Genomic DNA, 144,179 nt, shown 5'->3' on the forward strand with positions numbered 1-144,179 from the left:
GCTTCAGCTGGATTTATGATTCATGTTTGGCCTCTCTGGGAAAGGTGACAGGTTTAAACCTGCAGTCCCAGCTCGTCTGAATCTGCGTGGCTTCAACTTGGGGTGTTTATTCATTTTTTTGTGATATTGACTCGAACCTTGAACCCACTGACCCCCCCGTGGCCGAAGAATTAATCATTAGTTGGGGTTGATCTAGTTTGGATACAAACGTGGAGCCAGGAGCTGCAGACTGTGGATGAGGGACAGGGGAAAAGGGAGTTTGAGCAGAATTCATGAATATTGATTTTATATTTTATATTCCTGTTATATTGTCACATTTTTAAAATATGGGCATCGCCAGCAAGGCCAGAATATGGCACCTCTCCCTAATTGCCCTGGAACTGAATATCTTGCTCGGCCATTTCAGAGGACAGTTAAGACACAACCACATTGTTGTGGGTCTTGAGTCACATGTAGGCCGGACCGGGTAAGGACGGCAGATTTCCTTCCTGTTAGGGTGAATTTTTGCTTGGATGAGCGCAGCTCCAATAACACTCAAGAAGCTCGACACCATCCAGGACACAGCAGCCCCGCTTGATTGCTCCCCCCTTCCACAAACATTCACTCCCTCCACCACCGACGAACAGCGGCAGCCGTGTGTACCGTCTACAAGATGCACTGCAGTAGCTCACCAAGGTTCCTTAGGCAACACCTTCCAAACCCACGACCACTGCCATCGAGAAGGACAAGGGCAGCAGATACCTGGGAACCCCACCACCCTCCAAGTCACTCGCCACCCTGACTTGGAAATATATCGGCCGTTCCTTCACTGTCGCTGGGGCAACATCCTGGAACTCCATCTCTAATAGCACAGTGGTTGCACCTACACCATAAGGACTGCAGCGGGTTCAAGAAGACAACTCACCACCACCTTCTCAAGGGCAATTAGGGATGGACAATAAATGCTGGCGTAACCATTGACGCCCACATCCCATAAATGAATTTTTAAAAAAGTAAATGAGACACCGTTATTGAGACTGACGTCATATTCCAGATTTTATTAACTGAATTTAAATTCTACCAGTGGCCATGGTGGGATTTGAACCCTGGTCCCCAGAGCACTACCTCGGCCTCTGGATTATTAGTTTGACATATTGTTGTATATGCAGTGAGCAGCAAAGCATCAATCTAACCAATGGTGTGTCAGGTCACCAACGCGCTTACATCCCTCCTGCCAATTGCCACTTCTCACTGTCTCATCGACTCTAAGCTTCTATTTCAATGCCAGTCACACCCAATTCACTCTGTTCACCACCAGCTGTCCAGCTCTAAGGCTGTTGTGGCATCATCGAGGAAGTCGTGCTGAACACTAGTTCAGCCTCAGCTTCAGGGAAGACGTGAAGGTATTAGAGAGAGCGAGGGAAAGATTATCGAGAAAGGTCCCAGTGATGGGGGGGGGACTTCAGTTCTGCAGACAGGCTGGAGACGATGGAAGTGTTCTATTTATAGAAGAGAAGGTTGAGAGGAGATTTGATTGAGGTGTTCTGAATCACGAAGGGGCTGGACAGAGTAGATAGGGAGAATCGGTTCCCATTGGTGGAAGGACCAGTCACCAGAGGACGCGGATTTTAGGTAATTGCCTGAAGGATGGAGACGTGACGAAGAACCTTATCCTGCAGCGAGTGGTTAGATTGCGCTGCCTGAGAGTGTGGTGGAGGCAGATTCAGTCAAGGCATTGAGGAGGGATTTAGATTGTTATCTGGAAAGGACACACTTTGCAGGGTTACAGGGAGAAGGTGGGTAAATGTTACTGGGCGGAATACAATGTGGAAAAAATTTGGGAAAGTGTGAGGTCATGCACTTCGGTCGGGAGAATAGAGGCATGGACTATTTTCAAAACGGAAAAAGGCTTCGGAAATCTGAAAGACAATGGGACTTAGGAGTCCTAGATCAGGATTCTCTTAAGGTTAATGTGCAGGTTCAGTTGGCAGTTAGGAAGGCAAATGCAATGTTAGCATTCATGTCTAGAAGGCTAGAATACAAGACCAGGGATGTGCTACTGAGGCTGTATAAGACTCTAGTCAGACACCATTTGAAGTATTGTGAGCAGTTTTGGGTCCCGTATCTAAGGAAGGATCTTCTGGGCTTGGAAAGGGTCCAGAGGAGGTTCACAAGAATGACTCCTGGAATGAAGATCTTGTCATATGAGGAGCTGATTGAGGACTCTGGGTCTGTACTCAGAGTTTGGATGGATGAGTGGGGGGTCTTATCGAAACGTACAAAATATTGAGAGACCTAGATAGATTGGACTTGGAGAGGATGTTTCCATTAGTTGGAAAAACTAGAACCAGAGGGCACAGCCTCGGACTGAAGGGACGATCCTTTAAAACAGAGATGAGGAGGAATTTCTTCAGCCAGAGGGTGGTGAATCTGTGGAACTCTTTGCCGCAGAAGGCTGTGGAGGCCAAATCACGAGCGTCGTTAAGACAGAGATAGACAGGTTCTTGATTAATTAAGGGGATCAGGGGTTATGGGGAGAAGGCAGGAGAATGGGGATGAGAAAAATATCAGCCACGTTTGAATGGCGGAGCAGACTGGATGGGCCAAATGGACTAATTCTGCTCCTATATCTTACGGGTGCATTGCTTTTGGAGAATCAGTGCAGGCAGGACTCCTTGTGTGCTGTAACAATCTGTGATTCTGTGATCTGACTTGCTACCTGGCTTGGATGAAACAAAGTTCGATACAGCTTAAAGTCATCAAGACAACTGATGTTCGCTCGAGCGAAACAGCGACTTACCTCAGGGAGGATGTCACTCTGAGTTCCTGGGTTTGACGAGGGACAGGTGCCCATCCACTGAATGGTGGCTGATGTGGGATTCTGTCGCTGGCATTGCCATGTTATAGAGTCATAGACGACTACAGCAAACAAAATACCGTTCGGCCCATCGCGTCTGTGCTGGTAAAAAACAACCGCCTAATTCTAATCCCATTTTCCAGCACTTGGCCCATAACTTCAGGATTGCAACTGCACAAGTTGCTGAAAGAAAGAGACTCGCATTTCTATAGCTCCTCACATGACCTGCGAACATCTCAAAGCATTTTATAACCAATGAAATACTGTGGCAATGGCCAAAGCATGGCAGCTAATCCCTTTCAGTAGAACCGGACAAGGGATAAATATGCACTAGGACACCGGGGGAAAACCCCCTCACCCTCTGCTGGTTGGTACAGGGCCGCGGACAGGTCCCAAAGACTACACTCACACAATGCACTTGGAATGGCAGCCTACATGATGTTCTTCAGTGCACAGACTGGGGCTTGAACACACCACCTGCTGGTTCAGGGATAAGAGCGCGATCCCAGACCATTTGGGAAAGGGCACTGTCGAGTCAGTGTTTTCGGAAATTCCTCTCTTGATTACTCTTTGTAACTTGAGATGAGATTTTCGTCTACTTGCCCTGGTTGCCGTCAATGTTTATTTCGGAGGCCTGGTTCATCATGGCCGGAGACTTCAACAAGGCCAACCTCAAGAGTGTACTGCCAAAGTTCCACCAGCACATCTCCTGTCCCACCAGGGGCGACAACACTCTTGACCACTGCTACTCAAAAATCAAGGGCGCCTACCGTTCCATCCCCCGACCGCACTTTGGGAAATCAGACCATAAGACGGTGCTCCTTCTCCCGGCATACAAGCAGAACTTAAGCGGGAGAATGCTGCTAAGAAGGTCGTGCAGTGCTGGTCCGAGCAAACATAAGAGCTCCTACGTGACTGCTTAGAGACAGAGGACTGGTCCACATTTAAGAACTCAGCAATCAACCTAAATGAATATGACACCACCGTCACAGACTACATCAGCAAATGTGTGGATGACTGCGTGCCAAAGACAGCAGTACGTACATTCCCCAACAGGAAACCATGGCTTAATCGCGAGATTGACTCCCTACTGAAGGACAGGTCTGAGGCGTTCAAGTCAGGCGACCCTGACCTACACAAGAAATCCAGCTACGACCTCCGCAAAGCCATCCGAGATGCCAAGAGAGCCTATCAGACCAAGCTAGGGTCACAGACCAGCGTTACAGACTCTCGTCGGTTGAGGCAAGGCCTAAACAACATAATGGGCTACAAAGCGAAGCTGAGCAGTATCTCTGGCAGCAGCGCACCCCTCCTAGATGAACTCAATGCATTCCATGCTTGGTTTGAGCAGGAAAACAACGATCCGCTGTTGAGTGCCCCAGCAGCCCATACCACACCTATACCCACCATCAAAGCGTCCAACGTCTGATCTGCCTTCCTGAAAGTTAACCCTCGGAAGGCGACGGGCCCGGACGGGATCCCTGGTTGTGCACTCAGAGCCTGCGCGGACCAGCTGGCAGAGGTGTTCGCGGACATCTTTAACATGACCCTACTCCACTCCGAGGTCCCCACCTGCTTCAAGAAGAACCAGGCAATGTGCCTCAATGACTACCATCCGCTGGCCCTGACATCAAGTGCATCAACTGGGTAGTGGGTGCCTGGAACTCGCTACTGGAGGAGGTAGTGGAAGCAGGGACGATAGGGACATTTAAGGGGCATCTTGACAAATATATGAATAGGATGGGAATAGAAGGATACGGACCCAGAAAGTGTAGAAGATTGTAGTTTAGTCGGGCAGTATGGTCGGCACGGGCTTGGAGGGCCGAAGGGCCTGTTCCTGTGCTGTACATTTCTTTGTTCTTTGTTTGTTCTAACTCCATACTCCCAGAACGGCTAGATCCACTGAAATTCGCATACCGTCGCAAACGGTCCACAGCAGACGCGATCTTCCTGGCCCTACACTCATCCCTAGAGCATCTCGACAACAAGGACTCCGACATGACTCTTATTTATTGACTACAGCTCTGCCTTCAACATCATAATCCCAGCCAAGCTCATATCAAAACTCCAAAACTTGGCTCCTCACTCTGCAACTGAATCCTCGACTTTCTGACTCTCAGACCACAATCAGTAAGAATAAACAACAACACTTCCTTCACAAATAGTCCTCAATATCAGGGCCCCACAAGGCTGCGTACTTAGCCCCTACTATACTCCCTGTACACACACGACTGCGTGGAAAAATTTGGTTCCAACTCCATCTACAGGTTTGCTGACGACACGACCATAGTGGGCCGGATCTCGAATAATGACGAGTCAGAATACAGGAAGGAGATAGAGAACCTAGTGGAGTGGTGTAGCGACAACAATCTCTCCCTCAATGCCAGCAACACTAAAAAGCTGGTAATTGACTTCAGGAAGCAAAGTACTGTACACACCCCTGTCAGCATCAAGGGGGCCGAGGTGGAGATGGTTAGCAGTTTCAAATACCTAGAGGTGCACATCTCTAAAAATCTGTCCTGGTCCACCCATGTCGACGCTACCACCAAGAAAGCACAACAGCGCCTATACTTCCTCAGGAATCTAAGGAAATTTGGCATGTCCACATTAACCCTTACCAACTTTTACAGATGCACCATAGAAAGCATCCTATCGGGCTGCATCACAGCCTGGTATGGCAACTGCTTGGCCCAGGACCGCAAGAAACTTCAGAGAGTCGTAAACACTGCCCAGTCCATCACACAAACCTGCGGCCCATCCATTGACTCCATCTACACCTCCCGCTGCCTGGGGAAAGCGGGCAGCGTAATCAACGACCCCTCCCACCCGGCTTACTCACTCTTCCAACTTTTCCCATCGGGCAGGAGATACAGATGTCTGAGAACACGCACGAACAGACTCAAAAACAGCTTCTTCCCCGCTGTTAGCAGACTCCTAAACGACCCTCTTATGGACTGACCTGATTAACACTACACCCTGTATGCTTCATCCGATGCCGGTGTCTATGTAGTTACATTGTGTACCTTGTGTTGTCCTATTATATATTTTCTGTTTATTTTATTTTCATGTACTAAATGATCTGTCTGAGCTGCTCGCAGAAAAATATTTTTGACTGGACCCCAGTACAAGTGACAATAAACAAATCCAATCCAAAAATCCAATCCTATCCAGTATCGACACAATTCTTGGGTGAATGATGCGGGCTCAAAGATGCCATGATTATCCAATGTGTGATGCCAACCGGAGATGTTGCTGTATGGAGAATTACCCTTTTCGTGACTCCGTGTGTGTGTATCAATGTAAACTAAACGTCCGGGCTAGTCAGCCTATGCAATAAAGATAGGTAGGAATCTCTCTGTAGGCAGGTGGGAACAGAACACAGCATTAATGAGCAACATTAATTGCAATGATTTATTATCATATTTTTATTATTACGATCAACCTGGAGCAGCTGTTTCATATTTTCTTTTAAGTATTTTGTTGCAAAGGACTCAATTTCAGGCCCCCACACTACAAGGGTATATTTTAATAATGTACCCTCCGGCCTTGTGTGAGCCATTAAACTGAGGCCTTGTCTGTCTTTAAACATGGCAATAATAGATTCCATGATTGTTAAATCAGAGGAGGAGAGCCCTCCCAGTGACGTGGCTAATATAGATCACTTACAGATTGGGTGCGATTCAATGAACTTGAGTTAAAGTCCGGTGAGTGGCGAGTTTGGTGCCTGAGGCAGCGGGAAACATCCAGCTATTCAATGGCACTTTGCCGTTTTTTAGGCCTCGTGCACATTCTCTCCACCAAGGCCGCACTTAGAGGGATTTCGGGAAGCAGGAAAGGCTCCTTGCAGATCGGGGCACCATTCTGACTGGCTGCCCTGATCTCCCCTCCTCTCTGCCTTTCAGGCCCCCTTTTTGTCACCCCCAACCTTGGTGAGGCCCCAGGGAACACCCCTCACCCCCTTTACCTGGCAAGGCCTTCCCCAGGCCCGAAACCTGGCAACGCCAACTTGGCATCTGGGCACACTGACACTGCTATCCTGGCATTCCCAGAGTGCTCATGTGCTTCTGCCAGGATGTCAGGATGCCAGGCTGGCAGTCCCCAGGTGCCAAGGTTCCCACATGCCAGGGGTGGGCCTGGGTGCCATCCTGCCCTGTCCCTGACCACCCAGAGGTCTCCAATGGCCTGGGAGACCTCCCCAGGTGCCATTATGACTCGTCCACAATTCTGTGGACCAGCACTACACAACGCCCTGGCGAGCTCTCCTGGGCACAGCCGGTGAGTTCGGGGCACCGGATAAATCTGCCGTCTGGATGTTTAAATGAGCACTTATGCTCAATTAAATATTCAGATCTGAATCACGCCCAGTGAGGGTGAGATGCAGATTGGGACGTCTCACGCGTTCCGTTGGATCTCGTGATATTTTGTGAGTGTCGCGAGTCTCGCCAGAGGCCTCTCGTGAGATTCAACAGCCTCGTCCTGACACCAAGACACCAATCACGGCCATTGTCCGGTAATTTATCTGTGGTGTTTGTGGAGTCTTGCTTTGCACAAATTAGTTGCGACAATTTCCGACATCACAATAATGACTGCACTTCTAAAACATTTCCTTTTCTGTCAAGCGCTCTGGGGCGTTTGGAGCTCTTGAAAGGCTTTTGCGATAGACGGGTCTGGTACCTAAAGGGTTAATCTGGGACTGAGTACAACACCTCCCACACAGTGATGTAAGAAGGCACCGGACCCAGAGCTGGGGTCAGTCTCAAGATGAGCACTGATAGGTCAGACCTAGTCTGGGGCCCTCTCCATAACTGTAACTTCTACTACAAATATCTATAAAGTTATGCATTGTTAATAAAGACTTGCTGACAACTCGTACAATACTGTAAAGCCTGTTTTGTGGTGTCCAAGCTGAACCCTTGGAGGGTAACTGCAGCAGAACCTGAACTAACCATTTTGCTTTACTTTGTTCTCTAACAGTGCACATTGAAACATTGGTGTCATGCTCACCAACACAATCCCCAGGGTGTCCAAGCTATCCTCTGTGCCGCACTTTCCTTTCTTGATCAATACCTTCCTCCCAGGCTTCCCTTCCCTACTCCAACGCTCACACTTCCTAACTTCGAGGATGAGGACCCAGGCCTTGCTCCCTTCTCGGCCACTGTCATGAGTTTCTATCTTACCCAATGGGTTCCAGGAGGCCGACTGAGGGGCAGCATGGTAGCACAGTTGTTAGCACAGTCCCTTCACAGCTCCAGAGTCTCAGGTTCGATCCCCGGCTTGGGTCACTGTCTGTGCGGAGTCTGCACGTTCTCCCCGTGTGTGCGTGGGTTTCCTTCGGGTGCCCCGGTTTCCCCCCACAGTCCAAAGCTGTGCAGATTAGGTGGATTGGCCATGATAAATTGTCCCTTAGTATCCAAAAAAGGCTAGTTGGGTTCATGGGGATAGGGTGGAGGTGTGAGCTTAGGTAGAGTGCTCTTTCCAAGGGCCGATGTAAACTCGATGGGCCGAATGGCCTCCTTCTGCACTGTAAATTCTATGATTCCATGTCTCATCCACCAGGATTGGGAGAGAGTTCAACTCTCCTCCCACTTTCCTGGGAGGCATTTCACAAATAGGCCCTCCAAGTGTTGCTTAGATAAGTGTGGAGCTGGTACCCCAGATGGTCACAGACTGATTTATAATTCCCCCCACCCCCAGCCCTTTCATGGGATGTGGCATCCCATGCATTTGTTGCCCGTCCCTAATTGCCCTTGAACTGAGTGGCCATTTCAGAGTCAACTACATTGCTATGGGTCTGGTGTGACATGTAGGCCAGACCGGATAAGGATGCTGGATTGCCTCCCCTGAAGGACATTAGTGGAGCAGATGATAACAATCATTGATAGTTGTCATAGTCAGCATTACTAAGAGTAGCTTAATAAGGCAATTTATTACTTGAATTTAAATGTCATAGCTGCCAGAGTGGGATTTGAACCATTGGAGCAGCCTATGTACCTGAATGAATGGTTCAGTGACAGTACCACTACGCCACCATCTCCCCTACAGTAGTGTGCCTGATGTTTGTGTAGTAATGAGCTTCAGGATGAATGAGAGGGGGGGAAGAGCCTATACTTAGTTTTGGGTGCCCACTCAGTCAGAGGAACAATGGCCATTGTTTGGTTCTGAGGCTGCTGGGGTCGGATTGGTACAGAATAACAGCTAGGAGCGTCTGTCTGGTAGCATGCGTTGACCTTGGACTTACTTGTTCTGATGTTGTTGTTGGGCAGGTCTCTCCTTGGTGAGAGCCGGGGCCGCAAGAGAGCAATTCTCTCTTGGGGGATTCTTCTTATACCCAAAAGGGGCTTCGCGTGCTTTTGGGCGGGCCTTGAACTTGGCCCCAATTAAGTGGGCCGTTTCCCAATCGTTCTTATCGATTTCCTCCAATAGAGGGGTGGGTGCCCTGATTGCTGGGCGTGTCCTAGGTGGCCGTTGGCCTACTTTGTTCTGGTCTCCTCTGGCGCCGGGGAGTCTGTCTTGGTATTGTTTACTTAAATGTTACCTTTTTGTTCCCGGGGATGGCTCATTAGTATGGAAATGGTTTGCAGTATCGGTCTTGTCTGGGAGCTACGGCTCAATCAACAGACAATCCTTGCACCTGCTTGCTTTCTTAGTATTATCCATTTTCCCTGCAATCTTTGCAGAATGTCCATTTTGTAATCGGGAAGTGGCCATCCCAGATGGCTACAAATGCGAGTCAATGAATGCATCATTCAACCCGCCTCTTCACTCACCTGATGAAGGAGCTGCGCTCCAAAAGCTAATGATTCCAAACAAACCTGTTGGACTTTAATCTGGTGTTGTCAGACTTCTTACTGTGCCCACCCCAGTCCAACGCCGGCATCTCCACATCACCTTCTGAGGGAAGCTTGGGATGGGAAAGCATTTCGATTGTTTGATGGGATGTGGGTGCCTGTGACTTGGCCAGCAACCACCCTCCAACTAAAATGGGTTCAGCTATATTCATTGTGGTGGACCTTGAGTCACATGTCGGACATTAGTGAACCAGATGGGTTTTTACAACAATGGGTTTCATGGTCGTCATTAGACTTTTAATTCCAGATTATTATTGAATTCGAAATTCCAACATCTGTTGCGGTGGTGGGATTTGAACACAGGTCCCCAGAGCATTTCTCTGAGCCTCTGGATTTGCTAGTCTAATAAAAATACCACTGCACCACTGCCTCCGCCTCAATGACAGCTTTGTCAGCGATGCCAGAATCTCAAGAATTTTGTTATGTTATTGCTGTTGATCCACGAGTATTGCTATCATCACTGGTCACCTCTAACATTGTACGTCAATCTGGCTTGAATTAAGACCAGCGTCTTATTTGAAAAGCAGGAAGTTTGACAACACCAGGTTAAAGTCCAACAGGTTTGTTTCAAATCACTAGCTTTCGGAGTGCAGCTCCTTCCTCCTTCATTCACCTGAGGAAGGAGCAGTGTTCCGAAAGCGAGTGATTCGAAACAAACCTGTTGGGCTTTAACCTGGTGTTGTCCGGCTTTTTACTGTGCTCACCCCAGTCCAATGCTGACACCTCCACATTATTTGAAAAGGTGTGATTTGAGCACTAATGGCTGCAGTTGGGAATTAATGCCATGTGCTTAATAGATATAAATGACAAGAGCACCCTAACCTGCGAACTCCCCTCCGAGTCAAACACTGTCCTGGGACAGAAAATCCCCCAAAGTCTTTGGCCTTTGACTGCCCAATAACTACAGTCATCAGGTTTGTAAGTTTAAACACAATTAAGTTATTGATAACAGTAACTATAATTAAATATGCAGCAAGTACAACTGGTTAACTATTATCTAATTCCTAATCCCCTGCACTTAAACTCGCACTGCCCTCTACACATACACACGCACACACGAGACAGAAGGGTGTAAAAATGATAACAAAAGTAAAAAGATAAGGGGCGGGATTCTCTGTCGGCTGACGCTGGAATCGGGAAACGCGATTGGGCGGTGAATCGGTTTTGACGTCGAAATTGTGGCGGCCGCCGGTTTCACGCCAAATCATAATTCTCTGGTTCCTCGACAGCGGCGTCAGTGCGTTCCAGAACACACGTACAGTAAACGCCGTTGGCATGTCGTCAACGGGCCTGACCCGGTATTTTCTGGGGCCTCCATGATTCTCCGCCTCCACAGGGCTGAATTCCCGACGGTCAGGTTCACTTGCGCGTTTAACAATTGTGCCACAGGTGTCGTGGCTGCTGAGGGAGAGAGAGGGGGTGCGGAGACTGTCCAACATCGCCATGGTTTGCTGAGTTGTGCCACTGCCCGGGGGCTTCCGCCAGGGCTGGGGGGAGTAGCGGGGGGTGGCCAGGAGGTGGGCTGTGGGGTTGGGGTGGATGGGCAGAGTATCATTGCCGCAGCCGGCGAAACAGCCATGCAGCTGTATGCCCCCCTGACCTCCCACTGTGAACTTGGGGCCACAGGTCATATCGGTCCCCCCCCAGGTCACCCTCCCTCGGTGCCCACTGGCCCCAGCCGACCCATCAGCGGGATGGGCGCGCTCCAGCACAACCCGTGCCATCTTGTGGGCTGGGATGAGTGTGTTTGGGGTGTGTAATGTGTATGTGCGGCTGCAGCTTGTCAATCATGGACCAGGCGAATCCCGTACCCTTTCTCGTTGGATCGATTGTGATCCACACGGCGCCGGTTCGAGCCCTTCAAAAGTCGCTGAATCGGTCCAGGTGCCGGATCAGTTTTGCTGTTGTGAAAGTGCAAGAATCCTGCAGCAGATCTCAGGAACAGAGAATCCCGCCCAAGAATCTTTCTTTCAGATGGTTGTTGCTGGCACCTTTCCTCAATCTAGGCTTTCAGTTTGAGTTTCCAGCCTGCAATGGGTTTCACTGCAGGTTCAACCCGACAAGGCTGCACGAAAGGCTCACAAACAAGGGGCGTCTAAGGGATATCACATCACTGACTGGATGGGGAAGCACGAAAACGCCATGTGCGGTGGGTCGAGGCCCAAGTCGGGCATGGGCTCCTCGCAGGTGATGGGCTCAGGGGGGGACAGTGGTTGAATCGAGACCTCCACATGAGGCTGCTGCCTTTTCCCTTTGGCTTGCTTCCACCCTGCACGGTCTGGTCAAGACAGGTGGGCTGGAGAGAGGTATTTGAATATGGTGCCAGGACTTTCAAACCCGCCAGCTGATGGCGGGCAGATGAATTGGCTGACCTTGCCTCCCGGGAGGAGAGTCGGAGGGAGACTCGGCGATTAGGCCGGAATCCCCCAGCCAATGGGATTCCCTTCCCCCGCTGGCAGTCCACCCCAGCCCGTGGGTTTCCCAGCGGCATCATAGATTATCATAGAATTTACAGTGCAGAAGGAGGCCATTCAGCCCATCGAGTCTGCACCGGCTCTTGGAAAGAGCACCCTACCCAAGGTCAACACCGCCACCCTATCCCCATAACCCAGTAACCCCACTCAACACTAAGGGCAATTTTGGACACTAAGGGCAATTTATCATGGCCAATCCACCGAACCTACACATCTTTGGACTGTGTGAAGAAACCGGAGCACCCGGAGGAAACCCACGCACACACGGGGAGGATGCGCAGACTCCGCACAGACAGTGACCCAAGCCGGGAATTGAACCTGGGACCCTGGTGCTATGAAGCAACTGTGCTAACCACTGTGCTACCGTGCTGCCCGGGATGTGGACCACTCGGTTCCCCGTGACCTCCACAGAATATGAACTTCCCCGGCAATGGGGCAAGGCTTCCCCTTTATTGAGGGGAGCCCTCATTGTATAAAAACCCGGACCTGGGTGCAGGTCGTGGAGGGAGACCCTTCGAGGAGAGGCGCTTTGTCTCCAGTAAATAAAAGAGTATTGTTTGTATCCGACCTGCCGGTTCATGTTTGTTCTGTCGCCATGGATACTACAAGAGCCAATGAGGGAAGCTGCCCTGTGTCCCTGACAGGGAAATTGGCGTGTCGCTGCTCAGGCAATCGGGGCAAAGTTTGATTTGGTGTTTGAGTTTTAGCTAAGCTGTGGTTACGGTGGAAAGATTCCACAATCTGCGCCCAGCCACAAGAATGCAAAAGCTTAGCGGCACAGGAATGAGTGGAAACCCCAGAGAGCCACAGGCACGCATCATTCTGATTGACTGTAAATAAATAACGTTACTCAGAAAACTCAGGATTCAGGGTGACTGTTCATGCGTCCTTGGAAACTGTTATCAATTGGCGGTGTTTGGTGTAATCTCTGCTCATTGGTTCCTGGTAACTGCTATTCATTTGTCCTTGGCAGTCACGAGACCAGAAGAGATGATTTACTCGCCTGGTCCCTGGGGTGAGGGGATTACTCACGGTGATTGAGTAGACGAGGCCTATATTCCCTGGAGTTCAGAACAATGACAGGCCTGGATGAGTGCAGCTCCAACGACACTCAAGAAGCACGCCACCATCCAGGACAAAGCAACCCGCTTGATGACCCGCCCTTTCCACAAACATTCAACACCATAATCCCAGCCACGCTCACGTCAAAGCTCCAAAACCTAGGACTTGGCTCCCCACTCTGCAACTGGATCCTCGGTTTTCTGACCAACAGACCACAATCAGTAAGAATGAACAACAACACCTCCTCTCCAATAGTCCTCAACACCGGCGCCCCGCAAGTCTGCGTACTTAGCCCCCTACTCTACTCCCTGTACACACACGACTGCGTGGCAAAACTTGGTTCCAACTCCATCTACAAGTTTGCTGACGATACGACCATAGTGGGCTGAATCTCGAATAACGACGAGTCAGAATACAGGAGGGAGATAGAGAATCTAGTGGAGTGGTGTAGCGACAACAATCTCTCCCTCAATGCCAGCAAAACTAAAGAGCTGATAATTGACTTCAGGAAGCAAAGTACTGTACACACCCCTGTCAGCATCAATGTGGCCGAGGTGGAGATGGTTAGCAGTTTCAAATTCCTAGGAGTGCACATCTCCAAAAATCTGTCCTGGTTCACCCACGTCGACGCTACCACCAAGAAAGCACAACAGCGCATATACTTCCTCAGGAAACTAACGAAATTCGGCATGTCCACATTAACCCTTACCAACTTTTACAGATGCACCATAGAAAGCATCCTATCGGGCTGCATCACAGCCTGGTATGGCAACTGCTCGGCCCAGGACCGCAAGAAATTTCAGAGAGTCGTGAACACCGCCCAGTCCATCACAAAAACCTGCCTCCCATCCATTGACTCCATCTACACCTCCCGCTGCCTGGGGAAAGCGGGCAGTATAATCAAAGATCCCTCCTACCCGGCTTACTCACTCTTCTAACTTCTTCCATCGGGCAGGAGATACAGAAGTCTGAGAACACGCACGAACAGACTCAAAAACAGCTTCTTCCCCACTGTCACCAGACTCCTAAATGACCCTCTTATGGACTGACCTGATTAACATTACACCCTGTATGCTTCATCCGATGCCAGTGCTTATGTAGTTACATTGTATATGTTGTGTTGCCCTATTATGTATTTTCTTTTATTCCCTTTTCTTCTCATGTACTTAATGATCTGTTGAGCTGCTCGCAGAACAATACTTTTCACTGTACCTCGGTACACATGACAATAAACAAATCCAATCCAATCCAATCCATTAAATTGATTGTTTGATCTTTATTGTCACATAAACCCTGCACCACCGACGAACAGTGGCAGCCATGTGTACCATCTACAAGATGCACTGCAGTAACTCACCAAGGTTCCTTCGATAGCACCTTCCAAACCCACGACCACTACCATCTCGAAGGTCAAGAGCAGCAGATACCTGGGAACCCCTCCACCTGGAGGTTCCTCTCCAAGTCACTGACCACCCTGACTTGGAAATACATCGCCGCTCCTTCACTGTCGCTGGGGCAATATCCTGGAACTCCCTCCCTAACAGCACAGTGGGTGTACCTACATCTCAAGGACTGCAGCGGTTCACGAAGACAACTCACCACCACCTTCTGAAGGGCAACTAGGGATGGGCAATAAATGCTGGCCTGACCAGCGACACCCACATCCCGTAAATGGATTTTAAATATATATAAAATTCTTGAGGAGCTTGACAGGGCAGATGCTGGGAGGATGTTTCCCGTTGACAGGGCATCTAGGTCGGAGTCTCAGGAAGAGAGATCGGCCATTTAGACTGAGATGAGGAAACATTTCTTCATTCAAAGAGCTGTGAGCCTTTGGAACTCTGCCCCAGAGAGTTCTGGACCATTAGTCGCTGAGTGTAGAAAAGGCTGGTTAAATAACTTCGAATCATCTGGACGTCCAAACAGTAATCTTAAGATCAAAATCAGACCCTACAACAGTAATGGAAAGTGAGTCCTGCTGTACGGATCTGAATGCCAGAGAATAGGTGAAGACAGATATAGGCAAGTTCCTTCCATAACAGTTGCCTCATAAGGTCTGTATCATCTACTGGCCAAATAAAATTTCCAATGAGGCACTTTACAAGGAGACTGGCTGTCACAGCATTAGACCATAAGACTGTAAAACATATGGCCATTTAGTCAGGCAAAACGTACGACCATTTAGGGCAGCACGGTAGCACAGTGGTTAGCACTGTTGCTTCACAGCATCAAGGTCCCAGGTTTGATTCCCAGCTTGGGTCACTGTGCGGAGTCTGCACGTTCTCCCCGTGCCTTCGTGGGTTTCCTCCGGGTGCTCCGGTTTCCTCCCACAAGTCCCGAAAGACGTGCTGTTAGGTCATTTGGACATCCTGAATTCTCCAACAGTGTACCCGAACAGGCGCCGGAATGTGGCGATGAGGGGCTTTTCACAGTAACTTCATTGCAGTGTTAACGTAAGCCTACTTGTGACAATAGAAAGATTATTATATTAGTCCTCCATCCTTGCTCCGCCATCATTTGTTCCTGAGATCAAGAAAGCGCTGGATAAGATGGTTCGGATATGTGCTAAGGATGAGAGAGAATATCGAAGGTTATTCAAAGATGGACACCTGCCGGGAAACATTAATGGGGATGGCCAAAAACACAACATGGCGTAGGACTGCGGTGACTGAATTGGAAAAGTTGAGGCTTATATAGGGTGAGGCACAGGCCACAGTACAAGACAGGGCACAATTGAGGGACATCATTGCAGCCTTATGTCCCACGCGGGACTAGGAGGGCTATAGGTTTACAAGACAGAGGTCGATAGATTATGGGACATTAAGCTCCTATTTATTTTGCACATCACAATGCCAAAGTGACGCTGTGGAACATAGGAACAGGAAGAGGCCAAGTTCGCCCTTCAAGCCCATTCTTTTATTCAGTCACATCATTGCTGATCTGTAGCTCACTCCATGGGGGGATTCTGCAATAATGGGGTTATGTCCCCAAGCCGGCATGAAAACCAGCACCAACCACTCCGGCATCAACGGCCCCCGAAAGTGAGAAATTCTCCACTTTCTAGGGGGTTAGGTTGATGCCGGGGTGGTTCCCGCAGCTTCAACCGGCGGCGAAGGGCCGGCGCGAGTTCACGCATGCGCGGGTGTTCCCTTCTCCGCGCCGGCCCTCGGGCAATATGGCAGAGCCCTACAGGGGCCCGACGGGGAGGAAAGAAGGCCTGGAACCAGCCCGCCCGCCGATCGGTAGGCCCCGATCACGGGCCAGACCACCGTGGGTCGGATCACCACCCCGCCCCCCCCCTCCCAGGACGGCCCCCGCTCACTTACCTGCCAGGTCCCGCCGTGTGTGCGGTGAGTAATCCACGCCGGCAGGACTGGGCAAAACCTACGGCCACTCGGCCCATCGGGGGCCAGAGAATCGCCGGGGGGGGCGCTATCAACGACCCCCGACCGGCGTGACGGGAATCGCGCCGCCCCCGAAAAACGACACCGGAGAAAGGGAAGCCGGCGTCGGGGCGGCGGAGTGGGATTCGCCCCTACCCCCCGGGGATTCTCCGACCCGGCAGGGGGTCGGAGAATCCCGGTCCATATACCTGCCTTTAATCCAGAACTCTTCATAGCCACACCCAATAAAAAAAATTGAAACCTCACATTGGGTGAAATGAACTCGAGATTTCCACTATTCTCCATGTGAAAAGTTCCTTCCAGATTTCCCTCCCAAATGCTCTAACGCTAATTATAAGTTATTCATGTAGATTAAAAATAGCTGAGGCCTCGGCACTGATCCTTGCTGCACTCCACTCACCACTGCCTGCCAATTTGAAAATGCCCCATTTATACCACCTGTTACGACCCCAGCTGATATTACTCTTAAAAAAGTCAGATCCCAAGATGGAGTCCGGCCTGATGGATCAAAACTCTTATTATTCTGTTTCGAGAAGATCGAACAGTGTCACAGGACTGCCGATTAACAAAAGAATAAAAGATTTATTAAAGAAGAAACAATTAACTATAATACACTATTCCGTCACCTGCACTATACGTTTTCAGATATTTACAGGTTAGTACGGATAACACAAGTCGCTACATTTATTGAGATGAATGTAGGAATTTTTTATATATATTGTATGATGTGTCTGTCGCAGTATTGCTATTAAAAGAACTTAGGTTTAGGTATCCAGATTATATGTTTGCTGATGCTGTAATTAAGGGGCTAACAGCTAGGCAGGCTGTGTTGTCACTCACGGGAGGGGCTATGCTAGTTTTTAGTTTCAGTTTTCAACCTTGCCCTGTGTCTGTTGGTTTTAGTTTTGTTTTCAGCCCTGCCCCTTGTCTGTTGATTTTAGTTTTGTTTTCAGCCCTGCCCCGTGTCTGTTGTTTTAGTTTCATTTTCAGCCCTGCCCCGTGTCTGTTGTTTTAGTTTCATTTTCAGCCCTGCCCCGTGTCTGTTGTTTTTAGTTTCCTTTTCAGCCCTGCCCTGTGTCTGTTGTTATGGTTTCGTTTTACAAGTTCTGCTCTGGGTCCCCAAGGACTTTGTGAACAAAACCTGTAAGCCACTAAGTGGGAACTTTATTACTAAGTGGCATTTGACATGCATGTGGATTTTGCTTAATTGAAAGTTTCGAAGGAGATGGGAAAATGAGCTCAAGACCTTTTTTGAAGAACTGTTTAACTTTTGGTTGAAAAGCTGTTTTTTCCTCAGATGTTAATGAGGTTAATCCTGTGTTAATGACAAAGTTTGTTTTAATACAGAGATCCTTATTTGTCAGTGAACTCACTCCTGGGGCTGCAATAGCCTTTCCTCACAGTTTGCAAATTGAAATATTTCTAGAGTTTCTCGTCCAGCTTTTTAATATAAATCGGGATCTGGATAGTGTTCCATAACATTATCTTATATCCTAATGTTCTCAGTAAGCGCACAGTACATGTAAACCAATAGGTGAAATGTGGTCAGGAACGCCACACTCTGAAACCAAGTGACAGATGCCACCAATACAACTAAGGTGGCTAGCGCAGGGCAGCCATCTTTGCACCGGCCCCCGCACAACATGGCGGAGCCCTACAGAGGCCCGGCGCGGAGGAACATAGCCCCCCCCCGTAATGAGCACGCCCGCCGATCGGTAGCCACCGATCGCGGGCCTGGCCACCGTGGAGGCCCCCACCGGAGTCGGATCCCCCCCCCCCCGCCCACCCACCAGGATGGCCCCCGCAGCCAGAATGGCGAGGCCCCGCCGGGTGGGGCCACATGTGAACCACGCCGGCGGGACTTGGCGGAACAAGGCGGGCACTCGGTCCGTCAAGCGTAGAGAATTGCCGCGGGGGCCGCTTTCAACGGTCCCAGACCGGCACCGCGGTGAGACTGGCGGCGATTCTCCGGTTGCTGGAGAATCGCGTGACGTCATGGGAGCCTATTAATAATAATAATATAATAATAATAATCGCTTATTGTCACACGTAGGCTTCAATGAAGTTACTGTGAAAAGCCCCTAGTCGCCACATTCCGGCACCTGTTCGGGAGGCTGGTACGGGAATTGAATCCCCGCTACTGACATTGTTCTGTTTAGCCAGCTCTTTAGCCCACTGTGCTAAACCAGCCCAGAATTATTTTGGGTGATTCTCCACCCCCATGCCATTTTTGTTCTGCATTACAAGCTGGCTGTTTAGCCCACTGTGCTAAACCAGCCCAGAATTATTTTGGGTAATTCTCTAACCCCCGCGCCTCGTGCGATTTCAGCGCGGAGGGTCGAAGAATCCCACCCCATTACGTCACAGGCTGCACTAAGGTGTCACCACCCTTTTAATCACCTCGGATATCTGGCTTCTCGCCGAGCAAACTTCAAAGCTGGCTGCTGCAGCCGCCTCTTTAACTCAGAACCCTTTCTCTGCTTTTTGCTTGAATTCCCCTGAACGGCACATTGTTCACATTCCTATTTTTTCCCTTTTGACTTCACAGTCTTCTTGGAACTCTTTTGTTTATCCCATTCCCTGGTTTCTGGGACTTTGTTTTGTTCTTTCAGGAAATCTTCCCTCTGTCTTAAAAGAAACTCAAAATCTCTAGTTGTCTCAGTGTAGCCCCTGGTTGCTAAGCACCAGCCAGGTTTTTCTTCAAACCTTGTTTGCTTCAATGTCGTAAACCCTCATGAGTGCAGGCATCTGAACAAAACTGAAGGTATTAACACTTTCGAATACAGAAGGATAAAATTAAGTTTGCTTAAAGCAATACCCACAAAAAAATATATAAATTACTTAAAACTACTTCTGTTTCCTGACAGCTTCCTGTCCATTAGCCAATCCGCTAATCATACCAATATTTTACCCTCAAATCCTTGAGTCCTTATCTTGCCTATTAACCCTTTGTGTGGCACCTTATCAAAATGCCTTTTGGAAATCCAGGTAAACCACATCTACTTTTTTCCCTTTATCGACCCTACTAGTTACATTCTCAGAAAGCACTAATGGATTTGTCAAACAGGATTTTTCTTTAGTAAAACCATATTCATCTCACCCTATCATTTCTTCAAACAAAGGGCAGTGAAAATCTGGAACTTACTCCCCCAACATGTTGTGGAACTTGAGCATCAATTAAAAACTTTAAAACTGAACTTGATAGGTTTTTATTTGGTAAGAGTATTAAGGGCCACAGAACCAATTCAGGTAGATGGAGTTCAGATGGAGTTCAAGCCATGAACCAATTGAATGGCAGGGCAGGTTTGAAGGGCGGAATGGACTCCTTCTGTTATATGGCTCCTATCAGCAAGATCTTTCTGCACATAAGCCCTTTCTGCCTTTTGTGTTTACCTTGTTTAATATTTATAATAATCTTTAATGTCACAAGTAGGCTTACATTAACACTGCAATGAAGTGACTGTGAAAATCCCCTCGTCGCCACATTCCGGCGCCTGTTCGGGTACAGGGAGGAAGAATTCAGAATGTCCAATTCACCTAACAAGCACGTCTTTGGACTGTGGGAGGAAACCGGAGCACCCGGAGGAAACCCACACAGACACGGGGCGAACGTGCAGTCTCCGCCCAGACAGTGACCCAAGCCGGCAATCGAATCTGGGACCCTGGCGCAGTGAAGCAGCAGTGCTAACCACTGTGCTACCGTGACGCCCATGCAGCATCTATGCCCAGCCACCTCAACCATTCCCTGATTCCCACCACTTTCTGCATGAAGACATTTCTCCCAAATCCTTTACTGGATGTCTCACTGGGCTATCTTATATTTAATCCGAGCAGTGGTTGAAGGGAATGTGGATCGAAGTGAAATGTTCCCACCGCTGGGGTGGATCTTTGGAAAAGTGGGAGTGAAGCAGCAGGTAACCAGAGTCAGCTGGCTCCAAAAAAGGTACTTCCCAGCACACTGTGGTTACTCAGCACAGACGGCCTCAACTGAAAGATTTTCACTGAGAGCCTCTCCAAAGCACTCTCATTAAGTCCTTGTACGCTACTGCCAAGGGGCTCTGGCGCAGTTAAATCAGATCCACGTTAGAGGCGAGGGGCAGTTTCAGATTGATTTCAGCAACGCGCGATTTCTTTGTGCTTGTAAAATGATTATCCCCCATGCTTGGCTGCCAACTCCTGTTGGACAGATTCCCAGAGGATTCTTCACATGATTTCCCAACTCCAAAAGCGCCCCCCCCCCCCCCCAACCCAACTTCCCTCTCCCACACCGTGAGCAAATAGACCGATAGGGGCTGGTTTAGCACAGTGGGCTAAACAGCTGACTAGTAATGCAGAACAAGGCCAGCAGCGCGGGTTCAATTCCCGTACCGGCCTCCCCGAACAGGCGCCGGAATGTGGCGACTAGGGGCTTTTCACAGTCACTTCATTGAAGCCTACTTGTGACAATAAGCAATCATTAATAGACCTTGTCTTCCTCCCCATCTCCAATGTATTTTATACCTGGCAAAAAGTGTTCAAAGAGGATTGTGGTGAAATGCATTCACCAGGAGATGTGGTGCCTGTGTAACCTTTAACCTTTAAAGATTGAGCTGGAAGGCCGGTGGGCTCCGCCTCTGGCTCCGCCCTTACGGGACGGTATATAGTCCTGCGCCCAGTGGGTGGCGCTCATTTGTACGGAAGTCACTGGCAGGCTAGTTCTTTGTGTAATAAAGCCTTTGTTCACTTGTTTATATGGTCTCGCTGTGAATTGATGGTATATCAAGGATGTAAAGGAAACACACACACACACGCATTTTTAGTTTTCAAAACCCTCTGGTTTTCATTTCATCCTGAGGTGTTGCAGCATTTGTAACACCTGTAAGCTCCGAGGCTCTCCCAGAGGGGCGGGAACACTGACTAGGAGATGGGTGTTAAAGAAAGACTTGCATTTGTATGGCGCCTTCAACAACCAACTGTTACAATCCCAGCTGATGTGCAGACATGCAGATAATGACATACAGACAGGCACAGACAGGCAGCTAATGAACACAGAGAACAGGACATGACCAATGAGCAGGCAGGACACTCAGGGGTGATATCTCACAGTAAAAGGCACGATGCACTCACACTCCACCTCTTTCCACTGGTGAACATCTACAGAGTGAGTCAGGGTGTATGTACAGTATCACACCTCCGGCACGTGACTAAGAGCTAGTCTGGTTCAGCCAGACAGAGTAACCACACTTAGGTTAGCAGAGAGTCGAACTTATAGAGAACTGTGCTAACTGTGCTACTGGTTCAATAAATCAGATTGAACTAACTTCAAGGTCTGGCGTATCTTTTGGTTAAAGCTGCATCCAGTTGCAGCCTGTGTTATCCCAGAGTACATAACACGACACCAACAATGTAGACAGGACAAGGAATGTGGTTCTGCACAGTCAGAATCAGGAGCTCAGCAACAAATTAAGGAGCCGAACCTCAAAGGTAATAATCTCTGGAATATTACCTGAGCCATGTGAAGATTGGCGACTAAGATTGGAAAGGTGAATGTGTGGCTGTGAGGCCGGTGTGGATTCCAGGTCATGGGCCACTGGCACCTGTACGGGGGAAAGTGGGACCTCTTCCACTGGGACGGACCAAACCTGATGCGACCATAAGGAGCATAAATAGGAAAGTAGAGAAGCTTTTCTTAAAATCGTTTAAAGAAGGAGCCTCAACTGCTTCACTGGGCAAGGAATTCCAGAGATTCACAGCCCTTTGGGTGAAGAAGTTCCTCCTAAACTCGGTCCTAAATCTACTTCCCCTTATTTTGAGGCTATGCCCCCTAGTTCTGCTTTCCCCGACCAGTGGAAACAACCTGCCCGCATCTATCCTATCTATTCCCTTCATAATTTTATATGTTTCAATAAGACCCCCCCCCGCATCCTTCTAAACTCCAATGAGTACAGTTCCAGTCTACTCAACCTCTCGTCATAATCTAATCCCCTCAACTCTGGGATCAACCTAGTGAATCTCCTCTGCACTCCCTCCAGTGCCAATATGTCCTTTCTCAGGAAAGGAGACCAAAACTGAACACAATACTCCAGATGTGGCATCACCAACACCCTATACAATTGCAGCATAACCTCACTAGTCTTGAACTCCATCCCTCTAGCAATGAAAGACAAAACTTGATTAGCCTTCTTAATCACCTGTTGCACCTGCACACCAATGTTTTGCGACTCGTGCACCAGCACACCCAGGTCCCTCTGCACAGCAGCATGTTTTAACATCTCACCGTTTAAATAATAACCCATTCTGCTGTTATTCCTCCCAAAATGGATAGCCTCACACTTGGCAACATTGAATTCCATCTGCCAGACCCTAGCCCATTCTCCTAACCTATCCAAATCCTTCTGCAGACTTCCGATATCCTCTGCACTTTTTGCTTTACCACTCATCTTAGTGTCATCTGCAAACTTTGACACATTGCACTTGGTCCCCAACTCCAAATCATCTATGTAAATTGTGAACAACTGCGGGCCCAACACTGATCCTTGAGGGGCCCCACTAGTTACAGGTTGCCAACCAGAGAAACACCCATTTATCCCCACTCTCTGCTTTCTGTTAGTTAACCAATCCTCTACCCATGCTATCACTTTACCCTCAATGCCATGCATCTTTAGTTTATGCAGCAACCTTTTGTGTGGCACCTTGTCAAAAGCTTTCTGGAAATCCAGATATACCACATCCATTGGCTCCCCGTTATCTACTGCACTGGTAACGTCCTCAAAAAATTCTACCAAATTAGTCAGACATGACCTACCCTTTATGAACCCATGCTGCTTCTGCCCAATGGGACAATTTCCCTCCAGGTGCCCTGCTATTTCCTCCTTAATGATAGATTCCAGCATTTTCCCTACAACCAAAGTTAAGCTTACCGGCCTATAATTACCTGCTTTCTGCCGACCGCCTTTTTTAAACAGTGGTGTCACGTTTGCTACTTTCCAATCCTCTGGGACCACCCCAGAGTCCAGTGAATTTTGATAAATTATCACTAGTGCGTTTACAATTTCCCTAGCCATCTCTTTTAACACTCTGGGATGCATCCCATCAGGGCCTGGAGACTTGTCTACCTTTAGCCCCATTAGCTTGCCCAATGCTGCCTCCTTAGTGATTACAATCATCTCAAGGTCCTCACCTATCATATCTTTATTTCCATCAGTCACTGGCATGTTATTTGTGTCCTCCACTGTGATGACTGACCCAAAAAACCTGTTCAGCTCCTCAGCCATTTCCCCGTCTCCTATTATTAAATCTCCCTTCTCATCTTCCAAAGGACCAATATTTACCTTAGCCACTCTTTTTTGTCTTATATATTTGTAGAAGCTTTTACTATCTGCTTTTATGGGCAGCACGGTAGCATAGTGGTTAGCACAATTGCTTCACAGCTCCAGGGTCCCAGGTTCGATTCCCGGCTTGGGTCACTGTCTGTGCGGAGTCTGCACGTCCTCCCCGTGTGTGCGTGGGTTTCCTCCGGGTGCTCCGGTTTCCTCCCACAGTCCAAAGATGTGCGGGTTAGGTGGATTGGCCATGCTAAATTGCCCATAGTGTCCAAAAATTGCCCTTAGTGTTGGGTGGGGTTATGGGGATTAGGTGGGGTTACTGGGTTGTGGGGGTGTGGGCTTAGGTAGGGTGCTCTTTCCAAGAGCCGGTGCAGACTCGATGGGCCGAATGGCCTCCTTCTGCTCTGTAAATTCTATTCTATGATTATGTTCTGAGCAAGTTTACTTGCATAGTCTCCCTTACTCTTCTTTATAGCTTTTTTAGTAGCTTTCTGGTGTACCCTGAAGACTTCCCAGTCCTCTAGTCTCCCACTAATTTTTGCCACTTTGTATGTTTTTTCCTTCAATTTGATACTCTCCCTCACCTCCTTAGATATCCACGGTCGATTTTTCCCCTTTCTACCGTCTTTCTTTTTTGTCGGTATAAACCTTTCCTGAACACTGTGAAAGATCGCTCTGAGGGTTCTCCACTGTTCCTCAACTGCTTTACCATGAAGTCTTGCTCCCAGTCTACCTTAACTAGTTCTTCTCTCATCCCATTGTAATCGCCTTTGTTTAAGCACAAAAAACTAGTGTTTGATTTTACCTTGTCATCCTCCAACTGTATTTTAAATTCCACCATATTGTGGTCGCTCCTTCCAAGAGGATCCCGAACTATGAAATCATTAATCAATCCTGCCTCATTACACAGGACCAGATCTAGGACCGCTTGTTCCCTTGTAGGTTCCATTACATACTGTTCCAGGAAATTATCCCGGACACATTCTATAAACTCTTCCTCAAGGCTGCCTTTACCAACCTGGTTTAACCAATCGACATGCAGATTAAAATCTCCCATGATAACAGCTGTACCATTTCTGCATGCATCCGTTATTTCTTTGCTTATTGCCTGCCCTACCATCCTGTTACTATTTGGTGGCCTATAGACTACTCCTATCAATGACCTTTTCACGTTGCTATTCCTGATTTCCACCCAAATTGATTCAACCTTGTCCTCCATAGCACCAATATCATCCCTTACTATTGCCCGGATGCCATCCTTAAACAACAAAGCTACACCACCGCCCTTACCGTCCATTCTATCCTTTCGTATAGTTTGATACCCTCGGATATTTAACTCCCAGTCGTGACCATCTTTTAACCATGTTTCTGTAATGGCCACTAAATCACAGTCATTCACGATGATTTGCGCCATCAACTCATTCACCTTATTCCGTATATTACGAGCATTCAGGTAAAGTACACTTATGCTGTTTTTTATGTCTTTGTTATGAATCCTAACACCTTGATCAGTAACTTTTCGCAAATTATTTTTCCTCTTACCCTTTCTCCTAATTTTCCTTGTCTTTGAACCCATATCTCTACATAATAACCTGTCACGTAACCTGCTGCCTTGATCTCCATTAATTTAGTTATACTGTCCATAGCTTTACCCTTCCCTTCCCCCCAACTTGCTAGTTTAAAGTCCTTGTGACCAACCTATTTATCCTATTCGCTAGAACACTGGTCCCAGAATGGTTCAGGTGAAGACCGTTCCAACGGTACAGGTCCCTCCTGCCCCAGTACTGATGCCAATGCCCCATGAAATGGAATCCCTCTTTCCTGCACCACTCCTTTAGCCACGTGTTAACTTCTCTAATTTTCTCAACCCTATGCCAATTGGCACGTGGCTCGGGTAGTAATCCAGAGATTATAACCCTGGAGGACCTGTTCTTTAATTTAGTCCCTAGTGTTTGACAATCCCCAAACAGGTCCTCTTTCCTAGTCTTACCTATGTTGTTAGTCCCAACGTGGACCACAACAACTGGATCCTCCCCCTCCCTCTCCAAATTGAAGATGATTGGGCTGAATTCTCCCCTTCGCGCTGTTGGCAGCGGGATTTGCAATCCGGTGGAGAACAGCGCGCAATGGAAAAATCACGATTTGCGCCGGGCGCTGATTCCGTCACCATGCTCCAGTTCCTCGCTGGTAGAGTTATCGAGGTTTGCGCCCCATGCTGACAGGTCCATGCAAAACCATCATTTGCATTTATTTAAATCTCATTAGCGGATTGGACACTTCATGCGCCGCCCCCCCATGATGCTCCGCCCCCGGCGGAAGTCTTCCAGGCGGGAATTAGTGGAAGTATTTACAAGAGGGGCTTGGGCAGCATTGCTGTTGAAGGGGTGCAGGAGGCTAAATAACTTAGGAACTCAAAAAATGTCGGGCTTGCTGCTGGGCGAGGGGGGGGGGGAGTGGGGGGAGCGGTTGCCCGGGCCGGGAGTGGGGCATGTGGGGGAGGCAGCAGGAATGACTTGGTGCCAAGTCCATGGACTTGAGGCGTCCCCTTCGTGATCGGGGTGGCTTGGTCCAGACCGCCATTGCTGCAGTCTGCCTTTTAAACTCACCCCTTCGGTGCTCTGTACAGGCCCTGGCTTCTCAAACTGCTGACTGCTCACTGTGTCCTGTAAATGTTCAGAGAGTATCTGGTGATGTGTGAATCCACCCAGGCCGCTCCTTTAGAAACCCTCATACCCCAGCGGTATCATCAAGGGGATGGGCGTGGCTAAGCTCAATTAGGAAGGCATTTTAGTAGATTTTAGTAAGGCATTTGAAAAGGTTCCCCATGGTAGGCTTATGCAGAAAGTAAGGAGGCATGTGGTAGTGGGAAATTTGGCCAGTTGGATAACGAACTGGCTAACCGATAGAAGTCAGAGAGTGGTGGTGGATGGCAAATATTCAGCCTGGATCCCAGTTACCAGTGGCGTACCGCAGGGATCAGTTCTGGGTCCTCTGCTGTTTGTGATTTTCATTAATGACTTGGATGAGGGAGTTGAAGGGTGGGTCAGTAAATTTGCAGACGATACGAAGATTGGTGGAGTTGTGGATAGTAAGGAGGGCTGTTGTCGGCTGCAAAGAGACATAGATAGGATGCAGAGCTGGGCTGAGAAGTGGCAGATGGAGTTTAACCCGGAAAAGTGTGAGGTTGTCCATTTTGGAAGGACAAATATGAATGCGGAATACAGGGTTAACGGTAGAGTTCTTGGCAATGTGGAGGAGCAGAGAGATCTTGGGGCCTATGTTCATACATCTTTGAAAGTTGCCACTCAAGTGGATAGAGCTGTGAAGAAGGCCTATGGTGTGCTCGCGTTCATTAACAGAGGGATTGAATTTAAGAGCCGTGAGGTGATGATGCAGCTATACAAAACTTTGGTAAGGCCACATTTGGAGTACTGTGTACAGTTCTGGTCACCTCATTTTAGGAAGGATGTGGAAGTTTTGGAAAAGGTGCAAAGAAGATTTAGCAGGATGTTACCTGGAATGGAGAGTAGGTCTTACGAGGAAAGGTTGAGGGTGCTAGGCCTTTTCTCATTAGAACGGAGAAGGATGAGGGGCGACTTGATAGAGGTTTATAAGATGATCAGGGGAATAGATAGAGTAGACAGTCAGACTTTTTCCCCGGGTGGAACAAACCATTACAAGGGGACATAAATTTAAGGTGAAAGGTGGAAGATATAGGAGGGATATCAGAGGTAGGTTCTTTACCCAAAGAGTAGTGGGGGCATGGAATGCACTGCCTGTGGAGGTAGTTGAGTCGGAAATATTAGGGACCTTCAAGCAACTATTGGACAGGTACATGGATTACGGTAAAATGATATAGTGTAGATTTATTTGTTCTTAAGGGCAGCACGGTAGCATTGTGGATAGCACAATTGCTTCACAGCTCCAGGGTCCCAGGTTCGATTCCGGCTTGGGTCACTGTCTGTGCGGAGTCTGCACGTCCTCCCCGTGTCTGCGTGGGTTTCCTCCGGGTGCTCCGGTTTCCTCCCACAGTCCAAAGATGTGCAGGTTAGGTGAATTGGCCAATGATAAATTGCCCTTAATGTCCAAAATTGCCCTTGGTGTTGGGTGGAGGTGTTGAGTTTGGGGAGGGTGCTCTTTCCAAGAGCCGGTGCAGGCTCAATGGGCCGAATGGCCTCCTTCTGCACTGTAAATTCAATGATAATCTATGATTAATCTAGGACAAAGGTTCGGCACAACATCGTGGGCCGAAGGGCCTGTTCTGTGCTGTATTTTATATATTCTATGTAGTGGTCCACCAGGTGTTGGCACTTCTCAGAAGTGCTGCCCCACTGCAGAGGAAGCAGAGCATCAGCAGAGCTCACCCCAACCAGAGGGCACCTGTACCCTGGCCTTCGGAACCCTCCCTGGTTCTCTGCCCCTCTCAGGGCAGAGACCTCACCAGTGGCCTCCCACCCCTCCGGATCACCAGCTGTCTCCTCCTGGTGAGACTGGCAGCGCTGACTGCCTCTGCCAGCACCTCCCAGGTGCTGTTCTGGAGGGCAGGCTTGAGTCTGCAGCCTACGCTGGGGAAGAGGGTGCCCCCCTCTCCTCAGTGACATCGAGCAGCGGGTCCACTTCGGACTCCCGAAATCGGGGGGCTGGTCTCCTCTGAGCCATCTTGGTGGCTGCGATGAGTGTGTGGCGAGTGGAGCGCTTCAAAACAGCTCCAGCTGCCAAGCTCTGTAGCGCTAACTCCAGCCCCAGTGGATTCAGAACTGGCTTGGCCATAGAAGACAGAGGTAGCAGTGGAAGGATGTTTTTCCGATTGGAGGTCTGTAACTAGTGGCGTTCCGCAGGGATCAGTTTATCATAGAATTTACAGTGCAGAAGGAGGCCATTCGGCCCATCGAGTCTGCACCGGCTCTTGGAAACAGCACCCCACCCAAGGTCAACACCTCCACCCCATCCCCACAACCCAGTAACCCCACCCAACACTAAGGGTGGCAAAAAAGGATTTATTTGAATAATCGGCAGCCACAGGTGAGGTGCCTGAAGATTGGAGAGTGGCAAATGTTGTGCCCTTGTTTAAGAAGGGCAGCAGGGAAAAGCCTGGGAACTACAGACCGGTGAGCCTAACGTCTGTAGTAGATAAGTTGCTAGAAGGTATTCTGAGAGACAGGATCTACAAGCATTTAGAGAGGCAAGGACTGATTCGGGGCAGTCAGCATGGCTTTGTGCGTGGAAAATCATGTCTCACAAATTTGATTGAGTTTTTTGAGGGGGTGACCAAGAAAGTAGATGAGGGCAGTGCAGTAGATGTTGTCTACATGGACTTTAGCAAAGCCTTTGACAAGGTACTGCATGGTAGGTTGTTGCAGAAGGATAAAGCTCACGGGATCCAGGGTGAGGTTGCCAATTGGATTCAAAATTGGCTGGACGACAGAAGACAGAGGGTGGTTGTAGAGGGTTGTTTTTCAAACTGGAGGCCTGTGACCAGTGGTGTGCCTCAGGGATCGGTGCTGGGTCCACTGTTATTTGTGATTTATATTAATGATTTGGATGAGAATTTAGGAGGCATGGTTAGTAAGTTTGCAGATGACACCAAGATTGGTGGCACAATGGATAGTGAAGAAGGTTATCTAGGATTGCAACGGGATCTTGATCAATTAGGCCAGTGGGCCGACGAATGGCAGATGGAGTTTAATTTAGATAAATGTGACGTGATGCCTTTTGGCAGATCGAATCAGGCCAGGACCTACTCAGTTAATGGTATGGCGTTGGGGAGAGTTATAGGACAAAGAGATCTAGGAGTACAGGTTCATAACTCCTTGAAGGTGGAGTCGCAGGTGGACAGGGTCGTGAAGAAGGCATTCGGCATGCTTGGTTTCATTGGTCAGAACATTGAATACAGGAGTTGGGACGTCTTGTTGAAGTTGTACAAGACATTGGTACGGCCACACTTGGAATACTGTGTGCAGTTCTGGTCACCCTATTATAGAAAGGATATTATTAAACTAGAAAGAGTGCAGAAAAGATTTACTAGGATGTTACCGGGACTTGATGGTTTGAGTTATAAGGAGAGGCTGGATAGACTGGGACTTTTTTCCCTGGAGCGTAGGAGGCTTAGGGGTGAACTTATAGAGGTCTATAAAATAATGAGGGGCATACATAAGGTAGATAGTCAACATCTTTTCCCAAAGGTAGGGGAGTCTAAAACTAGAGGGCATAGGTTTAAGGTGAGAGGGGAGAGATTCAGAAGGGCCCAGAGGGGCAATTTCTTCACTCACAGGGTAGTGAGTGTCTGGAATGTGCTGCCAGAGGTAGTAGTAGAGGCGGGTACAATTGTGTCTTTTAAAAAGCATTTAGATAGTTACATGGATAAGATGGGTATAGAGGGTTATGGGCCAAGTGCGGGCAACTGGGACTAGCTTAATGGTAAAACTGGGCTGCATGGACTGGTTGGGCCGAAGGGCCTGTTTCCATGCTGTAAACTTCTATGATTCTATGATTCTAAGGGCAATCTTGGACACTAAGGGCAATTTATCATGGCCAATCCACTTAACCTGCACACCTTTGGACTGTGGGAGGAAACCGGAGCACCCGGAGGAAACCCACGCACACACGGGGAGGACGTGCAGACTCCGCACAGACAGTGACCAAAGCTGGAATCGAACCTGGGACCCTGGAGCTGTGAAGCAATTGTGCTAGCCACAATGCTACCGTGCTGCCCACGTTGGCATCTGGATCAGTTAATTGAAGATGATTGGGCTGAATTCTCCCCTTCGTGCTGTTGGCAGCGGGATTTGCGATCGGGTGGAGAACAGCGCGCAGTGGAAAAAATCACGATTTGCGCCTGGCGCCGATTCCGTCACCATCAGTTCTGGGACCTCTGCTCTTTGTAATATATATAAATGACTTGGAAGAAAACGTAACGGGTCTGATTAGCAAGTTTGCGGATGATACTAAGATTGCTGGAGTTGTGGATAGTGATGAAGATTGTCAGAGAATACAACAGAATATAGATAGGCTGCAAAATTGGGCAGAGAAATGGCAGATGGAATTTAACCCGGACAAATGTGAGGTGATGCATTTTGGTCGATCCAATTCTGGTGGGAGCTATAAAATAAATGGCAGAACCATCAGGAGCAGAGAGACACAGAGAGATCTGGGTGTGCAGGTCCACAGATCCTTCAAAGTGGCAGCACAGGTGGAAATAGTGGTCAAGGAAGCATATGGCATGCTTGCCTTCATAGGACGGGGTATTGAGTATAAAAGCTCGAAAATTATGTTACAGTTATATAGAATGTCGGTTAGGCCACATTTGGAATACTGTGTCCAATTCTGGTCACCACACTACCAGAAGGATGTGGAGGCTTTGAAGAGAGTACAGAAAAGGTTTACCGGGATGTTGCCTAGTATGGAGGGTATTAGCTACGAGGATAGATTGAATAAACTGGGATTGTTCTCCCCAGAGAGACGGATACTGAGGGGCAACCTGATAGAAGTTTATAAAATTATTTGGGCTATAGATAGGGGTGAACAGTTGGAGGCTTTTTCCCAGGGCGGAAATGACAATTGCAAGGGGGCACAGGTTAAAGGTGAGAGGGGTTAGGTTCAGTGCAGATTGGCGGGGGACGTTTTTTACACAGAGGGTGGTGGTGGCCTGGAATGCACGGCCAAGTGAGGTGGTTGAGGCAGATACGTTAGCGAACATTAAGACTTTTCTGGATAGGCACATGAATAGACGGGGTATAGAAGGAGACAGGCGTTTGGTCTAGATAGGACATGTGATCGGCGCAGGCTTGGAGTGCCGAAGGGCCTGTTCCTGTGCTGTACTGTTCTTTGTGCACTGCCCACTGGGTCGGGAATTGCTTCCAATTCTCGCCGGCAGAGGGCTGGCTCATTTGCATGTGCTGAATCGCGGAACGAATAGCGCCCCCCCAATGGAAACACAAATCGCACGTTATTCAGTTCCGCCGGGAATACTTTGGGGCAAATTTGTAGTTTGCGAGACTAAGTCCTGACTCTGGGACTTAATCAGGAGTGTTCTACGTGGATTGCCAGTCCCGGAGCAACTCAGGTCCCGCTAATGGATTAACACCGACGCCACGTAGAACTTGCACACGCTGACCCTCATCGCAGCTAAGGTGATGGCACTGGCTGCACTGGAGCACATACCATTGATGGGTCACCTTCATCTGAAGATCCTTTAGCCTCGGGGGAAATGGTGCAGTAGTGGTAATGTCACTCAATGAGTGAGCCAGATGCCAAGGCTCATGCTCCACGGCAGTTGGTGGAATTTAAATTCAATTAAACTGAAAAAGATCTGGAATATAAAGCTAGACTCGGTAATGGCGACCATGAAACTATCATCGATTGTTGTAAAAACCCATCTGGTTCACTCATGCCCTTTCGGAAAGGAAATCTGCTGTCCTTACCCGGTCTGGCCTACATGTGACTCCAGCCCAATGTGGTTGACTCTGAACTGCCCTCTGAAATGGCCGAGCGAACACGCAGTTCAATGACAATTCGGGAGGGACAACAAACACTGGCCTGGCCAGCGATGCCCACATCCCATGAACAAATAAATGAATGAAAGCCCTTCCAGCACATCAACAAATTGCATTTATATAGCACCTGTATCACAGCAAAACATCCGTGGTGCTTCAGAGGAACCTTGTCAAAAGATATTACAACAATCGACCAAAGGCATTGACAAAAAGGTTTCAAGAAGTGTCTGAAAAGGAGGAGAGGTTGGTAGAGGGGCAGAGAGTTTGTTGAATCCCTGGTGACAGCACGGGAGGCCATTCAGCCCATTCTGTCCATGCTGGCTGTCTGCAAGAGCAGCTCAGTTAGACCCACTTCCCTACCCTCAACCCACAGCCCTACAGGCCATGAAAGCCTCGATTGAGCTTAACAGCACGATGGGTGTACCTACACGACATGGCCTGCAGCGGTCCAAAAAGGCAAACAGCTCACAACCACCGTCTCAAGGTGAATTTGGGATAGCCAGTGACATCCAGATCTTGTCAATGAAAAAAAACCTGCCTCCACAACACTCTCCAGCAGATCATTCCAGAGCGTAATCATCGCTGCGTAAAAATGTTGTTCCTCATGTCATCTCTGGCTCGTTTCCCAATTAACCTTAAATTGTTGCCCTCTAGTTTGTGACTCTTCCACCAAAGGGAACAGTTTCACTCTATCTACTCGGTCCAGACCCCTCATGGTTTTGGACGTCTCGACTCCTCTCGAACTTCTCTTCTCTAAGCAGTCCCAGATTCTCCAACTCATCCGCAACTTGATGAGGCAATTCCAGAATTTAGGGCCTAACTAAAAAAAAGAACAAAGAAAATGACAGCACAGGAACAGGCCCTTCGGCCCTCCCAGCCTGCACCGATCCAGATCCTTTATCTGAACCTGTCGCTTATTTTCCAAGGATCTACTTCCCTCTGTTCCCCGGCCGTTCATACATCAGTCTAGATGCATCTTAAATGATGCTATTGTGCCCGCCTCTACCACCTCCACTGGCAAAGCGTTCCAGGCACCCACCACCCTCTGCATAAAAAACTTTCCACGCACATCTCCCTTAAACTTTCCCCCTATCACCTTGAAATCGTGATCCCTTGTAATTGACACCCCCAATCTTGGAAAAAGCTTGTTGCTGTGCACCCTGTCCATACCTCTCATAATTTTGTAAACCTCAATCTCCGTCTTTCCAACGAAAACATCCTGATCTACTCAACCTTTCTTCATAGCTAACACCCTCCATACCGGCAACATCCTGGTGAACCTCCTCTGCACCCTCTCTAAAGCATCCACATCCTTCTGGTAATGTGGCGACCAGAACTGCACGCAGTATTCCAAATGTGGCCTAACCAAAGTCCTATGCAACTGTAACATGAGCTGCCGACTCTTGTACTCAATACCCCGTCCGATGAAGGCAAGCATGCTGTATGCCTTCTTGACCACTCCAGCGACCTGCGTTGCCACTTTCAGGGTGTAATGGACCTGAACTCCCAGATCTCTCTGTACATCAATTTTCCCCAGGACTCTTCCATTGACCGTATAGTCCGCTCTTGAATTGGATCTTCCAAAATGCATCACCTTGCATTTGCCTGGATTGAACTCAATCTACCATTTCTCTGCTCAACTCTCCTCTATCTATATTTTGCTAGTCAAAGGCAGGGCCGCCAGTGGTAGAGTGATTACATTTGGGGATACACAAGAGGCTACAATGAGAGCGGCAGAGAGATCTCGGAGGGTTGTACATCTTAACCCTCTTCCTGGAAAGGATCCCAGCTGGAGGAGGAAGTGCTTCCAGGCTGATATACCCTCATTCATAAGAAGAGGTTCACAACAATGATCCCTGGAAAGAACAGTTTTTCGTATGAGGAACGGTTGAGGACTCTGGGTCTGTACTCGTTGGAGTTTAGAAGGATGAGGAGGGATCTTACTGAAACTTGCAGGATACTGCGAGGTCTGGATAGAGTGGACATGGAGAGGATGTTTCCACTGTATTCCATTCTTCTTCTTCTTATATTGTTATTATTATTATTAGAAAAAACTAGAAGCAGAGGAAACAATCTCAGTCTAAAGGGACGATCCTTCAAAACAGAGATGAGGAGGAATTTCTTCAGCCAGAGGGTGGTGAATCTGTGGAACTCTTTGCCGCAGAAGGCTGTAGAGGCCAAATCACTGAGTGTCTTTAAAACCGAGATAGGCAGGTTCTTGATTAATAAGGGCATCAGGGGTTATGGGGAGAAAGCAGAAGAATGGGGATGAGAAAAATATCAGCCATGATTGAATGGCGGAGCAGACTCGATGGGCCGAGTGCCCTAATTCTTCTCCTATGTCTTATGGTCTTATGAAGATGGCTGAGTCAGTGCAGACATTGTTGACATATCAATGAGTGTACGCTGATGGACTTAGCTCCAGGACCTTTGAGTTGGTGCTCTTAAATCTGAGACAATGAACGTGAAAACTGTTCAGCTTTTCCCCCTGCCTGGTCTATGTTGTCCCAGTCTCACCACCGTAATAATAATCTTTATTAGTGTCACAAGTAATATTAAGTTAACACTGCAATGAAGTTACTGTGAAAATCCTCTAGCCACCACACTTTGGCACCTGTTCAGGTACACAGAGGGAGAATTCAGAATGTCCAATTCACCGAACAGCATGTCTTTCTGGACTTGTGGGAGGAACCTGGAGCACCCGGAGGAAACCCATGCAGACACGGGGACAAGGTGCAGACTCCGCACAGATAGTGACCTAAGCCGGGAATCGAATCCGGGTCTCTGGCGTTGTGAAGCAACAATGCTAACTATTGTGCTACTGTGCCGCCCATGCTTAGAGGAGTGTGCTGAGGATGTAGGCTTGGTAAATTCTCACTTTGGCGTTGTCAGCCAGGTTGCTGATGTTTCACATTCTCTTCCTCAATTTGGACATCTGCAGCTTTTGTGATTCATGTGATTCAAGTGATAGATTGCTGGAGATTGTGGAGTCTAGATATGGGAAGCTGTCAACAACCTTTTGTGACTCATTCTCACTGACGGCATGTCAACATCTGAATGTCGACCCAAATTCTTTACAGGCGCGAGAGAGTCTGTCCATTTCCCGTTGAGGGTGTTCCTCAGTATGCAGTGTGATTGTGCAGAGGAACCCTCAGTGTACCTTGTCCTGGATCTCAAGTCAGCAAGGCAGAACAGCTTTCCGTCTATTCTGGTAAGTGCACAGCCTCTATGGATGACCTGAAGGCACATGACTGCAACCGACAGAACAATATGCCGAAGAGTGTTGGTGCCAGCATACAACTGGTTGCAGATACCAAAGGCTTCTGCTGAATTCCCTTCATAGTTGGCCTTACCCATCATGTTGTTATGGAAAGAGTAGATGGATGACAGGGAGTCAATGACACATTTGACATCGCTCTACTTTTATTCCATCACTCACTATGAAAAGACATTTTCTTCTCACATTCCCGCTGCATATCTTGTCCAAAATCTTAAATCATAGATAATCCTAATCGTAGAATTTACAGTGCTGAAGGAGACCATTCGGCCCATCGAGTCTGCACCGGCCTTCGGAAAGAGAACCTAGTCAAGCCCATGGCTCCACCCTATCCCTGGACCCCAGTAATCCCACCTAACCTTTTTTTGGACACTAAGGGCAATTTAGCATGGCCAATCCACCTAACCCACACATCTTTGGACTGTGGGAGGAAACCGGAGCACCCGGAGGAAACCCACGCAGACACGGGGAGAACGGGCAGACTCCGCACAGACAGTGACCCAAGCCGGGAATCGAACCTGGGACCCCGGAGCTGTGCTAACTGTGCTAACCACTATGCTACCGTGCTACCATGTTACTAATCTGTGATCCTTAGTTCTTGTTATGTTATTCTCTAAGTCTGAATAATGATTGTAGACTTCCAGTTAACACAAATACTTTTTTCAGCGGGTTCGTTCTGTTTCAAGAGCTTCACTAAATAAATAAATGCTTATTGTCACAAGTAGGCTTCAAATGAAATTACTGTGAAAAGCCCCTAGTTGCCACATTCCGGCGCCTGTTCGGGGAGGCTGGTACGGGAATTGAACCATGCTGCTGACCTGCCTTGGTCTATTTAAAAGCCAGCAATTTAGCTCAGTGTGCTAAGCCAGCCCCAGTAATATGATACCGTCAAGAATTATGACCAGTGAAGCTAAGGTAAGCTGCCTATGCTGAGCTGTCTCTGTCTGCTGCTGCTCACTAGCCCTGTGCTTCTGAAAGAGGCGGATCCTCCCTTGGGCTGGACCCTTTATACCCGTCTCTGATGTTGCCCTCTAGTGATGCTGTGGCTGTTACATCTGTGCTGTAGTGCCTGGTATATGTGCAGATGTATGTACAGATGTACAGATCACTACACTTGTACCTTCAGCTAATGGGGACAACTTTTCCTTGTCCGTCAAATCTAAACCTGCCATAATCCTGTACACCTCTATCAAATCTCCCCTCGATCTCCTTTGCTGCAAGGGGAAACAGCCTCAGTTTCTCCAACCTAACCTTGGAGCTAAAATCCCTCATCCTTGGAACTGCTCCGGTAAATCTCCTCCGCACCCTTTCACGGACTCTCACATCCTTCCCGAGGCCTGGTGACCACAAGCGGATGCAATACTCTTGTTGTGGCCTAACCACTGCCTTCAGAAAAAAGAGGGAAGAAAATGACAAGCGGGCAAAATGGATAAACTTCAAAGGCAGGAAAATGTGTTGAAATGTCAGAAGAGGAAGAGGCCATTTAGTCCATTTCCCTCTGCCAGTTAAAGTACAGTCAATATTCCCAGAAGCAAGTTGGGTTTCCCATGAAGGAAACCTTACTCATAACCCAACCAGCTGTGTGGATTATTCTACAGTAGAAATTCATTCACATATTGTCCCAATTAATCATTGCCTCCAACTGTAAATCTTTACAAGGACATGCCCAATGTTATCGCTGCAATTTCCCCAGGACCAATATCCTCACCAGGTTGATCTTTCCTATTAACTCCCCAATATCCCCCATTGTCTCTCACCTACTCTCTGGAATTCCCAATCTAAACCCTGTTGGTTCTCCACTTCAAAAACCTGATCAGGACCTACTCTTTCTAGAGCTGTTTTTGAATCTGTTTGTGCATGTTCTCAGACTTTTGTATCTCCTGCCCAATGGAAGAAGTTGGAAGAGTGAGTCAGCCAGGCGGGAGGGGTCTTTGATTATGCTGCCCGCTTTCCCCAGGCAGCGGGAGATGCAGATAGAGTCAATGGATGGGAGGCGGGTTCGCGTGATGGACTGGGCTGTGTTCACAACTCTTTGTAGTTTCTTACATCGAGCAGTTGTCATGCCAGTGAAGCAATCAGATAGGATACTTTCTGTGGCGCATCCTATCTGTGTGTATAGGGAGTGTAGTAAGCGGATACGTACGTAGCCTTGTGGGGCCCCAGTATTGAGGACTATCATGACGGAGGTGTTGTTGTTTATTCTTACTGATTGTGTTCTACGGGTCAGAAAGTCGAGGATCCAGTTGCAGAGTGAGGAGCCAAGTCCTAGGTTTTGGAGTTTGATATGAGCTTGGCTGGGATTATGGTGTTGAAGGCGGAGCTGTGGTCAATGAATAGGAGACTGATGTAGGAGCCTTTGTTCTCTCCCTATCTCCAGGTACCATGCCCTGAAAGGTTGTTGGCCACCATGGGCTTCAGTATTGGCTCATGGTTGATCTTTGGAAGGTCTTGCAGAGGACTGCCCTTGCCTTCTGCAGGTGGCTGACCAGGAAATTCTCCCTCTCTTCCAGCCTGCCACTGGCACATCGGAAGTATTTACTGGTGTTATGGGCCAGGGTTTAGAGAATCCCAAAGTGTATCATGGAGTTCACCTGATCCACAACTTTTAATAGATTGTGGTATCGGGAGAACACGGCCCACTCTACAGGTGCGGTACCGCAGAAATGGAAAAGTATTTTTTTAAAGCAAAACAATGTTTATTCTATGAACTCAAGTTAACCTTTTTAAAACATAGAGTGAACATCTTAGCAACCATCAACTCAAATACAACCCCCAAAGAATACAACACTAAGTAATCCGTAAGCTGTCCTTTTAACAGCCAGAAGACTTAGAAAAAAAACCTTTGAACAGAAGCAGATTAGGTTTACATTCACTACTGAGAACATTTATAATTCGGAATTCACCAAATGATCAAGAGATAGTCTTTTCATGGCAGAGAGAACAACAGTACACCTGCTCTGCCTGGCTTCAGCTCCAACACTGAAAACGAAACTATAACACACCTTGCAGCAAACAGCCTAAAATGAAAGTCAAAAGCTGACAGACAGCCCAGCTCCACCCACACTCTGACATCACTGATAAACACCCATTTCTTAAAGGTACATTTCTTAAAGGTACTCTCACATGACACTGGTTGATAATCTACTTGTTTGGTCAGATAATGAACACATCTCTGTGGTCGTCACGTCCTGGGCTGGGACTCGGTGGAAGGGGGGGGTGAGTTGGGGGGGGGGGTGGTTCCTCCTCCTCACTCCTCTCTTTCAACTCAGTATCCAGTTTCAGTACGCTCATCTGCAAAGCAACAAACCCTTTCTTAACCTCAGGCCTCTGTTTAAATGCAAGTTGTTGCCGAGGTTGGAGAAACCAACACTGTTCAGTGAAAAAGAAATCTGTTTCTCAAATCTATTCGAGTTTTATTGAGTGTGTAAGAAGCAGGGTAGATAAGGGGTAACTGGTAGATGCAGTATATATGGTCTTGTGGATATTGGTATGACGCGGGTACAAAAGAGGTTACGTGTCAGGAGCGCACAAGTTCTCCCGGAGTGCGGGCAGAAACACAGCATGTCAGAGCCGCTCAGTTACTGTTAATAAACATCGACTGAATGAAGGACAAACAAACCTCTCTGTAAAATAAAGCAAATTAGCGCGGGCAAGAAAAAAGTCATGTATATAAGCGACAACTGTTTATAAATATGAGAAAAGCCAATAAAAAGATTTTTAAAAAGCATCTACTGTTGTTAACCAGTTATTGGAACATTCAACCCCTCGAACCCGTTCTGCCATTCGACACGATCATGGCCAACCTCCTCTTGGCCTCAACTCCGCTTTCCTGCCCGGTCTCCATAACCCTTCACCCCATTATGAATTTAAAATCTGCCAATTCCTCCTTAAATTTACTCAATGTCCCGGCATCCACTCTGGGGTAGCGAATTCCACAGATTCACAACCCTTTGGGAGAAGTCGTTTCTCCTCATCTCTGTTTTAAATCTTCTATGCTTATCCTAAAAGTATGACCGCTCATTCTAATTTGCCCCACAAGAGGAAGCAACTGCTCCACGTTTACTTCATCCATTTTATCATCTTAGACGCCTCAATTAGATCTCCTCTCATTCTTCTAAACTCAAGAGAGTATAGGTCTAAATTGCTCAATCGCTCTTCATAAGACAGATCCCTCATCTCTGGAATCAATCTAGTGAACCACCTCTGAACTGCTTCTAATACAACTACATCCCTCCTCAAGTATGGGGACCACAACTGCACACAGTACTCCAGGTGCGGTCTCACCAATGCCTTGTACAGTTGCAGCAACACTTCCCTACTTTTATACTCTATCCCTTTAGCTTTAAAGACCAAAATTCCATTTGCCTTCCTTATTACCTGTTGTACCTGCACACTAGTTTTCTGCGACTAATGAACAAGGCCACCCAGATCCCTCTGCACCGAAGCAGTCTGACATTTGTCCCCATTGTCATGTGAGAGTACCTTTAAGAAATGGGTGTTTATAAATGGGTGTGTATATAGATATCTGTAGTGAGAGTACCTTTAAGTAATGGGTGTTTATTACTGCAGTGATGTCAGAGAGGGGGGTGATGCTGGGCTGTCTGTCAGCTTTTTACTTTCATTTTAGGCTGTTTGCTGCAGGGTGTGTTTTAGTTTCATTTTCAGTGTTGGAGCTGAAGCCAGACAGAGCAGGTGTACTGTTGTTCTCTCTGCCATGAAAAGACTATCTCTTGATCATTCGGTGAATTCAGAATTATAAATGTTCTCAGTAGTGAATATAAACCTAATGTGCTTCTGTTAAAAGGTGTTTCTTTTGTCTTCTGGATGTTGTTTGGGAAGTTATTAAGGATTACTTAGTGTTGTAGTCTTTGGGGTTTGTATTTGAATTGATGGTTGCTAAGATGTTCACTGTATGTTTCAAAAAGGTTAACTTGAGATCATAGAATAAACATTGTTTTGCTTTAAAAAATACTTTTCCATTTCTGCTGTACCACACCTGTAGAGTGGGCCGTGTGCTCCCCATACCACAGTCTATTAAAAGTTGTGAGTCAGGTGAACTCCATGATCCACTTTGGGGTTCTCTAAACCCTGGCTCATAACACCATTTAGATAATAAGTTGCTTTTCCATTTTTCCGACCAAAATGCATGACCTCACACTTATCCACGTTAAACTCCATCTGCCAAATTGTGGCCCGCTCACCTGACCCATCTATATCCATTTGTAAATTTCTTATTTCCTCATTGCAACTTACTGTCCCACCTATTTTTGTGTCATCTGCAAATTTGGCTATAGTACCTTCCATCCCTACATCCAAGTCATTAATATATATTGTAAATAGTTGGGGTCCGAGGACCGAAACCTGTGGCACCCCCCACTAGTTACATCTTTCCAACCAGAAAAAGACCCATTTATCCTGACTCTCTGCCTTCTGTCGGTTAGCCAGTATTCTATCTAGGGTAATAAATTACCCCTAACCCCATGTAATCTTACCTTGTGTATTGACCTTTTGTACTGCACCTCATCAAATGTTTTCTCAAAGTCCAGATATACTGCATCTATAGGGTGTCCATTATCCACTTGGCGTGTTACATCTTCGAAGAACTCTGGCAAATTAGCTATACAAGATTTGCTTTTTACAAAACCATGCTGTGTCTGATGGATAGCATTTTGACTTTCGAAGTGACCTGTCATTATTTCCTAAAGAATGGATTCTAACAATTTCCTAATGCCAGATGTTAAACTAACTGGTCTATAGTTTCCTACTTTTTGCCTCCCTCCCTTTTTGAATAAGAGTGTTACATTAGCATTTTTCCAATCCACTGGAATCTTTCCAGCATCCACAAAATTTTGGAATATTATATCCAATGGATACACTTTCTCCATTGCCACTTCCGTTAAGACCCTAGGATGTAAGCCATTAGGCCCTGGGGACTTGTCTGTCTTCAATCGCAATAGTTTGTTTAGTACTTTTTCTTCTCTATTGATGATTGTTTTAAGTTCCTCCATTTCTATTACCTCTGCAATCGTCATTATTGGGATGGTACCAATGTCCTCCACTGTGAAAACCGAAGCAATATATTGCTTAGCGTTTGAAAATTTTTGTTTATTGTCATGTGTATCAAGATACAGTGCAAAATATTTTTCTGCGAGCAGCTCAACAGATCATTAAGTACATGAAAAGAAATGGAAAGAAAAGAAAATACATAATAGGGCAACACAAGATACACAATGTAACTACATAACACCGGCATTAAGTGAAGCATGCAGGGAGTAGTGTTAATGAGGTGGATAGTGGATAGTCAGAGGCTTTTTCCCAGGGTAGAGGGGTCAATTACTAGGGGGCATAGGTTTAAGGTGCGAGGGGCAAGGTTTAGAGGAGATGTACGAGGCAAGTTTTTTACAATTAGGGTAGTGGGAGCCTGGAACTCGCTGTCGGAGGAGGTGGTGGAAGCAGGGACGATAGTGACATTTGAGGGGCATCTTGACAAATACATGAATAGGATGGGAATAGAGGGATACGGACCTAGGAAGTGTAGAAGATTTTATTTTAGACGGTCAGCATGGTCGGCACAGGCTTGTAGGGCCGAAGGGCCTGTTCCTGTGCAGTACTTTTGTTTGTTCTTTGTTCTTTGAGGTCAGTCCATAAGAGGGTCGTTTAGGAGTCTGGGACAGCGGGGAAGAAGCTGTTTTTTACTCTGTTCGTGCGTGTTCCCAGACTTTTGTATCTCCTGCCCAATGGAAGAAGTCTGCCACAATTAACTCCACGGTCTCATCCTCCAAGGGACCAACATTCACTGCAGCTTCTCTTCCCTTTTATATACTTATAAAAGGTTTTGCTGTCCCTTTTCATATTTTGTGCTAGTCTTCATAATTTATCTCTGCTCTTTCCCTTACTTCTTCAAATAAACCTTTGTTGATCTTTAAACGTTTTGCAATATTTCAGCATGTCACTGGCCTTTGCAATATGGCATGCTTTAGTTTTTCTCTTTATGTTATCTTTAACTTCCTTGCTGAGCCATAGATGTTTTTCCCCCTCTTACAATCTTTCTTCCTCTCTGGAATATATTTTAGTTGGGAGGAATTGAATATCTCCTTAAACAACTGCCATTGTTCATCAGCTGTCCTACATTTTACTCTTTCTGCCCAAATATCTCCTCATGCCGACATAATTACCTTTGTTTAACTCCAGAACACTAGAACATTAAGGGCTGGTTTAGCACAGGGCTAAATCGCTGGCTTTGAAAGTAGACCAAGGCAGGCCAGCAGCATGGTTCAATTCCTGTACCAGCCTCCCTGAACAGGTGCCGGAATGTGGCAACAAGGGGCTTTTCACAGTAACTTCATTTGAAGCCGACTTGTGACAATAAGTGATTTTCATTTCATTTCATATTGTGGGACTCCAATTCCTTGAAATTCTATCATGTTATGACCATTGTTCCCAAGAGCATCCTTAGCAATGAGGTCTTAATTAATCCCACCTCATTACACAATACAAAATCCAGAATTGCGGGCTCTCTGTTTGGTTCCACAATATGTTGCAATATGGTATGTTTTGTTTCACAGCTCCAGGGTCCCAGGTCCGATTCCCGGCTTGGGTGACTGTCTGTGCGGAGTCTGCGCGGTCTCCCCGTGTCTGCGTGGGTTTCCTCCGGGCGCTCCGGTTTCCTCCCACAAGTCCCGAAAGACGCGGAATGTGGCGACTCGGGGCTTTACACAGTAACTTCATTGCAGTGTTAATGTAAGCCTATTGTGACAATGAAGATTATTATTATTATTATTATTATTAATCAGTCAAACCATTGACTGAAATCCTGAAGGATGCCGTCGGTGAACTCTACAAAATCCCTGCAGCTGTGAATGGAACCTGGCTCCAGCAGACAGGTTCAGCAACACAATGGATAAGTCTGAACCAGGAGAGAACATTGCTCAGAAAGAGGCCATTTAGCCTCGTGTGTGCTGTTGCTGATAACCCACATGAGACTCCTCCCATTCATAGGAACATTGGGAATATTGGACTTAGGAGCAGGAGTAGGCCCTTCGACCCCTTGAATGTGATGTGCCGTTCTATAAGATCATGGCTGATCTTGTTTTCGTCTCAACTCCACTTTCTTGTCTGCCTCCCCTAACCCTTGACCCCTCGTCCATCAGACATCTGTCAAATTCAGACTTGAATAAATTCAATGGCCCAGAATTAAGAATCAACTCAATGGCCTCATCTCAGCCTTCAGCGAATCTTTATATTCCTTTTTCTATCCCTCGCAATCGCCCAGATTCCTTTTGAAAGCATCCGAGCTATTTGCCTCAACCACTTCCTCGCCCAGCGGGGTCCACGCTCCAAACACTCTCTGGGTAAAGAAATTCCAACCATTTCCCTCTTGGATTTCCCTATTAGTATCCCTACGTCCGGATTTCCCCACAAGTGGAAGCATTCCCTCCAGATCTCCCCCCCCCCCCCCAACCCACTCGCAAATTTGAAGGTCACCTCAAGGTCTTCGAAACAGAAAAGCCACAAAGTTCAAAATGTTCCGGTATTTATGATCGACCCGGTTGCAGTACCATCCATGTACGTCTTTGCGAAGCTTCCGTGGTCAACCAGCCCTCCCATCCCCACTGCATGAAGTTGGGTTCCATTATTTTTCTCTTTCCTCTGCAAAAAGGCTTCGGTTTTCCATTGGGTATACCGGTGTTCGCTGTGCCAACTTGACGTGGTTTCCTTAGTCTGTTTCATGCCGTGATATAATGTTTTAATTCTTTCGTGGGCTGTGGGTGCCACAGGTAAGGCCAGCATTTGTTGCTCATCGCTAAGTGCCCTTGAACTGAGTGTCTCGCTCGGCCGTTCTAGAGGGCAGCTAAGAGTCAACCACATTGTTGTGGGTCTGGAGTCACATGTCGGCCAGACCGGGTAAGGACGGCAGATTTCCTTCCCGAAAGGACATTAGTGAACCAGGTGGGTTTTCACAACAGCTAACAATGGTTTCACAGTCACCATTACTGCGACTAGATTAATAGTTCCAGCTTATTACTTGAATTCAAATTCCATCAGCTGCTGTGGTGGGATTTGAAGCTTTGTCTCCAGAACATTTGCCAGGGCTTCTGGACTACTAGCCCAGTGATATTGCCACTGTGCCATCTTCTCCCCCATTGCCGCGGGATTTCTACTTTTGGTCTGCGTTTTAACAGGTCAACACTGGCCACAGTTTCTGTGACTTTTCTGAAATTTTGCAGGTCCTCAGCCAGGGGATCTTCCCCACGGCAGGGGCATGATGATTCTGTGCGGCTGGGAAAGGGTGCCGACCCTATGAAGGTACAACGGCCTGAGTGTGATGCCAACCATAGCATTATGTGAATGCTGGCTAAGATACTCCTGGCTCTTTCTCCCTTCTCTCCAGCGAAGGTCAAAGTTAGATGCAAGCATGTACGAGCTAACTGCCGCGAGACAATAGATAATCTCCCAGATCTTGGCCAGTTGGTGCTCATTTTTTTCTTGCACTGAGTTGCATCAGAGCGCAGGGAGCAGAATGAAAGAGGCCACTCAGAAAGTTCAGGCCACAATGTTGCTGTTTTAGTGAACCACTCGGAAGGTATGCCAAACCTGTGTGTGGCATGTTTACAACATTTCTGGTTGGGTTTTGCTCGATACACCAGGGGATAGATTACTGGTTTCGTAATCAAGTTGTGCAATTCGAGATCCTGGCTGCTGTTTGCCACTAATCCTGAGAGAGACAATGTTGCTTAGGATCTGGCAGAGCTGCATTTTAGACTTGCTGTGCATGTGTTTTGAACAGTTTTTTCTTCATCCCTCCAATTTTCTCTGTCCACACTCATCCACGTGATGGGGAAGAATCAGAAACGTATCAGTCCTCGTTCACATTAACACGTATTTTTTTTAGGGGGCGCTCCAGGACACAATCAGGAACTGAAAGTTGGGCTTATATCACTTGCAAGTACAGAACTTGAATATTGCTGAAAAAGAGACATGCTGTGGAAGTTTTTCCTCTGGCACTCATCAGAACAAATACCAGAATGCCAAATTCCAAAGGGAGCAGCAATTTATGGTGCTGATTGGTTGGCAAGTAAACTCTGATTGGCCGAGTGATTGCCATGCTCTGGTGCTTTCTCTATGGCGACACCTCGACCTACCAGAGTTTACCTGCCAACCAATCAGTGCCCTTTTCTCATGCAGCATAAATTGCTGCCACCTTTGAAATTTGGCATTCTCTTTTTTTTCAGCAATACCGATGGTAAGCTTATTATTTAGCCCAAGAATGTTAAGGTCAGTTATAGTCCCCAAGTCATCGTCCAGGATGAAGTCAACCTCCTCGAGGATCACAAAGGTGAGGATGATTGTTTCCTCTCGTTCTTCGATAGAAGATTATTGTTCCTCCCTGTCACCTCACCCTCAGCACAACGTTCACATTGGCACCAGAATTTTGCTCCACTGCCTTGCGCAGTAAAATCATTCCAAGTATTGGTCCCATTTTTTATGAAGAAGGCTTCCTACAGATGACCAAATCTTGTCCTCCTGGACACATGTTAGACCACAGAAAGGCTCATAATTTTCTGTCCACTAAGCAAGATGTGCCAATGGATATTCCAAGCTGCAACTGCAACTAGGGGCAGCACGGTAGCATGGTGGTTAGCACAATTGCTTCACAGCTCCAGGGTCCCAGGTTCGATTCTCCGCTGGGTCACTGTCTGTGCAGAGTCTGCACGTTCCCCCCGTGTCTGCGTGGGTTTCCTCCGGGTGCTCCGGTTTCCTCCCACAGTCCAAAGATGTGCAAGTTAGGTGGATTGGGCAGGCTAAATTGCCCTTAGTGTCCAAAATTGCCCTTAGTGCTGGGTGGGGTTACCGGGTTATGGGGATAGGGTGGAGGTGTGGACTTGGGTAGGATGCTCTTTCCAAGAGCCGGTGCAGACTCGATGGGCCGAATGGCCTCCTTCTGCACTGTAAATTCTATGTCGTACTCATAGAAGGAGGCCCCTCGGCCCATTGTGTCCTCACTGGCCATCGAGCACCTATCTATTCTAATTAGCACGGTAGCATAGTGGTTAGCCCAATTGCTTCACAGCTCCAGCGTCCCAGGCTCGATTCCCGGCTTGGGTCACTGTCTGTGCGGAGTCTGCACGTTCTCCCCGTGTCTGCGTGGGTTTCCTCCGGGTGCTCCAGTTTCCTTCCACAGTCCAAAGATGTGCGGGTTAGATGGATTGGCCATGCTACATTGCCCTTAGTGTCCAAAAGTGCCCTTAGTGTTGGGTGGGGTTACTGGGTTATCGGGATAGGGTGGAGGTGTGGGCTTGGGTAGGGTGCTCTTTCCAAGAGCTGGTGCAGACTCGATGGGCCGAATGGCCTCCTTCTGCACTGTAAATTCTATGATTCAAAAATTCTCTGATTCTAATTCAATTTTTCAGCACTTGGTCTGGTTGTGGCATTTCAGGTGATCATCTAAATGCTTCTTGAACATTGCGAGGGTTCCCGCCTCTAACACCCTTTCAGGCAGTGAGTTCCAGATTCCCCACCACTCTCTGGGTGATACAGCTTTTCCTCACATCCCCTCTGAATCTCCAGCCCCTTACCCTAAATCCATGTCCCCTGGTTATACCTATCTACCCTATCTATGCCCTTCGTAGTTTTGTACATCTCAATCAGGTCCCCACTCAGCCTTCTCTGCTCTCAGGAGAATAACCAGCCTCTCTTCATAGCTGAAACGCTCCAGCCCAGAAACATCCTGGTGAATCTCCTCTGCACCCTTTCGAGTGCTATCACATCCTTCCTATAGTGTGGAGACCAGAACTGCACACAGTGCTCTCGCTGTGGCCTAACCAGTGTTTCATACAGCTCCATCATAACCTCCCTGCTCTTATATTCTATACCTCGGCTAATAAAGGCAAATATCCCATATTCCTTCGTAACCACCTTATCTACCTGCCCTGCTGCCTTCAGGGATCTATGAACATGCACTCCAAGGTCACTCTGGTCCTCTGTCCTGCCAAGCATCCAACGATTCATTGTACATTTCCCTGAAAATAATCCTCTCAAAATACATCACCTCACACTTATCAGGGTTAAATTCCATTTACCACTGTTCTGCCCACCAGACCAGCCAATCTATATCGTCCTGTAATCTAAGGCTTTCCTCCTCACTACTTACCGCACCAACAATTTTTGTGACATCTTCAAACTTTTACTGATCAAACCAGCCACATTTTTGGATAGACCATTAATGTACACGACAAATAGTGCGTGGCCCAGCATTGATCCCTGGGAAACACCACTGGTCACAGGCTTCCGGTCACAAAAACAACCTGCGAACAACTCCCTCTAGCCATGAAGCCAATTTTGGATCAAACTTTCCAAATTTCCTTGGATTCCATGGGCGCTTACCTTCTTGGTCAGTCTGCCATGCAGGACTTTCCCAAATGCCTTGCAGAAGTCCATGTACACTATATCAACTGCACTACCCTCATCTACACACCTAGTTACTACCTCCAAAAATGTAATCCCCTCTACACTGCCCTCTACAGTACAAGGGTAGCCCATCCCCCCTCACTGACCCCTCCAACACAGACCCCCATAAGAGAGACCCCTAACAGAGACCCCCCAATTACAGAGACCCCACCAGAGACCCCCCAATTACAGAGATGCCCCATAAGGGAGATCCCCCAATTACAGAGACCCCCACCAAAAAACATCCATGACAGAGACCCCCACCACAGACCCGCAATGAAAGAGACCCACACCAGAGACCCCCAAACTGCAGAGAGCCCAGTTAGAGACCCCCGTTACAAGGATCCCCACCAGAGAACCCACCCTATGCGAGAGAATCTCACAAGAGACACCCCACGATGAGAGAGACCCCCACCAGAGATCCTCCAATTGCAAAGTCTCCTGCCCAGAAGCCCCCATCAGAGAGATCCTGGCTGGAAGCTAGAGGGCAGTCTAGACAGAGACAGTGAAAACAAATCACTGCTTTAAATCTCACCTGGGCAATACACCTGCAGTCTCAGGCAGACGAAACAGCAGCTATAAATTCCTGGAAAGAGAAAACTAGTCAGCAGGGTTTAAACCTCCTCAGGTCTTTGATCTGCAAGTCTTTCATTCATATCTCTTTGAAATTGATTTTACTAGGCTGTGATTGACAGCTTCCACACACACCCAGCTGTCTGGATTATTTAATTCATCTCCTTTCATGCTTGAGTGTATCTCAAGTAGTCACCTGTGAAATGAACCGTAATGTTTATAAACATGTAGCTTTGACTGACAACTCTTCGTCCATCTCAAAGATAGTTAAGTGCATTCTTCTCTTTATTGATGTCTCGCCTCCCTTTCTCCACTCTTTATTGAAGTCTTGCCTCTCTCCACACAGTCTTTATTGAACTCTCACCTCGCTCTCCCCCACGCTCTTTATTGAAGTCTCACCTCTTTCTCTCTTTGAACTTATTTGAAATCTTGCCTCTCTCTCTCCGCTCTTTATTGAAGTCTTGCCTCTCTCTCTCCTGTTACGCCACCCTGGGCTGGTGCGTGGTCCATTCCAGCCCCACATACCCCAGAGACACAACACAAGTGAATTAACCAATAATCCTTGTAAAAATGACAACTGATCCTTCTACAGAGCTGTGAATTGGGTCCCTGCGCTGCCTGCAACCCCCCATAGGTCAGATCGTGACCTGATGCTTCACTGCAATGCTGACTGCAGGACACGCGATGCCGACTATTTCACTGCAATGCTGACTGTGGGAATTTCTTCCCAGACTGCTTCACTGCAATGCTGACTGCCAGACATCCTTCCCCGGATGTTTCACTGTGATGCTGACTGCTGGACATGCCTCCCTGACTGTGAAAGTGAAAGGTTTACCCTCTTATCCCCATCTCCATTATTTTTCACTCTCTTTGATGTGATGAATGTCAGAAATTGTCATAATTTATATTTTTTGCCGTAATGTTATTAAAACCTGGGTTAAAATGCATTCAGGCAGTTTGACTGCTGGAGCAATGATTAAGGTGTCATAAAAGTGAGATAATTGGCAGGTGAAGTGTTTTGCTAATAGATATCAAGACCATTTATTTGTTCACAGGTATCTAGCTAATGGAATATTTTTTAGGTTTGAAGGACCACTGGGGTGTAGATAGTTTAAGAGGATATTGTCTTTGGTTGTGGCTAAACACGTCAAGGGACATCTTGCAAAATGAGACAAAAGTATGCCTTATGCTTTGGGTACAGATTATGTAGTTGATGGGAGGAGGTTGGTGTGTCTGAAGAGTCAGTAATGATAATAATAATCTTTATTATTGCCACAAGTAGGCTTACATTAACACTGCAATGAAGTTACTGTGAAAATCCCCAAGTCACCACACTCCGGCGCCTGTTCAGGTACACCGAGGGAGAATTCAGAATGTCCAATTCACCTAACAAGCACGTCTTTCGGAACTTGTGGGAGGAAACCGGAGCACCCGGAGGAAACCCACGCAGACACTGGGAGAATGTGCAGACTCCGCACAGACAGTGACCCAAGCTGAATCGAACCTGGGAGCCTGGCACTGTGAAGCAACAGTGCTAACCACTGTGCTACCGAACTTTAATCTAAACAGTGGTGTTCCAGTTTTGTCCTGAAAGGTTCTCTCTCCAAAGATTATGGACAGAGAAAAGCAAGTAGAAACCTGGTTGTTAACTTTATTCCTGAGTGGTATTTAATACATATTGGTTTGCTTAATTGGAATATAGTGGCAGGTTTAGGAAGTAAGATAACGATTCTTCTTTTACTTAAGAACTGTTGTAGCTGTTCATAGAATCACAGAAGTTTACAGCGTGGAAACAGGCCCTTCGGCCCAACCAGTCCATGCCGCCCAGTTTCTACCATTAAGCTAGTCCCAGTTGCCCACACTTGGCCCATAACCCTCTATACCCATCTTACCCATGTAACTATCTAAATGCTTTTTAAAAGACACAATTGTACCCGCCTCTACCACTACCTCTGGCAGCACATTCCAGACACTCACTACCCTGTGAGTGAAGAAATTGCCCCTCTGGGCCCTTCTGAATCTCTCCCCTCTCACCTTAAACCTATGCCCTCTAGTTTTAGACTCCCCTACCTTTGGGAAACGATGTTGACTATCTACCTTATCTATGCCCCTCATTATTTTATAGACCTCTATAAGATCGCCCCTAAGCCTCCTACGCTCCAGGGAAAAAAGTCCCAATCTATCCAGCCTCTCCTTATAACTCAAACCATCAAGTCCCGGCAACATCCTAGTAAATCTTTTCTGCACTCTTTCTAGCTTAATAATATCCTTTCTATAATAGGGTGACCAGAACTGCACACAGTATTCCAAGTGTGGCCGTACCAATGTCTTGTACAACTTCAACAAGACGTCCCAACTCCTGTATTCAATGTTCTGACCAATGAAACCAAGCATGCCGAATGCCTTCTTCACCATCCTGTCCACCTGCGACTCCACCTTCAAGGAGCTATGAACCTGTACTCCCAGATCTCTTTGTTCTATAACTCTCCCCAACGCCATACCATTAACTAAGTAGGTCCTGGCCTGATTCGATCTGCCAAAATGCATCACCTCACATTTATCTAAATTAAACTCCATCTGCCATTCGTCGGCCCACTGGCCTAATTGATCAAGTTGCAATCCTAGATAACCTTCTTCACTATCCACTGTGCCACCAATCTTGGTGTCATCTGCAAACTTACTAACCATGCCTCCTAAATTCTCATCCAAATCATTAATATAAATCACAAATAACAGTGGACCCAGCACCGATCCCTGAGGCACACCACTGGTCACAGGCCTCCAGTTTGAAAAACAACCCGCTACAACCACCCTCTGTCCTCTGTCGTCCAGCCAATTTTGAATCCAATTGGCAACCTCACTCTGAATCCCGTGAGCTTTAACCTTCTGCAACAACCTACCATGCGGTACCTTGTCAAAGGCTTTGCTAAAGTCCATGCAGACAACGTCTACTGCACTGCCCTCATCTACCTTCTTGGTCACCCCCTCAAAAAACTCAATCAAATTTGTGAGACATGATTTTCCACGCACAAAGCCATGCTGACTGCCCCGAATCAGTCCTTGCCTCTCTAAATGCTTGTAGATCCTGTCTCTCAGAATACCTTCTAGCAACTTACCTACTACAGACGTTAGGCTCACCGGTCTGTAGTTCCCAGGCTTTTCCCTGCTGCCCTTCTTAAACAAGGGCACAACAGTCGCCACTCTCCAATCTTCAGGCACCTCACCTGTGGCTGCCGATGATTCAAATATCTCTGTTAGGGGACCCGCAATTTCCTCCCTAGCCTCCCACAACATCCTGGGATACATTTCATCAGGTCCCGGGGATTTATCTACCTTGATGCGCTTTAAGACTTCCAGTACCTCCTCCTCTGTAATATGCACACTTCTCAAGACATCACTATTTATTTCCCTTAGTTTCCTAACATCCATGCCTTTCTCCACCGTGAATACCGATGAGAAATATTCATTCAGGATCTCACCCAACTCTTGTGGCTCTGCACATAGATGTCCTTGTTGATCCTTAAGAGGCCCTACTCTGTCCCTAGTTACTCTTTTCCCCTTTATGTATCTGTAGAATCTCTTTGGATTCTCCTTTGCATTATTTGCCAAAGCAATTTCATGTTCCCTTTTTGCCCTCCTGATTTCCCTCTTAACTCTATTTCGACAATCTCTATACTCTTCAAGGGATCCACTTGATCCCAGTTGTTTATGTACGTCATATGCCTCCTTCTTCTTTTTGACCAGAGTCTCAATATCTCGAGTCATCCAGGGTTCCCTACTTCTACCAGCCTTGCCCTTCACTCTAAAGGGAATGTGCTTACCCTGCACCCTGGTTAACACATTTTTAAAAGCCTCCCATTTACCAGCCGTCCCTTTGCCTGCCAATAGTCTCCCCCAATCTACCTCTGCAAGTTCCTGTCTGATACCATCAAAATTGGCCTTGCCCCAATTAAGAATTTTAACTCTTGGGCCAGACCTATCATTCTCCATAGCTATCTTAAAACTAATGGAGTTATGGTCACTTGTCCCAAAGTGATCCCTCACTAACACTTCTGTCACTTGCCGTTCCTTATTTCCCAAGACGAGGTCAAGTTTTGCCCCCTCTCTAGTCGGTCCATCCACATACTGAATGAGAAATTCCTCCTGAATACACTCAACATATTTCCCTCCAAGCCCCTAATGCTATGGCTGTCCCAGTCAATGTTGGGAAAGTTAAAGTCCCCTACTATTACCACTCTATTTTTCTTGCAGCTATCTGTAATCTCCTTACATATTTGCTCCTCAATTTCCCGCTGACTATTTGGGGGCCTGTAGTACAGTCCTATCAAGGTGATCTTTCCCTTCTTATTTTTCAGTTCCACCCATATAGACTCAGTGGGCGAACCCTCGGATATATCCCCCCCAAGTACTGCCGTAATGTTCGCCCTAATCAAAAACCTCTTACCTCCTGTTCTATCCTTTCTATAGCATCTGTACCCCGGAACATTGAGCTGCCAATCCTGCCCCTCCCTTAGCCATGTTTCAGTCATAGCTATAATATCCCAGTCCCATGTGCCCATCCATGCCCTGAGTTCATCCGCTTTGCCCATCAGGACCCTTGCATTGAAATAAATGCAGTTTAATGTAGACTTTCCTTGCTCTCTGCCCTGCTTTCTCTGGTCATGCTTTACACACTCTCCCTTCCTGCCTTTTGTTTCCGTCCCCACTGACTTCCTACATCGGTTCCCATCCCCCTGCCACATTAGTTTAAACCCTCCCCAACTGCACTAGCAAACACACCCCCGAGAACATTGGTTCCGGTCCCAGCCAGATGCAGACCGTCCGATTTGTACAGGTCCCACCTCCCCCAGAACCGGTCCCAATGTCCCAGGAATTTGAAACTCTCCCTCTTGCACCATCTCTCAAGCAACGTATTTATCCTAGCTATCCTGTCATTCCTACTCTGACTATCACGTGGCACTGGTAGCAATCCTGAGATTACTACCTTTGAGGTCCTACTTTTTAGTTTAACTCCTAACTCCCTAAATTCAGCTTGTAGGACCTCATCCCGTTTTTTACCTGTATCGTTGGTGCCTATATGCACCACAACAGCTGGCTGTTCACCCTCCCCCTCCAGAATGCCCTGCAGCCGCTCTGAGACATCCTTGACCCTTGCACCAGGGAGGCAACATACCAACCTGGATTTTCATTTGCGTCCGCAGAAACACCTGTCTATTCCCCTTACAATTGCATCCCCTATCACTATAGCTCTGCCGCTCTTTTTCCCGCCCTTCTGTGCAGCAGAGCCAGCCATGGTGCCATGAACCTGGCTACTGCCACCTTCCCCTGGTGAGCCATCTCCCCCAACAGTTTCCAAAACGGTAAATCTGTTTTGGAGGGAGATGACCGCAGGGGATCCCTGCACTGCCTTCCTACTCTTTCTCTGTCTGTTGCTCACCCATTCCCTATCTGCCTCAGTAATTTTAATCTGCGGTGTGACCAACTCACTGCATGTGCTATCCACAACTTCCTCAGCATCGCGGATGCTCCAAAGTGAATCCATCTGCAGCTCCAGAGCCGTCAAGCGGTCTAACAGGAGCTGCAGTTGGACACACTTCTTGCAGATGAAGGAGTCAGGGACACCAGAAGGGTCCCTGACTTGCACATCTCATAAGAGGAGCATGACACGGGCCTGAGCTTTCCTGCCATGACTTAAACCTGAAGTTAAATTTGAACTACACTACACAGCTAAGAGAAAGTCAAAGAGTTGGCTGTAAAGATATTTCTTTGTTGCTAATGTGATTAATTTTGAGGTTAAATTAAAGTTTGTTTTAACATAAAAGATGCCTATTGATAAGTGTTATCACTCCTGTGGGGCAGAAACGTTTCCTCAGTTTTACAAATTGAAAATAGTAGGGTTCTCCTTCGGGATCCTAACTCTGGTACACAGTGGGGCTTAACTCTTCATTTCTCCTGCAACATTATAGTGCTTCCGCTGATTGTGGGGTTATCGTGCATTTGTTCACCAATGATTCTCAACTCTACTTCACTGACCTCTCAGGTCAAGGCCACTCTTTCCATGTGCTTGTCCGACACCAATGCAACTAAATGGCAGCAAATCAGAATCTATTCTCTTCAGCTCCTCCAATTGTCCACTTTGTTTCCTTCTCCGTGCCTAACCTATCGCCGCCCACTCTGCCTTTTCTTTGCTCACATCTGAAGCGTGACCTGCCTCCACCGTGACTTTGCCCTCTCTTTTGCCAGAACCTTTACCATATCCAAGCTCAGTTTCTCAACACACTCAGGAGTTGGTTTAGCACACTGGGCTAAATCGCTGGCTTTTCAAGCAGACCAAGTAGGCCAGCAGCACGGTTCAATTCCCGTACCAGCAGCACAGTTCAATTCCCGTACTGGCCTCCCCGAACAGGCGCCGGAATGTGGCGACTAGGGGCTTTTCACAGTAACTTCATTGAAGCCTACTTGTGGCAATAAGCGATTTTCATTTTTTCACACTCTCTTTGCCATGTTGGTGGTGTGTTACAGTTCACTCAAGGAGTTTGGGTTGCTGTGGCAATATGCATGTTTACATGTATGTGGTAGTCTGGAGGATGGATGGTGATGGCAGAGGTTCCAGCCTTCTTTCCATCACATGGATGACCAGGAAGGTCTCCCGTTCTTCCCACCTGCCATTGGTGTGAGTTGGAAGGATTTGCAGGTTGATCCCCAACCTGTTTGGCCACGTTATGAACAGACCTTCCCCAGCCATCAAATCCTTGAGTGGGACTCGAACACTATAGCTTCAGCCTCAGAGGTAGGGCACTACCCACTGTGCCACACAATCTCCCATTCGCCACTGTAAATGCCTTTGAGAAGGTGACCAAACAGGTGGATGAGGGTAAAGCAGTTGATGTGGTGTATATGGATTTCAGTAAAGCATTTGATAAGGTTCCCCATGGTAGGCTACTGCAGAAAATACGGAGGCATGGGATTCAGGGAGATTTAGCAGTTTGGATCAGAAATTGGCTAGCTGGAAGAAGATAAAGGGTGGTGGTTGATGGGAAATGTTCAGACTGGAGTCCAGTTACTAGTGGTGTACCAGAAGGATCTGTTTTGGGGCCACTGCTGTTTGTCATTTTTATAAATGACCTGGAGGAGGGCGTAGAAGGATGGGTGAGTAAATTTGCAGATGACACTAAAGTCGGTGGAGTTGTGGACAGTGCGGAAAGATGTTACAAGTTACAGAGGGACATAGATAAGCTGCAGCGCTGGGCTGAGAGGTGGCAAATGGAGTTTAATGCAGAAAAGTGTGAGGTGATTCATTTTGGAAGGAATAACAGGAAGACTGAGTACTGGGCTAATGGTAAGATTCTTGGCAGTGTGGATGAGCAGAGAGATCTCGGTGTCCATGTACATAGATCCCTGAAAGTTGCCATACAGGTTGAGAGGGTTGTTAAGAAGGCGTACGGTGTGTTAGCTTTTATTGGTAGAGGGATTGAGTTTAGGAGCCATGAGGTCATGTTGCAGCTATACAACACTCTGGTGCGGCCGCATTTGGAGTATTGTGTGCAATTCTGGTCGCCGCATTATAGGAAGGCTGTGGAAGCATTGGAAAGGGTGCAGAGGAGATTTACCAGAATGTTGCCTGGTATGGAGGGAAGACCTTATCAGGAAAGGCTGAGGGACTTGAGGCTGTTTTCGTTAGAGAGAAGAAGGTTAAGAGGTGACTTAATTGAGGCATACAAGATTATCAGAGGATTGAATAGGGTGGGCAGTGAGAGCCTTTTTCCTCGGATGGTGATGGCTAGCACGAGGGGACATAGTTTTAAATTGAGGGGAGATAGATATAGGACAGATGTCAGAGGTAGGTTCTTTACTCAGAGAGTAGTAAGGGCGTGGAATGCCCTGCCTGCAACAGTAGTGGACTCGCCAACACTAAGGACATTCAAATGGTCATTGGATAGACATATGGACAATAATGGAATAGTGTAGATAGGCTTTAGAGTGGTTTCACAGGTCGGCGCAACATCGAGGGCCGAAGGGCCTGTACTGCGCTGTAATGTTCTATGTTCTATGTTCTATGTTAAGAGGAAATCAATGACATATTAATGGGATTAAGAATCACAGACGAGTGGCATTATACTGGGTGGTTAACTCAGCATTCACAAGACGGGCTGAATGAATATCACCACCTGGAGGTTCCCCGCCAAGCACAAACAATCCAGAATTTTTAATAATCTTAATAATAATTTTTTTTAAATAAATTTAGAGTGCCCAATTCTTGTTTTTCTAATTAAAGGGCAATTTAGCATGGCCAATCCACCGAACCTGCACGTCTTTGGGTTGTGGGGGCAAAATCCACGCAGACACAGGTAGAATGTGCAAACTCCACACGGACAGTGACCCAGGGCCGGGGTTCGAACCCGGGTCATCAGCGCCGTAGGCAGCAGTGCTAACCACTGTGTTAATGTGCCTCCTATCTTAATCAGAATCTTTATTGTCACAAGTAGGTTTACATTAACACTGCAATAAAGTTACTGTGAAAAGCCCCTAGTCGCCACACTCCGGCACCTGTTCGGGTACACAGAGGGAGAATTCAGAATGTCCAATTCACCTAACAAGCACGTCTTTCGGGACTTGTGGGATGAAACCGGAGCACCCAGAGGAAACCCACGCAGACACGGGGAGAGTGTGCAGACTCCGCAGACAGTGACCCAAGCTGGGGATCGAACCTGGGACCCTGGCGCTGTGAAGCAACAGTGCTAACCACTGTTATACCATGCCACCCACTTGGAAATATATCTCTGTTCCTTCACAGTCGCTGGGTCAAAATCCTGGAACTCCTTCCCTTACAGCACAGTGGGTGTACCTACACCACATGGACTGCAGCGGTTCAAGGAGGCAGCTCACCACCACCTTCTGAAGGGCAACTAGGGGTGGTCAATAAATGCTGGCCCAGCCAGTTGTCATTGCAAAAATAAATGAAAAGGAGACCTGTTTTGGGGCTCACCTTCAATGAATCAACCTTAATACATTTCAGTTTGAACGATGAGACAATTCAATATATTAAAAGCAGCATCATGGTTTAATAAAGCAGATTTCCTTTGTGTTTCACATTGTGATCCAGTCCTGTTGGAATGAACCTTCCCTGATTTAGCTGAGAAATGGCAAGCGCTGCCCCGCCTCCTCATTGGCTTGGGGAAGCCATCACCCCCAGGCAGACGATTAGATAAGCTCCCACCCCACCATCCAGCCGCATCTGCAGAATGGGCTTGGCAATCAGATAAGAGAGGCAGAATTGGAAGTCTGTGTGGTCTGACCCTGAGTCAGCAGATTGACGGGAGACTGACTCAAAGCAGACACATCAGGGCGCAGTTCCACCATTTCAGCCTGAATCAGTTCCCAAAGATGCTTCAAGGCAGTCTGGAAACTTAAAAGTGCTGAAGACGTTAAATTTGAAGAAAAAAACAAGAGGATGGATCACTGGATGTAACCCAATTTTTGTATGCAAAGCTCTAGGGTGTCAGCCATTTGAGGAATACATGGACACATGTTTCATCAGGTTAATCTCGGTAAATTTCTGGGAATAAAGCAATTCGTAAGATATTGGGTTTGGCTGTCAGAAGCTGGTCAGATATAGGTCAGAACCTAGAGCCTGCAATCTTGTTCCCTGGTGCCTTTCCTTACAAACCTATTCCTGGATCCACCGATCCTATCCCCTATCCCTCGAGTCAAACCCTCGCATCTTCAAATCCCATTTCCTACCCCTTGATTCTAACCCTGGAGCCTTCAAACTCCCATCCCCTCTCCACTGGCACAAGGATGGCATCGTGGCACAGTGGTTAGCACAGCTGCCTCACAGCGCTAGGGAACCCAGGCTCGATTCCAACATTGGATGACTATCGACAACAAAGAAGAGAGAAAAGTGCAGATAGGAACAGGCCCTTCGGCCCTCCAAGCCTGTGCCGATCATGATGGCCTAACTAAAAAAAAAAATCTTCTTCCCTTACTCGGTCCGTATCCCTCTATTTCCTCCCTATTCGTGTACCCATCCTGATGCCTCTTAAATGTTGCTAATGTGTCTGCTTCCACCACGTCCTCTAGCACATTCCAGGCACCCACCACTCTCTGTGTGAAAAACGTACCCCGCACATCTCCCTTAAACTTTCCCCCTCTCACTCAGAACCTGTGCTCTCTTGTAAGTGACACTTCTACCCTTGGAAAAAGCCTCTGACTATCCATTCTGTTTATGCCTCTATCAGGGCTCCCCTCAGCCTCTGTCTTTCCAGTGAAAACAATCCTACTTTATTCAACCTCTCCTCATAGCCAATACCCTCGAGACCAGGCAACATCCTGGTGAACCTTTTTTGCACTCTCTCTAAAGCTTCCACATCCTTCTGATAATGTCATGACCAGAACTGCATGCAATACTCCAAATGCAGCCTAATCAAGGTTTTATACAGCTGCAACTTGATTTCCCAACTCCTGCTCAATACCCCGGCTTATGAAGGCAAGCCTTCTTAATCACCTTGGCCATCTGTGTTGCTATTATTAGGGAACTGTGGACCTGTATGCCCAGATCCCTCTGTATGTAAATGTTCCTAAAGGAACCTATCAATCCTACCTATCAATCTACTTTGTAAGAGTAATGTCCAAATTTGTTTTGGCATTTCACCTGTTTAGCTACCTTTTCAAAAAAAAATTAAAGAATGCTTCCACATCTTTTCCCTCAAATCTTTGAAGAACTTCTATCAATTTAAGCATTTTTCCAGGGGGTTCATGTCTAGAACTATTTCCTCATCTCTGCTCTAACTTCCAGCATTTTAAATTTAAATTCTCTCTCTCCCTCGCTCCTTTTCCTTGTCTTCCCTTGCTAATCTTTCCATTTCCATGTCAGGTTTCCTTATATAGATTTCCTTTTGAAAAGCTCTCTCACTTGGGGGTTTACATTCTGGAATCCAATCCAGGGTTTTAAAGTACACTTTTAAATAGAGCTTCCACTCTAATTTTAACAGTGATTTCAGTCCAGGATTTTACACCAACCCCTTTATGATTTATTTGCCTTGACTCTGCTGTACAAATTGTTCACAATTGCTTTAACTCTTAATCCCCAGACTCATTAAAATGGCATCAAATGTTTCATTTAGCTCTGAAGTCTGCTGTCCCACTTTAAATCTATTTACTGCAATTGCCTCTTTAACTCAGAACATTTTGTTTACTCCTCCTTGGATTATTCTGAACAATACTTTGGTCTCTGTTTTTTTTTTTTAATTTTAATTTCCAATTAAGGGGCAATTTAGCATAGCCAATCCACCTACCCTGCACATCTTTGGGTTGTGGGGTGAAGCCCATGCAAACACGGGGAGAATATGCAAACTCCACACGGACAGTGACCCAGAGCAGGGATCAAACCTGGGACCTCGGTGCTAACCATTGTGCCACCATGCTGCCCGTCGTCTCTGTTTTCGTAATATCAGTCGTTTTAAACAGTCTTGCTTTCCGAATTCCCTGGTTATTTGGACTGTCACTTATTCCTGAAGAAGCCTGCATTTTTGCAGCTCCCTTATCCTGTCCAGCTTCTCCTGGCAGAGTTGAGATAGTCCTGTCTCCAACTGCAACATATCCAGCCAAACTAAAACTTAAAAGCTTTTTTCTATCATACAAGGGCCTCCAGTTGCTAAGCAATGGTCACATGCTTATGATTTTTATTTATTTTTCATTCCGTAGCCCTCTCTAAGCACCGTAGAATCAAAGTTGGAACTTAACCAACCCCCACACATACAACCACATATGCCCAGCACGAATCTAACTATAGGTTTTACCCATTCAGGCACTTAAACATTAAATTAAACCCACTTAAAACTATAACTTATTTCTAACATTTACCAATACAAATATAACATCCTTAAACCTACCTTTATTTTCCTAACACTATTAACAGTGCCTGAGTAAATTACGTTTATGTTCTCTGGGGTTCATAAGAATTAGAAGTGATCTCATTGAAACATACAAGATTCTGTAGGGTTTTATAGTGTCATGACAACGGATCATAGCCTCGAATTACTTCTGTAAGACATTGGGCTGGATTCTCCCGCAACTGGCCGGATGGCCCAACGCCGGCGCCAAGAGCGGCGCGAACCACTCTGGCATCGGGCCGCCCAGAAGTTGCGGAATCCTAGGCCAGCGGCGGAGGGGTTGATGCCGCACCAAATGCGGCGGAGGGCCGCCGTGGGCCGGAGTGAGTTGGCGCATGCGCAGAACCGCCGGCGTGTTTCCTGCGCATTCGCAGGGGGTTTCTTCTCCGCGCCGTCCATGGCGGATGACTACAGAGGCCAGCGCGGAGGGAAAGAGTGCCCCCACGACACAGGCCCGCCCGCAGATCGGTGGGCCCCGATCGCGGGCCAGGCCACCTTGGGGGCCCCGGATCCCCCCGTGCTCCCCCGAGGACCCCGCTAGATGGCCGACAAGTCAGGTCCCGCCGGGATGGACCATGTCCATTTCACGCCGGTGGGACTGGCCGTAAACGGGCGGCCGCTCGGCCCATCGGGGCCAGAGAATTGCCGGGGGAGGAGCTGCTGCCAACGGCAGCCAGCGTTGGAGCGGCGGGCCGGGATTCACGCCGCCCCCCGGCAATTCTCGACCCAGAATCCCGCCATTGTTTTTTTTCAAAGGACACTGAAGCAAAATGTACCTTTGACTGTAAAGCAACCACTTGTTGTAAAATTCCAAAGTGGATTACACTAATCCAGAGAGGACGGAATGCCACAATTTTTTCCAGACTGAGATGCAATGCATAAACGGAACTGTAATCTCCTGTGCCTGCTGAGATAATGGGGGCCGATTACCATCTCAGCAGAAACCATCTCCTGTGAGTTATAACATGAGAAGTATTTGGCAGGAAGGATCAAGTAAAACCCAAAAGCTTTCTATAGGTATGTCAGGAATAAGCGAATGACTAGGGAAAGAGTAGGACCAGTCAAGGACAGGGATGGGAAATTGTGTGTGGAGTCTGAAGAGATAGGCGAGATACTAAATGAATATTTTTCGTCAGTATTCACTCAGGAAAAAGATAATGTTGTGGAGGAGAATGCTGAGCCCCAGGCTAATAGAATAGATGGCATTGAGGTACGTAGGGAAGAGGTGTTGGCAATTCTGGACAGGCTGAAAATAGATAAGTCCCCGGGACCTGATCGGATTTATCCTAGGATTCTATGGGAGGCCAGGGAAGAGATTGCTGGACCTTTGGCTTTGATTTTTATGTCATCATTGGCTACAGGAATAGTGCCAGAGGACTGGAGGACAGCAAATGTGGTCCCTTTGTTCAAAAAGGGGAGCAGAGACAACCCCGGCAACTATAGACCGGTGAGCCTCACGTCTGTAGTGGGTAAAGTCTTGGAGGGGATTATAAGAGACAAGATTTATAATCATCTAGATAGGAATAATATGATGAGGGATAGTCAGCATGGCTTTGTGAAGGGTAGGTCATGCCTCACAAACCTTATTGAGTTCTTTGAGAAGGTGACTGAACAGGTAGACGAGGGTAGAGCAGTTGATGTGGTGTATATGGATTTCAGCAAAGCGTTTGATAAGGTTCCCCACGGTAGGCTATTGCAAAAAATACGGAGGCTGGGGATTGAGGGTGATTTAGAGATGTGGATCAGAAATTGGCTAGCTGAAAGAAGACAGAGGGTGGTGGTTGATGGGAAATGTTCAGAATGGAGTACAGTCACAAGTGGAGTACCACAAGGATCTGTTCTGGGGCCGTTGCTGTTTGTCATTTTTATCAATGACCTAGAGGAAGGCGCAGAAGGGTGGGTGAGTAAATTTGCAGACGATACTAAAGTCGGTGGTGTTGTCGATAGTGTGGAAGGATGTAGCAGGTTACAGAGGGATATAGATAAGCTGCAGAGCTGGGCTGAGAGGTGGCAAATGGAGTTTAATGTAGAGAAGTGTGAGGTGATTCACTTTGGAAGGAATAACAGGAATGCGGAATATTTGGCTAATGGTAAAGTTCTTGAAAGTGTGGATGAGCAGAGGGATCTAGGTGTCCATGTACATAGATCCCTGAAAGTTGCCACCCAGGTTGATAGGGTTGTGAAGAAGGCCTATGGAGTGTTGGCCTTTATTGGTAGAGGGATTGAGTTCCGGAGTCGGGAGGTCATGTTGCAGCTGTACAGAACTCTGGTACGGCCGCATTTGGAGTATTGCGTACAGTTCTGGTCACCGCATTATAGGAAGGACGTGGAGGCTTTGGAGCGGGTGCAGAGGAGATTTACCAGGATGTTGCCTGGTATGGAGGGAAAATCTTATGAGGAAAGGCTGATGGACTTGAGGTTGTTTTCGTTGGAGAGAAGAAGGTTAAGAAGAGACTTAATAGAGGCATACAAAATGATCAGGGGGTTGGATAGGGTGGACAGTGAGAGCCTTCTCCCGCGGATGGATATGGCTGGCACGAGGGGACATAACTTTAAACTGAGGAGTAATAGATATAGGACAGAGGTCAGAGGTAGGTTCTTTACGCAAAGAGTAGTGAGGCCGTGGAATGCCCTACCTGCTACAGTAGTGAACTCGCCAACATTGAGGGCATTTAAAAGTTTATTGGATAAACATATGGATGATAATGGCATAGTGTAGGTTAGATGGCTTTTGTTTCGGTGCAACATCGTGGGCCGAAGGGCCTGTACTGCGCTGTATTGTTCTATGTTCTATGTTCTATAACCAGACTGTGAACATGATGCGAGTTGAAAGAAAGCAATTCCTGGGCGAAATACATGTTTTCCCTTAATTCATTTCCCTTATTAATCAGGATTGTTACCAAAACCAATTTGTAATTTGCATGTAAATTGTGTCTCAATCCTATTTTTCTCTTGGCTAGCTGTAGATTATTGAAAAGAGGAGAAATGGAGGTAAGAATTGGGAGTTAATTTTCCTTTTCCAAATTGGTGGATTAAGTTTGCAATTAAACATAGCCATAGAACATACAGTGCAGAAGGAGGCCATTTGGCCCATCGAGTCTGCACCAACCTACTTAAGCCCTTTATTCACCCTATACCCGTAACCCAATAACCCCGCCTAACCTTTTTGGTCACTAAGGGCAATTTTAGCATGGTCAATCCACCTCACCCCCACGTCTTTGGACTGTGGGGGGAAACCGGAGCACCCGGAGGAAACCCACGCAGACACGGGGAGAACGTGCAGACTCCACACAGACAGTGACCCAGCGGGGATTCGAACCTGGGACCCTGGCGCTGTGAAGCCACAGTGCTATCCACTTGTGCTACCGTGCTGCCCCCTGTGAGCACGGTAACCGTAAACAGTTCATGAAATGTTTTAAAAGGATCAGAATTAAATCTTATAGCAAAATACTGCGGATGCTGGAATTTCTTGTTCAGGCAATTAGTAGCTGAAGTCTAAGAGGGAAATCTATCTGTGATCAAGGTTCTTCCCTTTCAAAAGGGGTGGCAGTAGACCCAAAGCCTGTCCCTTATCTATAAGGCACAAGTCAGGAGTGTGATGGAATACCTCCCAATTGCCTGGATGAGTAGTAGTTCCAACAACACTCAGAAAGCTTTAACACCATCCTTGTCAAAGTAGCCCCCTTGATTGGCACCCCATCCACTACAATAAATATTCACCACCTACATCACCAACGCGCAGTAGCATCAGTGTGTACCATATACAAGTTGCACGGCAATAACTCACCAAGGCTCCTCTGACAGTACCTTCCAAACTCATGGGCTGGATTCTCCGATCCCAGGCGCCGAAACCGCGTTCGCGACAAGGCGGAGAACCCCCGAAGATGCCGAAATTGAGATGCTCCGCCCCCCCGAAAAGCGGCGTACTCACCGAGTATGCCACGCGCCGTATCCACGGCCTCCGTACGCTGGCTGAGGCCCGCTCCGCGATGCTCCATCCCCGACCGGCCGAGTTCCCGACGGCGTGGAACACGCGTGGCCTCGCCCGTCGGGAACCCAGCGTGGCGGCTGCGGACTCACTCCAGCGCCGTCACAGACGGGGGAGGGCGGATCCGCGGGCAGGGTGGACATGTTCAGGGGCTGGGCGCACTGTGGTAGGGCGGTCCGAGGAGCGCGAGCCGGCCAAAATAAGGCGACTATTTTGCGGGCCGAGTCCGCGAGTGGCATCCGCCATGAAGCGCGCCGCGGCCGCTGCAGTTCGCCGCCGTGCACATGCGCAGTCACGGACCCAGCAACTCTCCAGGCTGTTGTGACAATAAGCGATTTTCATTTCATTCTTCATTTCATTTCATTTCATTTCATTTCTATGTTGCCTGGTTGCAGCCCCCTCCTCCCCACACCCGGAGCAGGAAATCGGTGGCCCTTTTGCGCCAGTTTTCCTGGCTTAAAACGCCACCGTTTCCATGCCGGCATGGGGACTTCGTCTCCCAGACGGAGAATCCAGCCTATGAACCCCACCACCGACAAGAACAAGGGCAGCAGACACGTGGAAACAACACCACCTGGAGGTTCCCCTCCAAACCACACATCAGCCTGACTTGGAAATATGTCGGCTGTTCCCTCATTGTCGCTGGGTCAAAATCCCGGAACACCCTCCCTGACAGCTCTGTGGGTGTAACTACACCACACTGACTGCAGCCGTTCAAGAAGGCAGCTCACCACCACCTTCTCAAGGGCAATCCGGGATGGGCAGCAAATGCTGGGCTTAGTCAGGAAAGCTCACATCCCTTAAACAAATAAAGAAAAGTTGGCCAACTGAAAAGTGGGGCAGTACAGGATTGAAGTCAGCTGCAAAGTTATTCCATCTCCTACAAAGAAAACAAAGCCCAACTCCCCGAACGTTTGCACAGAGTTTGAACCCAAACAAACAACAGTGCCAGACCCTCAATGCACTTTGATACTTGTGGGCCTTCCCTTGCTGTGTCTTTGCAAAGACACAGAGTACACGGCGTCCTGTATGAGTTCCACGTAAAACTGGATTAGATAATAAGAAGGATACACAGATGAGTGGATTATGCATGAAGAACAGGGGAATGTATTTGTAATTCACAAACATTTCAGTTTGCTTTAGGATTGCAGTCAATATCACAAAGTCAAATTGCACAGCATACATCTGAACAGCACACATGACAGAGGAACATTCAACAGAAAGGGTACAGATAAGTCTTGCCCGTGTCTGAACTGGGACTATTAAGATAGAACTTTCTGTATTTAAGTACCACACTGATAGCAGTGAAGTTATTTTCTCGGCAGAGGCATGTTTCTGGATTGGATTGGATTTACCTTATTGCCACCTGTACTGAGGTTCAGGGAAGATATTGTTCTGCGTACAGACAGCCACCGTTTCCATGAACAATCCAGACAGATTGTTCCATACATGGAAAAAATACACAGGGCAAACATAATACACAATGTAAATACAGACACAGGCATCGAGTGAAGCATACAGGAGTATAGTTCTACTCAGTAGAGAAGATGCATGGAGAGATCAGTTCAGTCCATACGAGGGTCATTCAGGAGTCTGGTAACAGCGGGGAAGAAGCTGTTTTTGAATCTGTTTGTGCGTGTTCTCAGACTTTTGTATCTCCTGTCCGATTGAAGAGATTGGAAGTGAAAATAACCCGGGTGGGAGGGGGTCTTTGATTATGCTGCCCACTTTCCCAAGGCAGCAGGAGGTGTAGACAGAGTCAATGGATGGGAGGTGGGTTCGCGTGATGGACTGGGCTGTGTTCACGTCTCTCTGTTTGAGGGTAAATCAACATCTGACATGTGGGAGGCTTTCAAATGTCAGTTGAAAGGAATTCAGGACCGGCATGTTCCTGTGAGGAAGAAGGATAAATATGACAAATTTCAGGAGCCTTGGATAATGAGAGATATTGTAGGCCTCGTCAAAAAGAAAAAGGAGGCATTTGTCAGGGCTAGAAGAAGGGAACAGACAAAGCCTGTGTGGAATACCTGACGCTAAAATGCCGCCCCTTCTACCTTCCGCGGGAGTTCAGCTCCGTTATCCTGACGGCAGTTTACATCCCACCCCATGCGAATGTGAAAATCGCACTGGACGAAATATTCACCACCACAAATAGCCTTGAAACGAAACATCCCGAGGCCTTGTTCACTGTAGCTGGGGGCTTCAATCAGGCCAAGCTCAAGAGCTCAAGTTACCACCAACACCTCACCTGTTCCGCCAGAGGCCCAAACATCCTGGACCACTGCTACACAAATATCAAACATGCCTACCGCTCTATCGCCCGCCCACACTTTGGCAAATCTGACCACAAGGCTGTGCTCCTGCTCCCGGCTTATATGCAAAAACTGAAGCGGGAGAATCCGTCAAAGAAAGTTGTGCATCGTTGGTCTGAGGATCTCCTGCGGGACTGCTTAGAGTCAGTGGACTGGTCAGTATTTTAAAACTCTGCGACCAGCCTGAACGAGTACGCCACTACAGTAACTGACTTCATTAGTAAGTGTGAAGGAGACTGTGTGCCAAAGAAACAAATCCGCGTATTTCCCAACCGGAAACCCTGGATGAACAGGGATATCCACTGCTTGCTGAAGTCTTGGTCTGAGGCGTTCAAGTCAGGCGACCCTGACCTCTACAAGAAAGCCAGATATGATCTAAAGAAATCCATCAAAGATGCCAAAAGACAGCACCGGACCAAGCTCGAGTCCCAGGCTAGCCACACGGATCCCCGCCGTCTATGGCAAAGTCTGCAAGACATAACTGGCTACAAGATGAAGGCTTGTAAAATCGTCGGCTCCAGCGCACCCCTCCCTGATGAGCTCAACGCATTCTATGCCCGCTTTGAGCAAGAGGTCAGCGAGAGCGAGCCCTCCATCCCAGAAGCCGCGGATGAACTTGTATCTGAGATCACCACTGCCGACGCCAGAGCAGCCTTCTCGAAGGTCAACCCACGGAAAGCCATTGGCCCGGATGGGGTACCCGGACGAGCACTCAGGTCTTGTGCGGATCAGTTGGCGGGGGTATTCGCAGACATCTTCAACCTCTCTTTATAACAATCTGAGGTCCCTATCTGCTTCAAGAAGACGACCATCATCCCTGTACCAAAAACAAGTCAAGCAGCGTGCCTTAATGACTATCGTCCAGTGGCTCTGACATCCATCATCATGAAGTGCTTCGAAAGGTTAGTCATGGTACGAATCAACTCCAGCCTCCCAGATTGCCTTGATCCACTACAGTTCGCCGCCCGCTGCAACAGGTCCACAGCAGACGCCATCTCCATGGCCCTGCACTCTACCCTGGAACACCTAGATAACAAAGACACCATGTCAGACTCCTATTTATCGACCACAGCTCAGCCTTCAACATCATCATTCCTGCAAAACTCATCTCCAAACTCCGTGGCCTTGGCCTCGGCTCCTCCCTCTGCGACTGGCTCCTGAACTTTCTAACCCACAGGCCACAGTCAGTAAAGATAGGCAACAACACCTCCTCCACGATCATCCTCAGCCCCTTACTATACTCCTTCTACACCTATGACTGTGTGGCCAAATTCTCCTCCAACTCGATCTTCAAATCTGCTGATGACACCCCCGTAGTGGGTCGGATTTCAAACAATGACGAGACAGAGTACAGGAATGAGATAGAGAATCTGGTGAACTGGTGTGAAGACAATAATCTCTCCCTCAATGTCAACAAAACGAAGGAGATTGTCATCGACTTCAGGAAGCGAGGTGGAGAACATGCCCCTGTCTACATCAATGGGAACGAAGTAGAAAGGGTCGAGAGCTTCAAGTTTTTAGGTGTACAGATCACCAACAGCCTGTCTTGGTCCCCCCATGCCGACACTATAGTTAAGAAAGCCCACCAACGACTCTACTTTCTCAGAAGACTAAGGAAATTTGGCATGTCAGCTATGACCCTCACCAACTTCTACAGATGCACCATAGAAAGCATTCTTTCTGGTGGTATCACAGCTTGGTATGGAGCCTGCTCTGCCCAAGCCCGCAGGAAACTACAAAAGGTCATGAATATAGCCCAATCCATCACGCAAACCAGCCTCCCATACATTGACTTTATCTGTAATTCCCGCTGCCTCAGAAAGGCAGGCAGCATAATTAAGGACCCCACTCACCCCGGACAGACTCTCTTCCACCTTCTTCCGTCAGGAAAAATATACCAAAGTTTGAGGTCACGCACCAACCGACTCAAGAACAGCTTCTTCCCTGCTGCCATCAGACTTTTGAATGGACCTACCTCGTATTAAGTTGATCTTTTCTCTACACCTTGCTATAACTGTAACATTATATCCTGCAGTCTCTCCTTCCTTCCCTATGTACGGTATGCATTGTTTATACAGCATGCAGGAAATAATACTTTTCACTGTATACTAATACATGTGACAATAATCAATCAAATCAAATCAGAAAGTAGGAAGGAACTTAAGCAAGGAGTCAGGAGAGTTAAAAAGGGTCACAAAAAGTCATTGGCAAATAGGGTGAAGGAAAATCCCAAGGCTTTTTACACTGGGCTGTGTACACGACTCTCTATAGTTTCTTATGGTCTTGGGCCGAGCAGTTGCCATACCAGGCTGTGATGCAGCCAGATAGGATGCTTTCTATGGTGCATCTGCAAAAGTTGGTAAGAGTTAATGTGGACATGCTGAATTTCCTTAGTTTCCTGGGGAAGTATAGGCGCTGTTGTGCTTTCTTGGTGGTAGCGTCGACGTGGGTGGACCAGGACAGATTGTTGGAGATGTGCACACCTAGGAATTTGAAGCTGTCAACCATCTCCACCTCGGCCCCGTTGATGCTGACAGGGGTGTGTACAGTACTTTGCTTCCTGAAGTCAATGACCAGCTCCTCAGTTTTGCTGGCATTGAGGGAGCGATTGTTGTCATTACACCACTCCACTAGGTTCTCTATCTCCCTCCTGTATTCTGACTTGTTAGTCGAGATCCGACCCACTATGGTCGTATCGTCAGCAAACTTGTAGATGAAGTTTGAGCCAAATTTTCCTCACAGTCGTGTGTGTACAGAGAGTATAGTAGGGGGCTAAATACGCAGCCTTGTGGTGCCCCAGTATTGAGGATTGTCATGTAGGAGGTGTTTTTAAAAAAAATTAGAGTACCCAATTTGTTTTTATTCCAATGAAGGGGCAATAGAATGTGGCCAATCCACCTACACTGCACTTCTTTGGGTTTGGTGGTGAGACCCACGCAGACATGGGGAGAATGTGCAAATTCCACACGGACAGTGACCCAGGGCCGGGGTCGAACCCAGGTCCTCAGCGCCATGAGGCAGTAGTGCTAACCTGTTAACCAATCGCGACTTTGGAGACAAGGCCATTGCAAAACTTTCACTTATTTTAAACTCTCTTTTAACAATGTACAGGATACAGCTTAGTACATGGTTTCACATAGGGCTATCTCTCAGTCTACTCTGAATATCTTACATCGACCCGAGAAGGAAGATAGGGCCTCAGTTTAATGACTCATCTCTGAAAGGCGGCACGTCCAACAGTGCGGCACTCCCTCAGTACTGACCCTCTGACAGAGCAGCACTCCCTCAGTACTGACCCTCTGACAGTGCGGCACTCCCTCAGTACTGACCCTCTGACAGTGCGGCACGCCCTCAGTACTGACCCACTGACAGTGCGGCACTCCCTCAGTACTGACCCTCTGACAGAGCGGCACTCCCTCAGTACTGACCCTCTGACAGTGCGGCACTCCCTCAGTACTGACCCACTGACAGTGCGGTGCTCCCTCAGTACTGACCCTCTGGCAGAGCAGCACTCCCTCAGTACTGACCCTCTGACAGAGCAGCACTCCCTCAGTTCTGAACCTCTGACAGTGCGGCACTCCCTCAGTACTGACCCTCTGACAGTGCAGCGCTTCCTCAGTACTGACCCTCTGACAGTGCAGCACTCCCTCAGTACTGATCCTCTGACAGTGCAGCACTCCTTCGATACTGACCCTCTGACAGTGCGGCACTCCGTCAGTACTGACCCTCTGACAGAGCAGCACTCCCTCAGTACTGACCCTCTGACAGTGCAGCGCTTCCTCAGTACTGACCCTCTGACAGTGCAGCACTCCCTCAGTACTGATCCTCTGACAGTGCAGCACTCCTTCGATACTGACCCTCTGACAGTGCAGCATTCCCTCAGTACTGACCCTCTGACAGTGCAGCACTCCCTCCGTACTGACCTTCACACAGTGCAGCATTCCCTCAGTACTGACCCTCTGACAGTGCAGCACTCCCTCCGTACTGACCTTCACACAGTGCAGCATTCCCTCAGTACTGACTCTCTGACAGTACAGCACTCCCTCAGTACTGACCCTCTGACAGTGCAGCACTCCCTCCGTACTGACCTTCATACAGTGCAGTACTCCCTCAGTTCTGACGCACTGATAGTGCAGCACTCCCTCAGTACTAACCCTCTGACATTGCAGCGCTCCCCCAGTACTGGCCTTCCGACAGTGCAGCACTGCCTCAGTACTGACTCTCTGACAGTGCAGCACTGCCTCAGTACTGACCCTCCAACAGTGTGGCACTCCCACAGTACTGACTCTCCGACAGTTCAGCACTCCCTCAGTACTGACCCTCTGGCAGTGCGGCACTCCATCAGTACTGACCCTCTGGCAGTGCGGCACTCCCTCAGTACTGACCCTCTGACAGTGCAGCACTTCCTCAGTACTGACCCTCTGACAGGGCAGCACTCCCCCAGTACTGACCCTGTGACAGTGCAGCGCTCCCCAGTACTGACCTTCTGACAGTACAGCACTCCCTCAGTACTGACAGTGCAGCACCCCATCCGTACTGACCTTCACACAGTGCAGCATTCCCTCAGTACTTACCCTCTGACAGTGCAGCATTCCCTCAGTACTGACCCTCTGACAGTGCAGCTCTCTCTCAGTACTGACCTTCTGACAGTGCAGCACTCCCTCAGTACTGACCCTCTGACAGTGCAGCACTCCCTCAGTACTGACCCTCTGACAGTGCAGGACTCCCTCCGTACTGACCTTCACACAGTGCAGCATTCCCTCAGTACTGACCCTCTGACAGTGCAGCACTCCCTCCGTACTGACCTTCACACAGTGCAGCATTCCCTCAGTACTGACCCTCTGACAGTGCAGCACTCCCTCCGTACTGACCTTCACACAGTGCAGCATTCCCTCAGTACTGACTTTCTGACAGTACAGCACTCCCTCAGTACTGACCCTCTGACAGTGCAGCACTCCCTCCGTACTGACCTTCATACAGTGCAGTACTCCCTCAGTTCTGACGCACTGATAGTGCAGCACTCCCTCAGTACTAACCCTCTGACATTGCAGCGCTCCCCCAGTACTGGCCTTCCGACAGTGCAGCACTGCCTCAGTACTGACTCTCTGACAGTGCAGCACTCCCTCCGTACTGACCTTCACACAGTGCAGCATTCCCTCAGTAGGTGGGGTAAGGGCCCGTGAAATTTGAGGGTGAGGCTCTGGAGGTTGCACTGGAAGTCCAGGCCCAACAGGAGTGCAGAGCAGAGATTAGGAAGGACATAGATGCGGAAGTTACTAAATTCTATGCCCTGGACCGTGAGGGTGACTGTACAAAAGCCTCGGATCGGGACAGAGTGGGATCCGGAGACTAGGGAGATCCTTTGATTGGCCGGGTGGACCGCGAGGGAGCAGCGCCTTACCGTATCTGGGTGAACGAAGCTTTCGGTGCTCCCGGAGTGCAGCAGGCACGAGGACGTGTGGCCGTTGATTTTTACCGTCGTCGACGTGGAGGTTGTGCGGGCGAGATTGGTCCAGTGTCATCGAACCGAGCTGCGGGTAGCCGTCGGATGCTTTGGGTGGCGAGCGTGTGTGGTTCCGATGTCGGGATGTCCAGAGATCCTGTGGGGGACAAGATGGCGGCGCCCATGGGGCACACATTGCGGGGTCGGGACAAGATGGCGGCGCCCATGGTGCGCACATTGCGGGGGCGGGACAAGATGGCGGCACCAATGGCGCGCACATGGCCGAAGGGGGACAAGATGGCGGCACCCATTGGTCGCACATGGACCCGGGAGTAGAAGATGGCAGCTCCCATTGTGTGTCTGGAGTGGGGGAGGGGGCGATAGTGGGCGCGATCGCAGGGACTGCGCGGGCCTGGCACACAGCCGCGAAGTGGCCCTTTTTACTGCAGGCTTTACAAACTGCAGTGCGGGCCGGGCAATTTTGGCGGGGGTGCTTCTGCTGACCGCAGAAGTAGCAGCGGGGACCCCCGGGGTACGCGGATCGCCGTGCGGCACAGGCGTATTGGGAAGGCAGGGCCCCGGCTGAGGAGGTTGTCGGTGGTGTCCAGGAGGGGTAGGAAGGAGCAGAAGGGTAGACAGCGCGGCGGGAGGGGTACGATTGTACGTTACGGGATGCGACCGCCATGGAGAGCGCCAAGGTTTTCATCTCCACCAGTTTGAGCGTGGCCCCTTCCAGTAACCGTTCTCGGATGCGGTCCGACGCAATCCCCGTCACGAAAGCATCGCACATGAGGTGATTCGCGTGTTCGACGGCTGTAACGACCTGACAGTCACAGTCCTGGACGAGTGGAATTAGGGCCCACCAGAAGTCTTCGATGGACTCACCAGGTAGTTGTGAGCCGGTGGCGAGTACATGAAAATGAAAATGAAAATCGCTTATTGTCACAAGTAGGCTTCAATGAAGTTACTGTGAAAAGCCCCTAGTCGCCACATTCCGGCGCCTGTTCGGGGAGGCTGGTACGGGAATTGAACCGTGCTGCTGGCCTGCTTGGTCTGCTTTAAAAGCCAGCGTTTTAGCCCAGTGTGCTAAACCAGCTCCTATGCCTGGCGAAGAGCGTGTTCACCTTCTGCGCGTAGTGTTCCTTGAGGAGTTCCATTGCTTTTGTGTAATTCGTGGCATCTTGGATCAACGGGAACACGCTGGAGCTCAGTCTGGAGTACAGGACGTTTATCTTCTGAGCCTCCGTTGGCGCGGGGGCGCCGCGTTGATGTAAGCCTCGAACCATGTTAGCCAGTGAGTAAAGTCTTTCCTGGCGTCGGGCGAGTGCGGATCCAGCTGCAGGCGATCAGGCTTAATTCGGATATCCATTCTGTGGAAAATCTGACTGTAATAAATTGATGCACGATCAATTGCACAAAGACTAAAGTTGGCTACAACTGTGGCTTTATTACAGTCAGATGCGTGGCCTCCTGCTGCAGCCGGCGAAATGGCAGGGCACTGGAGGTCATGCATATTTATACAGTTCTCCGTGGGAGGAGCCAGCCGGCAGCAGCTAGCGGCGAACCTGTAGTGCAGGTCCGACCTTACATCTCCTATCACAGTGGTTACCCACACAGGGGGATTTCTCCCGCAGCGTGTCGGTATTTACAGAGCAATTTCTCCGGCAGTGTGTCAGTATTTACAGAGCAATTTCTCCGGCAGTGTGTCAGTATTTACAGGGGGATTTCTCTGGGAGTGTGTCGGTATTTACAGAGGGATTTCTCTGGGAGTGTGTCAGTATTTACAGGGGGATTTCTCTGGGAGTGTGTCAGTATTTACAGGGTGATTTCTCTGGGTGCGTGTCGGGATTTACAGAGGGATTTCTCTGGGAGTGTGTCGTTATTTACAGAGGGATTTCTCTGGGAGTGTCAGTATTTACAGGGGGATTTCTCTGGGAGTATGTCGGTATTTACAGGGTGATTTCTCTGGGAGTGTGTCGGTATTTACAGGGGGATTTCACTGGCAGGGTGTCAGTATTTACAGAGGGATTTCTCCGACAGTGTGTCAGTATTTACAGGGGGATTTCTCTGGGAGTGTGTCGGTATTTACAGGGGGATTTCTCTGGCAGTGTGTCAGTATTTGCAGGGGGATTTCTCTGGGAGTGTGTCGGTATTTACAGGGTGATTTCTCTGGCAGTGTGTCGGTATTTACAGAGGGATTTCTCTGGGAGTGTCAGTATTTACAGGGTGATTCTCTGGGAGTGTGTCGGTATTTACAGGGGGATTAATCCGGGAGTGTCAGTATTTACAGAGCAATTTCTCCGGCAGTGTGTCAGTATTTACAGGGGGATTTCTCTGGGAGTGTGTCGGTATTTACAGAGGGAATTCTCTGGGAGTGTGTCAGTATTTACAGGGGGATTTCTCCGGCAGTGTGTCAGTATTTACAGAGGGATTTCTCTGGGAGTGTGTCAGTATTTACAGGGGGATTTCTCTGGGAGTGTGTCGGTATTTACAGGGTGATTTCTCTGGGAGTGTGTCGGTATTTACAGGGGGATTTCTCTGGGAGTGTGTCGGTATTTAGAGGGGGATTTCTCTGGGTGCGTGTCAGTATTTACAGAGGGATTTCTCCGGCAGTGTGTCAGTATTTACAGGGGGATTTCTCTGGGAGTGTGTCGGTATTTACAGGGGGATTTCTCTGGCAGTGTGTCAGTATTTGCAGGGGGATTTCTCTGGGAGTGTGTCGGTATTTACAGGGTGATTTCTCTGGCAGTGTGTCGGTATTTACACAGGGATTTCTCTGGGAGTGTCAGTATTTACAGGGGGATTTCTCTGGGAGTGTGTCGGTATTTACAGAGGGATTTCTCTGGGAGTGTGTCAGTATTTACAGGGGGATTTCTCTGGGAGTGTGTCGGTATTTACAGGGTGATTTCTCTGGGAGTGTGTCGGTATTTACAGAGGGATTTCTCTGGGAGTGTCAGTATTTACAGGGTGATTCTCTGGGAGTGTGTCGGTATTTACAGGGGGATTAATCCGGGAGTGTCAGTATTTACAGAGCAATTTCTCCGGCAGTGTGTCAGTATTTACAGGGGGATTCTCTGGGAGTGTGTCGGTATTTACAGGGGGATTTCTCTGGGAGTATGTCGGTATTTGCAGGGGGATTTCTCTGGGAGTGTGTCGGTATTTACAGGGTGATTTCTCTGGCAGTGTGTCGGTATTTACAGAGGGATTTCTCTGGGAGTGTCAGTATTTACAGGGTGATTCTCTGGGAGTGTGTCGGTATTTACAGGGGGATTAATCCGGGAGTGTCAGTATTTACAGAGCAATTTCTCCGGCAGTGTGTCAGTATTTACAGGGGGATTTCTCTGGGAGTGTGTCGGTATTTACAGAGGGATTTCTCTGGGAGTGTGTCAGTATTTACATGGGGATTTCTCCGGCAGTGTGTCAGTATTAACATGGGGATTTCTCCGGCAGTGTGTCAGTATTTACAGGGTGATTTCTCTGGGAGCGTGTCGGGATTTACAGAGGGATTTCTCCGGCAGTGTGTCAGTATTTACAGGGGGATTTCTCTGGGAGTGTGTCGGTATTTACAGGGGGATTTCTCTGGCAGTGTGTCAGTATTTGCAGGGGGATTTCTCTGGGAGTGTGTCGGTATTTACAGGGTGATTTCTCTGGCAGTGTGTCGGTATTTACACAGGGATTTCTCTGGGAGTGTCAGTATTTACTGGGGGATTTCTCTGCGAGTGTGTCGGTATTTACAGAGGGATTTCTCTGGGAGTGTGTCAGTATTTACAGGGGGATTTCTCTGGGAGTGTGTCGGTATTCACAGGGTGATTTCTCTGGGAGTGTGTCAGTATTTACATGGGGATTTCTCCGGCAGTGTGTCAGTATTAACATGGGGATTTCTCCGGCAGTGTGTCAGTATTTACAGGGTGATTTCTCTGGGAGCGTGTCGGTATTTACAGGGGGATTAATCCGGGAGTGTCAGTATTTACAGAGCAATTTCTCCGGCAGTGTGTCAGTATTTACAGGGGGATTCTCTGGGAGTGTGTCGGTATTTACAGGGGGATTTCTCTGGGAGTATGTCGGTATTTGCAGGGGGATTTCTCTGGGAGTGTGTCGGTATTTACAGGGTGATTTCTCTGGCAGTGTGTCGGTATTTACAGAGGGATTTCTCTGGGAGTGTCAGTATTTACAGGGTGATTCTCTGGGAGTGTGTCGGTATTTACAGGGGGATTAATCCGGGAGTGTCAGTATTTACAGAGCAATTTCTCTGGCAGTGTGTCAGTATTTACAGGGGGATTTCTCTGGGAGTGTGTCGGTATTTACAGAGGGATTTCTCTGGGAGTGTGTCAGTATTTACATGGGGATTTCTCCGGCAGTGTGTCAGTATTTACAGGGTGATTTCTCTGGGAGCGTGTCGGGATTTACAGAGGGATTTCTCTGGGAGTGTCAGTATTTATAGGGGGATTTCTCTGGGAGTGTGTCGGTATTTACAGGGGGATTAATCCGGGAGTGTCAGTATTTACAGGGGGATTTCACTGGCAGTGTGTCAGTATTTACAGAGGGATTTCTCCGGCAGTGTGTCAGTATTTACAGGGGGATTTCTCTGGGAGTGTGTCGGTATTTACAGGGGGATTTCTCTGGCAGTGTGTCAGTATTTGCAGGGGGATTTCTCTGGGAGCGTGTCGGTATTTACAGGGTGATTTCTCTGGCAGTGTGTCGGTATTTACACAGGGATTTCTCTGGGAGTGTCAGTATTTACAGGGGGATTTCTCTGGGAGTGTGTCGGTATTCACAGAGGGATTTCTCTGGGAGTGTGTCAGTATTTACAGGGGGATTTCTCTGGGAGTGTGTCGGTATTTACAGGGTGATTTCTCTGGGAGTGTGTCGGTATTTACAGGGGGATTTCTCTGGGAGTGTGTCGGTATTTAGAGGGGGATTTCTCTGGGTGCGTGTCAGTATTTACAGAGGGATTTCTCCGGCAGTGTGTCAGTATTTACAGGGGGATTTCTCTGGGAGTGTGTCGGTATTTACAGGGGGATTTCTCTGGCAGTGTGTCAGTATTTGCAGGGGGATTTCTCTGGGAGTGTGTCGGTATTTACAGGGTGATTTCTCTGGCAGTGTGTCGGTATTTACACAGGGATTTCTCTGGGAGTGTCAGTATTTACAGGGGGATTTCTCTGGGAGTGTGTCGGTATTTACAGAGGGAATTCTCTGGGAGTGTGTCAGTATTTACAGGGGTATTTCTCTGGGAGTGTGTCGGTATTTACAGGGTGATTTCTCTGGGAGTGTGTCGGTATTTACAGAGGGATTTCTCTGGGAGTGTCAGTATTTACAGGGTGATTCTCTGGGAGTGTGTCGGTATTTACAGGGGGATTAATCCGGGAGTGTCAGTATTTACAGAGCAATTTCTCCGGCAGTGTGTCAGTATTTACAGGGGGATTCTCTGGGAGTGTGTCGGTATTTACAGAGGGATTTCTCTGGGAGTGTGTCAGTATTTACAGGGGGATTTCTCTGGGAGTGTGTCGGTATTTACAGAGGGATTTCTCTGGGAGTGTGTCGGTATTTACAGAGGGATTTCTCTGGGAGTGTGTCAGTATTTACGGGGGGATTTCTCCGGCAGTGTGTCAGTATTTACAGGGTGATTTCTCTGGGAGCGTGTCGGGATTTACAGAGTGATTTCTCTGGGAGTGTGTCGGTATTTACAGAGGGATTTCTCTGGGAGTGTCAGTATTAATAGGGGGATTTCTCTGGGAGTGTGTCGGTATTTACAGGGGGATTAATCTGGGAGTGTCAGTATTTACAGGGAGATTTCACTGGCAGTGTGTCAGTATTTACAGAGGGATTTCTCCGGCAGTGTGTCAGTATTTACAGGGGGATTTCTCTGGGAGTGTGTCGGTATTTACAGGGGGATTTCTTTGGCAGTGTGTCAGTATTTGCAGGGGGATTTCTCTGGGAGTGTGTCGGTATTTACAGGGTGATTTCTCTGGCAGTGTGTCGGTATTTACACAGGGATTTCTCTGGGAGTGTCAGTATTTACAGGGGGATTTCTCTGGGAGTGTGTCGGTATTTACAGAGGGATTTCTCTGGGAGTGTGTCAGTATTTACAGGGGGATTTCTCTGGGAATGTGTCGGTATTTACAGGGTGATTGCTCTGGGAGTGTGTCGGTATTTACAGGGGGATTTCTCTGGGAGTGTGTCGGTATTTACAGGGGGATTTCTCTGGGAGTGTGTCGGTATTTACAGGGGGATTTCTCTGGGAGTGTGTCAGTATTTACAGTGGGATTTCTCTGGGAGTGTGTCAGTATTTACAGGGGGATTTTTCCCGCACTGTCAGTATTTACAGGAGGATTTCTCTGCGAGTGTGTCGGTATTTACAGGGGGATTTCTCTGGGAGTGTGTCAGTATTTACAGGGGGATTTCTCTTGGAGTGTGTCGGTATTTACAGGGGGATTTCTCTGGGAGTGAGTCGGTATTTACAGGGGGAATTCTCAGGGGGTGTGTCGGTATTTACAGGGGGATTTCTCTGGGAGTGTGCAGGATTTACAGGGGGATATCTCTGGGACTGTGTCAGTATTTACAGGGGGATTTCTCTGGGAGTGTGTCGGTATTTACAGGGGGATTTCTCTGGGAGTGTGCAGGATTTACAGGGGGATATATCTGGGACTGTGTCAGTATTTACAGGGGGATTTCTCTGGGAGTGTGTCAGTATTTGCAGGAGGATTTCTCTGGGAGTGTGTCGGTATTTACAGTGGGATTTCTCTGGGAGTGTGTCAGTATTTACAGGGGAATTTCTCTGGGAGTGTGACAGTACTTAAAGGGGGATTTCTCTGGGTGTGTGTCAATATTTAAAGGGGGAATTTCTCTGGGAGTGTGTCAGTATTTACTGGGGGATTTCTCTGGTGTGTGTCCAAATTTACAGGGGGATTTCTCTGGCAGTGTGTCAGTATTTACAGGGGGATTTCTCTGGGATTGTGTCGATATTTACAGGGGGATTTCTCTGGGAGTGTGTCGGTATTTACAGAGGGATTTCTCTGGGAGTGTGTCAGTATTTACATGGGGATTTCTCCGGCAGTGTGTCAGTATTTACAGGGTGATTTCTCTGGGAGCGTGTCGGGATTTACAGAGGGATTTCTCTGGGAGTGTCAGTATTTATAGGGGGATTTCTCTGGGAGTGTGTCGGTATTTACAGGGGGATTAATCCGGGAATGTCAGTATTTACAGGGGGATTTCACTGGCAGTGTGTCAGTATTTACAGAGGGATTTCTCCGGCAGTGTGTCAGTATTTACAGGGGGATTTCTCTGGGAGTGTGTCGGTATTTACAGGGGGATTTCTCTGGCAGTGTGTCAGTATTTGCAGGGGGATTTCTCTGGGAGTGTGTCGGTATTTACAGGGTGATTTCTCTGGCAGTGTGTCGGTATTTACACAGGGATTTCTCTGGGAGTGTCAGTATTTACAGGGGGATTTCTCTGGGAGTGTGTCGGTATTTACAGAGGGATTTCTCTGGGAGTGTGTCAGTATTTACAGGGGGATTTCTCTGGGAATGTGTCGGTATTTACAGGGTGATTGCTCTGGGAGTGTGTCGGTATTTACAGGGGGATTTCTCTGGGAGTGTGTCGGTATTTACAGGGGGATTTCTCTGGGAGTGTGTCGGTATTTACAGGGGGATTTCTCTGGGAGTGTGTCAGTATTTACAGTGGGATTTCTCTGGGAGTGTGTCAGTATTTACAGAGGGATTTTTCCCGCACTGTCAGTATTTACAGGAGGATTTCTCTGCGAGTGTGTCGGTATTTACAGGGGGATTTCTCTGGGAGTGTGTCAGTATTTACAGGGGGATTTCTCTTGGAGTGTGTCGGTATTTACAGGGGGATTTCTCTGGGAGTGAGTCGGTATTTACAGGGGGAATTCTCAGGGGGTGTGTCGGTATTTACAGGGGGATTTCTCTGGGAGTGTGCAGGATTTACAGGGGGATATCTCTGGGACTGTGTCAGTATTTACAGGGGGATTTCTCTGGGAGTGTGTCGGTATTTACAGGGGGATTTCTCTGGGAGTGTGCAGGATTTACAGGGGGATATATCTGGGACTGTGTCAGTATTTACAGGGGGATTTCTCTGGGAGTGTGTCAGTATTTGCAGGAGGATTTCTCTGGGAGTGTGTCGGTATTTACAGTGGGATTTCTCTGGGAGTGTGTCAGTATTTACAGGGGAATTTCTCTGGGAGTGTGACAGTACTTAAAGGGGGATTTCTCTGGGTGTGTGTCAATATTTAAAGGGGGAATTTCTCTGGGAGTGTGTCAGTATTTACTGGGGGATTTCTCTGGTGTGTGTCCAAATTTACAGGGGGATTTCTCTGGCAGTGTGTCAGTATTTACAGGGGGATTTCTCTGGGATTGTGTCGATATTTACAGGGGGATTTCTCTGGGAGTGTGTCGGTATTTACAGAGGGATTTCTCTGGGAGTGTGTCAGTATTTACATGGGGATTTCTCCGGCAGTGTGTCAGTATTTACAGGGTGATTTCTCTGGGAGCGTGTCGGGATTTACAGAGGGATTTCTCTGGGAGTGTCAGTATTTATAGGGGGATTTCTCTGGGAGTGTGTCGGTATTTACAGGGGGATTAATCCGGGAGTGTCAGTATTTACAGGGGGATTTCACTGGCAGTGTGTCAGTATTTACAGAGGGATTTCTCCGGCAGTGTGTCAGTATTTACAGGGGGATTTCTCTGGGAGTGTGTCGGTATTTACAGGGTGATTTCTCTGGCAGTGTGTCGGTATTTACACAGGAATTTCTCTGGGAGTGTCAGTATTTACAGGGGGATTTCTCTGGGAGTGTGTCGGTATTTACAGAGGGATTTCTCTGGGAGTGTGTCAGTATTTACAGGGGGATTTCTCTGGGAGTGTGTCGGTATTTACAGTGTGATTTCTCTGGGAGTGTGTCGGTATTTACAGGGGGATTTCTCTGGGAGTGTGTCGGTATTTAGAGGGGGATTTCTCTGGGTGCGTGTCAGTATTTACAGAGGGATTTCTCCGGCAGTGTGTCAGTATTTACAGGGGGATTTCTCTGGGAGTGTGTCGGTATTTACAGGGGGATTTCTCTGGCAGTGTGTCAGTATTTGCAGGGGGATTTCTCTGGGAGTGTGTCGGTATTTACAGGGTGATTTCTCTGGCAGTGTGTCGGTATTTACACAGGGATTTCTCTGGGAGTGTCAGTATTTACAGGGGGATTTCTCTGGGAGTGTGTCGGTATTTACAGAGGGAATTCTCTGGGAGTGTGTCAGTATTTACAGGGGGATTTCTCTGGGAGTGTGTCGGTATTTACAGGGTGATTTCTCTGGGAGTGTGTCGGTATTTACAGAGGGATTTCTCTGGGAGTGTCAGTATTTACAGGGTGATTCTCTGGGAGTGTGTCGGTATTTACAGGGGGATTAATCCGGGAGTGTCAGTATTTACAGAGCAATTTCTCCGGCAGTGTGTCAGTATTTACAGGGGGATTCTCTGGGAGTGTGTCGGTATTTACAGAGGGATTTCTCTGGGAGTGTGTCAGTATTTACGGGGGGATTTCTCCGGCAGTGTGTCAGTATTTACAGGGTGATTTCTCTGGGAGCGTGTCGGGATTTACAGAGTGATTTCTCTGGGAGTGTGTCGGTATTTACAGAGGGATTTCTCTGGGAGTGTCAGTATTAATAGGGGGATTTCTCTGGGAGTGTGTCGGTATTTACAGGGGGATTAATCTGGGAGTGTCAGTATTTACAGGGGGATTTCACTGGCAGTGTGTCAGTATTTACAGAGGGATTTCTCCGGCAGTGTGTCAGTATTTACAGGGGGATTTCTCTGGGAGTGTGTCGGTATTTACAGGGGGATTTCTTTGGCAGTGTGTCAGTATTTGCAGGGGGATTTCTCTGGGAGTGTGTCGGTATTTACAGGGTGATTTCTCTGGCAGTGTGTCGGTATTTACACAGGGATTTCTCTGGGAGTGTCAGTATTTACAGGGGGATTTCTCTGGGAGTGTGTCGGTATTTACAGAGGGATTTCTCTGGGAGTGTGTCAGTATTTACAGGGGGATTTCTCTGGGAATGTGTCGGTATTTACAGGGTGATTGCTCTGGGAGTGTGTCGGTATTTACAGGGGGATTTCTCTGGGAGTGTGTCGGTATTTACAGGGGGATTTCTCTGGGAGTGTGTCGGTATTTACAGGGGGATTTCTCTGGGAGTGTGTCAGTATTTACAGTGGGATTTCTCTGGGAGTGTGTCAGTATTTACAGGGGGATTTTTCCCGCACTGTCAGTATTTACAGGAGGATTTCTCTGCGAGTGTGTCGGTATTTACAGGGGGATTTCTCTGGGAGTGTGTCAGTATTTACAGGGGGATTTCTCTTGGAGTGTGTCGGTATTTACAGGGGGATTTCTCTGGGAGTGAGTCGGTATTTACAGGGGGAATTCTCAGGGGGTGTGTCGGTATTTACAGGGGGATTTCTCTGGGAGTGTGCAGGATTTACAGGGGGATATCTCTGGGACTGTGTCAGTATTTACAGGGGGATTTCTCTGGGAGTGTGTCGGTATTTACAGGGGGATTTCTCTGGGAGTGTGCAGGATTTACAGGGGGATATATCTGGGACTGTGTCAGTATTTACAGGGGGATTTCTCTGGGAGTGTGTCAGTATTTGCAGGAGGATTTCTCTGGGAGTGTGTCGGTATTTACAGAGGGATTTCTCTGGGAGTGTCAGTATTAATAGGGGGATTTCTCTGGGAGTGTGTCGGTATTTACAGGGGGATTAATCTGGGAGTGTCAGTATTTACAGGGGGATTTCACTGGCAGTGTGTCAGTATTTACAGAGGGAGTTCTCTGGGAGTGTGTCAGTATTTACAGGGGGAGTTCTCTGGGAGAGTGTCGGTATTTACAGGGGGATTTCTCTGGCAGTGTGTCAGTATTTACAGGGGGATTTCTCTGGCAGCGTGTCAGTATTTACAAGGGGATTTCTCTGGGAGTGTGTCAGTATTTACAGGGGGATTTCTCTGGCAGTTTGTCAGTATTTACAGGTAGATTTCTCTGGGAGCGTGTCAGTATTTACAGGGGCATTTCTGCGGCAGTGTGTCAGTATTTACAGGGGGATTTCTCTGGGAGTGTGTCAGTATTTACAGGGGGATTTCTCCGGCAGCGTGTCAGTATTTACAAGGGGATTTCTCTGGGAGTGTGTCAGTATTTACAGGGGGATTTCTCTGGGATTGTGTCGGTTTACAGAGGGATTTCTCCGGCAGTGTGTCAGTATTTACAGGGGGATTTCTCTGGGAGTGTGTCAGTATTTACAGGGGAAATTCTCAGGGAGTGTGTCGGTATTTACAGGGGGATTTCTCTGGGAGTGTGCAGGATTTACAGGGGGATATATCTGGGACTGTGTCAGTATTTACAGGGGGATTTCTCTGGGAGTGTGTCGGTATTTACAGGGGGATTTCTCTGGGTGTCTGCAGGATTTACACGGGGATATATCTGGGACTGTGTCAGTATTTACAGGGGGATTTCTCTGGGAGTGTGTCGGTATTTACAGGGGGATTTCTCTGGGAGTGTGCAGGATTTACAGGGGGATATATCTGGGACTGTGTCAGTATTTACAGGGGGATTTCTCTGGGAGTGTGTCGGTATTTACAGGGGGAATTCTCAGGGAGTGTGTACGTATTTACAGGGGGATTTCTCTGGGAGTGTGCAGGATTTACAGGGGGATTTCTCCGGCAGTGTGTCAGCATTTACAGGGGGATTTCTCTGGGAGTGTGTCGGTATTTACAGGGGGATTTCTCTGGGAGTGTGTCAGTATTTACAGGGGGATTTCTCTGGGAGTGTGTCGGTATTTACAGGGGGATTTCTCTGGGAGTGTGTCAGTATTTACAGGGGGATTTCTCTGGGAGTGTGTCAGTATTTACAGGGGGATTTCTCTGGGAGTGTGTCGGTATTTACAGGGGGATTTCTCTGGGAGTGTGTCGGTATTTACAAGGGGATTTCTCTGGGAGTGTGTCAGTATTTACAGGGGGATTTCTCTGTGTGTGTGTCAGTATTTAAAGGGGGATTTCTCTGTAAGTGTGTCAGTATTGAAAGAGGGATCTCTCTGGGAGTGTGTCGGTATTTACAGGGAGATTTCTCTGCAGTGTGTCAGTATTTACAGAGGGAGTTCTCTGGGAGTGTGTCAGTATTTACAGGGGGAGTTCTCTGGGAGAGTGTCAGTATTTACAGGGGGATTTCTCTGGCAGTGTGTCAGTATTTACAGGGGGATTTCTCTGGCAGCGTGTCAGTATTTACAAGGGGATTTCTCTGGGAGTGTGTCAGTATTTACAGGGGGATTTCTCTGGCAGTTTGTCAGTATTTACAGGTAGATTTCTCTGGGAGTGTGTCAGTATTTACAGGGGCATTTCTGCGGCAGTGTGTCAGTATTTACAGGGGGATTTCTCTGGGAGTGTGTCAGTATTTACAGGGGGATTTCTCTGGGAGTGTGTCAGTATTTACAGGGGGATTTCTCCGGCAGCGTGTCAGTATTTACAAGGGGATTTCTCTGGGAGTGTGTCAGTATTTACAGGGGGATTTCTCTGGGATTGTGTTGGTATTTACACGGTGATTTCTCTGGGATTGTGTCAGTATTTATAGGGGGATTTCTCTGGGATTGTGTCGGTATTAAGAGCGGGATTTCTCTGGGATTGTGTCAGAATTTACAGGGGGATTTCTCTGGGATTGAGTCAGTATTTACAGGGGCATTTCTGCGGCAGTGTGTCAGTATTTACAGGGGGATTTCTCTGGGAGTATGTCGGTATTTACAGGGGGATTTCTCCAGCAGTGTGTCAGTATTTACAGGGGGATTTGTCTGGGAGTGTGTCTGTATTTACAGGGGGATTTCTCTGGGAGTGTGTCAGTATTTAAAGGGGGATTTCTCTGGGAGTGTGTCAGTATTTACAGAGGGATTTCTCCGGCAGTGTGTCAGTATTTACAGAGGGATTTCTCCGGCAATGTGTCAGTATATACAGGGGGATTTCTCTGGGAGTGTGTCGGTATTTACAGGGGGATTTCTCTGCGGGTGTGTCAGTATTTACAGGGGGATTTCTCTGGGAGTGTGTCAGTATTTACAGGGGGATTTCTCTTCGAATTTGTCAGTATTTACCGAGGGATTTCTCCCGCTGCGTGTCGGTATTTACAACGGGATTTCTCCCGCAGCGTGTCGGTATTTACAGGGGGAATTCTCTGGGAGTGTGTCGGTATTTACACGGGGATTTCTCTGGGAGTGTGTCAGTATTTACAGGGGGATTTCTCTGGGAGTGTGTCAGTATTTACAGGGGGATTTCTCCCGCAGCGTGTCGGTATTTACAGCGGGATTTCTCTGGGAGTGTGTCAGTATTTACAGGGGAATTCTCTGGGTGTATGTCGGTATTTACAGGTGGGTTTCTCTGGGAGTGTGTCTCGTGCGGGTGTGGAGCAAGATGCCGGCGCCCATGAAACGCACGTGTTGTGCTGGGGAGAAGGTTGCGGCACCCATTGCTCGCACGTGTCCTGGGGAGGAGGGGAGGATAGCGGCGCCCGTTGTTCGTGACCGGGGAGGGGTGGGGGCGACCGCTGCCGCTGAGTGAGCCTGGCACACCGCTGCGTAGTGGCCCTACTTCCTGCAGGCCTTACAAAGGGCAGCGCGGGCCTGGCAGCGTTGGCGGGGGTGTCTTTGTTGGCCGCAAAAATAGCATCGGAGCCCCCCGGAGATTACTGGCTGGCGCGTAGCGCAGGCGCACTGGGAGGGTAGCGCCCCCGCTGGGGCAGCTGCCTGTGGGGCCCATGAAGCGTAGGAGGAGTGGGCCGCGCGGTTGGGGGCGTAGGACTGTACATTGCGCAGGGCGACCATCATGGAAATCGCTTGTGGTTTTAGTCTCTTCTCGGAGCCGCTGCCTGATAACATCAGACCCAATCCCAGTTACAAAAGCATCCCTCATAAGGAGGTCTGAGTACTCCTTAGCTGTAACGTCCTGGCAGTCAAAGTCCCGAACTAGTGAGATCAGGGCCCTCCAGAAGTCCTCGATTGACTCACCAGGTAGTTGAGTAAGCGTTGCGAGCGCGTGTCTGGCGAAGAGCGTGTTCATCTTCTGCTCATAACTCTTTTTGAGCCGAGTCATAGCGTCAGCATAATTGGCCGCATCCTGGATCAGCAGGAAGATTTTAGAGTTGAGTCTGGAGTACAAGATTTGAATCTTCTGAGCCTCTGGAACAGTGGTCGGCGCCGCGTTGATACACGCTTCAAAACAAGCTAGCCAGTGCTGAAAGTCCTTTCTGGCGTCGCTTGCGTGTGGATCCAGCTGCAGGCGATCTGGTTTAAACCGGAGGTCCATCTTCTGAATCAGATACTAATAAATTGAGGCACAATCAATTTGGCTGGAGACGAAGTTGAATTCAAACTGAGGCTTTATTAGTATCTGAAGTGTGGCCTCCTCCAGCAGCTGACGAAATGGCTGCGAGCTGGAGGCCACGCATATTTATAACCCGGCTCCTGGGCGGAGCTAGCATGCAGGGGCCCAGGTGAATCTGTAGTGCAGGTTCTACCGTACAACCCTTAATAAAGGAACAGAGTGGTTTACCACAGTAGGTAACATGTGCTACTCAATCCCTGGTTAATGATGAGGTCTTCTGAACCTCGATGAAGAATACTCGAACAAATAGGTATTCCAAAACCAAAAATGGTTTATTGAGTAACTATAATAATAATTGCATGAGTTCTTTACTTTAACTTTGATACTAATGATAAGGTTAACAAGATCTAACTACAGTAACAATAAGTAACTCCACTAGCGATCTGAACTAATCTAATACAGCCCTGGTCACAGTGCACCCAAGAGAGAGGGCGGGACACAATGTGGTTGCTTTTTATACCCCTGTTGGTCCGGCCCTGTGGTGATCATGTGGTGCTACTGATTACACATTAACCCCTTATGTACATGCACATACAGAGATCACTACATCCCCCTTTTTTTGTTGTATTTTCTGTCTGTGGTAAAGAAAATTGAACAAACATAATGGATGCAGTTTGCAACTGCATTATGTAAAATCAATGAGTTAATCAGTCAAATGTTAATACATTTAGTCTCTTAGGTTTTTATTCTCGTTTGCTTGAAACAGGTAGACAAATGATGTTATGTACAAGTTGTGATAACATTGATGATTATACAAAGCCAATTAATATTTATGAGTCCTATCTTAAGAAAAAATTTGTGAGTCCAAACTTTATGAATTTGTTCGGTTGAGTTGCTTTCTTCTTCTGTTGTCGTAGTGGTGATGTTGATGTCGTCATTTCTGTGTGAGAGTCGTCGGTGTTCTAGTTTTTGAGTGACCAACAAGTCATCATGAGGTGTTTGAATGGTCGAATCACTTTCTTGTCTGATTTAGACTTTCTTTTTTTTTTCTCTATGCTTGTGGTAGCGATTCTGTGTTACACCGTTGTCTGACCTGAACTTTTACCTGTGCTTGCGACATTGATTCTGTAAGTCATCTTTGTTGTCTGTCCTGGACTTTTTCCTGTGCTTGCGGTATTGATCTAGTGTGTCATCTGCCTTGATAGCTGGTGTGCTTGCTTGTTCTGGAGCAGATGTGAATTTGTGAGATTTTTTGTCATGCCTTGGCATGTTTGTAGTCTTGTCATTGTTTTGCAGTGTGCTGTGGCATTGTCCTTCATGTCAGAGTTGTACCATTTTGTACAGGTCATTGTTTCATTGTTGTTGTTTCTGTCGTTTCTGTCTTTGTTGTTTTTGTCGTGCTTGTTGTTTCTGTTTTTGTTGTTTTCGCTGCTGTTCTTGTTGTTTTTCTTGTCGTCCGTGTTGTTTCTGTTTTTGTTGTTTTCGTCGCTGTTCTTGTCATTTTTCTTGTCGTGCTTGTTGTTTCTGTTATGCTTCTAGTTGTCTTTGTTGTTCTTGTTGCGCTGCATGTTGTTTTTGTTGTTGCTGTTGTTGTTCTTGTTTCAGCTGTGCGTCTTGCGGTGTTTGTTGTTCTTATTGCGCTCAATGAGCGTTCCGTGTGGATGATTTGAGTCATTGTCACAGTTATTGGTGTCAGTGTCCGTTGTAATATCTGTTACATTGAGCATTTCTTCTTGAGAATTGTGAGAATGATCTGATGTTGCATTGCTGTTGGTGACATTAGGCATTTGTGGTGGATTTGATTCCTCTTCTTTGCTTCCTTGGTACTCCTCTTCTAGAATCATTTCTGGTTCACTTGAATCATCAAGCAGAAGTACATCCCTGCTTTTATATTCCAAGCCTCTTGAGATAAATGACAACATTGCATTTGCTTTCTTAATTACGGAATCAACCTGCAAGTTTACCTTCAGAGAATCCTGGACTAGGACTCCCAAGTCCCTTTGCACTTCAGCATTATGAATTTTGTCACCGTTTAGAAAATAGTCCATGCCTCTATTCTTTTTTCCAAAGTGCAAGACCTCGCACTTGCCCGCGTTGAATTTCATCAGCCATTTCTTGAAACACTCCTAAACTGTCTAAATCTTTCTGCACCCTCCCGACCTCCTCCATACTACCTGCCCCTCCACCATTTACAGTGGGATTTCTCTGGGAGTGTGTCAGTATTTACAGGGGGATTTCTCCGCCAGTGTGTCAGTATTTACAGGGGGATTTCTCTGGGAGTGTGTCAGTATTTACACGGGGATTTCTCTGGGAGCGAGTCGGTATTTACAGGGTGGTTCCTCTGGGAGTGTGTCGGTATTTACAGGGGGATTTCTCTGGGAGTGTGTCAGTATTTACAGGGGGATTTCTCTGGGAGTGTGTCAGTATGTACAGAGGGATTTCTCTGGGAGTGTGTCAGTATTTACAGGGGGATTTATCTGTGAGTGTGTCAGTATTTATAGGGGGATTTCTCTGGGAGTGTGTCGGTATTTACAGGGGGATTTCTCTGTGAGTGTGTCAGTATTTATAGGGGGATTTCTCTGGGAGTGTGTCGGTATTTACAGGGTGATTTCTCTGGGAGTGTGTCAGTATTTACAGGGGTATTTCTCTGAAGTTGTTTCGGTATTTACAAGGGGGTTTCTCTGGGAGTGTGTCAGTATTTATAGAGGGATTTCTCTGGGAGTTTGTCAGTATTTACAGGGTGATTTCTCTGGGAGTGTGTCAGTATTTACAGGGGTATTTCTCTGAAGTTGTTTCGGTATTTACAAGGGGGTTTTTCTGGGAGTGTGTCAGTATTTACAAGGGAATTTCTCTGGGAGTGTGTCGGTATTTACAGGTGGATTTCTCTGGGAGTGTGTCGGTATTTACAGAGGGATTTCTCCATCAGTGTGTCAGTATTTACAGGCGGGTTTCTCTGGGAGTGTGTCAGTATTTACAGGGGGATTTCTCTGGCAGTGTGTCTGTATTTACAGGGGGATTTCTCTGGGAGTGTGTCAGTATTTACAGGGGGATTTCTCTGGGATTGTGTTGGTATTTACAGGGTGATTTCTCTGGGATTGTGTCGGTATTTACAGGTGGATTTCTCTGGGAGTGTGTCAGTATTTACAGGGGGATTTCACTGGGAGTGTGTCGGTATTTACAGGGTGATTTCTCTGGGAGTGTGTCGGTATTTACAGGGCGATTTCTCTGGGAGTGTGTCGGTATTTACAGGGGGATTTCTCTGGGCGTGTGTCGTTATTTACAGGGGGATTTCTCTGGGAGTGTGTCAGTATTTACAGGGGGATTTTTCTGGGAGTGTGTCAGTATTTACAGGGGGATTTCTCTGGGGGTGTGTCGGTATTTACAGGGGGATTTCTCTGGGAGTGTGTCAGTATTTACAGGGGGATTTCTCCGCCAGTGTGTCAGTATTTACAGGGGGATTTCTCTGGGAGTGTGTCAGTATTTACAGGGGGATTTCTCTGGGACTGTGTCAGTATTTACAGGGGGATTTCTCTGGGAGTATGTCAGTATTTACAGGGGGATTTCTCTGGGAGTGTGTCAGTATTTACAGGGGGATTTCTCTGGGAGTGTGTCAGTATTTACAGAGGGATTTCTCTGGGAGTGTGTCAGTATTTACAGGGGGACTTCTCTGGGATTGTGTCGGTATTTACAGGAGGATTTCTCTGCGAGTGTGCCAGTATTTACAGGGGGATTTCTCTGGGATTGTGTCGGCATTTACAGGGGGATTTCTCTGGGAGTGTGTCAGTATTTACAGGGGGATTTCTCTGGGAGTGTGTCAGTATTTACAGGGGGATTTCTCTGGGAGTGTGTCGGTATTTACAGGGGGATTTCTCTGGGAGTGTGTCAGTATTTACAGGGGGATTTCTCTGGGAGTGTGTCAATATTTACAGGGGGATTTCTCTGGGGGTGTGTCGGTATTTACAGGGGGATTTCTCTTGGAGTGTGTCAGCATTTACAGAGGGATTTCTCCGCCAGTGTGTCAGTATTTTCAGGGGGATTTCTCTGGGAGTGTGTCAGTATTTACAGGGGGATTTCTCTGGGAGTGTGTCAATATTTACAGGGGGATTTCTCTGGGGGGGTGTCGGTATTTACAGGGGGATTTCTCTTGGAGTGTGTCAGCATTTACAGAGGGATTTCTCCGCCAGTGTGTCAGTATTTACAGGGGGATTTCTCTGGGAGTGTGTCAGTATTTACAGGGGGATTTCTCTGGCAGTCTGTCGGTATTTACAGGGGGATTTCTCTGGGAGTGTGTCGGTATTTACAGGGGGATTTCTCTGGCAATGTGTCTGTCTTAATAGGGGGATTTCTCTGGGGGGGGTTTCAGTATTTACATGAGGATTCTTCCGGGAATGTGTCAGTATTTACATGAGGATTCCTCAGGGTGTGTGTCGGTATTTACAGTGTTTTCACCGCTTGAGTTTTGCTTGTTTCAGAGCCCTGTAAATAAGACATTCTTCCCTTGATTCTACAGGTAATCCTGAGAATGACCTTGAGCCTCGTCTTGTGCTGATCAGTTCTGTAAATCCTCACCTGAAGGAAGTAATTGGTACTTTCACGTCATGGGTTTTACGGAGCAATTTGCCTTTGTCCAACCATCCCCCTGCTATCGGCCAGGCAAACTCAAGTTCGCCACCTTCAGACAGCTGGTCAAATGAGTTTTGACAGAACGTCCAGACTTTCAACAGCTGAGGCCCCGATGTCTCAGCCTTGCACTGGCCTCAGACCCTCAGTCCATTCACTCAGTGGTCTTCAAACCTTTTTTCCGGGGACCCATTTTTACCAACCGGCTAACCTTCGGAACCCAACCCGGCCGACCTTCGCGACCCACGCCGGCCGACCTGTGCGACCCACCATTTTCTCTCACCTTGTTTGCTGCTGACAAAAATGTAGGAAATGGTTTTGGGTCCCTTTGGCCCTCGTACACGCTCCTCCAATGGAACCTGTTGGATGAAGGTGAAGCCGTCCGGTGTCGGAATGTATGGAGTCTCCATCTGTCCAAAGTTGGGCATTTTTTTCCTGTAAAATTTTAGCAAAATGGCCACGAACTTGTAAAAAAAAAGAAAAAAAAATTTTTTTTTAAATTAAATTAATAAAATAATTTAATAAAATGACTAAAACCCCCCTGAACTTGTAAAACAAAAAGCTCCGACCGTTAAAAAAAAAAGCGGCCGCACTGCGCATGAGTGCCCGATCATCGGTGATGCGCAGTGCCGCCCCAGTTTTGTTACATGTTCGTGGCCATTTTGAAGGCCGCTTGCAGCCACTGTTATTAACAGCCGGCTGCTGCGCGCAGATTTGCGCGATCAGGAACGTCGTGAAGGATGGCTCCGCGACCCACCCGACACCCGCCCCCGACTCACCAACGGGTCGCGCCCCCGAGTTTGACAATGCCTGAATTGGGGGGGTGGGGGTGGGGGTGGAGTGAGTCTATGGTTTTCTGGCAGTTTGGCTACTTTCCTTTCCCCTGCACCCAAATGTTTACTGGGAGAGAGGGAGGGCACAGGAGGATAATGAAAATGGGCAGGACAATTGGGCACCACACAATAGGCCACAATAGAATAGAATGGGCCGTTAACGGTGACTGGTTGGTCCGTGTTCCTTGGTTTTATTTTCATTTTTAGTCCCCTCTGGGCAGCACGGTGGCACAGTGTTTAGCACTGCTGCCTCACAGCGCCAGGAACCTGGATTCAATTCCGGCCTCAAGTGACTGTCCGTGCGGAGTCTGCACGTTCTCCCCGTGTCTGCGTGTGTTTCCTCCGGGTGCTCCGGTTTCCTCCCACTGTCCAAAGCTGTGCAGGTTAGGTGGAGTTACGGGGATGGAGGCAGGGGGAGTGGAGTGGGCTTAGGTAGGGTGCTCTTTCGTAGGGTCAGTGCAGGCTCAATGGGCCAAATGGCCTCCAGCTGCACTGCTGGAATTCTATGGATTTCCTGACCTCATTCTACTCATTTTCCAATCCCGTCGGAAGTCAACTGACCTTTCGCTGGTTGGTCACATTTCCCATCCCACCCGAGACCGGTCCCAAGGCGGGTCGATCTGGAAAGCTTGGTCATTGTGTGAGGAAGGGGCTTAATACTGAGACCCTCGTGTTTTATCAATTGAAGGTCAACTAAGGAGCTGCCACGTGGAATCCCAGCGGTCCGACCAATGGTGACGTCTGACTCGCCGATCTCACCTGTTACCACCGACACCCGTGGCCTGAGATCGTTTGTCAGCGTTGTAATCTGAGTGTCACTTCACAAATAGTCAAAGCCACTCTCAGGATCCGGAGAGCTGAATGTTGTTGCCTGTATCAAGGTGAAAGAAGAGAGAGAGTGGTGTGGTTGTGAATCAGAGAGCTGAAGTGAAGTCATTACGTTTTATCGTGTGTGTGTGTGGTTAGTGTCTCACCCCAGTCCTATATTGCTGAACTCAGAGCTCCTCAGTCACTATAATTAAACAGCAGCCAGGAGATTGCTGGGGTTACATAGATACATGGAACATAGGAGCAGGAGGAGGTCTTTTGGCCCTTCGAGCCTGCTCCGCCATTCATCACCATCATGGCTGATCATCCAACTCAATAGCCTAATCTTGCTTTCTCCCCATAGCCTTTGATGCCATTCTCCCCAAGTGCTATATCCAGCCGCCTCTTGAATATATTCAATGTTTTAGCATCAACTACTGCCTGTGGTAATGAATTCCACAGGCTCACCACTCTTTGTGTGAAGAAATGTCTCCTTATCTCTGTCCAAAATGGTTTAACCCTGAATCTGTGACCCCTGGTTCTGGACACGCCCATCATTGGTAACATCTTCCCTGCATCTACCCTGTCTAGTCCTGTTAGAATTTTATAAGTCTCTATGAGATCCCCCCTCATTCTTCTGAACTCCAGCGAGAACAATCCCAACCTTGTCAATCTCGACAGTCCCGCCATCCCTGGAATCAGTCTGGTAAACCTTCGCTGCACTCGCTCGAGAGCAGAAACATCCTTCCTCAGAGAAGGAGACCAAAACTGCACACAATACTCCAGGTGTGGCCTCACCAAGGCCCTGTATAATTGCAACAACACATCCCTGCTCCTGTACACATAGAACATACAGTGCAGAAGGAGGCCATTCGGCCCATCGAGGCTGCACCGACCGATTTAAGCCCTCACTTCCACCCTATTCCCATAACCCAATAACCCCTCCTAACCTTTTTGGTCACTAAGGGCAATTTATCATGGCCAATCCACCTAACCTGCACATCTTTCGGGACTGTGGGAGGAAACCGGAGCACCCGGAGGAAACCCACGCAGACACGGGGAGAACGTGCAGATTCCACACAGACAGTGACCCAGCGGGGAATCAAACCTGGGACCCTGGCACTGAGAAGCCACAGTGCTATCCACTTGTGCTACTGTGCTGTACTCAAAACCTCTCGCAATGAAGGCCAACATACCGTTTGCCTTCTTTACCGCCTGCTGCACCTGCGCGCTTACCTTCAGCGCCTGCTGTACAAGGACACCCAGGTCCTGCTGCACACTCCCCTCTCCCAATTTACATCCATTCAGGTAGTGATCTGCCTTCCTGTTTTTGCTTCCAAAGTGAATAACCTCAGACTTATCCAAATTCTACTGCAGGTTCCTGCATGGTGGGCTGGGGTTGGCAATCCTCTGGGATCGGCTTGGCTTACATTCATTTTCGGTGAACCAATTTGCCGACTGATTGTAAAAACATCAGAGATGAGGGAGAAAACTCCGTTGGACCTGAGAGCCAACAGTTATCCAATCGGGTAGCAGAGAACCAATTAACTTTCCAATTGGCCGTGGGGAGGGTGGGCTACAGCTAGGGTGGACTTGCCAGTTGACCAATCACCTGAGTCTTGGGTTGGCATGGAGCTGGGTAAAACCTCCAGGAATAAATCCAACCCCAGTTGGCAACCCGAGAGCTGCGTTTTCTCTCACTGGGGGTTGACATATTTTCTTCCGCAAAAGGCCTCTGCAGATCTAACGGGCCAAGCGGGACCCTGATCTCTATCAATCTTTGGGTGCCAAAACAAAGTCGCTTGGTCATCTCAACCGTCACAAATTACTGGAGTGTTGTAGCCTCAACCGTGCCCCAGAAAGGTTTGCCAACTGCGATCAAACGTATCCCTGGAGGTTTCATCACATGACCTGCCCCCCACGCTCCAGCCGTTCGTCGGCCAACACGTCCATCCTCGTGACGCACGGCCTTCCTACAACAATCGGAAAGCAAAAAGACTGATTACCCATGATGCTGGACTGTCGACCAGGCCGCCTTTTCATCCCCATTTTCAGTACTCTATCTGGCAAAGAGAAACATTCAAATAAAATGACAAACAAAGCACCATTTTTTAATGACCTGATGATTTTTCTCCAGGGCCGCTGGCGAGACAGGGGAACTGGGATTGTTCCGCTTAAAGGGAGATTTAATGGAGGTGATCAAAATTATCAGTTTATTTTGATTTGCGCGCAGAGGGCGAAACTGTTTCCACTGCCAGGAGGGTCAACAAGCAGCAACAACAACCTGCTTGGACGTAGTATCCGCCCACCGCGCCACATTTGTGCCCCGACCCGCCGGCGGGATTCTCCGCTACGCCTGCCGGTCAATGGGGTTTCCCATTGTGGGGCAGTCCCACGCCGTCGGGGAAACCCCCGGGTGCCGGCAGAACGGAGACTCCCGCCGACGGAGAATCCCGGCCAGTGTCTTTCACGTAGCAAAACATCCCCAAATCAAAACAAGATCAATGTCGATAAAATCATTTTTAGTACAAAGGAGGTATCAGCACAGCTGACCAAACGCTTCATCAAAGAAGTAGGTTTTAAGGGGAAAGTGACAGCGTGGATACAAAATGTATTTATTTATTTTCTTTTTCAAGAGCATTTACTGACTTTATTCAATTTTAATTCCTCTCTCCCCCAGTGTGCCAGCTGTCCCCTATTTATATTTGCTCAAAATACTTAATTAAACAATGTCCTTTCATACAATTATCATACTATTAATATAATAATAATATTCACTCACCTTCAACCACCTTGCCGTCGTGAAGCGACCTGTTGCACTCCACCCAACCCAGATCGAACGCAAGTGGATGCTCAGCCACGGGCTAAACGGCGCAGCAGACCTTCGCCAGTGGCAGCTGCTGGGGAACCTTCGGACTCTGGGGGGGGAGGGTGGTGGGTGTTATAACCTCCCTGAGAACCACGCAGAAACAGTCATTGATCTCCCTGGGGACCCGTGAAATATGGGCTGCCTTGGTTGGGCCGAAGGCCACTCGGCTGGGGCTCGTTAAGGCAGGGGATAGAAGCAGGCCCAACTCAGGGCCTGATCAGATCTATCCCCTCAGCGACGTCTGCACTGAACAAAGAACAAAAGAACAAAGAAAATTACAGCACAGGAACAGGCCCTTCGGCCCTCCCAACCTGCACCGATCCAGGGGCGGGATTCTCCGCAATCGGCGCGATGTCCGCCGACCGGCGCCAAAAACGGTGCAAATCAGTCCGGCATCGCGCCGCCCCAAAGGTGCGGAATCCTCCGCATCTTGAGGGGCCGAGCCCTCACTTTGAGGGGCCGGACTGATTTCCGCCCCGCCAGCTGGCTGGAAAGGCCTTTGGTGCCCTACCAGCTGGCGCGGAAATGACTTTGCCGTGCGGCGCATGGGGGGGAGCGTCAGCGGCAGCTCACTGAATACTCACGCATGCGCAGTGGAGGGGGTCTCTTCCGCCTCAGTGGAGACCATGGCGAAGGCGGAAGGAAAAGAGTGCCCCCACGGCACAGGCCCGCCCATGGATCGGTGGGCCCCGATCGCGGGCCAGGCCACCCCGGAGCCCGCCCGTGCCGCCTTGTCCCGCTGTTCAAAAGATGGTTTGATTCTCGCCGGCGGGACAGGCATTCCAGCAGCGGGACTTCGGCCCATTGCGGGCCGGAGAATCGCCGGGGCAGGCCCGCCAACCAGCGCAGCGCGATTCCCACCCCCGCTGAATATCTGGTGCCGGAGAATTCGGCAACCGGCGGGGGCGCGATTCACAGTCCTCCTCGCTATCTGCAACTCCACCAATCTTAGTATCATCTGCTAACTTGCTAATCAGACCACCTATACCTTCGTCCAGATCATTTATGTATATCACAAACGACAGTGGACCGAGTACGGATTCCTGTGGAACACCACTAGTCACCTTTCTCCATTTTGAGACACTCCCTTCCACCACTACTCTCTGTCTCCTGTTGCCCAGCCAGTTCTTTATCCATCTAGCTAGTCCACCCTGAACCCCATACAACTTCACTTTTTCCATCAGCCTGCCATGGGAAACTTTATCAAAGGCCTTACTGAAGTCCATGTATATGACATCTACAGCCCTTCCCTCATCAATTAACTTTGTCACTTCCTCAAAGATTTCTATTAGGTTTGTAAGACATGACCTTCCCTGCACAAAACCCTGCTGCCTATCACTGATAAGTCTATTTTCTTCCAAATGTGAATAGATCCTATCCCTCAGTATCTTCTCCAACAGTTTGCCTACCACTGACGTCAAGCTCACAGGTCTATAATTCCCTGGATTATCCCTGCTACCCTTCTTAAACAAAGGGACAACATTAGCAATTCTCTAATCATCCGGGACCTCACCCATGCTCACTGGTGCTGCAAAGATATCTGTTAAGGCCCCAGCTATTTCTTCCCTCGCTTCTCTCAGTATCCTGGGATAGATCCCATCCGGACCTGGGGACTTGTCCACCTTAATGCCTTTTAGAATACCCAAAACTTCCCCCTTCCTTATGCCGACTTGACCTAGAGTATTTAAACATCCATCCCTAGCCTCAACATCCGTCATGTCCCTCTCCTTGGTGAATACCGATGCAAAGTACTCATTAAGAATTTCACCCATTTCCTCTGACTCCACGTGTAAATTCCCTCTTTTGTCTTTGAGTGGGCCAATCCTTTCTCTAGTTACCCTCTTGCTCCTTATATATGAACAAAAGGCTTTGGGATTTTCCTTAACCCTGTTAGTCAAAGATATCTCATGACCCATTTTAGCCCTCTTTATTGCGTGTTTGAGATTTGTCCTACTTTCCCGATATTCATCAGTTTTAAGTCGCCTAGATCTTATGTATGCTTCCTTTTTCATCTCAGCTAGTCTCACAATTCCACCCGTCATCCATGGTTCCCTAATCTTGCCATTTCTATCCCTCATTTTCACAGGGACATGTCTGTCCTGCACTCTACTCAACCTTTCCTTAAAAGACTCCCACATTTCAAATGTGGATTTACCCTTAAACAGCTGCTCCCAATCCACATTCCCTAGCTCCTGCCGAATTTTGTTATACTTGGCCTTTCCCCAATTTAGCACTCTTCCTTTCGGCCACTCTCGCCTTTGTCCACGAGTATTCTAAAACTTATGGAATTGTGATCGCCATTCCCAAAGTAATCACCGACTGAGACTTCAACCACCTGGCCGGGCTCATTCCCCAATACCAGGTCCAGTATGGCCCCTTCCCGAGTTGGACTATTTACATACTGCTCTAGAAAACCCTCCTAGATGCTCCTTAGAAATTCTGCTCCATCTACGCCTCCAACACTACATGAGTCCCATTCAATGTTGGGAAAGTTAAAATCTCCCATCACGACCACCCTATTGCTCCTACATTTTTCTAAAATCTGTCTACATATTTGCACCTCGACTTCACGCTCGCTTTTGGGAGGCCTGTAGTAAAGTCCCAGCAATGTTACTGCATCCTTCCTATTTCTTAGCTCTACCCATATTGCCTCAGTGCTCGAATCCTCCATCGTGCCCACCTTAATCACAGCTGTGAAATCATCTCTAACCAATAATGCAACTCCTCCACTCCTTTTACCTCCCTCTCTATCCCTCCTGAAGCATCTATACCCTGGGATATTTAGTTGCCAGTCTTGCCCTTCCCTTAACCAAGTCTCCGTAATACCAATAACATCATATTCCCAGGTACTAATCCAAGCCCTAAGTTCATCTGCCTTACCTGCTACACTCCTCGCATTGAAACAAATGCACCTCAGACCACCTGTCACTTTGCGTTCATCATCTCTTCCCTGTCTACTCTTCCCCTTTGTCACATTGAGTTTACTATCTAGTACCTGACTGGCTTTAGTTGCTGCCTCTTTACTGACCTGTAACTTCCTAATTTGGTTCCCATCCCAGCATCTCACTGGGAGTGAGATGCTGTGCTAAGCATGCAGTTGTACAGAGGTAAATCAGCTCACCTTCGTTCCCAACAGCTTGCTCATGGGTTATTACACTCTCCAAGTCTAACACCAATCGGACTTGGACATATCAGTCACCCCTTCACCTTCATAGTGTCTGGGTCAAAATCCTGGAACACCCAACCTCACCGGACAGCGGGACCCACACTGACTGCAAGAGGAAGGCCCACCACCTTCACGCAGTCAGCTTCTTATTCGGAAATTCTCTGCCTGAAGACAGGTCTGACCCACACGCCTGCGACCCCACCAGGGATCTGGCCGGGAAGCAGATCCCGGATCCACCACAGCTGGAAGGGCGATCCAACCCCTTGCTGTTGGCACCAATCTGATCAACACCAGCCAACTGGACCTCAAAGGAGTCTGGGTTGGTGTCACAACGCACACTTTTAGAGGCAGTTTGTAGCCCGGAGCTATGACTAGCGATGGTCGAGGCTCCAATTGTCGTTCAGTCACTTGACTGACCAGGAGTGTGCTTGCCTATCTGTCTATCTTTCCACCAGCGGAAACAATTTTCCCCTTTTCTAAATCATTGGTTAGGCCTCAGCTGGCGTGTTGCTAAACAATCCCGAACTCACACTTCAGGGAAGGTGTTTAGAAAGCGTGCAGAAGAGGTGAACCAGGATGTTACCGGGGATGGAAGGGTTGGGTTTATAAATGTCCGGACTGTCCGACCTGGAAGTGGAGAAGGTTGAGGGGTGACCTGATCGAGCTTTTCAAGATGATGGGAGCTCTTGATGGAGAATTTCTGTTGAGGGGGTTAATAAGCAGGGGTCATGGGCGGAATTCTCTGTCAGCTGACGCCGGAATCTGGAAACGGGATTGGGTGGAGAATCGGTTTTGATGGCGAAATCGTGGCGGGCGCCGGTTTCACGCCAAATCACAATTCTCTGTTGCCCCGACAGCGGCGTCAATGCGTTTCACTCCGCATGTACAGTGAACGCCATTGGCATATCACCAGCCGGTCTGACCCGGTATTCTTCGAGGCCTCCGCAATTCTCCACCTCCATCGGGGCGAGTCCTCGACGACAAGGTCCATTTGTGCTTTTAAAAATAATAATAATAATCGCTTATTGTCACAAGTAGGTTTCAATGAAGTTACTGTGAAAAGCCCCTAGTCGCCACATTCCGGCGCCTGTTCGGGGAGGCCGGTGCGGGAATTGAACCCGCGCTGCTGGTCTTGTTTTGCATTACAAGCCAGCTGTTTAGCTCACTGTGCTAAACCAGAGAAGCAGGCGCCATTGCTGATGAGGGAGAGAGAGGAGAAAGGACACGGAGAGGTGTGGGGATGAGCATGGAGCCATGGTGACCCACAATCTGCAAGGCAGCCATCCTGCTGTGCACCCCACTGGCCACCCACCTTGGCCCCTGGTTCTGCAGAGTGCAGAGTGCCGCCACCCCCACACCCCAGCCCCAACTCTCCCATCCCACCACCCCCACACCCCAGCCCCATCTCTCCCACCCCACCACCCCCACACCCCAGCCCCCACTCTCCCACCCCACCACCACCGCACCCCACGATATGGTGGTGGGACACTGGAGCGGTGACCTGGGACCAGCCCACCCTCGCACCCTTCTGACAGAGCACCGAGGCAGGTTGTAAAATTGTGCACAGGTGTTTCATGTGAAAACATTCAAAGATGTGCAGGTTAGGTGGATTGGCCATGCTAAATTGCCCTTCGTGTCCAAAAAGATTAGGAGGGGTTATTGGGTTATGGGGATAGGGTGGAAATGAGGGCTTAAGTGGGCGGTGCATACTCGATGGGCCGAATGGCCTCCTTCTGCACTGTATGTTCTATGTTTATGTTCTATGTGTCCTGGCCCCGCTCACTAAACTGTGCCCTGCACCAGTGCCAACCTAACTGGTGTATACTTTTCTGGCATAACGGGCTCGAATGCTACATTTAGGTGGACCCCCAAACGGTACGTCAGGAGTGGAGGCAGCCTGTTGATTTGATTTGATTTGATTTATTGTTGCATGTACCGAAGTACAGTGAAAAGTATTTTTCTGTGGCCGAGGGAATGTGCACAGTACGTACATAGTAGACAAAAGAATAATCGACAGAGGACATTGACAAATGATACATCGACAAACAAAGCAAATCATGAGCAAGAGCAGCATAGAGCGTCGTGAATGGTGTTCTTACAGGGAACAGATCAGTCCGAGGGGGAGTCGTTGAGGAGTCTAGTAGCTGTGGGGAAGAAGCTGTTCCTATGTCTGGATGTGCGAGTCTTCAGACTTCTGTACCTTCTGCCTGATGGAAGGATCTGGAAGAAGGCAATGCCTGGGTGGGAGGGATCTCTGATAATGCTGTCTGCCCACCCTGCTGTGATTCCCACCCTGCGGCCTGGGTCCCCTTTGGCACCTCCTGGGGCGACCGGGCATGGATGGGCCCGGCTACTGCTCGGGTGTCCCAGAGACGATGGTGCCACCCTGTTCTGCCTACCGCCCACCAGATGTGCCAAGGACAGGAGGGGGAGAGTCTGAGGTGCTGTGGTGTTCCGACACCTCCCCTGTGGGAGTCACCGGCACAGGTCCCATCACCGCCTCTTCCCTCAGGGTGTCCAATGGCCCCTGGGGTACTCAATGGGATGGGGATTCGAGCTGAGCCATCCCCTAAGGCTCCCCCGCCACCTGGCGCTGCCAGTCCTGGAGGCCCGCTCTGGTCTCGACCAGGTGTGGTAGTATGCATTAGGGGTCATGTGGGACTGTGAAGCCATGATGTCATTGGCTGACAGATCCCGGGTCCTGGTTGGACGTTGACCTCTAGCTCCGCCCTGAAGGCAGAGTATAAGTACCTGGAGTCCTCCCCCGCAGGCAGTCTACTACTGAACTGCGGGGGAAACAGTCACGCTTAATAAAGCCTCATCGACTTCACTCTATTCGTCTCTCGGAGTCTTTGTGCGCTACACCAGGGTCTCCATTTTTGCAGAGCACGGGGAGTGGACCATCTCCGTCTGGACTGCGCCACATCACGCTATGACTATGCCACCTCCCTCTGCCTCTGAGCCACGTCAGCCAGCATCTGGGCAATGCCGCTGATACCCTCAGCCATGGCCCGTTGTGACTGGGCCACGCTCAGATGCGCCACTGCAATGTCCAGGTGGCTCTAGCACATGGCTGCCAGTGAGAGGGCAGCCCTGTCCTGGGCCACGGCCCCCGCCTGCACAGAGTGCCCAGGGCTTGGACATGCTGATCCATAGTTGAAACCCTCGCCCCCCCCAAGGCCTCCACCACGGACGGCACCTGTGCGGTGTTGGCCTGGGTGGCACGCATTGCCCGCCTAACCTCCTGCTCCTGCAGGTAGCCCCTGCCTCTGTGACTGCATCTCCACCATCGATGATCGTTCCAGAAGTCCGAAAGCCGCCTGGACGGCAGCTAGTTCCTGGTCGGCCCGCCCTCTCACCATCTGCCCCCTTGACTGTTCCTACCTCCGTCTGATGTACCGGGTCAGCTGTGTGGTGAGAACCAGAGAGTGCCCCAGGAGCCTCTTCACTAACATGCCCAACCGAGGTGAATGACTCCGGGATGGTGACGGGCGTTGCTGGCAGCTGTAGCGGGAAATCCGTTTCATCCTTGGACTCGAGCTCCGAGGTGTCCCGGGTCTTGGGGAGATGGGATCCTCCGGTGTCGGTATCCCTGTCGCTGCTCAGCACCCCGAGCTCTGGCTGTGGCTGGGGGCGGGGGGCACCAGGGGGGCCCACTCCATCGCCAGCAGGTCCTGAGAGACACAAGACAAGACGCATGATTCGACCGCGGGCCGGAGGTAGTGGGGGTGGTGGAGGCGGGGTGGAGTGGGGGTGAGGAGGTGGTGTGGGTGCGAGCGGGGTGTGGGGGTGAAGGTAGTGCGGGGGTGAGGGTGGGTGTGCGGGTGGTGTAGGGGTGAGGGTGGGTGTCGGGAAGGTGTTGAGGGGGAGGTGACACACGTGCCATGGGGAAACCACAACTCAGATGAGGTCTCATTTCCTCGCCCAATGCCGTCCTCCACCCTGGCGACTGTCCTTACCTTGGGCAACCAACCACGTCCAGGGCTCACTGCTCCACCACGGTGAGGGGGTGCATGTTTAGCAGTCCCCTTCAGTCTTCTCCCACTCCCTGCGGTTGTGGGGGGCCTTCTCCTGGGATGAGGCGCGGGGGGGTGGGGGAACAGAATATGCACAGTTAGACAGTCCAACTCATGCAGCTCAGGTGGGGGGTAGCTGATGGCTTCAGTGGTCAGGGACCCCGGCCATGGTGGCAGGTATGGGTGCTGCCATGTGGTGCAGGATGGGAGGGTAGAGTCATGGGTGTGTGGGACTGGGGTTGGTGCCAGGGGTACAGCGCTGGCCTGAGGAGGCCGTGCAGTTTTTTTACGGAACTGCAGGCTAGTCCAAACGATGTTGCCCCTGACGCTGACCGCCTCTGCCACCTGCACCCAGGCAGGCCAAATGGCAGCGGCTGGCAGCCTCCTTCCCAAGCCAGGGTACATTATGGCCCGCCTCTCATCCACGTCGCCCAGGAGTGTCTCAAGCTCGGCATTGGTTAATCTTGCGGCCGCTCTCCTAGAGATGGTGTGTGTGGGGAGTGAAGTGTGTATACCCGGCTGCAGCTTGTCAGCTTCTTGAGTGTCAATCGCCAATCGGTGAATCCCGCATGGTGTCTCATTGGAATCGATTGTGTTCCACGTGGCGCGGGTTCTCGCCCCTTAACGGTCGCTGAATCGGTCCAGCTGCGGAGCCAGCTTTGCTGTCGTGAAAGTCCACGAATCCTACCCCGGCATCACCACTTGAACGGAGAGTCCCGCGCATAGATTTAGAATATTTGGCTGTGGTCTCGACCGGAGACGAGGAGGAATTTTCTTACCCGGAGAATTGTCGGGATCTGGAACACTTGACCTGAAAAGTTGGTGGAACTTGAATCTATGAATAACTTTATTGTTATGGGCGAGGCGTTTTCAGAACCCCAAAATGTATCATGGAGTTCAACCAACCTCTCCCTTTAATGGATTTGTTGCTTTTCCGAGCACACGGCTTGTTCCCTAGGTGTGGGATTACAATTATGGACACGTGGGTTTTTAAACACAAAACAATGTTTATTCCATGAACTCAACTTAACATCTTAAATAAACATTGGATCTCTTAACTTCAAAGATAACTCCGAAAATATTACAGCAGTAAACAATCCCTCAAAATGTTCCTTCAAACATCCAAGAGACTTAACACCTTTGAGCAGAATCACATCAGGTTAAAGGCTTTGCTATTATGAGTTTAAATCACACAAATGATCCAGAGACACTCCCCAAGCTCTTTTCCTACAAACTGAAACTTCAAAATGGCTCCTGAGCTCAGTTCCACCCACTCTCTGACATCACTTTTTTCTTAAAGGTATATTGCTTAAACATCCATGTCTTAAAGGCACGCTCACATGACATCATAAAGAAGTTGGACCGTGTTTCCCAATTTTGTTGATCCGAACGAGACCCTTCGATTTGTTCCCTCCAGCTGGAATATCCTCAAACTGTATGAATCCGGGTGAGGAGAGGCGACTGGCTGTTTTAAAACCCCTCTGCTGGTAGCAGCAAGGATTCCTCTTCCCATAGGTACATTTTCCAGATCCAATCGTTTTTTTAAAAAGGAACCAATTTAACCAGGCTTCCTTGAGTTAAAGTTGACAGCTGCAGGCGAATATTTGAGTCCTTGATTCCAGTTTCATGCGGTTTGGTAAAGAAATTTCCCAGTTGTTTTTTCCAGCCGTGATCCTTTTGTTGTTTGGAATTGACTTCCACAGTCAGAGGGTAAGAGTTTCGAGATGTGCCTGCAAAAATGGCTATTTTGCAGGGGCACTGCTGGCTGCTTCTATTACTGTCACACCTTCTGTGTGAAGAGACTTATAGCTGCTGGTCCTTACAGAGCACACACAGACAGACAGAGCAGGTGTACTGTTGATCTCTCTGCCATGAAAAGCTTTCTTTGTTGACTTTAAACCCATTTTTTGTCTATCCTAAGTGAATGGCAAATCCACAAATCCACCCAGGCGTCAATCACAAGATTGTTTGAGATATTGTCCATTATGTCCCTTTGTCACTACCAGAGAATGAGTCTCTCGAGACATTTAGAAGTACTTTGTCTGTAAACAGGGTGGGATTCCATTGTCCCTTAAGCATTCACCCTATCGCCATTCCTATTAGTGGCTTTTCTCAGCTATCTTTGGGGTGTGTGTCCGTTTAAAAATATAAACCTCAGGCCTCAATTAAAGCCCATGGAATGCCTACAGTGAAGAAGGATGCCATTCGGCCCATCTAGTCTGCACTGGCCCTCTGAAGGAGCATTCTACCAAGGCCGTTTCCCCGCCCTATCCCCGTAACCCCGCGCAATGATCATGGTCAACCCACCTAACCTGCACATCTTTGCACTGTGGGAGAAATCCGGAGGAACCCATGCAGACATAGAACATACAGTGCAGAAGGAGGCCATTCGGTCCATCGAGTCTGCACCGAGCCACTTAAGCCCTCACTTCCATCCTATCCCCATAACCCAATAACCCCTCCTAACCTTTTTGGTCACTAAAGGCAATTTATTATGGCCAATCCACCTGCACCTCTTTGGACCGTAGGAAGAAACCGGAGCACCCGGAGGAAATCCACGCAGACACGGGGAGAACGTGCAGACTCCGCACAGACAGTGACCCAAGCCGGAATTGAACCCTTGTCCCTGGCACTGTGAAGCCACAATGCTATCCACTTGTGCTACCGTGCTGACACAGGGAGAATGTGTAAACACCACATAGACAGTCACCTGAGGTCGGAAGTGAACCGGGTCCTCCATCATCGTGACAACAGGTACTCGAAAATGACCAAGTGAAGTGCTGAAAGCAAGATGTGACACCAAGCATGATTACTCTTCCAAAGACCTGGTGCAAAGTGAGAGGCTAAATGCCCTCCTCTCCTTGTAATTTCAACAATTCTACGAGAAAAGAATAAGGGACAGGGGAAATGGTGGAGTTGTGGAAATGCCACTGGATTCGCAACCCGGAGGCCCAGGCCAACGCTCTGGGGACATGGCCTCAAACCCCAACACGGATTAAATTAAATAAATCTTGGATTGAAACTAGCCAACAACATACCTCATTAACGGATGTCTTCAGCGGGGGGATATTTGTCATCCTTCCCTTCTCCGGCCTACATCTGACCCCAGGCCCACAGCACCGTGGCTGAGCCCAGTTGTACCAGGCTGCCATCTGGGCTGCAGCCTGTGGCTCACCGTCACCTTATCGCTTAGGGACGGTCAACAGTCGCTAGGGGTTCTGGCCACAGTCCCTGAAAGAATAAAAAAGCAGGTATAGGGCCCAGATAGAGCTGGTTTAGCCCACTGGGCTACATAGCTGACTTTTAAAGCAGACCAAGGCAGGCCAGCAGTATGGTTCAATTCCCGTACCAGCCTCCCCGAACAGGTGCCGGAATGTGGTGACTAGGGGCTTTTCACAGTAACGTCATTTGAAGCCGCCTTATGACAATAAGGATTTTCATTTCAGATCGCATTCACTGCTGGAATGGGCTCAGGGACTGCAGTGTTCTATCCATGTCCCTATTCAGTCAATATGTTGCTGTCGTAATCCTGGCAAATACAATTTTACCGTACTGAGAAATGCGCTGGGCATGTCACAATACAGGTGGCATGGCTGGGCGTGTGGGCAAGCATTTTTAAAGGACCATTTGGTAAAGTCTGGATGGAAGGAGGAGGCCAGAGGAGACCTGTGCGCACCTCTGACAGTGCAACACTCCCTCCCTCAGCACTGCCCTGGAGTGCCAGCCTGGATTACAAGCTCCGGCTCTTGGAAAGAGCACCCTACCCAAGCCCACACCTCTACCCGATCCCCGTAACCCAACCTTTTTTGGTCACTAAGGGCAATTTAGCATGGCCAATCCACCTAACCTGCATGTAATGACTTAGACCAGGGCTTTGAGATTGGCCAATTAGAATACGAGTTCCCTGATTAGTGGCGCAATCAGGGAACCCCTTTCTGTGTATATAACAGGGAGTGTCAGATCCTCTGCACTCCCGGTGTAGACAGCAGACTGAATGGTCATGGTTGTTCGGTTGTTGGTTTTGTGAATGAAACGAATTCTGATGAATGGACTTCTGCCTCCGTGGACCTATTACACTGCACATCTTTGGACTGTGGGAGGAAACCGGAGCACCCGGAGGAAACCCACTTAGACACGGGAGACCGTGCAGACTCCGCACAGGCAGTGGCCCAAGCCAGGAATCGAACCTGGGACCGTGGAGCAGCGATGCACGATGAATTGCCACCGTGCTGCCCCAATAATTCAAAGATGAAGCAATCAGTAGAATTTAAGGGGATCTGGGCGAAATTCCACCTTGACTATTTCGCGAACGAGTGCAGAAACTTGCAAAGTCTCACAATCATCTGAAGCGCATTCCAAACAACACCTCCATAAAGCAGGGAGTGGTCTCAACCATGTTATCCAAACTCAGGAGTTCCGTCGAAACCTCCCCTCAATTGCTGGCTCAGCTTGTGATATCATCAAAGCCTCTCAATTAGATCACACACAGGCATGTTATGACTCTCATTTATGTGTTAATCCCTACTGAGGTGGCATGCTCCGTTCATGGGAACATTCTAATTTGGGGATTAATTGCACGGATACGAGGCGCGTTAGAGGACAAGAGCGTTGAAATTAGCCCAGGTGGGTTGAGTTGAGAATAAGGAATCTGGCACAGATTTTACTCATTCATTCAGTATCAGGGTTTGGACCTCGCTGGAACTATTAGCATCCTATTGCCCACCGCTAGCCGATGATAAGGAGGTCTTGTGGTGCAGTGGGTAATGGCCCTGCCTATCAGCCAGATGTTCTGGCTTCAAGTCCCACCCCAGGGCTTGATGGCTGAGGAAGGTGTGTTCATAACGTGGCCAAGCAGTTTGGTTAACAACTTGAAAATCCATCCAATGACAGGTGGTAAGAGTGAGAGAGATTTCTGGTCCGTCATGTGGCTGAAAGAAAATTGGAGCCTCTACCATCGCAATTCACGGCTCCGGGCGACAAAATGGCTGTGGAAGTGTGCTTTGTGACAGCGACCCAGTCTCCTTTGAGGTCCAGTTGGCTGGTGTTGATAAGACTGGTGCCAACAGCGATGCACGATCAATTGCACTAAGACGAGATTGAATACAACTGAGGCTTTATTGCTCTAAGATGTGTGGCCTCCCACAGCAGCTGGCGAAATGGCTGCTGCACGGAGGACACACATATTTATACTCCGCCTACTGGGCGGAGCCAGCAGTCAGGGACTACCGTCGTACCTGTAGTACAGGTCCTACCATACATCACCTAATATAGGTGCAACAGAACAGCCCCAAGAGGTTTGATCGCCCTTCCTGCTGGGACCCGCCTCCTTGCCCGGCCCCTGGTGGGAGGTCGCAGTCGTGTGGGTCAGACCTGCTTTCAGGCAGAGAATTCACAAATAGGAAGCTGACTGTGTGAAGGTGGTGGTGGGCCTTCCTCTTCCAGTCGATGTGAAGGAGGTGCGTCTCGCTGTGTGGCAAGGTAGGGGGGCTGCGTTCTCCGGTCGTCAACGTCGAAATCGGGTTCGGCGATCGGCCGGAGAATCCGAGTTCCTGACCAAATCGGGGGGCGGCGCTGCTTTCGCGATGCTCCGCCCCCTTGAGTACACCATGTGATGCATCAACGGCCTCAGGACATTGCCTGAGGCCCACCACCCGATGCTCCGCCCACGACCGGCCGCGTTGGTCGCGTGTGGTCTCATTCGGTGGAAACTCGGCTTGGCGGCTGCGGACTCAGTCCAAGCCGGATCGGCAGCTCGCCCACAGTCAAACGGAGGATCGGTGGCCGTTTCACACCATTTTTTCTGGCGTGAAGCGCCACCGTTCCCATGCCGGCATGTGGACATAGCCCCAGAATCGGAGAATCCAGCCCAGGGAGTTCCAGGATTTTGACCCAGAGACTATGAAGGAGAAGGGGGTGACTTGTTATGTCCAAGTTGGATTGGTGTTAGACTTGGACTGGAGCTTGACAATGCTTCGGAGGAGGAGGAGGCCAACGTTTCGAGCCTGCTCTGCCACCTACTAAGAACATGGCTGATCTGGGGTGGTTTCAATTCCAATTTCCTGCCTGTCCCCAGCATTGTGGATAGCACAGTTGCTTCACAGCTCCAGGGTCCCAGGTTTGATTCCAGCTTGGGTCACTGTCTGTGCGGAGTCTGCACATCCTCCCCGTGTGTGCGAGGGTTCCCTCCGGGTGCTCCGGTTTCCTCCCACAGTCCAAAGATGTGCAGGTTAGGTGGATTGGCCATGCTAAATTGCCCTTAGTGTCCAAAATTGCCCTTAGTGTTGGGTGGGGTTACTGGGTTATGGGGATGGGGTGGAGATGTTGACCTTGGGTAAGGTGCTCTTTCCAAGAGCCGGTGCAGACTCGATGGGCCGAATGGCCTCCTCCTGCACTGTAAATTCTATGATAATCTATGATAATCTATGAAACCCTCAACTCTCTTGTTAATCAAAAATCAGTTCAACTCAGCCTTGAATACATTCAATGACCCAGCCTCTACTGCTCTCTGAGGAAGGGAATTCCACTGACTCCCGACTCTCTGAGAGGAAAGATTTCTCCTAATTTCTGTCTTGAAAGCGTGAGACCACTTATTCTGCATCAGTGTCCTTTGGTTCCCGTCTACCACAAGGGAAACATCTTCCAGGTATCCACTCTCTCAACTCCCCTCAGGGTCTTGTATGTCTCCAGAAGATCACAGGGACGATCGCCGCATCGGGGGGGGGGGGGCGGGGGGGGGGGGGGTAGGCCAGGTTGGGAGGAGGTCTTGGAGCTCCAATGTCCCGGGGAGCAAGGTGCCCCAACTCTTGAGGGACGTCAGAGTGAGGCATGCCTTTCCGCTTGTGATGTCATTTTTCCTCCCTCTCTGCACTTGCTCCCGCCAGCCTAAAAATTGAGGCTGAACAGGGTGAGGCCCTGAAGTGGTCATTAAATGGTCACTTCAGGGCTTTAACAGGTGAATGGACGGGTTTCTGCCCAAGACGCTGCTATCCCAAGGGTGAAACTGCATCTGAGTTTGGGTGGGTAGCTTAGGGAGGGGAAATCCCATCCAGTCAATTAGATGCTCCACCGCCTGCCTCAGAACCCTCCTTGAGCAGAGCGTACAATTCTGCTCCAGGTGAGGTCACACCAAAGTCCTGCACAGCTGCTGTAAAACTTGCCTATCTTTATATTCCATTCATAAGAACTAGGAACAGGAGTAGGCCATCTGGCCCTTCGAGCCTGCTCCGCCATTCAATGAGATCATGGCTGATCTTTTGTGGACTCAGCTCCACTTTCCTGCCCGAACACCATAACCCTTTATCCCTTTATTCTTCAAAAAACTAGAGATCGGGTTTTGCAATACATGAGAAGCACTCTATACTAACCCTTTTGCGATACATGTACCAGGGCTCCCAGATCCCTCTGTACCACTGAGTTCTGCAGTCTCTCTGTTTGAATAATATTCTGCTTTCCTGTCCTTCCCGCCAAAGTGGTAAACTTCACATTTTCCCACCTCATACACCATCTGCCCACTCTCTTAACTTATCAATACCCCATGTGCAGAATCTTTACCTCCTCATGTCAACTTACGTTCCTACCTATCTGGGTGACATTGGCAAATTAAGCTCCCATACACACAGTCCTTTCATCCAAATTACTTATGTAGATTGCAAGTAGTTGAGACCCAAGCACTGCTTCCTGTGGACTCATTTCCGCTTGTCAACCCAAAAGGACCCATTCATCCCCGACCTCTGCTTCCCGTTAGCTAACTAATCCTTTGCCATGTTAATATCTTACCCCCTTACACCATGTAATCTTATCTTTCATGGTAACTTTTGATGTGGCACCTTGACAAATGCCTTCTGGAAATCCACGTACACCACATCTACTGGATCCCCTTTATCCACCCTTCTGCTTACCTCCTCAAAAAAGTCTGATAAATTAGATAAGCACGATTTCCCTTTCACAAAACCATGCCGACTCTGCCTGATCAAATTTTGATATCTAAGTCTCCTGCTTTCACCTCCTTAATAATGGATTCTAGAAAATTTTCTCTGACAGATGTTAAGCTAACTGGCCTGTAGTTTCCTGTTTTCTATCTCCCCTCTTTCTTGAATAAAGGTGTGATTTTCCAATCCACCTGGATTCTTCCAGAATCTAAAGAATTTGGGAATATTATAACCAATTTCTCTGTAGCCACTTCTTTTTAGACCCTAGGTGCAGGCCATCTGCCCCTGGGGAATTGTCAGCCTTTTGGGCTAATAATTTTCCCGGCACCTTTTCCCTAGTGATAGTGATGGTTTTACATTCATCCCTCCCATTCCTCCAGAAGATTCCGCTACTTCCAGTTGGACCGACATTGGAGTGGTTCGCACCGTTTTTTACTCTGGCGTCGGGCCATCGCGCCAATTCGGGAGAATGCCGCCTCTTATGTCACTGCCACGTTCTGACAGAAATTCCATTTATATATTTCATCGCCGCAAATGTTCTGAAGTGCTTTACAACCAATGGGTTATCTTTGAGGTATTGTCACTGTTGTTACACAGGAAACGCAGCAGCCATTTTGTGCACAACAAGCTCCCACAAACAGTAATGTGATAGTGTCATGGGAAACGTTCCAGGATTTAGATGTTTCAGGCGGGATAGAGGGGGAGGTAAAAGGGTGGAGGAGTTGCGCTACTGGTTAGGGAGAATATCACAGCTGTACTGCGGGAGGACACCTCAGAGGGTAGCGAGACTATATGGGTAGAGGCTATATGGGCGAGACTATCAGGAATAAGAAGGGTGCAGTCACAATGTTGGGGGTTTACTCCAGGCCTCCCAACAGCCAGCGGGAGATAGAGGAGCAGATAGGGAGACAGATTTTGGAAAGGAGTAAAAGCAACAGGGTTGTTGTGATGGGAGACGTCAACTTCCCCAATATTGACTGGGACTCACTTAGTGCTAGGGGCTTGGACGGGGCAGAGTTTGTAAGGAGCATCCAGGAGGGCTTCTTAAAACAATATGCAGATAGTCCAACTAGGGACGGGGCTGTACTGGACCTGGTATTGGGGAATGAGTCTGGCTAGGTGGTAGAAGTTTCAGTAGGGGAGCATTTCGGGAACAGTGACCACAATTCAGTAAGTTTTAATGTGCTGGTGGACAAGGATCAGAGTGGTCCTAGGGTGAATGTGCTAAATTGGGGGAAGGCTAATTATAACAATATTAGGCGGGAACTGAAGAACCTAGATTGGGGGCAGATGTTTGAGGGTAAATCAACATCTGACATGTGGGAGGCTTTCAAATGTCAGTTGAAAGGAATTCAGGACCGGCATGTTCCTGTGCGGAAGAAGGATAAATACGGCAAATTTCGGGAACCTTGCATAATGAGAGATATTGTAGGCCTCGTCAAAAAGAAAAAGGTGCCATATGTCAGGGCTAAAAGGTTGGGAACAGCCGAAGCCTGTGTGGAATATAAGGAAAGTAGGAAGGAACTTAAACGAGGAGTCAGGAGGGATCAAAGGGATCACGAAATGTCATTGGCAAATAGGGTTAAGCAAAATCCCAAGGCTTTTTGCACAGACATAAAAAGCAAGAGGATAGCCAGGGAAAGGGTTGGCCCACTGAAGGACAGGCAAGGGAATGTATGTGTGGAGCCAGAGGAAATGGGCGAGGTACTGACTAAATACTTTGCATCAGTATTCACCAAAGAGAAGGAATTGGTGGATGCTGAGTCTGGAGAAGGATGTGTTGTTAGCCTGGGTCACATTGAGATCCAAAAAGACGAGGTGTTGGGCGTCTTGAAAAATATTAAGGTAGATAAGTCCCCAGGGCCTGATGGGATCTACCCCAGAATACTGAAGGAGGCGAAAGAAGAAATTGCTGCGGCCTTGACAGAAATCTTTGGATCCTCACTGTCTTCAGGTGATGTCCCGGAGGACTGGAGAATAGCCAGTGTTGTTCCTTTGTTTAAGAAGGTAGCAAGAATAATCCAGGGAACTACAGGCCAGTGAGCCTTACATCAGTGATAGGGAAATTACTGGAGAGAATTCTTCGAGACAGGATCTACTCCCATTTGGAAGCAAGTGGACGTATTAGTGAGAGGCAGCATGGTTTTGTGAAGGGGAGATCGTGTCTCACTAACTTGATAGAGTTTTTCGAGGAGGTCACAAAGAAATTGATGCAGGTAGGGCAGTGGATGTTGTCTATATGGACTTCAGTAAGGTCTTTGACAAGGTCCCTCGTGGCAGACTAGTACAAAATGTGAAGTCACAGAGGATCAGGGGTGAGCTGGCAAGATGGATACAGAACTGGCTAGGTCATAGAAGGCAGAGAGTAGCAATGGAAGGATGCTTTTCTGATTGGAGGGCTGTGACTAGTGATGTTCCGCAGGGATCGGTGCTGGGACCTTTGCTGTTCGTAGTATATATAAATGATTTGTAGGAAAATGTAACTGGTCTGATTAGTAAGTATGCGGACGACACAAAGGTTGGTGGAATTGCGGATAGCGATGAGGACTGTCAGAAGATACAGCAGGATTTAGATCGTTTGAACATTTGGGCGGGGAGATGGCAGATGATGTTTAATCCGGACAAATGTGAGGTAACGCATTTTGGAAGGTCTAATGCAGGTAGGGAATATACAGTTAATGGTAGAACCCTCAAGAGTATTGACAGTCAGAGAGATCTAGGTGTACAGATCCACAGGTCACTGAAAGGGGCAACACAGGTGGAGAAGGTAGTCAAGAAGGCATACGGCATGCTTGCCTTCCTTGGTCGGGACATTGAGTATAAGAATTGGCAAGTCATGTTGCAGCTGTATAGAACCTTAGTTAGGCCACACTTGAAGTATAGTGTTCAATTCTGGTCGCCACACTACCAGAAGGATGTGGAGGCTTTAGCGAGGGTGCAGAACAGATTTACCAGGATGTTGCCTGGTATGGAGGGCATTAGCCATGAGGAGAGGTTGAATAAACTCGGTTTGTTCTCACTGGAACGACGGAGATTGAGGGGCGACCTGATGGAGGTCAACAAAATTATGAGGTGCTTAGACAGGGTGGATAGTCAGAGACTTTTCTCCATAATCCTCCACCCCTTTTACCTCCCCCTCTATCCCGCCTGAAACATCTAAATCCTGGAACGTATTTGAGGGGTCAATTACTAGGGGGCACAGGTTTAATATGCAAGGGGTAAGGTTTAGAGGAGATGTACGAGGCACGCTTTTTACACAGAGGGTAGTGGGTGCCTGGAACTCGCTGCCGGAGGAGGTGGTGGAAGCAGGGACGATAGTGACGTTTAAGGGGCATCTTGATAAATACATGAATAGGATGGGAATAGAGGGATATGGGCCCCGGAAGTGTAGAGGATTTTAGTTTAGACGGGCTGCATGGTCGGCACAGGCTTGGAGGGCCGAAGGGCCTGGTGCTGTACTGTACTTTTCTTTGTTCTTTGATCTTTGTTCTTTGAATGTCCCTTTAAGAAATGTTTGTCTTCTCAAGTGGCTGCAGTGATGTCAGTATGTTGGTGGAGCTGGGCTCTGGCTCGGTTTTTTACTTTCGTTTTGAGCTGCAAGCTGTTTCTGACTGAGTTTTAGTTTCGTTTTCAGTTGAAGGGCTGCATTCAAACCAAGGCGGTGTATTTTGGCCCCTCTCTCTCTGTGCATGCTAAAGAATGTCTCCAGATTGCTTGATGATTTCAAAGTAATACCTGTTTCTGTAAGGAATGCAAACCTACTGTCTTTGTTAAAAAGGGTCTTTGACTTATGGATGTTGTTAGGAAAGTTATTAAGGGTTACCTATAGAGTATTGTATATTTGCAGGGGGGGTGGGGGGTGGGGGGGGGGGTGGTATCAGTGTTGGTAGTTGATAAGATGTTCACTGTGTGTTTATAAAATGTTAACTGGATTCATAGAATAAACATTGTTTTGTTTAAAAATACTTTAGATCTCTGTTGCATCACACCTGTAAAGTGGGCCCTTGTGCTCCCCATAACCAAAATCTATTAAAAGTTGTCAGGTGAACTAAATGATATACTTTGGTGTTCTCTGAACCCTGGCCAATAACAATAGTGATCGGATAATTTGTTCTTTTAAGTGTTGTTAAAGGGATAAATAGTGCTCTGGACAATTAGCTCACCTGGGCGGGATTTACCGGCTGTTCACGCCAGTGGGGAAATTCCAGTCCCACTTCCTGGCGACGAGGGTGGCAGTCAATGGAAAATCCCAATTTCCAGTTCTCTCCAGCTTTCACAAAGAGTCTCCCAGACTGGAAACGTTAGCCCCCTGTCAGTCCTGCTGAGATTGTCCAGCATTTTCTGTTTTTGATTCAGATTCCAGCATCCGCAGTCATTTGCTTTAATTGTTCCAAAAAAAAGCACTTTGTGGGCCAGTGAAGTGGATCAGCTCAGGAGAGGAGCTGCATAAACGCAGTTTTTTTCTGTCTTTCTATTGTATGGGCAGACAGATATGAGACTGGGGAGCACCCGTTGCTGGGCCTCAGAGATCAAGGACCTTGGAGGATAATAGACAGCTCAGACATGACGAACGTTCAAAGGCACAAAATGAAAGGTGAGGGTGGGCTTTTTCAAGAGAGGGATAAGGGCAGGTGGGAGTCGAGCCCAGTAGCAGAAGTGGATATTCTGAACCATGGGCTAGATTCTCCGTATCAGCGGCTAAATGCTGGCTCAAATGGAGAATTCGAGGGAGTTCTACGATGGAGAAATCGGCGGCGAACCCTCACCGATTCCGGGCCGGTCAGGGACCAGCAGCGGCATCGGGTGAAAGTCTCGGCTCTCGCGGCAAAATTGGCCGGAGAATGGCCGGGTCCGTGGCCGCGCATCCGCACACCGATGACCTGCAGCGAACGTGCCGTACAACACGGTGCCGGCCATGCACGGACCCGACTTGCTAAATACGGCCCCCCTGGACACCCCCTCGCCACCCCCAGGCCACCTCCCGCCAGTCCCCCCCGATCTGAGGCCACACGAGGAACTCGGACCATCGGGGGCGGAGCGTCGCGGGGGGGGGGGGGGGCTACCGATGACGCGTCAACGGCGTTGCAACGCGTGAAGCGACGATGCCATTTCAGAGGGGGCGGAGCATGGCTGACCAACGTCAAACTGGCACCGGCCCCGATTTAGACATCGGAGCCCATTTTCCGCCCGACATCAGTGTCGGGCAACAGAGAATCCAGCCCCATGTGTCTGAGGTAACTCTGAATCAAACGTGTGCACAAGGAAGGAGACACCCTATTTCAGCAGAGACTCCGATGCCAATAAAAACAAGCACCGAATAAGAAAATATTTCGAAGGTAAAATTTCTGTTTTGCTTTTGTTGTAGTTGTTTAGGATTGGGCTGGGAACCTGTGCAGATGGTTCGGAGTTACTGGAAAGTGCAGACAGTAGCTCATTGGTCTTCGCACACATCGCTGCTCTGTAATCAACTAGGGGTCTGCGCAGGGGGATCTTCAAAGGAACCGTGGCCTCCTCAACCTGGAGGGGAAAGACACACCTCTGTGACAAATCTTCAGTGGAACGGGGCAGGCAAAGGATGAGTAACGTCCAACAACAACACAAAAAGCGTAGTCTCGTTGAAACAAATTACCTTACATTGAGAGCACCATTCCCCCCCCAAAGGGATTAGAAATCTTCTGTTTGAAAACATGCCCAGTATCCAATGAATCCTTCATGTGAGCTTTCCTTACCTCATATACTGGCTGGTTATGGAGATGAAAAATTCCTCCCTTGTTCATTTTCCCGTTCCCATGGAGATTACATTTGACAGGCGGTTACGTGCTGACCCTCAGTCACAGAATCAGCTGAGCAATCTGGCTTTAGTTTCAGGGAAGGGTAGACTCCGAGGAGAATCGATTGAGGCCTTCAAAATAATTAAAGGATTAGTTTTGGTGATTCGACAATTTGAGCGTGGAACATGCCATGGGGCCAAGAGTAGACGATAAGTGAGCACAGAGCGAGGTTAGCTACTCAGAGGAGCTCTTCTTTTTCACTGGGATAGTTGTTGGCCTGTGTAGCGAGGGCAGATTCAACTCAAAAGTCAACCCACATTTTCATGACATCCTTAGTGTATCAAAATGGCCCCAGGCTGTTCTCAGGAAGGTTGACATAGAACTCCACACTGGGCCACTTAAGACCATAAGACATAGGAGCAGAATTAGGCCACTCGGCCCATCGAGTCTGCTCCACCATGTCGTGTTATTCAACCTGGGGTAACACGGACTGCGACAGGATGCAGTTAGACTGTAAAGCATACACCAAACGTAGGCCTTGGTTCAATATGATTTATTGAACTTCTGTAACAATGCACACAGCTGGCTGTGGGTTGACACTCTACTACTCTAAGTGTGCTAACTCTAACTTACTAGACCAGGCTACCTCTGATCTACGTGTAGAAGGTGCTGACTGATATATACACCCTGACTGTCACTACAGTTGTCACCAGTGGAGAGAGGCGGAGTGTTGATGCCTCGTGTATTTTATAGCTGGAAGCCCCCCTCTGGTGTTCTGTCTGGTGATTGGTTGTGTTCTGTCCTGTATGTTGATTGGCTCACCTGGGTGTCTGTCACTGCCTGTTTTTACCTCATGGTGTGCAGGGGTGCATATTATGACACACCATTCAATCATGGCTGATATTTTTCTCATCCCCATTCTCCTGCCTTCGCCCCATAACCCCTGATCCCCTTATTGATCAAGAACCTATCTATCTCTGTCTTAAAGACACTCAGTGATTTGGCCTCCACAGCCTTCTGCGGCAAAGAGTTCCACAGATTCACCACCCTCCTCATCTCTGTTTTAAAGGATCGTCTCTTTAGCCTGAGACTGTGTCCTCTAGTTCACGCATTTCTGCCAAGTGTGAAGATTCAGGGACTGGAACCCATCCTGTTAATAAAGGACACTCCCTGATGCCCTGGTGCCCACAGGGCGGCATGCTTGCCATCGATCACCTGGACCTGGGGCACCTTGCCGATGGCAGAGAATCCTGCAGCGTGGGCATCTTGGTGGGCCTGGTCCAGGTGGAAGGTGATAGAGTTGTTTGCCCGGGTACACAGGGCACCTGTAGCCTCCCGGATGCAGCTGTGAGCTGTAGACTGTGAAATTTCGCACAGAACCCCACTCGACCTCTGGGACGACCCGGTGGCGTAAAAGGTCAGGGCTGCAGTGAGCTTGACAGCCACCGGGAGCGAGTGACCCCCTCCTCCATCGGGTGCCGGACTGTCAGGGCATCCCCCCCCTCCCCCCCACTGCACTTGGGGTGCTGCCTCCAGCCTGTGTTGGCCCTGCTGCCGTCTCCAGCAAGCAATGGGCAGCCTCCACGGGATCCACGTCAGCAGACATTGTTATATCCGTCAGGAATCGGAGAATGAAAGAGATCGACAATCAGTTTGGACTCCCCCCCCCCCCCCCCCTCCTCCCCCGGGACCCTCAAATCCCCCAAGCCTCCCCCACCCATAGGTGTCCCGTCTTCACTCAGAGTGCCAGCCAGTGAGCCCCTAGTGCTGGCAAACCTTGCTCTGCACACTCAACGCCGGTCGCATCAGGAGCCCCTCGACCCCAAACCTCTGCCGGGAACATTAGGGAAACTGCGCTCAGCTGCCCTCTGCTCATCCGCACACTTACCCTTTGGTAACGAGATGATCCACAGTGGTAATGTCCAGCTCTTTATATTTGATTGTTGACAGCTGCCACTACGGTGCTGACGGCACCTAGAGTTCAGGCTTAAGTGGGGTGCTCTTTCCAAGGGCCAGTGCAGACTCGATGGGCCGAATGGCCTCATTCTGCACTGTAAATACTATGATTCCACACTGTTCAGGCTCAAGATTTGCTGGGCATGCAGTGCACTAATCTACCTGAGACATGGCATGTGTGCCCTCCAAGACGCACTTGAGAGTTGAATATATTTTGTTTATTAAACCAGTCAACTGTAAGGAAGATTTGAAACTCAACTAAAAACATTCTGCACATCAAACTAACCATGAAGCAACAAGGAAACGTCCACGTTCCATACTGGTACCATATTGATACACAAATCTACGGCGCTGAGGATCTGGTTTGAATCCCGGCCCTGGGTCACTGTCCGTGTGGTGTTTGCACATTCTCCCGGTGTTTGCGTGGGTTTCACCCCCACAACCCAAAGATGTGCAGGGTAGGTGGATTGGCCACGCTAAATTGCCCCTTAATTGGGAAAAATGATAATTGGGTACTCTAAATTTATTTTTAAAAAGTATTGGGATACAAAGAAAATAAAGTAAAAATAGTAATCTTTATTATTGTCACAAGTAGGCTTACATTAACACTACAATGACGTTACTGTGAAAAGCCCCTAGTCGCCACATTCCGGCGCCTGTTCGGGTACACTGACGGAGAATTCAGAATGTCCAACTCACCTAACAAGCACGTCTTATGGACTTGTGGGAGGAAACCGGAGCACCCGGAGGAAACCCACGCAGACACGGGGAGAACGCGCAGACTCCACACAGACAGTGACCCAGCCGGGAATCGAACCTGGGTCTCTGGTGCTGTGAAGCAACAGTGCTAACCACTGTGCTACCGTGCCGCCTATATTGTGAAGCTACATCAGCTCATTTTCACAAGAAAAAGCCAAACACGCAGTATCACCCCTCACAGATTCCTCAACAGAAACGGCGGATAAGCCTGAGAATGTGTTAACATGGCCGGAACTGTGTCGTAGAAATGTTCTGTCCATCAATGTGTTACTTGTTCCACGTATCAGTGCCATTCTCTACCCAGGAACTGCAGCTGCGCAGGTCCCTCCCACACTGCCCAATCTCACTGGAGCCCAATCCTGGCATCCACATATTCCACTGGTGCTCAAGGTGCAGTTGGACATCCTTGACCTCCAGCGTGTTTAACCCGCGGTGACCTGCCAGTTACACGCAGCACTCCCCACACCAGCAACAAAAGCATCAGCAATCTGCGAAAGCATTTCTTCACCAGCATCATCAGGTGTCCCATTTGGATCAATGTCGCGCACCAGGTCCCGCAGCATCTTCCTGCTTCAAACCGGATTGTCTTCTGGACTCATACGTCCCCCTGAGCTCACTATTCCAGGGCCCAGGTATCTTGCAAAAAAATTGTCCTTCTCCCTGGCTTCTTTCCAGCTACAGAAAAGGCCGTCTCCACTAGCAGGAGCAGCAGCAAACAGAACCTGCAGCTGCGAAGTGCTCTCACAATAACAAGGTTAATTCATCATTTGCAAAATCCTTCATCTGTGAAGCTGGAGGCTGATCACAGTCGAAGGGAGTGAAATTGACTTTCAGAAGAAGCAGCAGGGATCTGTCCTGGAAGTGTTTGGTCAGACAGACAGGCAGCCGCTGTGATTGTCCCTGTTATGGGTCCCCACAATATTTAAAGATGGCATGAAGGCCTCACAGACACAAAGCCCTCACCCAACCCCCCCCGGCCCAGGGATGATACCTGACCTAGAACCGTCAGCCCCCCTGAGCAAGCCCAACCCTCATGAGAGGTTCAACCCCGTGTTCAATATGACCATGACTGATCCTCTATCGGGCAGCATGGTGGCGCAGTGGGTTAGCCCTGCTGCCTCACGGCGCCGAGGTCCCAGGTTCGATCCCGGCCCTGGGTCACTGTCCATGTGCAGTTTGCACATTCTCCCCGTGTTTGCGTGGGCTTCGACCCCACAACCCAAAGATGTGCAGGGTAGGTGGATTGGCCACGCTAAATTTCTCCTTAATTGGAAAAAAGATGAATTGGGTACTCTAAATTTTTTTGACTGACCCTCTGTCCCATCACCGTACTCCTGCGCTCTCCCTATACGTGTTGATGCCTTTAAAGTCTAGAAATCTACCTATTTCCATCTTAAATACATTCAGTGACTTGGCCTCCACAGCCTCCTGTGGTCGAGAATGCCACAGGTTCACCACCCACTGAGTGAAGAAATTTCTCCTCATCTCTGTCCTAAATGGCCCACCCTGTATCTTGAGACGGTGACCCCTTGTTCGAGGTCCTCCATAGCCACAGGAAGCCACATCTCGCTGTGCCCTGTCCTGTCAGAATTTTATACCTTTCAATGAGGTCCCCTCTAATCCTCCTAAATTCCAGTCTCATGGAGACGCGGGGAGAAAGTGCAAACTCCACACAGACAGTCACCCGAGGCCGGAATCGAACCCGGGTCCCCGGCACAGTGCTAACCATTGGACCACAGTGCCGTCCTGTTGTCACAATACTTGCAACACCATCCTCCCCGAGGGTCAAAACTAGCCTGGAATTGGGGAGTGGGGTGGGCTGGAGTGGGGGATGTGGGACTCACCAATGCACTGATGGGGAAATCTAATTTATTCAAAGGTTGTGATGGGAGGATCTACTCCCATTTGGAAGCAAATGGACGTATTAGTGAGAGGCAGCACGGTTTTGTGAAGGGGAGGTCGTGTCTCACTAACTTGATAGAGTTTTTCGAGGAGGTCACTAAGATGATTGATGCAGGTAGGGCAGTAGATGTTGTCTATATGGACTTCAGTAAGGCCTTTGACAAGGTCCCTCATGGTAGACTGGTACAAAAGGTGAAGTCACACGGGATCAGGGGTGAACTGGCAAGGTGGATACAGAACTGGCTAGGCCATAGAAGGCAGAGGGTAGCAATGGAGGGATGCTTTTCTAATTGGAGGGCTGTGACCAGTGGTGTTCCACAGGGATCAGTGCTGGGACCTTTGCTCTTTGTAGTATATATAAATGATTTGGAGGAAAATGTAACTGGTCTGATTAGTAAGTTTGCAGACGACACAAAGGTTGGTGGAATTGCGGATAGCGATGAGGACTGTCTGAGGATACAGCAGGATTTAGATTGTCTGGAGACTTGGGCGGAGAGATGGCAGATGGAGTTTAACCTGGACAAATGTGAGGTAATGCATTTTGGAAGGGCTAATGCAGGTAGGGAATATACAGTGAATGGTAGAACCCTCAAGAGTATTGAAAGTCAAAGAGATCTAGGAGTACAGGTCCACAGATCACTGAAAGGGGCTACACAGGTGGAGAAGGTAGTCAAGAAGGCATACGGCATGCTTGCCTTCATTGGCCGGGGCATTGAGTATAAGAATTGGCAAGTCATGTTGCAGCTGTATAGAACCTTAGTTAGGCCACACTTGGAGTATAGTGTTCAATTCTGGTCGCCACACTACCAGAAGGATGTGGAGGCTTTAGAGAGGGTGCAGAAGAGATTTACCAGAATGTTGCCTGGTATGGAGGGCATAAGCTATGAGGAGCGATTGAATAAACTCTGTTTGTTCTCACTGGAACGAAGGAGGTTGAGGGGCGACCTGATAGAGGTATACAAAATTATGAGGGGCATAGACAGAGTGGATAGTCAGAGGCTTTTCCCCAGGGTAGAGGGGTCAATTACTAGGGGGCATAGGTTTAAGGTGAGAGGGGCAAAGTTTAGAGTAGATGTACGAGGCAAGTTTTTTACGCAGAGGGTAGTGGGTGCCTGGAACTCACTACCGGAGGAGGTAGTGGAGGCAGGGACGATAGGGACATTTAAGGGGCATCTTGACAAATATATGAATAGGATGGGAATAGAAGGATACGGACCCAGGAAGTGTAGAAGATTGTAGTTTAGTCGGGCAGTATGGTCGGCACGGGCTTGGAGGGCCGAAGGGCCTGTTCCTGTGCTGTACATTTCTTTGTTCTTTGTTCTTTGGAAGAGATCTGCCGCAGCTTCTGAGGTGGTCTGCAAATGAGCCATTTCCCTGTTGAATCTGGAAGGAGGAGAAACTGACCCTAAGGTGTCAGCTCATTCTGTGGGGCCCTGTCATAGCTCTTATGAAATGTTACAATGCCCCTCACTGGCATTGAAGCAGAGAAATTGTCAATTGGGCAAACGCGGCAGCCAGTCCATGTGAAGCAGGCACTTCCTGTGTGGTTCAGTGGGTAACATTGGCGGTTTTTTGAGCCCAATCCGGAGACTTTAACCCAGGGTGGAGGCTGACACTCCAGTGGAGGACTGCGATGGTCACTCCTATTATTTAGGAGATGGGCAGCACGGTGGCACAGTGGTTAGCACTGCTGCCTCACGGCGTCAGGGTCCCAGGTTCGATTCCCGGCTTGGGTCACTGTCTGTGCGGAGTCTGCACGTTCTCCCCGTGTCAGCGTGGGTTTCCTCCGGGTGCTCCGGTTTCCTCCCACAGACCAAAGGCGTGCAGGTTAGGTGGATTGGCCATATCTTTTTGTTAAAACAGTAAAAAATATATACAAGGCCAAACGGTACAAACACTCATTTTGAGTTGGAGAAACAGGGTACCCTCCCCTCAGCACCAACGTACGGGGAGGGGGGAGTGGATACTCTGATTATTAAAACAGTTCACAACACGTTTCTACAAAAAACAAATGGTACAAGCACTAAACTTTGCGCTGGAGAGACCAGATACCGTCGCCTCTGTACCAACAAAGGGAAAGAAAGGGGGTGGTGGGGAGGGAGGGGGAAGGAGGGTGGTGGGGAGGGAGGGAGCCGGAGTGTTGGTGAAGGGGGGGCCCAAAAAGGCACTGCCTGAACTATATCGAGAGGCAGAAAAACAAACGAACCTTCAATTATGATGTGCCAGATTCTGGGAGTTCCCCAGAGGGGGTGAGGGGCGACATAGTGTCAGGGACGAGTGAGACCCGCACTCCGTTAAGTAACCCCACCCAACACTAAGGGCAATTTTGGACACTAAGGGCAATTTATCATGGCCAATCAACCTAACCTGCACATCTTTGGACTGTGGGAGGAAACCGGAGCACCCGGAGGAAACCCACGCACACATGGGGAGAACGTGCAGACTCCGCACAGACAGTGACCCAAGCCGGGAATCGAACCTGGGACCCTGGAGCTGTGAAGCAATTGTGCTATCCACAATGCTACCATGCTGCCCACATGTAAAGAGGACATCCTCGTGACCATGTTTGTTGTGGTGAAGGGCCTCGCCCTCAGTGTCCCATTGTGCATTTCTGCTACATGCTACTTTCCTTTTGTAACTTTCACTCCTTGACACGGTAGCTGTGAAGGGAAAAGAACACAGCAGAGTCCTCACTCTTCAGTGAATACGGGGGTGACACCTGCTGGCCATTCACAGAATCACAGAATCGCTGCAGCACAGAAGCAGGCCATTCGGCCCAGCGTGCCTGCGCTGGCCCTCCGTACGAGCGATTGGCCATTTTCTGCAACCCTGCCTACTCGCGATAGCCCTTTGCGGTCTTCCATTTCCGATAGCAATCTGATTCCCTCTCGATTGAATCTGCCCACAGCTCACTCTCAATCAGTGATCCGAACCACTCGCTGCATGAACACAACGGGCTGGATTTTCCGTTATTGGGACTATGTCCCCCACGCCGTCGGGAAAGCAGGTGATCTTTTACGCCAGGAAAACTGCCGTCAAACGTCCGCAGATTCCCCATTTTGCAGGGGGCCAGCAGGCAGCCATGGTAGAGCTCGCAGCTCTAGCTGGCGAAACAGCCCCCAGCACTTCCAGGTCAGAGGCCGCGCACGCGCACGGTAGCGGCCTCCAGCTGCCACGCCGTGCTCCATGGCGGACTCAGCCCGCGGATCTGGACTGGCAAAGTAGTGCCAGCATCGGCTGCTCGCGCGCCCTGGACCGCCCGCACACATAGCCCCCACGCCCCGAACGAAGCTCGCCCCCCCCTGCCCTCCGATCGGCCCTCCCCCGACTGTGGCGGCCCCGGGACTGAGTCCGCAGACGCCACGCTAGGATCCCGGACAGTGGGACCACGAGAGTCCCACGCCGCCGGGATTTCGGCCGGTCGGGGACGGAGCATCACAGGGCGGGCCTCAGCAATGGCCTGAGGCGGTGGGCACTCGGCAGGGCGTACTCGATTTTCGGGGGGGGGGGGGGGACAATTGAAGAACCAGCGCTGCTCCCGATTTTGTGCGGCAAAACGGATTCTCCGCCCCGTCGCCGAGCGCGATTCGACACCGGGGGAACGAGAATCCAGCCCAACGGTCCTCATTCTGCCTCGCAACATCGAAGAGTATCGAAGCATACGTCACAGAGGCGGCCATTTGGTCCATCTGGCCTCTCTAATGACTCTCCTGGTTTTTCTCCTCGTGCCCTTACAGTTTCCTCCCCTTGTCGCATTCACCCAATCCCCACTGAGAACTATTATCCAACCTCTCTCCACCACTTTGCTCATTCCAGATCGCGCCAACTTTGCTGCATGAAAAGATTAATACGAATAAACACCTGGAACAATTAATTTTGTGCAATCTTCAATTACCAAATTACGAAGCAATTACAAACACTTAATAATCCAACAAACTGTCAACTTTTGCAACATTGCCTACCACGCATTGAACCTCATACCTGCGCGCGGTACACCCAGAAGCACAAACTCCTGAAGTTTAGGACCTCTTCGTGAAGCAATTTTTCAGATCAACCCAAGTATTTATCTGCCTACTCAGCTGGATGTTCACGACTAGATGAACAACAAGTCGTACAAAATAAGTGTGCAAAGAAATCAACCGCGAATGAGAGCGCCGCTCACTCAACCAATAAAGTAGGAAGGGAAATCGAGCAATCGTGTTGAAATAGCTAAAGATTAAGTAAAAAAAAAACTTCATTTAAATGCCGCCTTTCACGGCCTCAGGCCATTTGCAGCCAATGAAGGACTTTTGAAATCTCTCCCCCATTGTGATGTTGGGAAGCGAGAGGTCAATTTGTACACCGCAAGATCCCACCGGATGGCGACCGGATACTGATCAGGGGTGATGATGGTTGAGGAATAAACATTGACAATTCCTCTCTTCATCTTCAAATGCGCTGTGGGATTTTTAGAAGACAGGAGCAACCTCGCTGGGATGTCCCAGGTCCAGGGGGTAATTGATGGCACGCATGTCGCCTTGCACACAGTGGGGCATCAGAGACTGCCCTTTATTAAGAGGAAGGGGTTCCACATCCTCAATGTTCAACTTGTGTGTAACCTTTGCCTCCGGATCATGCACATGTGTACACACTTCCCAGGCAGTGTGCATCACAGCTACATCCTGGGACACACGGAGATCCCCAGTGTCTTTGAGGACCACCCCAGGATGAAGGGTTGGCTCTTGGGCGATAAGGGGTACCCGCCGAGTTCCTGGCCAGTACAGAGGCCGGAGACTGATGGGGAAACCTGACATAACAAGGCCCACGTTGCCACGCCGGGCTGTCATTGAGCAGAGTATCAGACTGCGGTTCCGGTGCCTGGGCTGCTCTGGTGGTGCAATGCGGTCCGCACCCCAGAGGGTCTCCTGCTTTGTGGTGGTCTGCTGTGCGCTCCACTACCTGACACAGCAGTGGGGCGACATGCTGGAGGAGGTGGGACTTGCAGCCTCGTCTGAGGAGGGGCCGGACCAGGAGGGGCTGGAGGACGGGCCTGGGGAGGACTGGTGGGAGCGGCTGGAGGAAGGAGTCCAGGCAGCGGGGAGGGTCCGGCATGCTTCGAAGGTCAGGGAGAACTTCATCCTTACTCGCTTCTCATAGGATGAGCCTTTGTCCATCAGCTCACCCCCTCTTTCCTCCCCAATCCCTCCTTTGCCCATTCCTGCCCCCACATCGCCCCAATCACCTCTTTGCCCGCATTGACCATCCCTAACCGAACCCCCTCCCCCTGCCTTTCACCCATTCCCCCCTCCACCGAGACCGTCCCACAATGCCCAGCACCCCCCCCCCCCCAACTCAACTACCCTGTTACATTCTCCCAGGTGCAACATCACCCCAGGGTTCTAGACCTGTGTCAGCAATGTCAGCGGGTCAATATACAGGACAGGGGAGTGATGATGCTGGTTCGAGGGAGTGGTTTATGAGCGGTACCCGCTTGTTCGCGGGGAGCTGCTGGGCACGGTCCAGGCAAATCAGCTTGCGGGACAGCCAGTTCCGCCGCGAAGCTCATGGCAATCATTTCCGGCATTAACTGCCATTAAATATGAGGTGTGGTCTCACCGACCCGGCCGTCAGGAAGCCCCTGGGAAGTCGCGCCCGATACAGCATTTCGATCTTTTCCCGTTATATCGTAGCACAAGTATCTGAAATGGGACGTGATGTACAGCAGATATATCAGGTTGATTTTGTGGTAAATATACTTACTGACAATTGTTGGCCATAGGAGGCTGTTTCAGACAATTGCCCAGGACACCTGCAAGTCCACCTTTATCAATAGACAGTGATGCTGTGCAAAGATATTGGTCATCATTTTTAACACCTGAAAACAAAGCAGAGCAAAGTTGGGTTTCTCCTCCATAACTCTCTGCTGGCGGGGTTCGCTGTTCCGTCGGCAACGTGCCTCCCCGCCCACAGGTTTGCCGGTAGCGTGGGGCGGCTACAATAGAAAATACCATTGGCCAGCGGTGGAACTGAGAATCCCGCTGTCAGCGATGGCGCGCCGGCGAGAAACACGCGGTTAGGGTGGCGGAGAATCCACCCTGCTGTGACATCATCGAGTGAACTGTAATCTGGATCCACCCATTACTATACCTGCTGGGACTAATGTGAACAGTATACAGCGAGCTTTATTCTGTATTGAACCCCGTGCTGTACCTGTCCTGGGAGTGTTTGATGGGGACAGTGTAGAGAGAGATTTACTCTGTATCTAACCCCGTGCTGTACCTGTCCTGGGAGTGTTTGATGGGGACGGTGTAGAGAGAGATTTACTCTGTATCTAACCCCGTGCTGTACCTGTCCTGGGAGTGTTTGATGGGGACGGTGTAGAAGGAGCTTAACTCTGTATCTAACCCCGTGCTGTACCTGTCCTGGGAGTGTTTGATGGGGACAGTGTAGAAGGAGTTTTACTCTTTTCTAACCCCGTGCTGTACCTGTCCTGGGAGTGTTTAATGGGAACAGTGTAGAGGGAGCTTCACTCTGTATCTCACCCCGTGCTCTACTTGTCCTGGGAGTGTTTGATGGGGACAGTGTAGAAGGAGCTTTACTCTGTATCTAACCCCGTGCTGCACCTGTCCTGGGAGTGTTTAATGGGAACAGTGTAGAGGGAGCTTCACTCTGTATCTCACCCCGTGCTGTACCTGTCCTGGGAGTGTTTGATGGGGACAGTGTAGAGGGAGGTTTACTCTGTATCTAACCCCGTGCTGTACCTGTCCTGGGAGTGTTTGATGGGGACAGTGTAGAAGGAGCTTTACTCTGTATCGAATCCCATGCTGTACCTGTCCTGGGAGTGTTTGATGGGGACAGTGTAGAGGGAGCTTTACTCTGTATCTAACCCCGTGCTGTACCTGTCCTGGGAGTGTTTGATGGGGACAGTGTAGAAGGAGCTTTACTCTGTATCGAACCCCGTGCTGCACCTGTCATGGGAGTGTTTGATGGGGACAGTGTAGAGGGAACTTTACTCTGTATCTAACCCCATGCAGTACCTCTCCTGAAAGTGTTTGATGGGGACAGTGTAGAGGGGGCTTTACTCTGTATCTAACCCCGTGCTGTACCTGTCCTGGGAATGTTTGATGGGGACAGTGTGGAGGGAGATTTACTCTGTATCTAACCCCGTGCTGTACCTGTCCTGGGAGTGTTTGATGGGGACAGTGTAGAGGGAGCTTTACTCTGTATCTAACCCCGTGCTGTACCTGTCCTGGGAGCGTTTGATGGGGACAGTGTAGAAGGAGCTTTACTCTGTATCGAACCCCGTGCTGCACCTGTCCTGGGAGTGTTTGATGGGGACAGTGTAGAGGGAGCTTTACTCTGTATCTAACCCCATGCTGTACCTGTCCTGGGAGTGTTTGATGGGGACAGTGTAGAAGGAGCTTTACTCTGTATCTAACCCCGTGCTGTACCTGTCCTGGGAGTGTTTGATGGGGACAGTGTAGAGGGAGTTTTACTCTGTATCGAACCCCGTGCTGTACCTATCCTGGGAATGTTTGATGGGGACAGTGTAGAGGGAGCTTTACTCTGTATCTAACCCCGTGCTGTACCTGTCCTGGGAGTGTTTGATGGGGACAGTGTAGAAGGAGCTTTACTCTGTATCGAACCCCGTGCTGCACCTGTCCTGGGAGTGTTTGAAGGGGACAGTGTAGAGGGAACTTTACTCTGTAACTAACCCTGTGCTGTACCTGTCCTGGGAGTGTTTGATGGGGACAGTGTAGAGGGAGGTTTACTCTGTATCTAACCCCGTGCTGTACCTGTCCTGGGAGTGTTTGATGGGGACAGTGTAGAAGGAGCTTTACTCTGTATCGAACCCCGTGCTGTACCTGTCCTGGGAGTGTTTGATGGGGACAGTGTAGAGGGAGCTTTACTCTGTATCTAACCCCGTGCTGTACCTGTCCTGGGAGTGTTTGATGGGGACAGTGTAGAAGGAGCTTTACTTTGTATCGAACCCCGTGCTGCACCTGTCATGGGAGTGTTTGAAGGGGACAGTGTAGAGGGAACTTTACTCTGTATCTAACCCCATGCAGTATCTGTCCTGGGAGTGTTTGATGGGGACAGTGTAGAAGGAGCTTTACTCTGTATCGAACCCCGTGCTGCACCTGTCCTGGGAGTGTTTGATGGGGACAGTGTAGAGGGAACTTTACTCTGTATCTAACCCTGTGCTGTATCTGTCCTGGGAGTGTTTGATGGGGACAGTGTAGAGGGAGCTTTACTCTGTATCTAACCCCGTGCTGTACCTGACCTGGGAGCGTTTGATGGGGACAGTGTAGAAGGAGCTTTACTCTGTATCGAACCCCGTGCTGCACCTGTCCTAGGAGTGTTTGATGGGGACAGTGTAGAGGGAGCTTTACTCTGTATCTAACCCCATGCTGTACCTGTCCTGGGAGTGTTTGATGGGGACAGTGTAGAGGGAGCTTTATTCTTTATCTAACCCCATGCTGTACCTGTCCTGGGAGTGTTTGATGGGGACAGTGTAGAGGGAGCTTTACTCTGTATCTAACCCTGTGCTGTACGTGTCCTGGGAGTGTTTGATGGGGACAGTGTAGAGGGAGCTTTACTCTGTATCTAACCCCATGCTGTACCTGTCCTGGGAGTGTTTGATGGGGACAGTGTAGAGGGAGCTTTACTCTGTATCTAACCCTGTGCTGTACCTGTCCTGGGAGTGTTTGATGGGGACAGTGTAGAGGGAGCTTTGCTCTGTATCTAACCCCAAGCTGTACCTGTCATGGGAGTGTTTGATGGGGACAGTGTAGAGGGAGCTTTACTCTGTATCTAACCCTGTGCTGTACCTGTCCTGGGAGTGTTTGATGGGGACAGTGTAGAGGGAACTTTACTCTGTATTGCATCCCGTGCTGTACCTGTCCTGGGAGTGTTTGATGGGGACAGTGTAGAGGGAGCTTTACTCTGTATCTAACCCTGTGCTGTACCTGTCCTGGGAGTTTTTGATGGGGACAGTGTAGAGGGAGCTTTACTCTCGATCTAACCCCGTGCTGTACCTGTCCTGGGAGTGTTTGATGGGGACAGTGTAGAGAGAGCTTTACTCTGTTTCGAACACCGTGCTGTACCTGTCCTGGGAGTTTTAGATGGGGGCAGTGTAGAGGGAGCTTTACTCTGTATCTAACCCCGTGCTGTATTTGTCCTGGGAGTGTTTGATGGAGACAGTATAGAGGGAGCTTTTCTCTGTATCTCACCCCGTGCTGTACCTGTCCTGGGTGTGTTTGATGGGGACAGTGTAGAGGGAGCTTTGCTCCATGTTGAACCTCATGCTGTATCTGTCCAGGGAGTGTTTGATGGGGACAGTTAGAGGGAGCTTTACTATGTATCTAACCCCGAGCTGTACCTGTCCTGGGAGTGTTTGATGGGGACAGTGTAGAGGGAGCTTTACTCTGTATCTAACCCTGTGCTGTACCTGTCCTGGGAGTGTTTGATGGGGACAGTGTCGAGGGAGCTTTACTCTGTATCTAACCCCGTGCTGTATCTGCCCTGGGAGTGTTTGATGGGGACAGTATAGAGGGAGCTTTACTCTGCATCGAACACCGTGCTGCACCTGTCCTGGGAGTGTTTGATGGTGACAGTGTAGAGGGAGCTTTCCTCTGTTTCTAACTCCGTGCTGTACCTGTCCTGGGAGTGTTTGATGGGGACAGTGCAGAGGGAGCTTTACTCTGTATCGAACCCCGTGCTGTATCTGTCCTGGGAGTGTTTGATGGGGACAGTGTCGAGGGAGCTTAACTCTGTATCTAGTCCAGTGCTGTCCCTGTCCTGGGAGTGTTTGATGGGGACAGTGTCGAGAGAGGTTTACTCTGTGTCTAACTCTGTGCTGTACCTGTCCTGGGAGTGTTTAATGGTGACAGTGTAGAGCGAGCTTTTCTCTGTAGCTAACACCGTGCTGTATCTGACCTGGGAATGTTTGATGGGGACGGTGTAGAGGGAGTTTTACTCTGTATCTAGTCCAGTGCTTTCCCTGTCCTGGGAGTGTTTGATGGGGACAGTGTAGAGGGAGCTTTACTCTGTATCTAACCCCGTGCTGTACCTGTCCTGAGAGCGTTTGATGGGGACAGTGTCGAGGGAGCTTTACTCTGTATCTAACCACGTGCTGGATCTGACCTGGGAGTGTTTGATGGGGACAGTGTCGAGGGAGCTTTACTCTGTATCTAACCCCGTGCTGTATCTGACCTGGGAATGTTTGATGGGGACGGTGTAGAGGGAGTTTTACTCTGTATCTAGTCCAGTGCTGTCCCTGTCCTGGAAGTGTTTGATGGGGACAGTGTAGAGGGAGCTTTACTCTGTATCTAACCCCGTGCTGTACCTGTGCTGGGAGTGTTTGCTGGGGACAGTTTAGAGGGAGCTTTACTCTGTATCTAACCCCGTGCTGTATCTGACCTGGGAATGTTTGATGGGGACGGTGTAGAGGGAGTTTTACTCTGTATCTAGTCCAGTGCTGTCCCTGTCCAGGAAGTGTTTGATGGGGACAGTGTAGAGGGAGCTTTACTCTGTATCTAACCCCGTGCTGTACCTGTCCTGGGAGTGTTTGATGGGGACAGAGTAGAGGGAGCTTTACTCTGTATCTCACCCCGTGCTGTACCTGTCCTGGGAGTGTTTGATGGGGACAGTGTAGAGGGAGCTTTGCTCTGTATTGAACCCCATGCTGTACCTGTCCTGGGAGTGTTTGATGGGGACAGTGTAGAGGGAGCTTTACTCTGTATCTAACCCCATGCTGTACCTGTCCTGGGAGTGTTTGATGGGGACAGTGTAGGGGAGCTTTACTCTGTATCTAACCCCGTGCTGTACCTGTTCTGGGAGTGTTTGATGGGGACAGTGTAGAGGGAGCTTTTCTCTGTATCTAACCCCGTGCTGTACCTGTCCAGGGAGTGTTTGATGGGGACAGTGAAGAGGGAGCTTTACTCTGTATCTAACCCCGTGCCGTACCTGTCCTGGGAGTGTTTGATGGAAACAGTGTAGAGGGAGCTTTACTCTGTATCTAACCCCGTGCTGTACCTGTCCAGGGAGTGTTTGATGGGGACAGTGAAGAGGGAGCTTTACTCTGTATCTAACCCCATGCGGTACCTGTCCTGGGAGTGTTTGATGGGGACAGTGTAGAGGAAGCTTTACTCTGTATCTAACCCTGTGCTGTACCTGTCCTAGGAGTGTTTGATTGGGACAGTGTAGAGGGAGCTTTACTCTGTATCTAACCCCGTGCTGTACCTGTCCTGGGATTGTTTGATGGGGACAGTGTAGAGCAGTGTTTTTCAAACTTTCTTACCGGTTACACATTTTTACCAACTGGCTGACCTTCGCGACCCACGCTGGCTGACCTTCGTGACTCACGCGGGCCGACCTTCGCGACCCATGCCAGCCGACCTTCGCAACCCACCATTTTCTATTACCTTGTTTGTTGCTGACAGAAATGGAGGAAATGATTTGGGTCCCTTTGTCCCCCCGAACGTGAACAAAAAAGGCAGCTACCAAAAAAATGAAATGCGGCCGCACTGCGCTTGCATGCCCGATCATCAGTGTGCATGCACAGTGCAGCCGAATATTTTTTATCTGTCCCTGGCCATTTTGAAGGCTGTTTGCAGCCGGCATTATTAAAACCGGCTGCGGCGGCTGTTGTGCGATGATTTGCGCGATCGGGAGCTCTGCAACAGACGGCTCCGCGACCCTCCCGACAGCCGCCCGCAATCCACCCGTGAGCCCGCCCCCGTGTTTGACAATGCCTGGTGTAGAGGGAGCTTTACTCTGTATCTAACCCCGTGCTGTACCTGTCCTGGGAGTGTTTGATGGGGACAGTGTAGAGGGAGCTTTACTCTGTATCTAACCCCGTGCTGTACCTGTCCTGGGAGTGTTTGATGGGGACAGTGTAGAGGGAGCTTTACTCTGTATCTAACCCCGTGCTGTACCTGTCCTGGGAGTGTTTGATGGGGACAGTGTAGAGGGAGCTTTACTCTGTATCTAACCCCGTGCTGTACCTGTCCTGGGAGTGTTTGATGGGGACAGTGTAGAGGGAGCTTTACTCTGTATCTAACCCCGTGCTGTACCCGTCCTGGTGTGTTTGATGGGGACAGTGTAGAGGGAGCTTTACTCTGTATCTTACCCCGTGCTGTACCTGTCCTGGGAGTGTTTGATGGGGGCAGTGTAGAGGGAGCTTTACTCTGTATCGAACCCCGTGCTGTACCTGTCCTGGTGTGTTAGATGGGGGCAGTATAGAGGGAGCTTTACTCTGTATCTAACCCCGTGCTGTATTTGTCCTGGGAGTGTTTGATGGAGACAGTATAGAAGGAGCTTTACTCTGTATCTCACCCCGTGCTGTACCTGTCCTGGGAGTGTTTGATGGGGACAGTGTAGAGGGAGCTTTACTCTGTATCTAACCCCGTGCTGTACCTGTACTGGGAGGGTTTGATGGGGACAGTGTAGAGGGAGCTTTACTCTGTATCGAACCCCGTGCTGTACCTGTCCTGGGAGCGTTTGATGGGGACAGTGTAGAGGGAGCTTTACTCTGTATCGAACCCCGTGCTGTACCTGTCCTGGGAGCGTTTGATGGGGACAGTGTAGAGGGAGCTTTACTCTGTATCTAGTCCAGTGCTTTCTCTGTCCTGGGAGTGTTTGATGGGGACAGTGTAGAGGGAGCTTTACTCTGTATCTAACCCCGTGCTGTACCTGTCTTGGGAGTGTTTGATGGGGACAGTGTAGAAGGAGCTTTACTCTGTATCTAACCCCGTGCTGTATCTGACCTGGGAGTGTTTGATGGGGACAGTGTCGAGGGAGCTTTACTCTGTATCTAACCCCGTGCTGTATCTGACCTCGGAGTGTTTGATGGAGACAATGTCGATGGAGCTTTACTCTGTATCTAACCCCGTGCTGTACCTGTCGTGGGAGTGTTTGATGGGGACAGTGCAGAGGGAGCTTTACTCTGTGTCTAAGCCTGTGCTGTACCTGTCCTGGGAGCGTTTGATGGGGACAGTGTCGAGGGAGCTTTACTCTGCATCTAACCCTATGCTGTATCTTACCTGGGAATGTTTGATGGGACGGTGTAGAGGGAGTTTTACTCTGTATCTAGTCCAGTGCTGTCCCTGTCCAGGAAGTGTTTGATGGGGACAGTGTAAAGGGAGCTTTACTCTGTATCTAACCCCGTGCTGTACCTGTCCTGGGAGTGTTTGATGGGGACAGTGTAGAGGGAGCTTTACTCTGTATCTAACCCCGTGCTGTACCTGTCCTGGGAGTGTTTGATGGGGACAGTGTAGAGGGAGCTTTACTCTGTATCTAACCGCGTGCTGTACCTGTCCTGGGAGTGTTTGATGGGGACAGTGTAGAGGGTGCTTTACTCTGTATCTAACCACGTGCTGTACCTGTCCTGGGAGTGTTTGATGGGGACAGTGTAGAGGGAGCTTTACTCTGTATCTAACCCCGTGCTGTACCTGTCCTGGGAGTGTTTGATGGGGACAGTGTAGAGGGAGCTTTACTCTGTATCTAACCCCGTGCTGTACCTGTCCTGGGAGTGTTTGATGGGGACAGTGTAGAGGGAGCTTTACTCTGTATCTAACCCCGTGCTGTATCTGTCCTGGGAGTGTTTGATGGGGACAGTGTAGAGGGAGCATTACTCTGTATCTAACCCCGTGCTGTACCTGTCCTGGGAGTGTTTGACGGGGACTGTGTAGAGGAAGCTTTACTCTGTATCTAACCCCGTGCTGTACCTGTCCTGGGAGTGTTTGATGGGGACAGTGTAGAGGGAGCTTTACTCTGTATCTAACCCGGTGCTGTACCTGTCCTGGGAGTGTTTGATGGGGACAGTGCAGAGGGAGCTTTACTCTGTATCTAACCCCGTGCTGTACCTGTCCTGGGAGTGTTAGATGGGGGCAGTGTAGAGGGAGCTTTACTCTGTATCTAACTCCGTGCTTTAATTGTCCTGGGAGTGTTTGATGGAGACAGAATAGAGGGAGCTTTACTCTGTTTTTAACCCCATGCTGTACCTGTCCTGGGAGTGTTTGATGGGGACAGTGTAGAGGGAGCTTTGCTCTGTATTGAACCCCATGCTGTACCTGTCCTGGTAGTGTTTGATGGGGACAGTGTAGAGGGAGCTTTACTCTATATCTAACCCCATGCTGTACCTGTCCTGGGAGTGTTTGATGGGGACAGTGTAGAGGGAGTTTTACTCTATATCTAACCCCGTGCTGTACCTGTCCTGGGAGTGTTTGATGGGGACAGTGTAGAGGGAGCTTTACTCTGTATCTAACCCCGTGCTGTACCTGTCCTGGGAGTGTTTGATGGGGACAGGGTGGAGCAGTGTTTTTCAAACTTTCTTTCCGGTTACACATTTTTACCAACTGGCTGACCTTCGCGACCCACGCTGGCTGACCTTCGTGACTCACGCGGGCCGACCTTCGCAACCCACCATTTTCTCTTACCTTGTTTGTTGCTGACAGAAATGGAGGAAATGGTTTGGGTCCCTTTGTCCCCCCGAACGTGAACAAAAAAGGCAGCTACCAAAAAAATCAAATGCACTGCGCTTGCATGCCCGATCATCAGTGTGCATGCACAGTGCAGCCGAATATTTTTAATCTGTCCCTGGCCATTTTGAAGGCCGTTTGCAGCCGGCATTATTAAAACCGGCTGCTGCGGTTGTTGTGCGATGATTTGCGCGATCGGGAGCTCTGCAACAGACGGCTCCGCGACCCTCCCGACACCCGCCCGCAATCCACCCGTGAGCCCGCCCCCGTGTTTGACAATGCCTGGTGTAGAGGGAGCTTTACTCTGTATCTAACCCTGTGCTGTACCTGTCCTGGGAGTGTTTGATGGGGACAGTGTAGAGGGAGCTTTACTCTGTATCTAACCCTGTGCTGTACCTGTCCTCGGAGTGTTTGATGGGGACAGTGTAGAGGGAGCTTTACTCTGTATCTAACCCCGTGCTGTACCTGTCCTGGGAGTGTTTGATGGGGACAGTGTAGTGGGAACTTTACTCTGTATCTAGTCCTGTGCTGTACCCGTCCTGGGAGTGTTTGATGGGGACAGTGTAGAGGGAGCTTTACTCTGTATCTAACCCCGTGCTGTACCTGTCCTGGGAGCGTTTGATGGGGACAGTGTCGAGGGAGCTTTACTCAGTATCTAACCACGTGCTGATTCTGACCTGGGAGTGTTTGATGGGGACAGTGTCGAGGGAGCTTTACTCTATATCAAACCCCGTGCTGTATCTGACCTGGGAGTGTTTGATGGAGACAGTGTCGAGGGAGCTTTACTCTGTATCTAACCCCGTGCTGTACCTGTCCTTGGAGTGTTTGATGGGGACAGTGCAGAGGGAGCTTTACTCTGTATCTAACCCCGTGCTGTACCTGTCCTGGGAGTGTTTGATGGGGACAGTGCAGAGGGAGCTTTACTCTGTATCTAACCCCGTGCTGTACCTGTCTTGGGAGTGTTTGATGGGGACAGTGTAGAAGGAGCTTTACTCTGTATCTAACCCCGTGCTGTATCTGACCTGGGAGTGTTTGATGGGGACAGTGTCGAGGGAGCTTTACTCTGTATCTAACCCCGTGCTGTATCTGACCTCGGAGTGTTTGATGGAGACAATGTCGAGGGAGCTTTACTATGTATCTAACCCCGTGCTGTACCTGTCGTGGGAGCGTTTGATGGGGACAGTGCAGAGGGAGCTTTACTCTGTGTCTAAGCCTGTGCTGTACCTGTCCTGGGAGCGTTTGATGGGGACAGTGTCGAGGGAGCTTTACTCTGTATCTAACCCCATGCTGTATCTGACCTGGGAATGTTTGATGGGACGGTGTAGAGGGAGTTTTACTCTGTATCTAGTCCAGTGCTGTCCCTGTCCAGCAAGTGTTTGATGGGGACAGTGTAGAGGGAACTTTACTCAGTGTCTAACCCCGTGCTGTACCTGTCCTGGGAGCGTTTGATGGGGAACGTATAGAGGGAGCTTTACTCTGTATCTAACCCCGTGCTGTCCCTGTCCTGGGAGTGTTTGATGGGTCAGCGTAGAGGGAGATTTACTCTGTATCTAACCCCGTGCTGTACCAGTCCTGGGAGTGTTTGATGGGGACAGTGTAGATGGAGCTTTACTCTGTATCTAACCCCATGCTGTACCTGTCCTGGGAGTGTTTGATGGGGACAGTGTAGAGGGAGCATTACACTGTATCTAACCCGGTGCAGCATCTGTCCTGGGAGTGTTTGATGGGGACAGTGTAGAGGGAACTTTACTCTGTATCTAGTCCTGTGCTGTACCCGTCCTGGGAGTGTTGGATGGGGACAGTGTAGAGGGAGCTTTACTCTGTAGCTAACCTGTGCTGTACCTCTCCTGGGAGTGTTTGGTGGGGACAGTGTAGAGGGATCTTTACTCTGTATCTAACCTGTGATGTACCTGTCCTGGCAGTGTTTGATGGAGACAGTGTAGAGAAGCTTTACTCTATATCTAGTCCTGTGCTGTACCCGTCCTGGGAGTGTTTGATGGGGACAGTGTAGAGGGAGCTTTACTCTATATCTAACCTGTGCTGTACCTGTCCTGGGAGTGTTTGATGGGGACAGTGTAGAGGGAGCTTGACTCTGTATCTAACCCCATGCTGTACCTGTCCTGGGAGTGTTTGATGGGGACAGTGAAGAGGGAGCGTTACTTTGTATCTAACCCGGTGCTGCGCCTGTCCTGGGAGTGTTTGATCGGGACAGTGTAGAGGTAGCTTTACTCTGTATCAAGTCCTGTGCTGTACCCGTCCTGGGAGTGTTTGATGGGGACAGTGTAGAGGGAGCTTTACTCTGTAGCTAACCTGTGCTGTACCTGTCCTGGGAGTGTTTGATGTGGACAGTGTAGAGGGAGATTTACTCTGTATCTAACCTGCGTTGTATCTGTCTTGATGGGGACAGTGTAGAGGGAGCTTTACTCTGTAGCTAAAATATGCTGTACCTGTCCTGGGAGTGTTTGATGGGGACAGTGTAGAGGGAGCTTTACTCTGTAGCTAAAATATGCTGTACCTGTCCTGGGAGTGTTTGATGGGGACAGTGTAGAGGGAGCTTTACTCTGTATCTAACCTGTGATGTACCTGTCCTGGGAGTGTTTGATGGGGACAGTGTAGAGGGAGCGTTACTCTGTATCTAGTCCTGTGCTGTACCCGTCCTGGGAGTGTTTGATGGGGACAGTGAAGAGGGAGCTTTACTCTATATCTAACCTCTGCTGTACCTGTCCTGGTGAGTGTTTGATGGGGACAGTGTAAATGGAGCTTTACTCTGTATCTAACCCCGTGCTGTACCTGTCCTGGGAATGTTTGATGGGGACAGTGTAGATGGAGCTTTACTCTGTATCTAACCCCATGCTGTACCTGTCCTGGGAGTGATTGATGGGGACAGTGTAGAGGGAGCCTTCCCCTGTATCTAACCTGGTGCTGCACATGTCCTGGGAGTGTTTGATGGGGACAGTGTAGAGTGAGCTTTACTCTGTATCTAGTCCTGTGCTGTACCCGTCCTGGGAGTGTTTGATGGGGACAGTGTAGAGGGAGCTTTAATCTGTAGCTAACCTGTGCTGTACCTGTCCTGGGAGTGTTTGATGGGGACAGTGTAGAGGGAGCTTTACTCTGTATCTAACCTGCGCTGTACCTGTCTTGATGGGGACAGTGTAGAGGGAACTTTACTCTGTATCTAGTCCTGTGCTGTACCCGTCCTGGGAGTATTTGATGGGGACAGTGTAGAGGGAGCTTTACTCTGTATCTAACCCCGTGCTGTACCTGTCCTGGGAGTGTTAGATGGGGGCAGTGTAGAGGGAGCTTTACTCTGTATCTAACCCCGTGCTGTATTTGTCCTGGGAGTGTTTGATGGAGTCAGTATAGAGGGAGCTTTGCTCTGTATCTAACCCCGTGCTGTACCTGTCCTGGGAGTGTTAGATGGGGGCAGTGTAGAGGGAGATTTACTCTGTATCTAACCCCGTGCTGTATTTGTCCTGGGAGTGTTTGATGGAGACAGTATAGAGGGAGCTTTACTCTGTATCTAACCCCGTGCTGTATCTGTCCAGGGAGTGTTTGATGGGGACAGTGTAGAGGGAGCTTTACTATGTATCTAACCCCGTGCTGTACCTGTCCAGGGAGTGTTTGATGGGGACAGTGAAGAGGGAGCTTTACTCTGTATCTAACCCCGTGCTGTACCTGTCCTGGGAGTGTTTGATGGGGACAGTGTAGAGGGAGCTTTACTCTGTATCTAACCCCATGCTGTACCTGTCCTGGGAGTGTTTGTTGGGGACAGTGTAGAGGGAGCTTTACTCTGTATCTAACCCCGTGCTGTACCTGTCCTGGGAGTGTTTGATGGGGACAGTGTAGAGGGAGCTTTACTCTGTATCTAACCCCGTGCTGTACCTGTCCTGGGAGTGTTTGATGGGGACAGTGTAGAGGGAGCTTTACTCTGGAGCTAAAATATGCTGTACCTGTCCTGGGAGTGTTTGATGGGGACAGTGTAGAGGGAGATTTACTCTGTATCTAACCTGCGTTATATCTGTCTTGATGGGGACAGTGTAGAGGGAGCTTTACTCTGTATCTAACCCCGTGCTGTCCCTGTCCTGGGAGTGTTTGATGGGTCAGCGTAGAGGGAGCTTTACTCTGTATATAACCCCGTGCTGTACCAGTCCTGGGAGTGTCTGATGGGGACAGTGTAGAGGGAACTTTACTCAGTGTCTAACCCCGTGCTGTACCTGTCCTGGGAGTGTTTGATGGGGAACGTATAGAGGGAGCTTTACTCTGTATCTAACCCCGTGCTGTCCCTGTCCTGGGAGTGTTTGATGGGTCAAGGTAGAGGGAGATTTACTCTGTATCTAACCCCGTGCTGTACCAGTCCTGGGAGTGTTTGATGGGGACAGTGTAGATGGAGCTTTACTCTGTATCTAACCCCATGCTGTACCTGTCCTGGGAGTGTTTGATGGGGACAGTGTAGAGGGAGCATTACACTGTATCTAACCCGGTGCAGCATCTGTCCTGGGAGTGTTTGATGGGGACAGTGTAGAGGGAACTTTACTCAGTATCTAGTCCTGTGCTGTACCCGTCCTGGGAGTGTTGGATGGGGACAGTGTAGAGGGAGCTTTACTCTGTAGCTAACCTGTGCTGTACCTCTCCTGGGAGTGTTTGGTGGGGACAGTGTAGAAGGATCTTTATTCTGTATCTAACCTGTGATGTAACTGTCCTGGCAGTGTTTGATGGAGACAGTGTAGAGAAGCTTTACTCTATATCTAGTCCTGTGCTGTACCCGTCCTGGGAGTGTTTGATGGGGACAGTGTAGAGGGAGCTTTACTCTATATCTAACCTGTGCTGTACCTGTCCTGGGAGTGTTTGATGGGGACAGTGTAGAGGGAGCTTGACTCTGTATCTATCCCTGTGCTGTACCTGTCCTGGGAGTGGTTGATGGGGACAGTGTAGATGGAGCTTTACTCTGTATCTAACCCCATACTGTACCTGTCCTGGGAGTGCTTGATGCGGACAGTGTAGACGGAGCTTTACTCTGTATCTATCCCTGTGCTGTACCTGTCCTGGGAGTGGTTGATGGGGACAGTGTAGATGGAGCTTTACTCTGTATCTAACCCCATACTGTACCTGTCCTGGGAGTGCTTGATGCGGACAGTGTAGACGGAGCTTTACTCTGTATCTAACCCCATGCTGTACCTGTCCTGGGAGTGTTTGATGGGGACAGTGTAGAGGGAGCTTTATTCTTTATCTAACCCCATGCTGTACCTGTCCTGGGAGTGTTTGATGGGGACAGTGTAGAGGGAGCTTTACTCTGTATCTAACCCTGTGCTGTACGTGTCCTGGGAGTGTTTGATGGGGACAGTGTAGAGGGAGCTTTACTCTGTATCTAACCCCATGCTGTACCTGTCCTGGGAGTGTTTGATGGGGACAGTGTAGAGGGAGCTTTACTCTGTATCTAACCCTGTGCTGTACCTGTCCTGGGAGTGTTTGATGGGGACAGTGTAGAGGGAGCTTTACTCTGTATCTAACCCCGTGCTGTACCTGTCCTGGGAGTGTTTGATGGGGACAGGGTAGAGCAGTGTTTTTCAAACTTTCTTTCCGGTTACACATTTTTACCAACTGGCTGACCTTCGCGACCCACGCTGGCTGACCTTCGTGACTCACGCGGGCCGACCTTCGCAACCCACCATTTTCTCTTACCTTGTTTGTTGCTGACAGAAATGGAGGAAATGGTTTGGGTCCCTTTGTCCCCCCGAACGTGAACAAAAAAGGCAGCTACCAAAAAAATCAAATGCACTGCGCTTGCATGCCCGATCATCAGTGTGCATGCACAGTGCAGCCGAATATTTTTAATCTGTCCCTGGCCATTTTGAAGGCCGTTTGCAGCCGGCATTATTAAAACCGGCTGCTGCGGTTGTTGTGCGATGATTTGCGCGATCGGGAGCTCTGCAACAGACGGCTCCGCGACCCTCCCGACACCCGCCCGCAATCCACCCGTGAGCCCGCCCCCGTGTTTGACAATGCCTGGTGTAGAGGGAGCTTTACTCTGTATCTAACCCTGTGCTGTACCTGTCCTGGGAGTGTTTGATGGGGACAGTGTAGAGGGAGCTTTACTCTGTATCTAACCCTGTGCTGTACCTGTCCTCGGAGTGTTTGATGGGGACAGTGTAGAGGGAGCTTTACTCTGTATCTAACCCCGTGCTGTACCTGTCCTGGGAGTGTTTGATGGGGAGAGTGTAGTGGGAACTTTACTCTGTATCTAGTCCTGTGCTGTACCCGTCCTGGGAGTGTTTGATGGGGACAGTGTAGAGGGAGCTTTACTCTGTATCTAACCCCGTGCTGTACCTGTCCTGGGAGCGTTTGATGGGGACAGTGTCGAGGGAGCTTTACTCAGTATCTAACCACGTGCTGATTCTGACCTGGGAGTGTTTGATGGGGACAGTGTCGAGGGAGCTTTACTCTATATCAAACCCCGTGCTGTATCTGACCTGGGAGTGTTTGATGGAGACAGTGTCGAGGGAGCTTTACTCTGTATCTAACCCCGTGCTGTACCTGTCCTTGGAGTGTTTGATGGGGACAGTGCAGAGGGAGCTTTACTCTGTATCTAACCCCGTGCTGTACCTGTCCTGGGAGTGTTTGATGGGGACAGTGCAGAGGGAGCTTTACTCTGTATCTAACCCCGTGCTGTACCTGTCTTGGGAGTGTTTGATGGGGACAGTGTAGAAGGAGCTTTACTCTGTATCTAACCCCGTGCTGTATCTGACCTGGGAGTGTTTGATGGGGACAGTGTCGAGGGAGCTTTACTCTGTATCTAACCCCGTGCTGTATCTGACCTCGGAGTGTTTGATGGAGACAATGTCGAGGGAGCTTTACTATGTATCTAACCCCGTGCTGTACCTGTCGTGGGAGCGTTTGATGGGGACAGTGCAGAGGGAGCTTTACTCTGTGTCTAAGCCTGTGCTGTACCTGTCCTGGGAGCGTTTGATGGGGACAGTGTCGAGGGAGCTTTACTCTGTATCTAACCCCATGCTGTATCTGACCTGGGAATGTTTGATGGGACGGTGTAGAGGGAGTTTTACTCTGTATCTAGTCCAGTGCTGTCCCTGTCCAGCAAGTGTTTGATGGGGACAGTGTAAAGGGAGCTTTACTCTGTATCTAACCCCGTGCTGTACCTGTCCTGGGAGTGTTTGATAGGGACAGTGTAGAGGGAACTTTACTCAGTGTCTAACCCCGTGCTGTACCTGTCCTGGGAGCGTTTGATGGGGAACGTATAGAGGGAGCTTTACTCTGTATCTAACCCCGTGCTGTCCCTGTCCTGGGAGTGTTTGATGGGTCAGCGTAGAGGGAGATTTACTCTGTATCTAACCCCGTGCTGTACCAGTCCTGGGAGTGTTTGATGGGGACAGTGTAGATGGAGCTTTACTCTGTATCTAACCCCATGCTGTACCTGTCCTGGGAGTGTTTGATGGGGACAGTGTAGAGGGAGCATTACACTGTATCTAACCCGGTGCAGCATCTGTCCTGGGAGTGTTTGATGGGGACAGTGTAGAGGGAACTTTACTCTGTATCTAGTCCTGTGCTGTACCCGTCCTGGGAGTGTTGGATGGGGACAGTGTAGAGGGAGCTTTACTCTGTAGCTAACCTGTGCTGTACCTCTCCTGGGAGTGTTTGGTGGGGACAGTGTAGAGGGATCTTTACTCTGTATCTAACCTGTGATGTACCTGTCCTGGCAGTGTTTGATGGAGACAGTGTAGAGAAGCTTTACTCTATATCTAGTCCTGTGCTGTACCCGTCCTGGGAGTGTTTGATGGGGACAGTGTAGAGGGAGCTTTACTCTATATCTAACCTGTGCTGTACCTGTCCTGGGAGTGTTTGATGGGGACAGTGTAGAGGGAGCTTGACTCTGTATCTAACCCCATGCTGTACCTGTCCTGGGAGTGTTTGATGGGGACAGTGAAGAGGGAGCGTTACTTTGTATCTAACCCGGTGCTGCGCCTGTCCTGGGAGTGTTTGATCGGGACAGTGTAGAGGTAGCTTTACTCTGTATCAAGTCCTGTGCTGTACCCGTCCTGGGAGTGTTTGATGGGGACAGTGTAGAGGGAGCTTTACTCTGTAGCTAACCTGTGCTGTACCTGTCCTGGGAGTGTTTGATGGGGACAGTGTAGAGGGAGATTTACTCTGTATCTAACCTGCGTTGTATCTGTCTTGATGGGGACAGTGTAGAGGGAGCTTTACTCTGTATCTAGTCCTGTGCTGTACCCGTCCTAGGAGTGTTTGATGGGGACAGTGTAGAGGGAGCTTTACTCTGTAGCTAAAATATGCTGTACCTGTCCTGGGAGTGTTTGATGGGGACAGTGTAGAGGGAGCTTTACTCTGTATCTAACCTGTGATGTACCTGTCCTGGGAGTGTTTGATGGGGACCGTG

This window comes from Scyliorhinus torazame, chromosome 2 (assembly GCF_047496885.1).
Source record: "Scyliorhinus torazame isolate Kashiwa2021f chromosome 2, sScyTor2.1, whole genome shotgun sequence".
NCBI classification, from domain to species: Eukaryota; Metazoa; Chordata; class Chondrichthyes; order Carcharhiniformes; family Scyliorhinidae; genus Scyliorhinus; species Scyliorhinus torazame.